Source organism: Colletotrichum siamense, assembly GCF_013390195.1.
Source record: "Colletotrichum siamense strain Cg363 chromosome Unknown KSG_Cg363_contig07, whole genome shotgun sequence".
Lineage (NCBI taxonomy): Eukaryota > Fungi > Ascomycota > Sordariomycetes > Glomerellales > Glomerellaceae > Colletotrichum > Colletotrichum siamense.
Genome location: NW_023501020.1, coordinates 718,632 through 826,555, shown reverse-complemented (window position 1 = coordinate 826,555; position 107,924 = coordinate 718,632). Strand labels below are relative to the sequence as shown.

The 107,924-nt window shown below is 41.3% G+C and overlaps 26 protein-coding genes across 26 annotated transcripts; 16 read left to right on the top strand and 10 right to left on the bottom strand.

Moving 5' to 3' along the window:
* Window positions 1–2,798: 2,798 nt before the first annotated feature.
* SAT4-0 (Satratoxin biosynthesis SC1 cluster protein 4) lies at window positions 2,799–4,419 on the top strand (the record flags this gene model as incomplete). Its single annotated transcript, XM_036642406.1, has 4 exons — window positions 2,799–3,038; window positions 3,092–3,229; window positions 3,304–3,644; window positions 3,699–4,419. 4 exons carry the CDS (start codon window positions 2,799–2,801, stop codon window positions 4,417–4,419), a joined length of 1,440 nt encoding a protein of 479 aa, XP_036491711.1.
* Window positions 4,420–6,622: 2,203 nt separating this feature from the next.
* Window positions 6,623–7,393, top strand: CGCS363_v010556 (uncharacterized protein; the record flags this gene model as incomplete). Its single annotated transcript, XM_036642405.1, has 2 exons — window positions 6,623–6,769; window positions 6,830–7,393. The coding sequence occupies 2 exons, from the start codon at window positions 6,623–6,625 to the stop codon at window positions 7,391–7,393; spliced, it is 711 nt and encodes a 236-aa protein (XP_036491712.1).
* Window positions 7,394–7,875: 482 nt separating this feature from the next.
* On the bottom strand, window positions 7,876–8,915 carry CGCS363_v010555 (uncharacterized protein; the record flags this gene model as incomplete). Its single annotated transcript, XM_036642404.1, has 2 exons — window positions 7,876–7,974; window positions 8,034–8,915. 2 exons carry the CDS (start codon window positions 8,913–8,915, stop codon window positions 7,876–7,878), a joined length of 981 nt encoding a protein of 326 aa, XP_036491709.1.
* Window positions 8,916–9,680: 765 nt separating this feature from the next.
* rpn11 (26S proteasome regulatory subunit rpn11) lies at window positions 9,681–10,823 on the bottom strand (the record flags this gene model as incomplete). Its single annotated transcript, XM_036642403.1, has 3 exons — window positions 9,681–10,365; window positions 10,420–10,673; window positions 10,758–10,823. 3 exons carry the CDS (start codon window positions 10,821–10,823, stop codon window positions 9,681–9,683), a joined length of 1,005 nt encoding a protein of 334 aa, XP_036491710.1.
* Window positions 10,824–11,900: 1,077 nt separating this feature from the next.
* RPD3 (Histone deacetylase RPD3) lies at window positions 11,901–14,096 on the top strand (the record flags this gene model as incomplete). Its single annotated transcript, XM_036642402.1, has 4 exons — window positions 11,901–12,089; window positions 12,144–12,444; window positions 12,499–13,040; window positions 13,089–14,096. 4 exons carry the CDS (start codon window positions 11,901–11,903, stop codon window positions 14,094–14,096), a joined length of 2,040 nt encoding a protein of 679 aa, XP_036491708.1.
* A 5,789-nt stretch (window positions 14,097–19,885) lies between these two features.
* Window positions 19,886–21,085, top strand: CGCS363_v010552 (uncharacterized protein; the record flags this gene model as incomplete). Its single annotated transcript, XM_036642401.1, has 1 exon — window positions 19,886–21,085. One exon carries the CDS (start codon window positions 19,886–19,888, stop codon window positions 21,083–21,085), a length of 1,200 nt encoding a protein of 399 aa, XP_036492297.1.
* A 2,589-nt stretch (window positions 21,086–23,674) lies between these two features.
* Window positions 23,675–25,637, top strand: ausC-0 (FAD-binding monooxygenase ausC; the record flags this gene model as incomplete). Its single annotated transcript, XM_036642400.1, has 3 exons — window positions 23,675–24,066; window positions 24,143–24,708; window positions 24,754–25,637. 3 exons carry the CDS (start codon window positions 23,675–23,677, stop codon window positions 25,635–25,637), a joined length of 1,842 nt encoding a protein of 613 aa, XP_036491706.1.
* A 1,258-nt stretch (window positions 25,638–26,895) lies between these two features.
* xyn1-0 (Endo-1,4-beta-xylanase 1) lies at window positions 26,896–27,630 on the top strand (the record flags this gene model as incomplete). Its single annotated transcript, XM_036642399.1, has 1 exon — window positions 26,896–27,630. One exon carries the CDS (start codon window positions 26,896–26,898, stop codon window positions 27,628–27,630), a length of 735 nt encoding a protein of 244 aa, XP_036491707.1.
* A 256-nt stretch (window positions 27,631–27,886) lies between these two features.
* Window positions 27,887–29,307, bottom strand: CGCS363_v010549 (uncharacterized protein; the record flags this gene model as incomplete). The annotated part of the gene is made up of 5 exons (XM_036642398.1): window positions 27,887–28,141; window positions 28,200–28,260; window positions 28,311–29,039; window positions 29,089–29,129; window positions 29,212–29,307. The coding sequence occupies 5 exons, from the start codon at window positions 29,305–29,307 to the stop codon at window positions 27,887–27,889; spliced, it is 1,182 nt and encodes a 393-aa protein (XP_036492387.1).
* Window positions 29,308–29,882: 575 nt separating this feature from the next.
* Window positions 29,883–31,043, bottom strand: CGCS363_v010548 (Isoflavone reductase-like protein; the record flags this gene model as incomplete). The annotated part of the gene is made up of 4 exons (XM_036642397.1): window positions 29,883–30,125; window positions 30,183–30,512; window positions 30,601–30,885; window positions 30,951–31,043. 4 exons carry the CDS (start codon window positions 31,041–31,043, stop codon window positions 29,883–29,885), a joined length of 951 nt encoding a protein of 316 aa, XP_036492386.1.
* Window positions 31,044–33,831: 2,788 nt separating this feature from the next.
* On the top strand, window positions 33,832–34,607 carry CGCS363_v010547 (NADH-ubiquinone oxidoreductase 19.3 kDa subunit; the record flags this gene model as incomplete). Its single annotated transcript, XM_036642396.1, has 3 exons — window positions 33,832–33,856; window positions 33,907–34,099; window positions 34,157–34,607. 3 exons carry the CDS (start codon window positions 33,832–33,834, stop codon window positions 34,605–34,607), a joined length of 669 nt encoding a protein of 222 aa, XP_036492380.1.
* Window positions 34,608–34,954: 347 nt separating this feature from the next.
* On the bottom strand, window positions 34,955–36,023 carry CGCS363_v010546 (uncharacterized protein; the record flags this gene model as incomplete). Its single annotated transcript, XM_036642395.1, has 2 exons — window positions 34,955–35,468; window positions 35,530–36,023. The coding sequence occupies 2 exons, from the start codon at window positions 36,021–36,023 to the stop codon at window positions 34,955–34,957; spliced, it is 1,008 nt and encodes a 335-aa protein (XP_036492379.1).
* Window positions 36,024–43,396: 7,373 nt separating this feature from the next.
* CGCS363_v010545 (Biphenyl-2,3-diol 1,2-dioxygenase 2) lies at window positions 43,397–43,969 on the top strand (the record flags this gene model as incomplete). The annotated part of the gene is made up of 1 exon (XM_036642394.1): window positions 43,397–43,969. The coding sequence occupies one exon, from the start codon at window positions 43,397–43,399 to the stop codon at window positions 43,967–43,969; it is 573 nt and encodes a 190-aa protein (XP_036492382.1).
* Window positions 43,970–44,907: 938 nt separating this feature from the next.
* On the bottom strand, window positions 44,908–45,237 carry CGCS363_v010544 (uncharacterized protein; the record flags this gene model as incomplete). Its single annotated transcript, XM_036642393.1, has 1 exon — window positions 44,908–45,237. One exon carries the CDS (start codon window positions 45,235–45,237, stop codon window positions 44,908–44,910), a length of 330 nt encoding a protein of 109 aa, XP_036492381.1.
* A 3,071-nt stretch (window positions 45,238–48,308) lies between these two features.
* bik5-1 (Bikaverin cluster transcription factor bik5) lies at window positions 48,309–51,364 on the top strand (the record flags this gene model as incomplete). The annotated part of the gene is made up of 3 exons (XM_036642392.1): window positions 48,309–49,070; window positions 49,122–49,490; window positions 49,541–51,364. 3 exons carry the CDS (start codon window positions 48,309–48,311, stop codon window positions 51,362–51,364), a joined length of 2,955 nt encoding a protein of 984 aa, XP_036492384.1.
* A 954-nt stretch (window positions 51,365–52,318) lies between these two features.
* On the top strand, window positions 52,319–53,013 carry NUDT1 (Nudix hydrolase 1; the record flags this gene model as incomplete). The annotated part of the gene is made up of 3 exons (XM_036642391.1): window positions 52,319–52,469; window positions 52,570–52,775; window positions 52,861–53,013. The coding sequence occupies 3 exons, from the start codon at window positions 52,319–52,321 to the stop codon at window positions 53,011–53,013; spliced, it is 510 nt and encodes a 169-aa protein (XP_036492383.1).
* Window positions 53,014–53,118: 105 nt separating this feature from the next.
* CGCS363_v010541 (Uncharacterized protein) lies at window positions 53,119–53,931 on the bottom strand (the record flags this gene model as incomplete). Its single annotated transcript, XM_036642390.1, has 3 exons — window positions 53,119–53,178; window positions 53,231–53,824; window positions 53,878–53,931. The coding sequence occupies 3 exons, from the start codon at window positions 53,929–53,931 to the stop codon at window positions 53,119–53,121; spliced, it is 708 nt and encodes a 235-aa protein (XP_036492385.1).
* Window positions 53,932–57,341: 3,410 nt separating this feature from the next.
* Window positions 57,342–58,535, top strand: CGCS363_v010540 (uncharacterized protein; the record flags this gene model as incomplete). Its single annotated transcript, XM_036642389.1, has 4 exons — window positions 57,342–57,386; window positions 57,440–57,476; window positions 57,526–57,593; window positions 57,642–58,535. 4 exons carry the CDS (start codon window positions 57,342–57,344, stop codon window positions 58,533–58,535), a joined length of 1,044 nt encoding a protein of 347 aa, XP_036492483.1.
* Window positions 58,536–58,760: 225 nt separating this feature from the next.
* phacA-0 (Phenylacetate 2-hydroxylase) lies at window positions 58,761–60,546 on the bottom strand (the record flags this gene model as incomplete). Its single annotated transcript, XM_036642388.1, has 3 exons — window positions 58,761–59,137; window positions 59,210–60,362; window positions 60,430–60,546. 3 exons carry the CDS (start codon window positions 60,544–60,546, stop codon window positions 58,761–58,763), a joined length of 1,647 nt encoding a protein of 548 aa, XP_036491779.1.
* Window positions 60,547–61,596: 1,050 nt separating this feature from the next.
* CGCS363_v010538 (uncharacterized protein) lies at window positions 61,597–61,995 on the top strand (the record flags this gene model as incomplete). Its single annotated transcript, XM_036642387.1, has 3 exons — window positions 61,597–61,683; window positions 61,754–61,864; window positions 61,969–61,995. 3 exons carry the CDS (start codon window positions 61,597–61,599, stop codon window positions 61,993–61,995), a joined length of 225 nt encoding a protein of 74 aa, XP_036491780.1.
* A 535-nt stretch (window positions 61,996–62,530) lies between these two features.
* On the bottom strand, window positions 62,531–64,223 carry sdnJ-0 (Glycosyltransferase sdnJ; the record flags this gene model as incomplete). The annotated part of the gene is made up of 3 exons (XM_036642386.1): window positions 62,531–62,831; window positions 62,893–63,579; window positions 63,652–64,223. The coding sequence occupies 3 exons, from the start codon at window positions 64,221–64,223 to the stop codon at window positions 62,531–62,533; spliced, it is 1,560 nt and encodes a 519-aa protein (XP_036492415.1).
* A 2,558-nt stretch (window positions 64,224–66,781) lies between these two features.
* Window positions 66,782–67,885, top strand: aflV-0 (Cytochrome P450 monooxygenase aflV; the record flags this gene model as incomplete). Its single annotated transcript, XM_036642385.1, has 4 exons — window positions 66,782–66,890; window positions 66,950–67,496; window positions 67,622–67,779; window positions 67,878–67,885. 4 exons carry the CDS (start codon window positions 66,782–66,784, stop codon window positions 67,883–67,885), a joined length of 822 nt encoding a protein of 273 aa, XP_036492417.1.
* A 615-nt stretch (window positions 67,886–68,500) lies between these two features.
* On the top strand, window positions 68,501–69,184 carry yjlB-0 (Uncharacterized protein; the record flags this gene model as incomplete). Its single annotated transcript, XM_036642384.1, has 1 exon — window positions 68,501–69,184. One exon carries the CDS (start codon window positions 68,501–68,503, stop codon window positions 69,182–69,184), a length of 684 nt encoding a protein of 227 aa, XP_036492419.1.
* Window positions 69,185–71,439: 2,255 nt separating this feature from the next.
* Window positions 71,440–72,819, top strand: CGCS363_v010534 (Bypass of stop codon protein 6; the record flags this gene model as incomplete). The annotated part of the gene is made up of 2 exons (XM_036642383.1): window positions 71,440–72,078; window positions 72,133–72,819. 2 exons carry the CDS (start codon window positions 71,440–71,442, stop codon window positions 72,817–72,819), a joined length of 1,326 nt encoding a protein of 441 aa, XP_036492575.1.
* A 465-nt stretch (window positions 72,820–73,284) lies between these two features.
* Window positions 73,285–73,912, bottom strand: rbg-52 (Ribosome biogenesis protein nsa2; the record flags this gene model as incomplete). Its single annotated transcript, XM_036642382.1, has 3 exons — window positions 73,285–73,624; window positions 73,673–73,810; window positions 73,869–73,912. The coding sequence occupies 3 exons, from the start codon at window positions 73,910–73,912 to the stop codon at window positions 73,285–73,287; spliced, it is 522 nt and encodes a 173-aa protein (XP_036491506.1).
* A 587-nt stretch (window positions 73,913–74,499) lies between these two features.
* Window positions 74,500–75,438, top strand: CRYZ (Zeta-crystallin; the record flags this gene model as incomplete). Its single annotated transcript, XM_036642381.1, has 1 exon — window positions 74,500–75,438. One exon carries the CDS (start codon window positions 74,500–74,502, stop codon window positions 75,436–75,438), a length of 939 nt encoding a protein of 312 aa, XP_036492545.1.
* Window positions 75,439–107,924: the final 32,486 nt, after the last annotated feature.

Below are 107,924 nucleotides of genomic sequence, written 5' to 3'. Positions count from 1 at the left end.
TGATTTTTTGAACACACCGCCACAACAAGCGCTGTGCTGCAGTCAACTAACCAAAATTCTTCATAATGTCTCGACGCAGCCGTAGGCTGCTTGAGTTGACACCTCCGAGTCAGCCTTTTCCAGTTACGAATGAAGCCGGTGAAGATGATCTTAACCTTTCCAAAACAACGCCCAAGTCAGAAAGAAAGTTTCCCGAACAGCTAGGATGCTTGACCAATGCTGAATTAACAAAGGAGGTAAAGTGGTTTCCAATATTCATCTTGGGAATTAGCATTTCCGAGGCCCTTTCATTGCTGCTCAATTCCGTCTTTCCGTCTCCTGCTTCGTATTGCTGCTGCACGACAACTCACACACACCACAGGCAGATGATTCAAAGGACCCCCAGGTTCGCCCATCCTCATTGTTTTAAGTCTTCAGTACCCTCAATTGCCACGACCAATGTCTTGACTCCCCTCATTAGAAAACTTCCTATAGAGTTGCGATACATGATTTACCAACTGGTTGTCGTTAATCACCTCGTCATAGAGGGCTATGAAAAGGAAGGCTGCTGGTAAATGTTATCTCATGGGACTTTGCGTACTAGAAGCTAACAGTTATGGCCAGCATCAACAAAGAACATGTGATAATGCCCGGTTTTTTTTACCCGACTGCTTCTCTTCTGAGAACCTGCAGGATATTGCACGACGAGGCCATCAAATTTCTATACTCGAGAGACTTTTTCGTAATCCAGCACCCTCTTGATTATGCGTTTCTGCACACTGGTCAGATGGGAGGTCTCTTAGGTTGGCTTCGGAATATCGGTCCCAAAAGCCGGAGCTACCTACGGTCTATCACGTTTAAGACTTATCTCGAATTAGGCCGAAGGCCCATAATCGGCGGTGGTGATGCAAATTATCGAATTCGCTCAGTCATGGTTGCTAAGCTTCTGGCAAATTCGGCGAATCTTCAAAGGCTCACAACTTTACACACCTACAACACGAGCCCAGTTACACGCAGATGGGCTCATCCACCTTCACAAGAATCCAAGTCCAAAAACTGGACCCACAGAGCCTGCATGATCGCGGAAATCATGTACAAAGATTTCGGGCCGATGATAGCTCAGGCGATAGAAAGTGGCAAACCCCTGGATGACATTCTAAAGCTTTTGATGCCTCGCGAGAAATCTTTCGAATGGTATCACGTCGGAAGACGCATAATGCCGTCAGCTCGCTGGACCCAGAAGCAGGTAGATGAGGGAAAGGCAGCTATGGCTGAACATATGATGCTCCTGTTGGAATCGAACCTTGCGCATCAGAGAAAAGAAGGCTGGGTTCGGAATTAGATCCGAGGTCTTCAGCTGTACTAAAGACAGCACGCAAGATGTGGCCACGCGAGGAAGTTCACTCGGGGAGACAACTGCAATCAGCTACGGAACAAAAGAAGCAGAACACGACTCCTTCATTATCCATGCAGCTTAACTAATATTTCCCTCACGTCCTGAACTTGTTACATCCAATACAGACCTAACGTTAAGCAACCTGTGCCATGAGACAAACTGAAAGGTCGATTAGTTCATCAAGGTGGACGACTCGCAGGCTTCACAATAAGTTTTTTGTTGTTCCTGCAGGCACGCATTCATAACAGCCAACCTGCCACTTTCGACGGCCGTCCAAATCAAGTAATAGCCGCCGAACTTCCCGAACTACACGATACATCTTGCAACCTGACTCGCACAAGCTTTCATGTCACTCGCCTCCCACCCAGCTAAACCCGCCGGGGAGGCGGAGCCGATGGGGCCGAGCACCGGAGAAGGCCCGTTCGGGGCTCGGGTGGGTGTGGGACTCTCAAACAAGATACGATTTCGTCCTATCCAACCTCCGGACGAAGACGCCCATTGGCGGTAAGCATCTCATCGCCAAATGAACGTCATCGAGTGTTAGGTTTGAATTCTCGGCAAGCATACTTTTCTGTACACGAAACACCCGGTAAACAACCTAGCCAAAGGCAGAATCCTTCAGAGAAACTGATCGTCGTCTCTTGCCTGCGCTACTGTATCGAAGGAGGTTGGCACGCTAGGACGGCTTCCATACTTTCCTTCAACTGGACCAATGTTGGCTGGACGTTTTCAGGCACGAAACCATTATGAGATTGGGATGGTTCTCGGAGCCGGTCATGGAAGCTGTCTCGCCCGAACGAGTCTGGAAGTCGCATGAACCGGCGATGGCGACAAACGGTATCCCACTGCCTTGCATGTTCCCTTTACAACTCGCCGGGTACTCGAAACCCAGCGACCTTGCAGGTATGCCGATCTGATATGTATTCTCTCATGGGGAACTGGAAATGAACCGGATTCGAGTCATGGGCAGACACAAGGATCGTAAGAATATCCATGCTCCGCTTCTGAGACCTCGTGGGATGGAGGGATGGGCAACTTTGCATCTAGCGGCAACTCTATCTCGCCGAGCACTGGGCACACGTTACCACCCACCGGTCACCTGCTGGCTATGCCTGTGGGAGCGGTTAGGTGCCGGTTGTTAGCAGTCCGTTCCTCCAGGCGCCTCTTCATTTACCAAACCTAACAGCATTTTTTGATGGTCCCTAGAGACACGAATGCTTACGACTACGCATGTCTTTGGCTTCAAGACGAGAAAATGAATCGGAGACCAACTCGACCTTGTGATAAGTAACGAAGTGGTATAACGGTAGCGACGATCCCTCGAGCAGACCGCTGATATTCGTACATCGATCTCGGCTTCGAATAACGTGAGCCCCGCAGCGGGCGAGGATTTCCCTGGGGGCGGGGAAGAAGGCGGACAACGATGGATCCCATCGACGATGACCCGACATTGGGGACGGTACCGAAAATTGGTGGCAGTCCCGTAGTGACAAACACGACACTGCCGGCCGTAAATGCGAGGGAAACGAGACAGCCGCTTGTCATCGGGGTTACGTTAACTGCGTTATTCTTGGCGTCTATCGTCGCCGCATTAAGGATATACGTCCGCAGGTGGAGGTTAAGAAGATGGGGACCTGATGACACTGCCCTTGTTTTCTCATACGTACGTACTTTGTGCGATTTGGGTTGGAAAGACGATGCTGACGGGACTGGCAGGTCCTTGTATTTGTTACCGGCCTGTTGATGCTAATCAACACACATTACGGAGACGGCCTCCACAAGGCCACCCTCACGCGCGAAAACTACCTGAAAACGCAAGAGATTGCCATCGCTGCTGTTGCCGTATACCAAGCGGTAAGTTGCATAAACAGAGCTTCCGTCGGACAAAGACCATCCTGGGAGAAGAAAGATCACTAAACACCATGCAGGCAATGCCCCTAATCAAATCCACGTTTCTTCTCCAGTACCGACGAGTCTTTCCGCTGCCGCCATTTCAAAAGCTTTGCAACATATTCTTAATATTCATAATGACCTTCGGGTTCACGCAGGTGGTGTCGCTCTGCTTCGCCTGCGTTCCACTGCGAGCCTTATGGGACTTCTCAGTTCAGGGCAAATGCTTCAAGTTGTTAGACTGGTGGTATGCTGGATCGGCGATAAACCTGATTACAGACATCATAATCTTCGTTATGCCCGTTCCTCTGCTGAGGACTCTTGCCGTGCCATTGAGACAAAAGATTGTTCTCATGGCGACGTTTGGTCTCGGTTTCTTGTACGTCTAGCTGAAGACGTGGTTTAGACGAAGAGTGGCTAACAGTTGTAATAGCACATGCGCGATATCTGTCATACGACTTACAACACTCAAGTCGTCAGCGACATCGACTGACCCAACATACAACACCGTCGTCGCCGGCATCTGGTCGATAACAGAACTATGCTGTGCCATCATCTGCGTCTGCATACCGACCTTGCGGCCGTTATTGGGCACCCAGAGCCTGAGCCCAGTAATTAAGCGGACTTACGTGCAGAGGAATCTCGAAGACAGCGCAGACACGGAATTGTACACACAATCTGATGGCGCCACCACTTCGCAGAAGAGACGATCCCGACCTGTTTCTCAAGCATCGCAACACGCGATCGAGGATATGGAGAGTCCTCGGATCGTGGACGAGTACGCTCGGAGCCTGTCTGGGGTGACGATACCACCTGCGATACATATCGACGAAGCCCACGAAGCGCGGACGGATCTAAGGACCCGGGATACGTTCAAGACGCGAGAGGAGTTGAAAGCGGCCATGACGATGACTTTGCCATTGACGAGGGTCGATACGGATGACGGCGTCGAGTTTCTCATGCTCGAGGCGCCGGGGCACGAACCAGAGCTGCCTACGCCACTGCAACCGCCACCGAGGCGGCATACGGACAGAGGCAATCGGCAGAGCCAGGGTGATTATTTTGGGTCTGTCGTTTGGGAGTCGTCGGGTGAGCCGAAAGCAGGCGATTCGACAGACGTGAGTCCGAAAGACAAAGAGGATGGCCCGTCATGAAAGGTATTTGCCTGTCTACCGTTCGGATTTTATCGTGGGGAGTAGAGTCTCTCAAGCCGTCAACTTCCTGGATTAAACCTTCCATGTGAGCATCTATTGCATCCAGAGAGCAGTTCTGGGAGTATCTCGTATGCGGGATTTGGACGGTGCTTCCAGGTGGCCACTATGAAAAAACATATGGCCGAGGTCGGGCTATTGGTTTGCTGAGACATTAGCACAAGTGTTCGACAACAACTTTGAAGGTGCTACAAGAATACTGACGAGAGGCGCCAGCTGTCCATGACCAAACTCGCATTTGGGAAGGGAATCCAATGGGAGAATTTGCTTCCGATACTGTTAAGGTCTAGCAGAAAAACGGTGAAGGATATGAAAACGAACGAAACAGCCAGAATGGATATGATAACCTCACGCTAGTCAAAACGTTGAGACTCAAAAGGCTGGACGCTAGCGCACATCGTTACCGGTTCGAACGAAGAACTGGATCTCATTGGATCGTAGTCAAGTGGAACACTTCAGCCTAAAGTCTTCGCTGCTAGCTGGCCGTCGATGCTGTTGGGAGCATTGGACTCACGATTCGGAACCCCGAACTTGCGATACCTGATCCGAACATCCGAACTGCCGGTCAGCAACCTGTACTCGGCGTAACGAACCCTCAAATTCAGCTAGCAACATTAAACTTACAAATAAGCATCTTCCCTGCCTAACGAACATCTGGGGTCGAAAGGAGGATCTTGTGGATAATCCGGAAAACGGCACTGCAGGTACTTGACAACGCAGAACGCCAGCCACGAAGGGGGAAGGTCATCGACCACGCCGACCAAGAGACTTTCGACTGGCTGAAAGTATGAAATATTGAAAGTCGAATAGATAAGAAGAAAAGTACTGGTTATTGACAACCTAAAATCTGACGTGCTCTCGTATGTGAGCCAACCAACTTCGTGAACAACAGGGCTCGGATTGAATAGGAGATTTAGAAGCCGTCCGTCGTGGCAAAGCCAACAATATCCGGGAGAAATTTTCTTAAAAACCGGATCCTTCAACAGAAAGCCACTCTCTGATTATCAATAATCTCCTAGCAATCAACATCGAAACCGAGCCTCAGACTCATCTGTTAGCGTCCAGCCCCCATGCACCTCGCTTTCTCTAATACCAGAAACCTCATGTGCCCCCACACCTGAGCGCAAGGCGCATTTCCATCCCATGCAGAGGCAGACTGAACCAGGCCCGCCAAATCGTCCCAAATGATAATCCGCGCCAATCTGTTGCCCGCCAGAGCCCAGAAAACGGGGTCCGTCAGGGGTGCGCGTGTGAGAGTGTGCGGCCGTTCCAGAAGCCTGGGCCCAGCCTGCTGGCGCTGCTGGCGTGTCACCTCGTCTTGGCAGGCGGCAGTGAAGTTCTGACAGACGGACAGGGAGGGAAATTATGGATCCCGTCAGACATGAGAGAAAAAACCTCAGGGTTCAAAGAATGAGTCGAAGAAAAGGCAGATCCGTCAGTAGGGAGAGAAGACCATCCATGGGTTAACTCTATTCGGTGGATACGCGTATGCTTAGATGTTAGTGCTATCAATTCGGCCGGTGGCTTATGCAGTGGGAAACCGAGACCGAAGAGACCATTTTTGGGGCTGTGTTCCCACTTTGTGCAGGGCCCAGGGAGAAGAAGAAGCACGTTATCTAGTATTAGCGCCAACGCAGTGAGTGTCTGGCCTTGTTTGTATTACTGCGGAAGATAACCACAATTGCCCAACCCGCCCCCTAAAACCGAGACCGAAACAGAACCACTGCAAATTGTGCGTGAGAAGATCCGTTCCAGCCAGCCCGCAAACCCGCCGAAAAAAGAGGCTGCGGCTGATGGCTGTGCTTGTTCCCTGGAGATTGACGAGCGAAAAGGCCCGGTGTTATGGGAATTGAGGTATCAAACTCTACCGAATACGTGTAAAAGATGCAATGCGAATTTCGTCTTGGTATATAGACGGCCGTGAGGCCCGGCGATGTGTTGATGTTTTTGGAAGAACACCAAGACACTCACACAAGACAACTCAACTCAGTCTACGAGACTCAAGGCTCAAGATTTCCATTTCATAAATCTTCAATTTTCCCATTTGCCTTGCAAGAGTCTGATATTCGAACATCAATACCATCAACACCAACACGATACCCACTCCGACCCCATTCCGAACATCACCAACACCAACACCGCCAAGATGAACGCCCTCTTCTCCAGCAAACTCAAGTTCCCCATCCACATGGTCCAGCTCCTCCTCGTAGCAGCAGCCCTCGGTCTCTCAGTAGCACGCATCTTCATGCCGAACCGTCCCAGGGGTAGATCAGGCACGATGGCGCTGGGCATGGTAAGCGTTTCTATTATCCCCACATCCAAACCAACATCAACTAACACTCTCCCCCCACAGTCCGCAAAGTCCCTCGCCATCATCCTCTACCAAGTCCTCACCGAACACGTCCCCGCCTTGCACCGCTGGGCCTCGCTCAAGGCCAACCTCATCCTCAACGCCATGGAGATCGTCTTCTGGGCCGCCGTCGTCTACATGGGCATCCAGTCCCAGACCCAGCAGTCCTGCATCGGCACCTCCTGCACCATCGGCTGGGTCGTCGTCGTCCTCGGCATCCTGCTCTCCATGGTCGCCGGCTACGCCACCATCATCGCCTGGCTCGACTTCCGCTACTTCAAGAAGAACGGCGTCCGCCGCGGCGCCATGGGCCACGATGCCGCGCCCCTCGAGAGCCGCTGCGAGGACCAGAGCGTCGAGAGCGTGCAGATCCAGGAGGTGCGCCGCGAGCAGAGGAAGAACGGCGACGAGCAGAGGTATGCGACCGCGGCCTACGGACAGCAGACGCAGGGGTACACCCACCAGCAACAGCAGCAGCAGTATGCGCAGCAGCAGGCGTACCAGCCGGCGTACCCTCAGCAGACGTACGGACAGCAGTACACCCAGCACGGATACGGAAGACAGTAATGGGGTAATAGACGGGATAGATGACGACGAACATGTGCGGAGCAATTCGCGGGGATTCAGGGTGGCGGGTACAGGAAGGGATTATTTCATTTGTTATACCAGCGAAGCGGGTTTTCTGAAAGGGGATCATGCACGGGAACAGGATGATCAAAGGCGGGCGTAAACAATAGAAAGGGGATTCGGAATCATCTCCTTTGTAGAATAATTTACACAGCGAAACCTCGATCAGAGGCAAAACAATCACACAACTTGAGTCAAGAAAATTTCCCAATCGTGCATTTCCAACAAGTTGGAAGGTGAACTTACCAAGCGATCATCTTCTGTACCCATCCCGATGGCCACCGCCAAGCAAGCTATCGAGAGCACCACTCAATGAAAACTTGTTCGGCTCCTGCGAGCTGCGACGTCTGACCTGGCCCCGAGCCCGTGCTCTGTCCATGGCAACCCGCCTCTCTTCCGCCCGGGTCAAGATCGGCCCATGTTCAGATGGCCGTCGCCGGCGGCGAGGCCCCTGGTCGGTGCGAGTGCGGGAGCGGGAACGGACCCGAGATGATCTGCGTCTCGAACGCCCGCTCTCCTCTCTGCGTCGGGGTTGCTCTAGAGGTGGATCATGCGGTGACACTGGCGATTCGACTCGTACCTGCTCCTGCTCAGGGCCCTGATCCTGATCATACTCTTGCTCAATCTCCCGCTCATACTCCTGCTCATACTCGTGCGCGTACTCCTGCGTGTGCGCATGGTCTTGTTCATACTCTTGCGTATGTGCATGGTCTTGCTCATGCTGCTGCCCACACTCCTGTCGATTTCCCCGTTCGCTGATACTCACCTCTTCCTCTTCATCTCTTAATCCAGCATCGTAAAATAACCCCACTGCCTCCGGATGCGCCGTCGTGAAGACAAGCCAAAACCTCTGGTCCCTGATCGTCGGGACATTCGCATTCCTCAAATTCATACCAACCTTGTGCACGTCCTCCTTACACATCTGCTCCAACAGCCAGATGGCATCGCCTCCTAACCTCTCCTTGTACCGCCAGCTCTGGTTGTACCGCGGGTTGATGTACACCTGGGCAATCTGTTCGAGTTGAGCTGCCGGGGTCAAGACCGCCGTGGTAACATCATTACACCCAAAGTTGAAGTGAAAAGCGTCTAGCCGTTCGAATCTGTGATTGTCGTCCGTCTCGAGGTACTTCACCTGGATCATCCACGTGTCTCCGTCGACGGGGACGCCAATCTCGTTGGGTTTGGATGGGTACAGAGCCATGCCGCCGGCCACGGCCCACGAAGCCAGTACGTATCTAGTGTGGGACGGGCAGACAATGCTAATGTGCGTCGGCTTGCGTCTGTCAAAGCCAAAGGCCACCATGGCAGCGGTGCCGCAGACAGCGTACTGTACGTGGGAGAAGACATGCCCGATACGGTGGAGTACTTCGAATAAGGTTGATTTGCACATGCGAAGAGGCGGTGATGGAGGGAGAGAGACATCAGTGTACTGGCTGTCTGCGATAGATGGAGCATATTGCATGGTTGCGTCGGTCTCTAGTAAGAAGGCTTGGTAGCTGTAGTCAGACCTGGGTGAGGGTAGGGGAGGGCGCCGTTTGTATCGCCAGTATGGAGGGATCGGAAGCAGGCTGAAAGCTTTGACCTTCTCAGCGCGAGAAATAGTCGAGGTTTTCACGCGGTCGTTGCCTGAAGACTGTGCAGCAGATCTGGTGGAATGATGTTCGCTGGCCTGACTAGGCGGCCGAAGACGGGGGAGACAAAAGAGACGGCTGAGGGTGTTCGAACGGTAGCGACGTCGCATTCCGTGGACGTCTGAGGGATTCCGGAGAAGGGGTATTTGACAAAGTGCTTGTTGCCTAAGATTGCAGTGACGCTTTTCGCGATTTGATTTAGTCTCTGTCATGGTCAAGATGGTGCTGTACACGATATAAGTAAAAGCTTGAGAGATGCCCGTCCACTACTTGAGTGTCTGAGCACCGTCGCTGTCTCTGGACAATGGAGTAATAGTAGCGCTTCTACGTTGTTCTGGACCATTGTCAGTCACGAGAGAAGAGCGGAGAATATCGGAAATGGGACTTGTTGATGAACAAAGAACCGTCCATAACCATCTCGACCACGGCGGTGGTTCTTCAATTCGATGCAATTGGTTTTGTAAAATCGTTCGTCTTATGCCTGGCGGGGTCTCTAGTCGTTGCGTTCCCAACCACCCAAACGCCTAATCGTACAGTTCCGGTAAAGTCCTGGTATCCCGCCTCTGGACCGCCCCCGAATTGTGGCCCGTTTCCACTCACAACTCCTCCTCCACGTCCATCGAATCGCCGTTTGATTGGCCCTTGGCACCGTCCTTTTTGGGCATCGTCGCCTCCTTGTCGATCATCTGTCTCGACACAGAAACGATGTTGTCCTCGATCAACTGCTGGCCGACGTCCTCCAAATGCTTCTTGGGGTCAAGCTTGCCGACGTAGCGGGTCTTGAGCTGGTCCTTGGTGAGCTCCGTCTCCTCCTTGACGCGCTTCTCGTAGCCCTCAGCCAGGCTGACGAGACGCTCCAGACGCTCCTTGTTGCAGTCTGCCTCGGCCCTGAAGTCGTTCATCTCCAACGCCTCGGTCCAGACGTGCTTGTGCAGGTTCATCAACATGTTCTCCTCCAGTGCCGTCTTCCGGTAGTTGATGCCAATCGAGTAGTAGTGTCGGTTAAGGCCGTGAATCAGAGCCTGGATTGAGGGCTTGTTGAGGTGTCCCAAGTTACTTGTGCTCTGACGAGGCTCTTGACCAAGCATGAGCGACTGGGGGTTGATGAGGCGGAAGGCGTCAATGACGACCTTGCCCTTGACGGATTGGATGGGGTCGACGACGACGGCGACGGCGCGAGGGGTTAGCTGCTCGAAAGACTGCTGGGTGTTGATATCGACGGAGGAAAGCCAGCATCCGAAACCAGGATGGGAGTGGTACCAGCCGACGACGGCTTCGGGTCTGTCGATTGCTAGTCAGTAATGGCTTCGAGGTCGCGTCGAGGTGCATTCCTACCTTCCGGTTTGTCTCAACATGTCCATCATCTTCATTTGGAAGACAGGGTCGACGGCCTCTACACTAACACCGGTACCGCTCTGAGGCATGGCAAAGACATCCACCACGCGCACCGTGAAGTCGTCGACGAACTCTCCCAGCATCAGACCCATGACTTCCATGGGAACACCAGCGCGGCCGTGTCGCAACATCTTGAGGAGGGCGAGGGAAGAGATGTAGACGGTCTCGGAGTTGTCGATGAGCTGTGTGTTGTCCTGCGTTCAAAAGTCAGCACGTGGTCGAGGGCGATGCTGTCGTCGTAGCTATCCTGGTAGCTTCAGAAGGTGGGATGCTCTTACCGTTCCGGGCTGGCTGCCCAGGCCACCGAGGCCTTGGGACTGGAGCATGTTGCGGAAGCGCTCCATTGTGATGATCTGTGTATGATGAAGGGATTTGGTGGAAAATACGGATTGGGGGTGTCGCGGGTTGGGCGGTGTTCGTTCGTAGAGTCTGCGGAGGGAGGCGGTTGAGGTGATGGAGTTGGATGGAAGCAGCTGGCTCGTGAGTTGTTGACGACAGCTCTGAGCAGCCTGGCGAAAAAGGACCCGGCGGAGCTAGCCCGGTCCGGTACGTACCACACAGCTGACAAACAGTCACGTGTGGCCGTGGCGCTGGTATTTCTTGATCAATTGTTCTCGTTCAACTTAGTATGAAAGCCGAATGATTTGACTCAGCAGATCGGCAACTTGACTTCGAATATTATCTTGAGCTTGTTGCGCCTCGTGTTTCGATTGTTGAGTGACAGTGTCGAAGTACCAAGAGCGAGGGGTTGTGGCTTATCATCACTGTAAAGCCACAGGTGGGCTGCATTCGTGCATGCGCCCAATCCCAGCCACACCGCCTGCTCAATCCGGACCCACGCTTCAGGTTCCAGGGTGGACATGGAAATGATGATAATAGCAAGACCAAAACAAAATCTCATATTTACATAAAAAAAAAATTAAGTTCAACAACGCAAATCTGATGAGAATTTGTCTCTCTCTTTATGGAAATGAAGAGAGTGCCTGATATGTTTCCTGCTCCTGTCGGCAATGTACCTTTCAGCCCCTCCAGCACCTCGCCGCCTCCCCACTGGCGACGCTGATTGGGCGATGTCGGCTGGCACCTCCCAGCTGCTGCTGACGAATCAAACAACACTGTTGGTCGGAATATCTCACCTGCCGTCCCTCACCTCGCTGTGTCCAATTACCTCATTGGACGAAAAGCTCCTCCAACAGCCTGCACCCCTGGCCTGTCATCCGTGGCCCCCATTGGCCTGACTTTTTCGGTGCACCCAGCCTTGGGAAATCTGGGGCCGAGCCGATCAGAGCTTCCACGCCCACGCGCAGCCTTCGCTCGTCTTTCCCATCCTTCCCTCCACCACCACTCCACCACCAAATTCCAATCATCACGATCGATCGAATATACTACACAACCACAGAATATCCCCAACGACCGACGCCATGTCACCTCTCGGATCGGTGGCCCTGGCCAATGGGTCTTCGTCGTCCCCAAAGAAGGTCGCATATTTCTACGACTCCGACATTGGCAACTATGCCTACGTTACCGGTCACCCCATGAAGCCGCACCGTATTCGCCTTGCCCACAGTCTGATCATGCACTACGACCTGTTCAAGAACATGGAGATCTACGTACGTTACGCGCCTGCGAACCCGACGCGATTGCTGCTAACTTGTCATTTGTAGCGCGCAAAGCCTGCGACTAGGGGTGAAATGACCCAGTTCCACACGGACGAGTACATCGACTTCCTGCAAAAGGTCACACCCGACAACATGGACGCCTATCAGAAGGAGCAGGGCAAATACAACGTCGGAGACGACTGTCCCGTCTTTGACGGCCTGTTTGAGTTCTGCGGCATCAGCGCCGGTGGCAGCATGGAGGGCGCTGCCCGCCTCAACCGCCAAAAGTGCGACATCGCCGTCAACTGGGCTGGTGGCCTCCACCACGCCAAGAAGAGCGAAGCCAGTGGTTTCTGTTACGTCAACGGTACACAAGACCACTCTATCATGCCCGCGACGCGCGCCAGCTAACAGCCTACAGACATTGTCCTCGGTATCCTCGAACTCCTTCGATTCAAGAAGCGCGTCCTCTACATCGATATTGACGTCCACCACGGAGATGGTGTCGAGGAGGCCTTCTATACGACCGACCGTGTCATGACCGTCTCCTTCCACAAGTACGGCGAATACTTCCCTGGCACTGGTGAGCTGCGCGACATCGGCATCGGTACCGGCAAGTACTACGCCGTCAACTTCCCCCTCCGCGATGGTATCGACGACAACTCGTACAAGTCTATTTTCGAACCCGTTATCGAACACGTCATGAAGTTCTACCAGCCCGAGGCTGTCGTTCTCCAATGCGGCGGTGACAGTCTCAGTGGAGACCGTTTGGGTTGCTTCAACCTCAGCATGGAGGGCCATGCCAACTGCGTCGGGTACGTCAAGAGCTTCGGGTTGCCCACCCTTGTTCTTGGCGGTGGTGGCTACACCATGCGTAACGTCGCCCGTACTTGGGCATATGAGACTGGTGTTCTTGTCGGCAAGCACCTGCCCAGGACGCTGCCTTACAATGAATACTACGAAGTAGGTTCTCTGTAATGCCGTCGCTGTAACATGGCTAACTCTTCCTAGTACTATGCACCCGATTTCGAGTTGAACGTCCGACCCTCCAACATGGAGAATTCCAACAGCTTCGAATACCTCGAAAAGATCAAGGCTGCCGTCATCGACAACCTGCGACACACACAACCCGTTCCCTCTGTCCAAATGCAAGATGTGCCCCGCCAACCACTACCTGGTGGCATGACGGACGAAGAGGAGGCCGAGTTGAACGACCTGGACGACGACGAGCACCCCGACGAGCGCATGACGCAACGCCGCTGGGAACAGCGCACGAACAACGAGGCCGACTTCGAAGACAGCGACGACGAAGATATGGAGCAGGCAAACGGAATCACCCGCCCTCGTAACGCAAAGAAGCGGACGTTCCGCGACTTCAAACAAAAGGAGGCCGAAGCCAACAGCAGCGCTGCGTCGCCCGTCAACGGAGCCGCCGACGAGGAAGCCCCCAATGCTGAGCCGATTGTCGACGCCGATATTACCCTCGAGAACCCCGTCGACACAGAGGAGTCATCGGAGAAGGCTGCCGAAAAGGAGGCTGCTCCTGAAGCCCCCAAGGAGATCGTCGACGGCGATGGAGATGTCGGCATGGAGGATAGCGTCGATACTGACGAGCCCACGACCACCATCAAGAAGGAGGAGACTGAGGCGGAACCCGCGAAGGTGGCCGAAAAGGAGGATAAGGAAGATAAACCTGCATCCCGCAAACCATCTGCCGAGCCAGCTGAGCCTGCCGCAACAGAGACGACTGACAAGGCAGAGGCTGCGGAATCCACGGAAGCTGTTAAGGAACCTGCAAAGGAGGCCGAGAAAGAAGCTAGTAAAGAGCCCGAAGCCGCAGAGCCAGAGAAGGCCGAAGCCAAGGAACCTACTGCGGAAGAGCCGGCTGCCGAGGAGAAGGAGTCTGCCGAGAAGGACAAGGAGACCACCGAGAAGCCAGAAGACAAGGCGCCGGAACCCGAAGAAGACAAGATGGATGTGGACGAGAAGCCCGAAGACAAGCCAGCGGACAAGGAGTAGGGTGACTTGTCCCCTAACGACTCATCAAAATGCCGCATGCAATGACGAGATGCCAGAGAGATATGTTGGGCACGTGCTGAGAAGAAAAAAAGAGGCCAAGCATAGGGCGTTCAGGAACGGGTGGCTTTTCCAGGGATCGGCATGTAACCTTCTGAGGGGTCATGATCTTGCTTTTGTCTTGTTTGTTTTTTCTGGTGATACTCTCTTTTGCTCCAGTACCTTTGTCGGCGGCATAGTCTCCGTTGACTGTATCATAGAAGCCAGGGCGCAGCAGTCATTTTTATAGTGATTCCGATTAATATTTTGCTCCAGTCTTATCCTCGCTGAATATCGTATATCATTACTATTGAATCTATTATCAGAGATAAGAAGCAGGTCCTTGCATCATCGCCCGAAGTGCTGACTGGAGCGCTCTTCCACTGCTCAGAGAGACAGCCACTCATATCGCCACGACTGCGGCAAGGCATAATTTGGGAGATGCTGATGCTGGGGTTCGGAGTTGTCGCACTAAGCTCATTCCAGTAAGCTGCATTTGCAGCGCGTCAGACCATGTCAGCTTGATGATTGGAGGATCCTGTCCTGCTGCTTTCACACGCGAAGGCGATCACCTCTCTCTCCCCGCTCTAACGACCTCTTCAGCAATTTTCGCTAGCAGCAGCAGGTGCCAGGCTCTGGACAAATGACCGAAGCACCTGATCTGTGGGCCAAAGCCCGCGAGCGCCTCCCCGAGGACGTGCAAGAATGGCTGTTCAACCTCAATGACGACTCACAGCAAAGCCCGATAGGTGCCCAATTGATCGACGAACTCATCAGCGAGGCACACAAAAAGCAGGAAGAGCTGGAGAAGGGCCGACACAGCTTTACTTTGAAGGCTGGGAAACACAAGTTCGAGCTGAGGCCGGTCTTCGAGAACATGATCAAATGGATCGATAAGTTCAAGGGCATTGGCGATGTCGTCTCCTCCTTCGATCCGGTGCACGCGGCGCTACCTTGGGCTGCTTTCCGATTCGTCCTGCAGGTAAGCACTTCCATCCATAGAAGAATGATCTCTCGCCCAATACTTAATGGCCCAATACTCGATGAAGGCTAACTCTGGACAGCATTTGGTTGCAGAACAAGAACATGCTCAGAAGTTCGTGGAACTCCTCGCATCAATCCCACGTCTTCTCTTTACCGGTCGCGTATTCGAATTGGTCTACACGAAGAAGTCCATGCACCTTGAAGAGTCTCAGTACGGGAATCACATTGGTCTTGAGTCACTTCACTACCTGCATCGAGAGATAGTGGACCTTTACTCCGGACTATTGGGCGCTCTGCAATTCTGTTACTCATTTTTCAGCAAAAGTAAGACGATGCGAAAGGTGGCCGCAGTTTTTAATAGTTCTGCCCCCGCAGAAATTATAGGGCAATTGGAAGAGCAGCACAAAAAGGTCACTGACCGTGGGGATGTCTGCAAGAGGGTCTCAAGTCACCGATTTGAGCATAAGTACCTCACCATGCTCGAGGGCCATCAAACATCCCTGGGTCAGGTGAACGACCGAGTGAACCGAATTCTCGTGCAGATCTATGAAAAGGAACGTCTACGCACGCTCCGTAAAATCTCGGACATCCTGTTTCAGGCTCATCATCGAAGTGTCAGAGTAAAGAGAACCGCTGGCACCTGCGACTGGTTAATAACTAATACCAAATTGACGCGATGGATGGAAGGAGGTTCCACACTGGTTGTTTTGTACGGCATTCGTGAGTTTGTCACGTAGCACGTTCGAAGAAACCACCGCGCTGACATGTGCTAGCTGGTGCTGGAAAGACATTTCTCACGTCAAGAGTCGTCGATTTTGTTGTCGAGAACGCCAAGCGTAACGAGGCAGTGGCATTCTTCTACTGCAAGAGGGATGAGGAGAACCGAAGGAATCCCCAAGATATCTTTCGGAGTATTCTGCGACAACTGTCCTCAGATATTGTCTCTGACGAACGCAAAATCCACCCCTTATTGAAGAGCCTCCCAGACATGTTGGAAAGTAAGGGTATGACGCTTGACGTATCCACTTGCAAAAGTCTCATTGGGGAGATCACCAAGGACTACTCCAAAATCACCATCATACTCGATGCTCTTGACGAATGTGATAGAGACAACAGATGGGAGATAATGGCAACTTTTGATGAGCTTGTTCAAGTCAATCCAAGTATTCGAATCTTTCTTTCAAGTCGGACTGACGACGATATCCAGCGTCACTTCCAATCTCAACCAATTATTGAGATTCAAGCGACAGATAACGAGGAAGACATCTCCACGTTCGTACGAGACGAACTATCCTCAGACTCCCGATGGGGCCAGCTAGGCCCAGAAAGTCAGCAACAAATTCAAGATGCCTTCCAAGAAAAGAGCAAGGGCATGTTTCAATGGGCGGCTTTGCAGATCCAACAACTTAAAAGGTTGATCCCATGGAGCGCATCAACAATTGCAGACCATCTAGAAAGAGCCCCGAAAGGCCTCGAAGAAGCATACGACATTGTCTGGAGCCAGATTCAGGATATGCCGCGCGGGCGAAACCGTTTAGCTGAAAGAGCATTCGTCTGGGTACTGTGTGCGTTTGAGCCTCTGCACACCGTCGAATTATCGATAGCAATGCAGATGGGCCCCGATTCTTGTAAAGTTCAACCCTACGACAATCTTGGGAAAGACGATATTCTTGGAATTTGTGGTAATCTTCTGATCCATGATCAAGGAACAGAACTGTGGCATTTTTGCCATTTATCTGCCCGAGAATATGTCCAGAACAGGGATGGATTTGCTTTAATCAGTGCACACTGCCATGTTGCCATCTCATCCTTCAACTTCCTCAAGCAAAATTTGGTAGGCAACGAGCAGGAAAACAACAGTCATGACCAGTATCTGGGTTATCGGGTCGCCGGCATCAGCTGTCGTGTGCACTCTAGACTCCACTCCCGGATAGGTCCATACTATTATCCCTATCATATTTCGTCAAAATACAGGAAGCTTTGGAAATGGAACCCACCCGAATTGTCGGATGATGACCCTGCCGGCGAGAAGGCGCGTTACCCTCGCGACTACATCCTACGTCAAACCCTGAATCATGCTCGTCACGCATCTTCATCGGGAACAAGGAGCCACAGCCTTGAGAATGAGCTGAAAGAATTCTTAGGATCAATGTTTACTGGTAGCACCACATTCGTGGCTTGGCGGGATATGTACATGGTCCGTGGATCGGACAAGATGTCTTCGTTCGATTGGGTCCGGTTCGATCAAAAGTCATCGCCTTTGGAAATAGCTGCCATCTTCGGCCTATACAATCTGCTGGAAGATTGGTGGGAGCTTGCAGTTGAAGGTCTTGACAAGGTTGACACCGGAGTTCCGTCTCCTCTCCCGCTGGCCATTGAGCATGGCCATGAACCAATCTGGAGATTTCTGATTCGAAAGAGTTCGGGCATCAACACCGGCTGTCCTCTGCCTTTGATGGTCGCAATTGAAGTCAATTCCATGGCTGCCTTCAAAGCACTCATAGAGGCTGGCGAAGATGTGAATGGGATTGATCCTGATCCTGGGAGGTCGTATGCGTCTATGTTCCGGGATAACTATACGCTCAAGTCTGGATGTGATCGTGCTAGGCTCAGGATCAATACGCCCCTCAAAGCCGCATTGGCATCAGCTCAACGCAAGGAACGCGGTGATTTGGATAAGTTCGGCGTTGTATGCGAGTTACTCAGCAAAGGAGCCAAGATTAACCTCCCGACCAAGTGCGGAGATACAGTCGAATTTGCCGCTCTGAACTTGAGTGAGGAATTCTTTCGGCTTGTACTAGACAAGGGACCGGCTGTGTCCAACCCCGATTACGTTCTTTTTCTTGCAGCCGGAAACGAGAAAATCAATCTATCCAACAGTAATATGCGAAGAAGAATTGGCGCTCAAGACATCCACAAGCGATTCGAATGGAATCAAATGTCTGCACTGACTCGCGCGGTCCAAATGGGCCACATCCAGACAGTTCGTCTTCTGTTGAGACTTGGCGCCAGGATCGATTTGACTCGCAGAACAGACCGCGATGCAGTCGTCGGTGCGGCAGAGTCCACCTGGGGCGGCGAAATCATCACGCAACTCATCATGTATGGCATGGATATCAACGCAAATGATGGAAGGACTAGTCTTCTATCCATGGGATTGCTGAGCGTCAAGGGTCGCGATGATAGTTCTTCAGTGCTCATCCGGGCTGGCGCCAACCCCAGTCAGATACTCTCCGGGTCACCTCTCCCAACCCCGCTTACAATTGCTGCTGCGAAAGGCCTTACGAAGTCATTTAACGTTCTTCTCGATGCCGGAGCAGATCCAAACCTGAGTGTTGACGTAGGGGTAGGAAGCGCTTTGGCGTCGGCTGCTTTCTTCGGACAAGTTGACATCTGTCGTGCTCTTCTACTCCTGAAGGACATTGATCTCAATAGAACGCAGAATGGGTTCTACTTAACCCCTTTTCAAGCCCTTATCAGGGGCCATTCGGAGTCGACAAGCCATCGGAAAGGCCCTTTCAATCTGGGAATATGGAGTCGTTTTCATGCCGGCAAACCAAGGCATCTCGAAGTGCTCAAGCTCTTCCTAGAGAATGGCCTGGATGTCCCCACACCGTTAAATTCTTCTTTAAATACCTTGTGCCCCTTTTCAGACGTCGATCTGGCGGGATATGAGGTGAAGGAAACTTGCCTTTTCTATGCACGTCAACACCACAGCTACTTTCCTGGCGCCTGGTCCTACATCATGTGGGAACTAATATCTGGCCCAAGACCTCAGGTTCCAATTCAGGTTTGGCTTCGACATTGGGGCTTCCCTGGAAATCTGCCTCCAAATATCACTTTTGTGGCCAAGCTGGCGCCAGTTTACAAAGGCTTGCCTTTGAGGTTTGTTGTTTGGGACACCTGCGGGAATCTTTCTGTACTCTGTGCAATTACAGCTCGACGAAATTCTCGATATGGTTTAAATATGCGAACCGGAAGAAGAGGGTGGGTGCGCTACATTCCTCAGAATGACAGTACTTTCGAAGGTGTACAGAATTATGCCGAGCTTACTGGAGGTTACGCAGTGGGGATCAAGAGGTTTATGTCCTGCGGTATCTTCGGTACCATGGTCGCATTCATCGTTTTGCTTTTTGCATGGTATTCCACGTAAGCTAGCATGTTTAGGGGTTGGTTTTTGGTATATGTAAACACTGCCGGGGCTCGCATCCTAACTCAGGCTCAACTCAGCATGCCCTTTGAAAGCTAGAGCGGCGCCTAAAACATCAAATACTACAGCAAGCTAGACATTCAAAATAACATAAAGTCTGGGGATGAAAGTTTCAGCAAGGACAAAATGTGGATCAAGTGTGATTTCATGAAATATCTTGCATTTGTGTCGCCTACATCGCCTTGTTTAGGTTTTGAATGGAATCGTGTGAGAGAACTCACGATGAACGCAGGCTGTTGTGGGGCACCCAATGCCAGGATCGTGAATGTTTGTCACTGGGTCACCAGAGTGTGCCCCGGAGCTTCGCCGAAGTGACTCAGGCGTTCCTTCACTGCAGGTGATAACTAGTGATTCCCACGGATTGGATGCGGCTGATCCTGGGCGCCAAGACTGCGTGTTTGCTGTTGGTTCAACCGGCTGACCCTTGTGATCCTTGTTGGAAGCACACATATTTAAACCAACAATCCGTGCCTCCAGACTACATGTCAGGCTTCTACAACCACAAATTTTGCAGTTTAAGCAATTGTTCCTCAGAATGCCACCTCATTCAAATCCTAATATGGAAGGTCTTCCTGTCGAGATCCTCGAACAAATCCCGTTCTCTATCACTGATCTTCGATCGCTGTACCATCTGGTCGTGGCTAGCCCGGCTGCTTCTCGCGTCTTTGGGTCCGCAGAGGCAGGGCCAAAAGCTCTTGACCATGTTCTTGGCGAGTCGATGGCACCCGAAGTAATCACGTTGGTTAGCCTCGTCAGCCTGATCCGCACTGCGTCCCTTGAATATCCGCCAGCACCGTCGGTCCGAGACTTTGTCGAGAAATACACCCAATGCCATAAAGACCGAGATCCGTCTCTCATCTCAGCTGCCCCGAGCCTCGCGCACTTGCTCCGTGGTCAACCTCCCCACCTCATCCGCGGTGTTCTCTTGACCGCGCGACGTATCTGCTGCTTGACCTGGGCTTGTCTCGAATATTATCGAAGTCAATGGGCCTCCGTCACTCCATGCCACCTTGAGAACGGGCCTTTCGCTTGGGGCGCCCGCGACAAAGCATGGCGCGAGAACCCTCAAGGGCGGCCGTACACTCCACAGCCCCTCAGCCCACCTTGCTGGATGGAGGAGCAGCGCGTCATGCGCGGATTCTGGAGACTGCAGCTGCTCCTCGACCTGAAGCTTGCAACCTCGGCAGACCGTCTGGACTGGGCTTTAAAGAACAGCCACGAAGGGTTATCTCCTGATGTTCTCTTTGCAGGCTGGACCTGGCAAAAAGAGGAGTTTCTCACCGTCGTAGACTTCGTCGATCATATCCAAGGCGGCTCGATTCTCTCGCAAAGATCCCGAAGCCTCCCGGCACCTTCCCAAACTTACGCGTCCTCACGGAGGTGGCAGGAACCGGCCTATCCGGGAGTGGTGGATCCCAGATGGCCACGAGAGGTACTTTCCAAAGACCAGCCACCGTGTTGGATGATCTACATTGTCAAACTATTGAAGCATCCGTATTCACCCATCCGCGGAGTTCCATTTTGGCCGTACCGTAAATTAGGACTGGCTATTTGGCAACAAGACAAGCTAGAAGCATTAGAGCTATCGTTCACGAGTTATGCTTCCCGGGGAATTGGCCGGCCTACGTCGCGAGGCGACATAGTGTTTACCTGGAGAAGCCTTCTGAGTCAAGATCTCATAGCTGAACTTCAGGCGAGCATGGAGGCTGACTTCCAACAAAACGGCTTCTTGCTCAACCGGAGTAATCCGAATATGTGAGAGGTCATGTATCAAGTCTGCTGTGATCTGTAAGAAGAGATATATGGGTAGGTTTCACGGTCTGTGAAGATCTTTGTAAGTAGCTAAGTAGATGGCTACAATCAGGGGCGTAGCGTAACAGATACAGCTCGCAACGGAAGTATAATTTCGCGATCAAACATAATGTACAGCCCGTTGGACGGCTTGGGCTTTTGAGATCCATACAAACAATAGTAGAAGTTCTTTCTGAGAGTAACTTAGGCTGTGGCTCTCTCAACAACTTCAAGATTGAAGTATTGTAATGAGAAAAAGACTTTACAATGACAAACTCAGGCGTGGCGTGGTACAAAAGGGCGAATGGGCGCTTCGGTTGCAACACACCAAACAAACACCTGCACCCTTCATCAAAGTTTCTGATAGCTGGACCGGGTCTGCGGAACATTGCTCCCTAGTAAACGCTCCATAAGTCAAGGCGGCTCAAGCTGATGACAACTTTAGCCCTAGGGGCTAGCTTCTTCATCTTCTTCCTCAACCAGGACCTATTTCTCTGATTGCTATGTATGAAATAATAGTTCCAGACCTCCATGGATCTCAAGCTGCGACGGGATGTTTTACGCAGAGTACGTAGCCATTGCAGAACACCATCAGCTCCTCCAAACACGAATTTGTTGCTGTAATAGAGTATCGTAGAAGCTTCGGCGTGGACACTTCTGCATACCCGTAGCATATTGATGCAAGGCCTTTCGGGTCTACATGTCCATATATCGTCATCATCGGAGAACATCCGAAAGAGGACTGGTTGGTTTGGACCCGATTTGAATAGCGGTATTAACAGCAAGGGTAATTGTGCTGTCAAGAGAAAGGCGTAGATCATGTTGCGTATCTCACGCGGAAGAGCCCTATGAAATGACTATGTCAGTCCGTTGATCTGATGCAAATAGGGAAAACACATCGTACATGAACCTAAATGCGTCTGATGTCTTGGTTTTCTTGTCGTGGCCGAGACGAATACTGATATTTTCTCTGCCTTGTCCATGCCGCCGGCATCTCGGTCGATACTTCCGGAAAGCGGTACGATGACAGCCCTTGGCGTATGAGATGACGTTACACCGTCGTTGCCGACGCACACTTGTTACTTGGTAGAGTCTAATGAAACCCATGGCTGGAATAATTGCTTCTGGTGTCATCGTCCGGTCTGCACATAATGTGGACTCCAGTAAACCTCAACCAGGTTTATGTGCTGGAGAGACAGCCGGCGTGGCTGTTGCTACTTATTCACTGGCCATACCCTTCGAGATCCATTGGTATGCCCCATCACGGTCTAATCGAAGCTATGGGCAATTGCTGCACTGTGGTACAGTGTCCGCCAAAACACCTACCCTGACGGATTCGTGGTTTGATATGTACGCATTGGGATTGGCCCCGTTTCCTTTGTCCGCTTGTAAGATGGAAAGGTGTTAACCATTCTTTTCTTGTGCCTTGTCACTCGAACATTGTCATTAGTTGCTCGGCGCTGGGTACCCGCACATTCTTTTGAGCTACTTATGCCAGACGACGTTTTGTTTTGAATCACGTATGCAAAATAGAACTTTTGATCATTTATTGGTAATGCATCACCCCGTCATCGAGTTCCTTTGGCGATACAAAGACGTTATCCTTTTGCGGAGCGGGGTCCGCTTCAAGACCGTGCTGCCCCTTGGCCCACGCTCCTGCGGCCCTTGGAACCCGCGGGAACCGGCTCCGAAAGCCCGGAGTATGGGCTTCTGTCGTTGCCTTAACCCGCGGGAGCCGTCATTAAGGCTTTACTGTGTGACTTCTGGCCGCTGACTAGACATAAGTCGTAGGAAACCTTTGGCCACCGTTGGTGTAATATTCTGGCACTGTTGCAAACGCATTGAAGAAGATGTCAAAAGAGACGAATCTTGGCTGAGACCATTCAAAATAGCCTCTGGTAGGTAGTCCGCTCAGGGAAATCATCGGAATGACCCGGAGCAGAAGAAACGTCATACGTCTCCTTGTTCAGCCCAACCATGGAGTTGGATCTGAAGCGGAATGGTCTCGGTGATGGAATTGAAGCCGTTCGCCCGGCCTTGAGTACTCAAAAGCCTTAACTAGGTGTCATACATGTATACAATGGCTATTATACATTGATTAGACATGAGGATAGATAGAACAGAAAGTGAAGCGATTGCAACAGCCGGATCAACCAACACCTACGTGCCGCCAATGGCGAGCCTGACCGACTGAGAGAATTAATTTTGCATAGGCTCACTCTGTCTACAAGCACCGTGTGAGTAAAAGCGTGGATCGCTTGACGTCCGCATATTCTAGGTCGACTTGGCAAAAGGGGGCATGTCGCACGGCATCGCGGACATAGAGATGGACATAACACTGCCTGTCAGCATGTAGCAGGCGGCATCACGGCACTGTTAGAAGACTAAAGTCTACGCTGAAGTATTCGTCCAGCTATAAAGAGTCGCATCGAGTTCTATGGTTTTGCGGTTGAGTAAAGAATCAGGACAGCAACGAGTTGAACCCATTCTGTACTACTTTTTCATTGACCCCTTTCCAGTTCAATCACCCTGATTTGAGATGCAGTAGCCCAATACCATGGCAATTGAGATTCCAGACCACTTGACCGAGAAGTACGCCGCGGAGCGGATAAAGCGACTTCGCTCCGACCAACTTGCGCAGTTCGTCGATTTTCGGGACCCAGAACTCGCTGGCATGGACAAAGACCTCTATGTCGACTATGACGCTCTAGCTTCCAGAGGTGTCCCGCTCAAGGATGGGTCCGAGGTCAAGGTCCTGATTGCTGGTGGAGGAATGTTTGGGGTGATGACAGCTCATCAGCTGGTGAACAAAGCCGGCATTGCCAGCAGCGACATCGTCATCGTCGACAAGGCTGGCGGCTTTGGTGGTACTTGGTACTGGAACAGATACCCAGGCGTAGCGTGCGATATTGAAGGTTATTGCTGCGTACCATTGCTGAAGGAAACTGGGTACGTGCCAAGGCACAGGTAGTAAGTAAGTCAACTTCTACGTGGTACCATACGCTGCTGACACGCGATGCCTTAGTTCCTACGGCCATGAAATCCGGGAGCATCTCGAACGGATAGCCAACCTGTCGAACATTCAAGGCCAATTCTGCACCACTATCAAGCACCAAAAGTGGGACGATGAGGCAAAGCGTTGGGTAGTGACTCTGGATCAGTATCTGGGACCTAACCATGGGCGACAACAACTAACTGTTCGTGCTCAATTCCTGGTTCTTGGTGGGGGAATACAAACCTCTCCTCATGCCCCAAAATTGAATGGCATCGATACGTTCAGTTCAGCGCCCGGTAAGGTTGTCATGCACACAGGACGCTGGGATTGGTCCAAGACTGGCGGCTCCCAGGAAGTGCCAAACATGACAAAACGTCAAGGGAAGAGGGTTGGGATCATTGGCACCGGAGCCACTGCAGTTCAAGTTATACCTCATGTGGCCAAGTGGGCGGGCCATACCTACGTCTTCCAACGTACTCCGTCTTACGTTGGTCCTCAAAATCAGAAAGAGACAACCCCTACGGACTGGGCCCGGGTAGCGTACAAGCCTGGATGGCAACACGAGCGTGTGGCGAACCTGGATGCGACATTTACAGGTTAGCCAGTTAACGCGGATATGATACAGGATGGCTGGACCCAAGTGACTGGGATGAGAGCCGCATTGGGCCATGAAGGTGAGGTCATCGCTGCGGATGAAGAGGAAGAGCATGTCAAGAACATGTTGAACCTCGACTATCCGTGGACGGAACAGATGCGAGCCCGAGTTGACGCCGAGGTGAAGGACCCTTCAGTCGCCGAGAGGTTGAAAGCGTGGTACCCCGGTTTCTGCAAGCGACCTACCTTCCATGGCACATATCTGTCTCTCTTCAACAGACCAGGAGTGTCGCTTGTTGACACCAATGGCCGTGGAGTTGAAGCGTATACCCCAAACGGTGTGATAGCAAACGGCCAAGAGCATGAGATTGACGTTCTCATTCTCGCCACAGGATACTCTGTCGGGCTTGTCGACTCCTGCCCTTCGTCGACTTTGAATGCTCCGCTGGAGGGACGAGGTGGCCGACCTTTCAAGGACAAGTGGGATGGCCCAGACTATGGCAACCTTTACGGTGCCATGTCAAATGGGTTTCCCAACCTCTTCTTCGCCTCTGGGAGTGGCGGCTCGGTGTCACAGAATGCGCACAGCTTCTACAGCCTTCTTACTCGTTTAATTGCGCACGTATTGAAAGCGACTTTCCAAGGTGCTGAAGATGCAAAGAAGGCCACCGTCGAGGTCAAGAAGGCCGCCGAGGATCACTGGTCAGCAGAAGTTGCGAAGCGGGCTCGCTGGTTTGCAGCATTTCCCAGTTGCACACCGGGTTACCTGACAGGGGAGGGCCTCATCCAGGACCAGGAAAGTCTTACGGAAGAGATCAAAGAGCAGATTGCTAAGCAGTCGTCTTGGGGAGAAGGTATTCTCAGTTTCCAGAAGGTTGTCGAGGGGTGGATGGAAGATGGGAAACTAGATAGGTTGGTAATTGACTCCTAAGTCTTAGAAAGTCTCTAATATTCTGAGATATTTGTCTCTGGGGGTTTCTTAGATGTCACAGTAGATAGCACAGTAAGTCCAGCGTTTGGACTAGCCAGGTAGAACAGAATGTGACATGTTCTTCGCTGCGATTCAGACGTCTTAAATATTGACTGGCGCTTCTTTCGTTCTTAATAGCTAGAGACATCAATCAACATTTTACTGTACCCGAGACAACGGGAATACCTAGACGAATACGAAGCGAGTACGGGCTGTGGCTGATCAGTTTCTAATTGATTGCTGAGCTATCTAGAAGCTCTGTCCAATCGTTCCCCGAAGGACTCGTACAACACCCGAGCCCCTGCCGTCTTTCCCGGATCGACGCTAGAACCATGCCTCCTAGCCGCGCTTTCCTGAGTCCCCTGAGTGGGCTATGTTGACATCCTTTAGCCATCCGATCATTGTAAGTGAAGCCTGTGTAGCCTTTTGATTGAGGATTGCCTAACCTGTGTTTGTGGACTTGTGCTGCTGAGTTTCCCTGCTGATGCCTTTCAACAAGCATCTTCTGATTTTCATTGGTTGATCCAATATGTTGTTCGCTCTGCTGATCTATGCATGAGAAAGATAGAGAAATGCCGATGCAGCCGGTAATACGACTCTGAGCGGCTGATGTGCCGATTATATAGCTCTCCCGCACTCATGACGCCGCGGACCAGGCGATCCGGACCTGCATATGCTTAAATTAATCGACTGCCGAGCTGCCCTTCCCAACTTAACTGCCTCCGTTGGTATGCGTTTGAGTGATTTCTCCACGTTATTCAGACAGCCCATCAGAGTGCAGCAGCCTTAATGTGCCATAGGGCAATGCGACTTCACTGTTCACAGGGGAACCCCTGGAACGCCAACAGCTCAAAGAGGCATGGCCTTCCAAAAGCGTGAGTCTAGGTCTTGCTTCATCGATGTGATTTGGCTACTCAAATCCCACCATTGTTGTTTTTATCCGCGTCTCCTCATCCGTGCAAGGTGTGCACTCTTCCGGTTTTGCCTAAATCTACTCAGCACGGAAGAGAGAATGTTTCGTCGAGATTGAAGACGAACGTTGGAGGTGTTTGCCCCTACCGAAGCGGGATCGCTCTGACCCGCAGATTGAGATGATGAGATCTCCAGATGCCAAAAGAAATTGTATAAAGAGCCGGCGTTTGCCTATGTCTAATCCCGAACTCTTGGCAGTCCGAAAACAGCCAACATTCAAGTCCTGATCCTGTCCTTCATTCTCAAAATGGTTTCCGTTCGTTCTTTCGTCTTGGCCTTCTCAGCTATCGCCCCGTGCCTTGCTGCCCCTGCCATCGGGCCGGTTGAGCTGTTGCCTCCTCATGTGGAGCGCCGCGGCCCGTCCGACTTCTTCTTAGGACCTGACCACCCTCTCATGCTCGCACGCCGCAATGAATCCCTTGAGAGACGTGGCATGACCCTGGAGGAGCGCACCAACTACGTTCAGAACTACCAGACCGGCGGCACCGTCAACTTTACTCCCTCGGGCAATAGCTTCAACCTCAACTTTGACACCACCGACGACTTCGTTGTTGGCGTTGGCTGGAATCCCGGTTCCACTGCCCCCATCACCCACTCAGGCTCATTCGCCGTCACCAAGGGACTTGCCACCCTTTCCGTCTACGGCTGGACTACCAACCCGCTTGTCGAATACTACGTCATTGAGGACTCTGCCGGCTTCTCGCAGACCGGAACACAGAAGGGCACCGTGAGCAGCGACGGTGGCTCATACACCATTTGGGAGAACGTCCGCACCAACGCCCCTTCTATCCAAGGCACCCAGACCTTCAATCAGTACATCTCGGTCCGCAACGGCGGCCTCTCCAGCGGCACCGTCTCTATTGCCAACCACTTCAATGCCTGGAAGAGCCACGGCATGAACCTTGGCACGCTGAATTTCCAGGTCATCGCTGTTGAGACTTGGAACGGTGCTGGTTCGGCCAAGCAAACCGTCACCAACTAGGTTGGTTTTCATATTGCTCATGTGTTTCGGGGCTGGACTTCCGTGCGTTTCATTCAACATCGGGCAGCGGAGTACCCATTCTCAAGACACGAATCGTTTTCTCTTGTATTTATTCCACTCGCGCCCCATTTCGGACAACTGTTAAATATGTCGAATCATTTACTCCTCAATTGATCAACCGTCTGCCATTGTGAATCGTCTTCTGCGCCTTGGGAAAGTGATAGCGTCGCCAAATCTTCTGGTTTCGAAGCTCTGATCAGTAGTTCGAGTTTATGCTTTCGCGCGTCATTCTAGTCTTAAGCCTTCTTTGGATAAACTTGCGACATCCATGTACACTGTTCATGTGACGCGACTCATCTGGGAAGTTGAAGCCTCTCATCCCTCCTTCAAGCTTTGTGTGTTTGATGTAGTTCTTCTCGAACCCCTTCGTCTGAGATTTCTGGTGGGATTGCGATGTGGGACTGATCTCTGACCAGCTTCGCAGGACATAGCCGTGCTCTGTTCCAAATACCTGTTGTTGTACAGGCTTCGTTAGCCGTATGCTTAGGTGAAGTCATAATGCAACATACCTGCAAATGTTCATCCCAACTTTGATGCTGGAAAGCGAAGAAGAGCTCGGAGAAGGATGACCTAGACCTTTGGAGTGCAATTCAAGCAGCCAATTCAAGTGATCTCCGAACGCATTGATTGCATCAATGGTCTGGCTATCCTCCAAGCGGTTGTCCTCAGTTTCCAACGACATCCACTCTCTGTCCTGGAAGATCTCCCAGTTGATGTGGACAATGTCGCACATTTGTGAGGGTCTCCTCCCGCGGGCAAGGGCTTCCGCAAAGAAGGACTGGAAATCCACGTAGAGCTCTTCAGCTATTCTGTACGCCTTATTGATCCACTCCTCGCGCGCGTGGGAAAGAATGGGTGGGTTGCTAGGATTGAATAGATATTGGAAGCCCAGGCATTCGAGCTCTGATGAATTGGCCATTAGACCGGATACGAGCTTTGATACCTGTCTGTATCGATCACGATCCGTAGCAACGTAGTCGTAGGAGCACGCTGGGTGGGTGTCTTTGACGCGGGTCGTCAGGCGTATGCCTCGTAACAAGGCTCTGTTTTGTGGGCCAATATTCAGCAGCCACGAAGCGGCATCTTCCATTCTGGGGAGGAAGAATAATCTCCCGTATAGTAAGGCTCTGGTTTCTTGATGTATCAGTATACACGTTGATGCGATTGCCGTATCGAACTTGGTGGTACACCGCGGATGTAGAGCCCCCCGAAACCTATGTCTCTGCAGTTGGAAGTTGAAAGTGGGCTCATAATGAACGTTGATGCCTCTCCCCACGATTCTGATATTGTGAATTTTGAAAAGCCCGAGATGACGATAAATCGTATTCCTGATCTCGGGCGGTAGTGACCTACAGAAGGTCAGCTATGTGTGGTATGGAGATGTCTTGGCTAACTTACAGGAATGAGAGTTGCGGAACACATTCCTCCAGCCTAGGTCTCTAGGCGTGTTGTCAGTATTGTCGCGATGTGAGTTGTTGAGGTACTAACAAGGCCAACATTAAACGCAAACTGGACACTTACTTTGGCGAAACCGATGTCCGACTTTGAGGGCCTCCTCCGCTTATGATCGTCTGAACGCGCCAAAGCGGAAGACTTAGTTACCGAGCATGTGTCCATGGCGGAAAAGGCAAGCGTAGGTGCGATTAGTTAGAAAGCAATATTGGCCGACGTTTGTCGCATTATCAGGTGAACCGGGAACGCAGACTGGGTGGAAATTGAAATAAAAGAACTGCACAAAAATATAGTTCTGTTCAAGGCAAACTGATAGAGGTCTTCGGGGGGGGATCAGGTAAGGGCTTTTGCAACAAGTGTGGGATGTAGGATGCTTGGATTGGCAACTGGCTGCTGCCTGCAGAAGGTACATGAAGTGGCGTGTGGCGTCACGTGCCCATGGCAGCTTGAATCTTGTTTGAAGGCCTGGATTAATCTGGGCTTCAACAGTCGGGCGCAGCTGGCTACAAAGTGGTGTGGACGATCCCTCCTATGTAAAGACGGGGTTCGGACCGGAGGCCCGGGTATCCGGGCCCGGCCGACTTTCGTCTCGCATGTCTAAGGAAGCTGGCACACAACGGTTGATCCAGCCGCCTCAGCTTCTTTTGAGCTTCCACAAGGTGGAATTTTGAATCAGTAAGTACCAAAAGGGTTGGGTCGCCAGTCGATCTTCTTTTCAATCTACCTATGTAGCATGCCCCTCAGCGTACAAGACCTCTGATATAGTTTTCAAGGGTAGTGACCTCCACATCGGGATACAAATCTCGTGCATCAAGATATCCAAGGCTTCGTGCCTTTTCGGGAGTATTGTCTCCTCGGATGCCGAGAACATTCCGATACTCTGCCATGGCGATGTTGAGCAAAATCGTCACATCCTTGATGTTCTCCTTGCCAGACTTTGCACGGCCTTGGGTGATGACATCTTGCAACTCTTCCTTGGTTATCTAAATTGTCTGGTTAGTCCGTAGTCTTCAAGCCGGATGAAAACTTGATAGACTGACAAACTGTCGGCGGACAGTCTCTCCAGATACCCTCTCAAGGAGCTCAAAGGCATCGTTCTGTGTCATAACCTCTCCGTAGGCGAAGACCATCTTGTTCAAAGTGCTCCGGTCGGCGATGATTCTAGAGACAAACTTCCCAATATCGCGGTTGTCGGTGAGGGCCCAAGGAACATTGCCGTCTCCAATAATGCGGGTGGTAGAGTACTCTTCCGCAGCTGGCCGGAATCTCCCTGAAGGCAGAGCAGGCAAGGTCAGCTGATACCACCAGCCAACGTCAATGATGGTGTAGGGGAGACTGAGGCTTTTGATACGGTCTAAGAAGTCCTCTTTCTGTGGTGATAATGCATTGATTAGCAAAAGGCTCGGGTTCCCTTGTTCCCACTCAAGTAGAGGAAATTTTGCGACGACCCGAACTAACCATTTCCCTAATACTCATGACGCCTCGTGGCTCGCAGGCTGGGCCCCAGAAGCTTGGTATGTACCGAGCGACGTTGGCCTTGCTCGACGCTTCAATGAGATTCATCTCCTCGTTGAACTGGAGCAAGGTCAAGCACGAGATGACCACGTCCATGTTTGCGAGAGTGCCAGAAATTGCGTCAATTGACCCATCCAGCTCAACTGACTTCACAGCGACGCCTTGTTTTGCGAATTCAACGAGTTCCGGTTTTCCAACTGAGGCGGGTCTCGCTAGAGCAGTGATATCCTGCCGCGGAGTAAGTCGAAGGTCGGCCAAGCCCCAGTTGGGAAGTTCTAGGGGAGGTAACTTACGAATAGCTCTGGTGACTTCAACAGCGCATTCACGATTGAGGAACCCGTGTTCCCAGTTGCGCCGGCTATGGCGACCCTGATCTTGTTGGCCATGGCTTCGTTTTGTTCCCTGGGGATGCGTGATGATTTCTGCAGATACAATGTCCAGTCGGCAAGACTGGTTAAATAGATGCACACAGTTTCATCGAGACTTTTTGGGGCACTTGATGAAATTAGTACATCACGGTATTTCGGCCGAAGCTTAGAGTCGTGGATCGTCGCGAGTCTCGCGGTTGTTAACTTCGGCCGAAAATCGGTCGAATCTACAACGGGGGCCGCGAAGGTCCGCCATTAACAGTCCGGAACCGAATACGAGTGGTCGGAATTATCTGACTGGCATTAAAGTGAGTATCTTGTGAATTTAAAGGATTTGTGACGGTTATGGAAGCTCTCAGGGCGATACAGGAAGCCACGCATACCGTAGAGCCATTCACACTAGCAGTATTCTCCGATAAAGCGGTGAAGATCTGAGAAGTCGTGCTTCGGGACGCGTTGCAGATACTCGCATTGCCCTGCCGGATCGGCGCCCGTGACTTCAATGATTTTTCTTGATAACAGTGCTAGACCGGGGCTGTTACGTTCAACACCTAGAGATCCAGGCTGTTTAGGATGGGTTGCAGCGTTCCAGAGCGTCGTCCACCGATCGAGGGCCCGAAGCAAATTGATCCGTCCTGTATCATGCAGCGAAAATGTATGCAAATTGAAGATAATCGGTTGCAAGGCTAGGGATTCATCAGGTCAGCCTAGATATACACCAGAGTCTCTTGCAAACTCACCAACAATGGCCGCATTCAGGTGATGGAGGGTGAGTCGATCAAACGGGGCCATTGGCTCAATCGGCCACTCATTTTGCATCAGCCCAACGGTCAAATCTCCTAAGCAGACGAATTCGCATCCAGCCTCAAGCCTTAGCTGGATGAAGGCTTCTTCGGACCCTGCGTCCCACAGAGCCTGATTACATGGAAGATGCCCGAGAGTCTCAGCATGGGACATTGACGGTGGGTTGTTGCAGAATAATGTCAAGAGACTATCCATGAAGAACGTCCATGTCGAAAGACGAATCCGCGTCTCTTGTTTTGTGAAAGTTCGCCAGTCTTCTGCCTCATCATGTTTCATCCTAGTGAAACCGAAATGCCGGAGGGAAAATACCAGTAGCGGGAGACGCCTGAAAATTATTACCCCTTTTCGGCTGTCATCGAAACATATCTGCAAGACCACCATCAGCAACGCAGCTTGAAGTATCTCGACAGTTGTCTCAGATTCAGATTCTTGGTGACTGCTGTTGATGCAGCGTTCTAATTGTTGGAAGATGTATGCGTCTGCAATGATGTAGAAGTCTCGAGCCCTCGCTCTGCTTCCCGCGGCATCAGGAGAAGATTTGGAGTAGGCCGCACCGTTGAGAGAGATCGCCAACAGTAAAGGCAAACAGGTTGTTTCGAGGTTGAAAGTTGGCCAATGTACGGCTGGGTATTGATAGTGCCGCTTCCGAGAGAACGCTTCGCAGAACGCATGAACCTGATCACTGGAGAAGACCTCGTTGAATGATGTAGGGTCAAAGCAACTAAGCTCCGAATTCAATGAAGCAACTTGCGATAGGTCTTCAGAAAGTTGAGCGATTCGTACAGCGAGTGCGTCGGTAGGCGATGTCATGGTTAGGCCGCCAGAGGCGTTGTACTCGGAGTACCCAAACACGTCCGCAGGTCCTGCCTCCGCCGGGTCCATGTCGAAAGACGGGTCCAAAAGGGTCGTGAAAAGAAGTGACGGATCGATGCAGTCACCAAAGTCCGGTATAACGTTTGAGTCAGGAGCTTTGTTCGTGAAAGGACCTTGGATGTCGACTTCTGGCACGGCGGCCATCTCCTGCTCAATTGCCTGGCCCCCTCGTGGACCCGTGAAGTTGAGGAAGAACGACAGCTGGGGATGTTGCGTCTTAGCACCTTCTGCACCGGAGACCTTTTTTCTGTGAGATTCATCGCTACAGAAGCGTTGGAAAGTGCAATCAAGGTTCCTCGCGTTGCAATGACCGCAAGGGAGTTTCCCATCACATTGGGATTTGATGCGCGAGCACCGATCGCAAGCCCGAAGCTTCCGGCCTCGTTTGGCTTCCACGGGTAATGGCTGATCTCCTCGCTTATGACAAGACTTGGCGTGTCTTCGAGCACCATCCACTCGTCTGAAGGTTTTCCTGCAGAAAGGACAGGCGTGTAGCCCGGAGAGCTTTGCTGGTGTTCCGATGGGGAGGTGGCAGACCGGACAGTCTGCGGGGCTTGGAGACATGAACTCAGCGGTCTCGGTGATTGGACCAGCGTTCGTCATGACTCTGTAACTCAAGTAAAAATTTAGCCTTCACCGTGGATTTCAAAGAGTGCCGGGTTGCTGTTCTGCTAGCAGTGGTGTGATGACAGATGTGACGAGGGAACGTTGGAGGACGAAAGACAATGAGTGTTTTTCCCGTGGCTGCAGCCACTGACCCCACTTCCTATTCCGGTAAAGTCCCAATCCAAGCTGTTGAATGATATGCCCTGCTCTGAGTTCAGAACATACCAAAAAGACAATAGAAACTAATTTGAAGGAATGTCTAATACTTAAGAAAATTTCGAGAGAAATATTTGATGCGGAATCGGCAGTGATGTTGAAAGGCCAGATGATGGACCCTAGGATATGCGCCACTTAGGTGGACTCCGGCGTCCTCCTCGTCTGCGTCCCTCAATGTGTGGATTTCCCGGCACGACGTCAGAAGTGAGCGTTCTCGGGCAACATTGCTCAAAACCTCTTCTTCTTCTTTTTTGTTCCCTCGCAGTTTTTATCTAGTCACAATATCTCTCTGATTTCTTTCCCAGAGATGGCTACAATGTTGCCGTCAAAAGGTAAGCATATCTAGACATCACAGCCCACTTACACATACTAAATCCAACAGTCCGTCTCACAGGCGTACGCAACTGCCTCAATACCTTCGCACGACATCGACCTATCATGTACTACGCAAACCGCAATCCGGAACATAGAAGTCCTCGCTTTCAATCCAATAATGCCACTATTCGCACGCCACGTTCTTCTCCCCTCGGCCTTTCCGCCGAACAGCGACCAACAAGCGTAGTTGAACATGTCCTGTAGGACCTCGTCCAATTCCCTTGCCAATTCCGCTTGCTGACATAGACGTGACATAGTACCACATTTGATCAGCTCGTCGCCTGGGCACGCAATGGTTCCATGTGGCCCCTGACATTCGCCCTCGCTTGCTGTGGCATCGAGATGATGCACTCATCCATGCCTCGCTACGATATGGACCGACTGGGAATCATCTTCCGCGCCTCACCGCGTCAGTCAGACGTCATGATCGTTGCTGGCACCGTTACGAACAAGATGGCTTCGGCTGTGCGACAGTGCTACGATCAGATGCCGGATCCAAAGTGGGTGATTAGTATGGGTAGCTGTGCGAATGGCGGCGGATACTATTACTACAGCTACAGCGTAGTTAGGGGTGTGGACAGGATTTTGCCCGTTGATATATACGTCCCTGGGTGCCCGCCCACGGCGGAGGCATTGCTGTATGGTATCTTTCGACTGCAGAGGAAGATCCAGAAGACAAAGGTGACTAGGATGTGGTATCGCAAGTAAGTAGTGGAGGCCAGTCAAAGACTGGTATACCTAGCCCATGTCTCAATACCGAAATCACTGTAGAGTCAGCCAGAGATAGGTAATGATAAACTTTGTTGTAGTCGGCATAGTACGTGTCGTACTACTACTGTTGAGCAGGTGACTAGAACTGAAGATGGAATGCTGGAATAATGTAGTTGGCATTAAGGTGAATGTGACATAAAACATAGATGCCTGGCTATGAAACATGCTTCAATGGTATAATAAACAATTAACGTCGTCCAGAGCCTTTTATCCTCAGCCCGATCTCATTTCGTCTCATCTTCTTCATCGCAGGTACACCAACCCCCTCAACTCTTATTAACACATCATGACAAAGACAACCACGCCGCCTCAACATTGGCCTTAGGATCCGGTGATCCCTTCGCACCCTTCAGCCAGCAGTAGTTCTGGTCCGTACCCTGCTTTCCGGCAGTGACCCAGGCGACGCCGATGCACGGCCCGTCGGCACTCTGCGTCGTGACGCTCAACGCAGCACACAGGTTCATGCAGTCCTCCATCCTGGTCAATGGGATGTATCCCAGGTCGTTGAAGGGGTAGTTCTTGCCGCATTCGCGGACGAACTTCAGGTTGCTCCCGGGGACAGAGTACGTCTTGTTCTCGGCAGACAGGTTCGGGCAGTTTGAAGTAGCCTCACCGAAGATCGAGGAGGCTTGTTGGGGCAGTGGAATCGACGTGAAGCCAGTTGATGTAGCGGATGCTGCTGCTGCTGTTGCTGAGGCGGTTCCAGAGGCAGTGTTTGATGCAGATGCCGAGGCTGTTGCCGCAGAGTTTGACGCTGCTGCTGAGGCTGAGGCTTGTGTTGCTGATTGTTCCAGCTTGCTGTAAAGCGGGTTAGTAACAGCATTCACCAAAATGAGTGAAAGTGTCGGTGATAACTTACGCGTCGCATGTTTGGATGTATCCCGCATACTGCTGAGCAATCGTACCAGCAGCCGCCGACGCGCCAATCGTGCCGAGAAGGAATATCAACGCCAACAACCCCATCCAAAATGTCGCCGCCCGGATGCCGCATACCCTCTTCTCTCCCTTCCCCGGAGGCGGAGCTGCCGCATAGTCACCGCCATATGCCGATGGTGTCGGTGCCGATTGTGGGTACGGCTGTTGTTGTTGGTACGGTTGTTGGTCGTATCCCGATGGGGGTTTGACGTTGTCTTGGTACGGCACGTAGTATCCTGGTCCGCCAGGCGCCGCAGTCTGGTAATGCCCGTCGCCGTTGTTGGCCACCTCCAGGCCCGCGTACTCGGCCGGCATCAGTCCTGCTTGGTACTTCGGGTCGCGAGAGTCGTCGGATGATGTTCGTGCGGAAGTGATGTTGTTGGGTGCCAGCGAGGCTGGGTGGCCCTCCGGAGAGCTCGTCGGTCCTGATGTGGCCATTGTTGGCGAGTATTCTTTTGATCGACGACCTCGTCGCTTCTTCTTTCTTTCTTTTATCGCCTGGGTAAGACCACACACCTGGAAGAAAAGGGAAAGGGTTCGGATCTCAGGAACAGTCGGACGGATCAGAGAATAACGTGGTTTAAAGCCGACAGCGAGCAACACGAGAAGGAAGCACAACCTTGGCGTAGGATTTCACGACGCCACGGTATTGGTTTTGGGGGGGTACAAGGTCTCATATAACATGCAATGGCACCCCAGGGCCCCCCGGTCAGGCTCTCAGTCTCGAAAGACGCAGGCTGCGATCCGTCGGCCGCTCTTCTCGCGATCGGCCGGTGGTGTAAGAGCCAAAAGTCTGCCCTGTCCCACCAAAAGCCCGACCATCTTCGAGCTAATTGGGGGCTCGACCGGGGTTCATGATGCTGTGTTGCACCCAGGCGAATTAGAATCCATGCACAAATGTCGAAAGACATTGCCTCAAACGGACTAGAGCGGCCAGCCTTGCAGAGTACGATTTTCTCTCCTCTCCATCGGTTCTCAGGCACCCGGAATGGCGGCCAATAGCGGGAGGGTTTATACGCCAAACCTTTCTTGCCAGTCCAGCATCCTTGACGCAAGCGGGCGCCCGCTAGCCAGGGGTAAATAATAAGCACGATACTAAAGTGCAATTGGGACCCGGTCCACGGTCAACGGTCGACAGAACACTGACCGATTCCGGTTTACGGGCCGTGCGTTCTCTGCTTTTGCTGCCTGCAAGTTGAGATGACAGGGTCGCTGGTGTGATGAAACTGGGTTCGATTTGGCAATGAGCTTCAAACTGCCTTTGCCCGTTAGGGTGCTATTGGCGATGCTACCCTAGCCGCCGTCGATAACAAGCTCGTCTCACAGACGGACTTGGCTGGAAGGCTAAGCCACTGCTCTGCGGCCGGTTCCTTGGTTCCCGTTTTTGGGGACGAAAACGAAAATCTGCGCGGCAAGCTGAGCAATCACGGCGTCACACGAAGCCGGCGAAGCCTCCACGGAGACCCGGGGCTGAGATGCAGCACAACACTACTGTCCCGATAAGCCGGGATGGGTGTACGGCCTTGGTTAGGGCTGAATGAGTGCTGAACGAGCTCTTGCTATCAAGCAGCTTGTCTGCGATCATGGAGGAGATATTATTGATGCACTCAACGACGTCTTCAACGTAAAACGTGGGAGCCTGATAATGGACGAGGGACTGTCCCAATTCTCATCGTTTATTCCCGCTGAAAGGCGTAGATGATGACATTCAGCGACTGCTCCACCGACAGCCCCAAAACCGTGGGCCCAAGGCAGCAGAGATGCTCAGTCTCTTTTGCGGAATTTGCGGAGTTGATGGGGTCGCGACGCAACTGGAGACCGCTAAAACTGCTCTAGGCAGAAGGATTTGGACCCCTGCCGGCGACAAATTGTGAGAATCTCGCTAGATGAGACGCTTGCTTGCCGGTTTCCTGCACGGTCTTTTGGACTTCACCAAAGTCCCTTTTCTTCTGCCGCGGCGAACTTAAGAGCTTTCTTCCGAATTATTCAGCAGGTGGGACGTTGTCAGCTTAACTCTAAAAGGTAATTCTTAAATCATGGCTGGGATTTGGAGTGCGGGTGAGACAAGATGCTAGGGAAGAACAGCGCATGACTCGATGCTGCTCAGTGGTTCGTCTTCGGAGTCCAAGTCTGAAAGACGTCTTCCCTGCAACTGAGTGTTCTCTCACGCGTGCGAGCTTGCTACGCCTCTGCTTTTATGAGTACAATGGATGGGAGGGATATCTCCTTTATGATCAGAAATTCAATTGCTAAAGCTGCAATTGCTATTCCAGTAAGGCCAAGCACTCTTTAATACGTAGCTGCAGGTTTGGTCAACTTTGAGCGCTGACCACACCAGCATCTCTTGCAGCTTACGGTGGTCCATGCCATCCCCGTACCCACGCGAGAGGGACTTTGGCTTTGAATGGCTCGATAAGTCACAGCGTGGTGTTGGAAGGTGAGAGCCTTATAATCTCATTTCTCTATGTTGGTCACTTCTAGCGCCTCCACAAGGGCAAGTAAATTAACAACGCATTTAACCTAACTAAGCAAAGTGAGGCTATTACTACTACCTAATTAATTAATTTAATATCCCTTAATTAAATTAAAATATTTAATATCTTATATTATTTATAGATTAACTAATAAGAAGCTATAGATTAGTTTTTATTTTAGTTTTTTAGGTATAATTAGTTATTAAAATATAATATTATTAATAACTTATTAATTACTATATATAATAATAAAGATATTTAGATAGCTTTTATAATATTAATTAATATTTAATTAATATAAAACTTTCTAAGAGAGTAGAAGTTATTATAGTAGTTTAAATAGTATAAATAATATTATAATTAGATATTATTTCTAAAAGTTATTTATTATTTTAGTTTATATATATTATTTATACTTTTTATTATCTTTTTTATCTTTAGAGTTAAAATATTAACTACTACTATTATTTCTTTATTAACTAATAATACTTATATATTATTAACTACTATATATTTCTATATCTTAATATAGATTATAACTATTTTACTTATTATTATCCCTCTAAATCTTATAATTAATAACTTACTAACTATTATTATTAGTAGTAAATAATATATATTTAAAATATAGCTTTTATATAAGAGAGAGTAGGGTTAATTTAGTTAGATTTAAGATTATAGTAACTTCTTTATTAAGGTTATTTAGGGATATATAGTAGGGTTCTATTAAAGTTATTAATAATATAATATAAAGGGCTAGCTAAGGGTTTTTAGTATTACTATTATATCTATTTTATAAAAATACTTATTATAGTATATTAATCTAAGCTTTTTATCTATAGTAATTATACTCTAATAAAGCTAAAGTACTTATATTATTTATAAAATCTCTCTTTACTTAGATAAGAACTTTAATAGCACTTTAATATTATTATTAATAGCTATATTTATACTACTTTCCCTAAAGAGACTCTAACTTAGCTATATAAATATACTTAAAGCTAAAGTAACTACTTTATATAATCTTTATATAGCTTTAATTATTTCTACTAACCTCTTATTTACTTATTTTAAGAACTTCTACTTTTAATAAATATTATAGTATTATAGTATAGAAGTTACTAATAAAGTACTATAGAGTTATTTATCTATTTAGGACTATTTTAATAATATTTACTATTATAGTAAGAGGCTAGTAATTAAAGAACTTTATATAGTAAAGTTAAAAATATATTTATTATTTAATTTATAGATATCTCTAAATATTTATACCTTTATAGAGGTTACTAGTTATTTTATTAATATTAATAGTACTTTATAATCTTATTTTTTAGCTTTCTATTAATATTATAGTAATTATAGTAATACTACTTTTATAGTAACTTTTATTAATATTATTAACTACTATTATATTTAGGATTAGATTAGAGTAACTATCTCTAATAATACTATAAATAATAATATTTACTTCTAGGATTTCTATAGAGAACTAAACTTAGAGATAATAGAGATAGATATTTAAGCTTAATATATATAGTATTATAGTTATATTTTTAATTTTTTAGCTTAAGCGTTTCTATTTAGCGCTAATAAGGAAACTTTATATACTAAATTATAGTTTTATAAGTTTAAGGGTTATAATAATAATTTAGAGTATTAGTAGTAGCTTAGCTTTATTAGCTAGCTTTATAATATTATTAAGTTTATCTAGTTATCTTTATAACGTTATAAATAGTATTAGAAAGCTATAGTAGAGGTTAATAGAGACTTTAACTTCTAAATCTTCTTAAAGTTATACTAAGAAGCCCTCTTTATCTTAAATAATAATATTTACTAAAATAGTATATATTTTATAATCTAAAAAGCTATAGAGAAAAAAATAGAGATTTAAGCTTTTATACTTTTAAATAATAATAATAATAATATTAAGTAATATATTCTTAAGAAAGACCTTTTATCCTTAGAAAATTAGAAAGTTTTAGCTAAGATAGGTATAATTTTAGAGCTTTTTTATTAGTAAATAAAGAAGTATAAAAGCTAAGGTATTAGTAATAGTTATAATTAATTTTAGAAAGTTATAATAGGTATAAAATATCTTTTTTTATATTTTATTAATTAAAAGGATTATTATAACGCTATAATCTCTCTATTTATTAATAATAATGCTAAGGATTAATTATAGTAGTTATAGAGATATTTAAGCTAGGGTTAATATAGCTAATTTTATATATAAACCCTCTTAATTTATATTTATAAAGACTAAGTATTACTAGTTTTACGATTAGTTTTATAATTTAACTTCTTTAATAAGAAGTAGTAGTTCTTTTTCTATATTAGTATTAATTTAGTATAGTAAAAGCTCTTTTTATATTATAATAAGATAGGAGATTTACTATTATTTTCTATAGTATTAATCCTATATTTATTATTAAGTATTTTATATTTATAAGATATATAGCGTTATAAATACTAAGAGGGATAAGTTAAGAAAGCTTTTAATAGCTTTAAAGACTTCTTTAATAAGTAATATTATTAATCTAAGTTAGAAGTAGTAGTATTAGCGTTAAATAAGTAGTTAGTAGTTATTCTTATTAATACTAAAGCTAGAGATAATAATAATAGTTACTATTAATAGTAAGTTAATAGTTAGTACTACTATATATTACCTTAGGTTAATAAGCTTAATTTTTATTTTTAGAAGCTTTTTAAAGTTATTAGTAATCCTATTAAGTAGTAGTAAGATTACTTAGAGATATATTTAGTATTTTATAAGCTAGTAATTAATATTTTTATTATCTTTATAATATCTACTAACTATAAGAGGGCTTTTAATTAAGCTAAGTTAACCTTTATATTATAAAAGCTCTTAATAAAGCTTAATATTATAGAGAGTCTCTAATTAATAAAGAACTAGCTAAAGAGGGGAGTTATACTATTTAGTAATAACTTTAAGCTATTAGGAGTAGTATAAATAGCTTTAAATAGGTATAATGTAGTTTTATATAGTAATTAATTTATTTTATTTATAAGTTAGCTAAGTAATTAAAAACACTAAAAAAAAGAGCTAAGTTAATAAGTATAGGGGTTAAAATTGCTTTAATTGCCCTTGTAGAGGCGCTGGTCACTTCAGGGCAGAATTCCTGCGAGGTGATCAACTTCCTTCCTTGATTTCATCTAGGGTACGTTAACCGTATAAGCATGGCATGCAGGCCCTCAGAGCCACGTCGTGGAGCGTTGGCAAGGCTCTGATGACGATTTTTCCTGTAGAAACTATTGTTGATTCATTATTGCGTTTACCGAGCGGCGGCTTTGTCTCGGGCATAACAGCGCAAGAAGTAGTCTTGGGCCGGAGGTACTTGCCGTCCATGGCGCAGTCGCCAACAACATGTAGCATAGCCACCGACAACCAACATGGCCAAGAAGATCGAACATCAGCAAGACCACGTTCAAGTTGAATTCTCGAAACCAAAATATTGTATACAAGTTACAAGGCCAGGTAGCTCAGGTGGTAGAGCAGCAACTTAGTTCCGGTCGCAGGTCGCGTGTTCAACTCATGCCCTGGCCGTCCTTCCTTTTGCTTATCTGTCAAAATTGAAGAAACATCAGATGCAGTGTCATCTCTCGCATACAAGGCCAGGTAGCTCAGGTGGCAGAGCAGTGTAACCTTAGATTCACAGGTCGCGTGTTCAACTCATGCCCTGGCCGTGTTCATTTTTGGGGTATGTCTTTTGAGAGGACAACATCCACTGAACAAATGAGGTGGTGTCCAGATATTTCAGGAGCCAAGTCAATCAGGCAGCGACAGAACCACTCATTTTTAGTCATATAAATAAGTTCACAGTCGTTGTCTTTCATCTAGGGTGCAAGATCAAGTAGCTCAGGTGGTAGAGCAGCATCCCTGTTCAAGATGCCGGTCGCGTGTTCAACTCATGCCTTGGTCGATTTCCTTTTTGGAGTATTCCTCTCAAGGAAACTTCTGCCCAACAATCGCCGATCAGTCGTTTGCCCTTAGGGTATGATATTAAGTATCGCAAGCGGTAGAGCAGCGATTTAATTCCGGGCGCAGGTCAGGTGTTTAATTCGTGCCTTCTTCATTTCTTTCTCCTTTTTGTGTGTACACTTAGATAACTAATCATCACGACACTTAATCCTCAGTATTGTTCCGGTCACATCCCGACTATATTATGTAGAAGGGAAGGCAAAGGCTTGAAAGATGTTTGCCACCATCATCCAGGGGGAAGTACGATGCAGGTGGTACCCGTCCACATACTACAACCGGAGAATATATCAATCGCCAACGGCGCTTGGAAACTTGCGGCACTCATGTGAGCGGGACGAAAACTATGATGACTTACTTGGTGTGTTTAGCATTGGGAGTGTACTCGCAAGTTGCTGCACGCACGTTGATCAAACTTGAAGTTAAACAAGGGCAACCTATGAGACGAGCGCCGTTGGAGTGAAGAGGTTCTTATAATCGTTATACTTCCCGTTAACGACGCAGTGACAAAGGTAATATTGGCATCTCATTGCAGTGGGCTGAACCACCCCTAACTCCCCGAAACCGAATCTTGGACGTGAGTTGTCCACTCAACGTCGTCGGGTCCATCACAGCGAGTAATTACTCGGAACTTGGAAGCCAAATGGGGAACCGTGAAACTCCAATCCAACAAACGCTGAAAGACGTCGTAAATGAGTAAGTGACCGCCGTGGCAAACGGAAACTCGGGCCTCGCGAGCCCGTGTATCCCCGAATGCCGCGCAGAGAGCTCGGTCCCGTCATCCCATCTCTGAGCCCTCAGAAAACATCCCATAATCCGGGGTAGAGAAACGCGCTCGAGTCGCAACAGCACCAATCCATCGCGCAGAACCTGGAGTGATTGGGCAGCAGCGACGCCCGCTTTGAACAGTGCGTCCTCCCAGATCAACTAATACTCCAAGTCAGCCACCAGCTTTTAGGGTCGTGCACTGGGCGGACGTCCGACGCGGCTGATCATGCGGCCGACAGCACAGCGCAGGAGGAGCAGATCTACGTGGCTCGGAGGCCGAAAGGAACGGCGCCGGGACGTAAGAGAACTCCTGCGAAGACATTGGACGAATGAATTCGTGCAGCGTGAGACAAGAATGTCGTGAAACGTAATCGGTCCCGGGGCGTGATTCGTCCCGTTTGTTGAACGCCACGCGTGAGATGGCGGGCTTATAAGCTGCGAACCTCCCCCGCAACTCTAATCTGCTAGCTTAAGCAGACTTACATGTGGTTTCCATCTCTCATACGACGTCAAACCAACCGTCATTCTTATTAGAGATCACATATTACATCTCTCATCCCATATCAGCAACCATGGCCATCGCACCGTCAGGGGTCAGCCGGCCCTCCGAACTCGCCCACCTCGTCCTACGCACGAACAACGCCAAGCGGCTCGTCGACTTCTACACCAAGTTCCTCAACGCGCGCGTGGTGCACGGCTCGGAGCTCATCACCTTCCTGACGTGGGACCACGAGCACCACCGCCTCGCGATCCTGCACGACGCGAGCGCGACGCCGCGGCCCGAGAACAGCTGCGGCATGGACCACTTCGCGCTGACGTTCGACTCGCTCGGCGCGCTGCTGACGTCGTACCGCGCGCGCAAGGAGATGGGCTTCGAGCCGGCGTACTGCGTGCACCACGGCATGTCGACGAGCATGTACTACCGCGACCCCGACGGGAACAAGATCGAGACGCAGGTGGACGCGTACGAGAAGCCCGAGGATGCGGTGGCGTTCATGATGAGTGCGGAGTTTGCGAAGGACCCGCGCGGGCCAAGGTTTGATCCGGACGAGATGCTGAGGAGGTTCGAGGCCGGAGAGGACGAGAAGACGTTGATGGTGAGGGGGGCAGTGGCGCCTGTGAGTGAGGTACAGGCTACTGCTTAGGGAGATGAGCGTTTGGCTCGGTGTATGAGGTTGTGGTTGAGGGTTTTGCATCGGTGGTTGTTGACGATGGTGGCATTATGATGGGTAGCTGAGGGTTGGTACCATAACGAAGATTCAGAATGAAATCAGTCACTTTTCCATGCCGTGCTCTAAATGGGAATAATGTGATAAATCAGTTGATGGTTTGCTACAACCGCGGACTTGAGCTGCAGTCGCGAAGTAGGCACTTAATGGAAAATGCGGGCATGTAATGATGGAAGACTCCCTTTAAGTGCAGCACAAGACATTTCAAACGTGTTAAAGCTAGATTAGCAGAGGCCTTCTGTGTATTATCAGCGAGCTTAACAGTTTGCCTATAACAGGATCGATACGATGCCATACAGAAGGACTTTTGGGAGTGAGACCCTGCAAGGTTTCTGAGCTTGTAAAGAATGCCGTCGAATTAAGCCTTGAGTTCTTACGGAGTACGCATGACCACTTGCAAGACCAAAGGATACGTTGGAACTAGTGAGTTCGCTGGTTATTATAGTGTCAGTGCTCCAGGCCACCAGACATGCATGCCAGAGCAGCCCATGGACCTTCTCACCCAAAACGATGATATAACGCGGGTGAGAACTTGGTCCCATGTGCGCGCCAATGGTGTCAAGACAGAATGTATGCAACGTTGGCCTCAGCTGTTTATGATTTATATGTAAAGACAGAATGTATATATACTGTAGAAGCTCTGACAAGTCGTTGTCCAGGTATCCAAGGCTTTCCACTCAACGTTAAATCAACGTAATCCATCAGTCAGCCGCTTTGTCGTTCAGGTGCGGCCAGACCACCCGCCGCTCGGAGGTTGCGCGAGAGGGGTGAGCAGGGTGATCCGGCCTCCAGGCATCTTTGCAGTGTCCAAACGCCTTCCATTATCCTAGCCGCCCGACGCCCGAGTGGGCCGGTTAAATCTGGCAGCTGATGGAGCCCCATTGGTTCTTGGTTGCGCTGTACCAAACCGTATTCACAACACCGGCGGTGCAGCCGGAGCTGCCAGTGAATTGCCAAACCATCTCCCCGTTAACTTCGCCGCAACTGGTGGCGCTCTTGCCACAGGCGCCATAGCCGTTCAGGTTGTCCCACAGGCCGCCACACTTTCCGGGGATGTCGACGACGCCGGTGGCCCGCACTTGCCAGATAGGGATGGCCCTGTTGCCGAAGTTTTTGCAGGAGGCCGCGGAGGTAAAGGGCGTCATGGCCGCGACGATCAAGCCAGCTGCGGTGGTGAAATGCATTGTGATGTTGGGGGGTTTAGCGTCTTGAGTTGAGGAGCTCGAGAAGTGGGAGTCGTAAGGTGAGAAGATGAGGGTTGCTTGTTGTGTGATGAAGTTGAGGTGAGTGAGGAGGGTGAGATGTGAATCGACAGAGGCAGAAAAACGGTTGTTTATATATCCTGAAGACTTCACTTACAAGCAAGAGAAAGTCTCAATGTCTAAGTGAATCCGACTCCGAGTCCCCATAACTCCCCCTAGCCAACAATCCTCATGCGGTGCCTCGTAACAGTTTTGATCTTTTGTATCGGCGTTTTGATCTTTTGTATCGTATTGCAATTAAGTTTCTCCACATAGTTGTGGAAAAGAGTTGTGGATAATTCGGCTGCCTAACGTGTGTCCGGGTTCCTTCAAGCCTGTCAGGGTCCGAGGTCCACTCAGTGGATAGACGATGCTAGACCGCCATTATCACCGATGCGTTTAACACAACATAGCTTCACTTGATCGTACTATAATAGTGTAATACGATTTACCAAAGATCCTTCAGAACATGATAAATTACGGAGAATCATTACTTCAAACAGATGGCGTACTTACTTTGGTCACGCTCGGAGCTGGAGCGCCCTCCCGAAGGACGAAGCTGCGAGTCATGTCGAAGTCAGATAGTTCATCGTGAGATGCCTCATCGCAGACCGTGTTCCAGTGTCAGCTGTGCTGGCATCAAACGCTTCGCTAAATGACAATTGAAGCCAAGGGTAAAGAAATAAAAGGCTTGCACGGCGTATCGACTCAGAAAAGTTGGATGCGTTACTCTCCTTCTGTCCATCGAATTCTCCAACTTTGCCTACCAGTCTCGCTTCTTGTGGGTGCCCCGGTCATACTCGATGGCTTTGGCCACGGCGACATATTCTTAAGGGGCGGTACACATCGTGCTTTGGGCCTTTGGTGGTTCTGGGTAGTTTTATCCCGAGGAATCGCGAAAATCTGAGCTGCAACGAAGAAGGGTTCTCTTTGTGCGTGTTTGAAGGATTCAATTGAGTCTGACAGCATTCTGGGAACTTTATTAAGCACTACTGAGTGCACTGACAAGGAAGTTGCTCACCTATTCACCCGTTGACGCTGATCACCCACGAGCTTGGTAAACCGTAGAAGCAGTCATTTCAGGGTGAGGAGGTGGGTAACGTGATTGGACTTGACAAGTTGATCAGCAAAGTGTAACGCCACTAGAGAGTGGATTGTGTTCCGAGCTGTCATGTGGCTTGAATTCTATCAGATAACGTATTGGGGCTGTGTCCTAACCTCTTACAACTTTCCAGTCGTCGAATCAAGATAGACTTTGATCCCATAGTGATCCTTGACAGGTCACCGATCCCAAAGATTAGAGTTGTCTTGAATTCTGTGCTGAGCCAGGATCGCCTGACTACGGAGTTGTGGCCGAGGGGAGTCTTGAGACGTACGAACAATCTTTATTTAGCTTACAAAGAAAAGATTTCAACAAGGAGATGTGCTCTGCGGCGCAGGTATCGGGATAAGTTGATGGGGAGGCCTGGGCACCCTTCACGTCAGGAACACTCACCAGGGCGAGTTCAGAACAAACTTTCTGTATGGGATTTTCTCGTGAATCAGCTCTCCATGGCCCACATTCAATAACATCGAATTCAAGACCTCACTGAATGCATCATAGCAGGGGACATGGGTTGAGTTGCACGTTGCTGAAGCTCCCCTTTCCAGAAACGTTCTCTGTCAATGTTGTTACTCGGCACAGCTTGCCAATGTGACCCTGTTCAGCATGTGTTTCGCCTCCGCCTACTGCATATGCGGGGTATCATTTGGTTGAAAGCTGGGAGTTCCCTGATCGCTCTCAAAGGATACGCCGGGCAACGAGAGTGGATTGGTCGGATTCTGAGACTGATTCAATATCGATGGCATCATTCTCTGCTGATAAAGCTTGGACAAGCAGACGCGAATTTCGAGCTGCATCCATGATTCCATGCACCGACGATAGACAGAGAGGGAAATTCGAGAACAGTAAATGGACCGCGACGGGTATGGAGTTCGGGCGACACGAGAACGACATCAGCAACAAACTGGTCAACAAGGTTAGCTATGCGTCATACGCAGATTTGCGCTAGCCGTTGCGTGTGCAAGCTTGGTAAGCCTAGGCTGGGCTGGGCAAGTCTCAGAAGGCGCCGTTCTCGGAGTTATCGGGGGTTGCAGGCCGCGGTCGCATCAATGACGAGAATCGTCTCAAGTTTCGAGCTTGAACCGGGCAATGGCCTGTGTGTTTATGTTTTCTGGTCTGACATGAAAAAGTTGAAAATTTCGGCGGATATTGAAGTTCGTAGGTGAGAGGCTGATCCGAGTCTCTCAACGTTGACCGAGGCCAGCCACGGAGCATCCGAGGATATCGGAGGCTGCTCTCGCCTCACCGAGCCGTCACCGGTCGTCGGTCTGCCATGTGAGTCAGGGTCTTCTCGGTGTGTCAAGGTGAAGACCGGGTTACCGAATGCGGCATCGGGACACAGGTGAGATGGCCAATGGGAAGGCTCACATTCAAAGCCGGCCGATCATAGGCGCGCCGGCATGAAGCTCCGACCTCTCGGGGCCCACTGCGCTGTTTGCACTGATGTGACGCTGGGCTCAGAGTGTCCCGCAGCGCTCCCGCCTCCCCCACTTTCGACTCACACTGGGACCTTTTTTTCCCAATCAACAGCGAGCGTCGGCATGCTTTCTTTCTGCCAATGCAGCAGCCCCAACACTCGTCACCACCACAAACCGCACCTCGCTCAACACCAACATACTCTTTTCCTTGGGTTTTGTTTTTCCTTGACATCCTCGCGGGTCCGGATAATGCCAGCAGAACCCATTTAGCCGCGCAACGACGCCTCATGTCTCGCCGTGGGTAAGCAAGCAGCCAAGAGCGCAAAGAGCCGCCGTCGTAGAATCGAATCCCACCATTTGTCAGCCCCAAAGCGTCCCGAACTTGTGTCACACCTCGAGTCGATTCCCTCAGATCCAAACCTTCGTGATCCCTCTCCTCTCCTCCGCCGCCCCTCGACAGCCCTCGCCGCACAGATCGGCCCACGAAGCCAGCCATGGAGATGGAGCACTTCTCGCCAGCAAGCCAGCAGTCGAATCCCACGACTCCCGCGACCACCGTCAACAATAACCCCCAGCACTCGCCTGCCTCCCCGACCACCTCTACCGCGCCAGACTTCCCCGCCCTCAGCCGCCATGGCGCAACGTCTATACCCCCCGACCAGCCTGTCGCCATGACGGCGTCGGGCCAGCCTGCCCTCAATCCGCGCAGCTGCGTCACCTGCCGAAGGCGAAAGGTCCGCTGCGACAAGCAGATGCCGTGTAGCAACTGCCGCCGCGCCGTCATCCAATGCATCTTCCCCGCCCCCGGCCGCGCCCCCCGCCGACCACGCCCAAAGGACCCCAACGCCCCGCCAAAGAACTCGACCGAGCGCGAGGTGGAGCTGATGAAGCGGTTGCGCAAGCTGGAGGGCATCGTCGAGGAGCTGAGCGGCCAGATCGAGGTGGAAAGCGGCCCCGGAAGCAGTGGCGGGCGCCAGAACTCGAGCACCGGCAACTCCCCCGAAACCACAGGCCACGAGGCGCCTTCAGAGCGCGGAAATAGGACGTTTACTGCTGCGCAATTAAATGCGATAAGGGAAGGAATTGCGGACGGGGCTGCTATGCAGAAGAAGTTGGACGCAATCGAAGAAAAGACAAGGGGGATGGAGCCCAAGGCCGCGAGCGTCAGCAAGTCATTTGGCCGCTTGGTGTTGCACGACAAGGGAAAGACGAGCCGATACGTGAGCAGCGCGTTTTGGTCCAAGCTGAATGATGAGGTGAGTCGGTCGAGAGCCGTCATGTTTCGTTAGCTGACGGGGGTATCACAGCTCGACGAACTTCGAGAACGGGCGCGCATTCTTGACGAAGAGTTCAGCGACGAGTCTGACCAGGAAGACACACCGGATCACTCGCCTCTGCACGCCGTCGACGCATCGACCGATCATCACGCGTTTATACTGGGATACCGATCTTCGGATGTTGACTTGCGCAAGCTGCATCCACTGCCGTCGCAAATACCCTTCATGTGGCAGGTGTACCAGGAGAACGTGGAGCCGTTACTCAAGATTCTGCATATTCCTACGATGGAAAAACTCATTCGCGACATGCGACGCAACATGGACGATCTTACGGCCGGTCACGAGGCTTTGTTGTTTTCCATCTATTATGCCGCCATTACATCCATGGAAGACGAGGAGGTTTGTGTCTCTTCTTTCGATACACTGGCTCCAGCTAACCACCAAGCTAGGTCGAGAAGAACTTTGGCTCCAAGAAGGACGAGATGCTATCGCAGTACCGTTTTGCGCTCGAACAGGCCCTCGCAAAGGCCAATTTCCTCAACACCTCTGATATCGTGGTGCTGCAAGCCTTCGTCCTATTCCTCACCCTTGTACGCCGCCAAGACGACACAAGATTCTGCTGGACACTCACTGGGCTTGCAATCCGCATGGCGCAAGGAATGGGCATCCACCGCGACGGAACAAACTTCAACCTCCCGCCTTTTGAAACAGAAATGAGGCGCCGCCTGTGGTGGGCCATCTGCACCCTCGACCTGCGTTCTGCCGAGGAACTGGGTAGCGATCTTACCATTATCGACCGCTCCTTCGACACGGAGCTGCCGTCCAACCTTAACGATTCAGATATAGATCCAGGAATGATTGAGCCGCCAACCCCACGCCAAGGCAGGACGGATTGTGCGGTTTCACTTGTTCGTTACGAGATTTGCGCCTTGTCGAGAAGGCTGCACACCGTCGGCTCGGCAATGGCGGGTGTTTGTCCGCGTGATGCGTCCTCTACCCTCGAACAGCGCGAGAGCAAGCTAATCGAAGTTTACAACCGCGTCGAAGAGAAATTCCTGCAACATTGTTTCACGGATGACGACCCGCTGTTCTGGATGGCGGCCATGATCGCCCGCGTGATCATGGCGAAGATGAGCCTGGTCATCTACCAACCCATGCTGTTCCCCGGCAACGGGACCGAACTATCAGGCGAGATTCGCGACAGACTTTTCGTATCAGCAATCGAAATTGTCGAGTATAATTACATCCTAAACACTGACCCTCGCTGCCGTCAGTGGCGGTGGCTTTTCCAGACGTACAGACAATGGCATGCCATTGCGTACATCCTCATGGAGGCCGGCCGTCGCCCGTGGTCAGCCACCTCTGAGCGTGGCTGGGAGGCAGTCAACAAAACCATTAGATTCGATCAGGACCCTGGTGAGATAGCCAAGATGGCAGACCACATGGCTGTGTGGATGCCGCTGCGAAAACTCAGCGCGAAGGCCACGAAGCATCGCGAGGCTGAGATTGCCCGTCTACGAGCAAACCCCGAGGCCGCCCGCCAGCTCGACGTCGACGACCGCATGGACACGATCCCGGCCAGATTGGGCCCGGTGCCCGGCATGGAGAGCCAACAACAGGCGATTCGCACCCGATGGAGGAAGCTATGTGGGGTTCGGGCAGATTTGCCCCTGACACAACCGCCACCCGCCGAACGGAGGAATCCGAGTAATGAGAGGTCCCCGATGGACCCATACCCTCAACCCAAACCTGCCGGAGAGCCGGTCAACATGTTCCCCGGCCAGGTGGTTATGCCCGACGAAGACTCGGAGCTTGATACGGTCATGATGTCCCGAGCGGGCTTCACGTCCAGCGAGATGTGGGAGTACATCTACCCCACGGCGCAGTCCATGGCCGCAGACCCGAACAACACACTTTTCCCACCCAGCGCGATCCAGCCGCCGGCATCGCAGCCACCCATGGTCACGACGGCAGTCCCCACGCCGGCTATTTCCAACAACACCCAAATGACCGACGCCGAGCGGAGGCAGAGGCAACAGGCCATCGCCGCCACGTCCCAGCCGCAGATCGCGTCGTCCCTCAGCGACAACCAACCCCCGTGGCTGTGGTCCGACCCGTTCACGTCTATCAACAACCGCTTCGACGACGTGCCGATGGACACAATGGATGTCAACATGGATAACCTGGACGACTTCAACTGGCAGAATTGGCAGGAGAGTATCAAGGGGTTCGAGATGGACCCGGAGAATATGCCGGCCAAGGGGGCCTGGTAGAGGGGGGCGAGTTCGTTGGAAATGTCTCCTCTCACGCGACGGCCCTTGGAAAGGCTATGTAATGATACCCACTGCAAGCAGAGGTAATGAATGAATGATGAGATGTATTTTTACCATGTCGATGCCATCTACAACGCTTAATCGTATGTCGCTATAGCTTCAACTGATGCTACTCCCCCCAAACTACGCATCCACTTCCTGGCCCTCCCTCCTCTAATACCCTCTAAAAACAAAAAGAAAGTACGATCCCTATGCAAAAAGCAAAAAGAACTGGACGATCAGGGAATCGAACCCTGGACCACTCACATGCTAAGCGAGTATTATACCACTAAACCAATCGCCCAATTGCTCTGATTTCGCCCGGACTTGAACCGGAGACCTTCAGTGTGCCAGGCGAAGGCATTCGGAGAATGCGCACTCGATCTGTTAGACTGACGTGATAACCAACTACACCACGAAACCATTTCTTGTTGTAGAGGGTGGCAGGGGGAGATGGCTTTGATGGTGGGCGACGGGAGGGCTACTGGAATCCACTTCGGAGCGGGACTGGTCTGCAAGATGGGTTAGTAGAAATGGAAAGTGGATGTCTGTATGTGTATAAAGTTTTAGCAATTGTGAGTTTGAGCAAGTTTATTTAGTTTTAAATGTGGAAGAATGAGTGAGAGGGTTTGGAACTTCAGTGAGACTGAACGAGGCTCGCAGGCGTTTCCCGCGAAATAGCAGGCGCAGCCACAGTGAGCCTGCCGTGGCGGTGCGGCGGTGCAAGGGAGCTGGTTGCAGTGAGGCACACTTGGTCTCTCACTGGCCCAATCTCACTGTCCAGGTACTACCGAAGTGAGTCAGTGAGTTCTTTTAAACCTCAACTTAGCACCGTCTATCTTGGCATTGATCACTCAACGAGCCTTCATTTCATTCTTCTGATATACATAGCTAGTGAGTTTCTTTGGCGAAAAGATGTCTGTCACTACAATCAACCCCTTCGCGAACCCGCGCATCGGCGTCGCGGCGATCGTCCAGCGCAAGGACGGCAAGATCGTGGTTGGAAAGCGGGAGAGTAGCCACGGCGCAGGTAACGTCAACCCTTCTCAAATCCCGACTCCTGAAGGTTCCTCATTTCTATGGGCTACGAGGAATTCCTTGCGGAGTTCTCTACACTTGCAGTCTCATTCGGCCTACGATAATCGGACGCTAACGTTCCTGCGCAGGTACATGGCAGCTCCCCGGCGGGCATCTTGAATTCGGGGAGTCCATCTTCGGCTGCGCGGAGCGCGAGACGGCGGAGGAGACGCAGCTCAAAGTCAAGGCGAGAAAGATCGCCGGCGTGACGAACGACGTGTTTCAGGAGCAGGGGAAGCACTACGTGACGCTGTTCGTGAGGTGCGAGATGGAGGATGAGGCGGCTGAGCCGGTGGTGAGTTCTGACTTTTGCCATTTTTCCCAATACCCCCAAGTAAAGCTGCGGTTAGTTTCATGTGAGCGGTGCTAATGATGGGCAGAACCTGGAACCTGAAAAGTGCTCTGGGTGGTACTGGATGTCGTGGGATGAGGTCAGAGAGATCAACGCAAAGGCGAAGGAGGGGGGTGCGATGAAGCTGTTTATCCCGCTGGCTCATCTAATTGTAGAGAACCCCGGTATTGAAAATGCCTGAGGTCTAGCATTTGAAGGGAAATAGTACCTCTATAGATCTTTTGCGCTCAATCTCGGTCGACTTTTTATAAGCCAGCCTCAGCCCTCCATGGAAACCTGATGTCCATCATGAGTTCTTGGCCTGTTCTAAATCCTCATCCGTGTTCTTTGACGCGTTTCCCGAGAGCTATATCTCAATAGTCAGCAATACCCCCAATCACACAAGACGCCAAACTCACCCCGATCAGCATCCTCTTATCCCCAGGCACAACCATCTCAAAAGCATCATTAATAACCCCATACTCAAAATACCCCAGCCTCGCAATCGGATTCGTCTTCCTCACATCAATCTTGCCATCCGTCAACGCCCACTCGTCCACATGCACGCCCACCACCCTTCCAAACACCACATCCACCGTCCCCATCGGGCCCTTGCCCGGCAGCCGCACCGTCTGCACGTACTCGCACTCAAACCGCACCGGCGACGCCTCCACCATCGGCACCGGCACGCGCAGCCCGCGCGAGAAGGTCTTGGCGAGCCCGGCGCGCGCAAACTCGTCCTCGTCGGGCGGCACGGCCTCCGCGGTGACGTTGACGGCCTCGCGCAGCGCGTAGGTGCACAGCTGCCAGCAGAAGACGCCCGTGGCCTCAATGTTGTTGACGGTGTCCTTGCGGGTCTGCGTGGCGTCGTCGGGCAGGGTCTGGTTTGCGGAGAACATCACCATGGGCGGATCGAAGGTGACATTGGTGAATTGGGAGTAGGGCGCGAGGTTGTGCTGGCCGGTGGGCGAGGTGGTTGAGATCCAGCCGATTGCGCGGGGGACGACGCAGGCCTGGAGTGGGAGGTTAGTGAGTGAGATGGAGATTGGGAAGGTGTGGTGTTTACTTTGAAGGGGTCGTGGGGGAGACCGTGGTCGTTTACGCCTGGGTTGTAGTACATTGTTGCGGTGTTTGCGGTTCTGGGGAGTCTAGCGGCTCTGTGTGTAAGTGACAGACGATCTTTGCCCGCCGGTTTGAAGGTCACTGTAGCTCAGTTCTTCTTGGCGGTTTATTTATGATAGAGCATGGAGAACCAAAGTCCCGTTGTGCTGACCTCGGATCCGGATTACGTCACTTGTGAAGCACGGTCGGGGAGTTCGGAGAGTATGCTCTCTCGGAGTTTTCGGCTCCTCGGCACGTTTGACGGGGAATGGAATTGGGACTTTTGATCGAAGGAATATCCTCCATTTGGCCTTGTTTCATTCGCCATTTGAAGTTTCTTCTTCGTGGATTCAGCTGCGAGTTGGTTCCGGCCCTGTTTGTGGTTCAGGCGGCGGCAAACGTAAGACTTTTTGGCCCAAAACCCATCAATTTCCTTCCCGTCATCTGGGATACAACTCATAGTTTTCGGAAGAGTTCAAAATAAAAACAAAATCACCACTATCCTCTGAGAAAGGTGTAGTAAGATGTAATGTGTGGTAGCCTGGAAACGATATCCTAAGTGATGGAGAAAGGCAAGGCCGACTTACGAATGATTGATCATTGAGCGTTCATATAAATTTTATGAATCTCAGACTATCGGCGACTCCCCCAGTGAGGCTGTTCAGTTTTGTACACGGTCCTGTCTCCTAACTGTGTTGGCTGCTGAGATTGCGACCCAGGTTTGGCGCTGACGTGGTGCTCTTGAGAACGGTCCATCTATCTTGAACTCAATGGGCTGTCAGATCGGCAGCTTCCCTCTATTCTCCCTCGAGGACGTTGATCCCCTAAAGTAAGTGAAGTCCTGGGAAGCTCTCGCAATATGAAAAAGCTCTCCGTTATGCTCAGAGGTTGTCATTTGGCGATTTGCTGAAACGTAGTTGTCTCCTGGTAGGGACAACAATAAGAATCATCGAGCTGATTTGTCAGTGACACCAATTGATTGGATACGTGTGAAAGTCTGAACCGGCTGTGTGACCAAAGACAGCAGACGCGAACATCCGGATGGTGATTAAAGTGCCATAACGTAGCCTGACGCCGAGCATGTCTTCTTGCACATTCTAAGAGATGCGAAAGGCGCTGTTCGCCTTAGAGAACTGTTTCTCCATAAGATGAACTCATTCCTGCTGCCTTGCGCAAGCTGCATTAGTCTTTTCGCAGTCACTATTGCGTTTCTAGATGCTATAGATAGACCACTCAATGAGTTTAATCATTGTGAGTTGGTGCGTCTTACTGTGGGAGCCTACTTCGAAGCACCGGCGATCACTCCAGAGTAAACAACCGAGCGATTGCTATCACTCTACTTTCTCTGCCTTCTGCCTCGCCCATCCAATATCTTTAGGTCTCGTTATCTTGTGTCCAGGGATTTTGCACCTGGTATGCCACCCAGATCACCTTTCGACGTAAGGTACACCAATGAATCGACATCAAAATCATACCAGGACGGTATGGGCCACATGGTTCGCAACATCAAAAAGAAATCTCAAGTCAAATGACAGACAGGCGCAGACGACTCCGCAGCTACGGACAGAGATTCCTAACTTGTTGACATAAGCAATATGGTAGAACTATCTGGAAGGCAGCTTTTGTATGACTACCTTACTGATCCAGGCTAATGTCTTATGAGTCTCAAGCCCATTTCCAATTTCTTTGGCACGAACGCTTGAGATCTGTCGTCTTCGAAGTAGGGGAGGAGGAGCAAGATGAAGTCAATTTGCAGCCTGAGAATTAAACTTGAACACCTACATGCCGACGTGGTTACCAAGTCTGGGCTACAAGTTGCGTTGACTTGACCACGCCGTTTTTGAATGGCGTAAATGGGCGCAAATTGAAGCTGCACATCTTTGTTCGGAACACGTTGTCATGGCTGAGTAGGCACTTGCCGGTGGCAGTGGATGCAATCGCGGCCGAGTGGCAAGGGGGCGTGGTGCCACACGTGTGTGCTAGCAGCTTGAGGCGGTGAGGCGTTACCACATTTGCGTTAGAGCGCCAGGAGAATCAGAGATGGCGCTTCACTAATAAGCACCGCAAAAAAAGTACTGTGAGGCGACAACTGCCGACTTCGATCACCCCCAACTGCCGGATTTCATAAGTCCCAATCCGGCTCCTGTGTATGGCGGTATGCCTGGATCATGGTTCCGTCGATCTCACTACTGAACATTCGCAGTGTGAAACATCATAATGATCGGCGCGAAGAGGCTCGGTCAAGGTAAGACATTGTTTCCTGATCTCATCCATTGCTTATGATGAGACACGTCCCTATGAAACCAAAGTACAGAGAAGCGCGTCCTTTCATGCAATACTGCTCTTATTTGCAAAGACCTGGACACTGGAAGCCGTCTCTGTATGAATTCCACTAGGCATCATTCACCAGACTGTTGTGTAATTAAGCCACCCGGGTCGGACGCCTCCGAACCCACGCGATGCTCCCTTACACATCGACCCCGCGTTTAGCTCACGATAGCGTCCGCTGGTCCAGGCCGGGCCTTTGTCTTCTGAATAGGTTTCCTTCACCACAACAACCGTGCTCACACCTGAGTCGCTTGAAAGTGCATGTCAGAGAGAGACTCTCGGTCTTATTCTGTGTTAGCTTTTTGTTTCGACATCTTCTTCTCTGACTCGATAATCGACCCCCCAGCCGAGCTGTTTTAGTGTAGGGGATAATTACGGGTCCCGCGTCCTGGGAACCAAAAGGGGACGATGTGCTCGCGCACTAAGATTGATAGCACCAGTAACCAACTTAAGTTTTGCCGCTATCATAATCTTCGCATGCCTCTTATTATTACTAGCCGTTCGAGGGTGATTTATCCAGGCCACGGCCAGCGACTTCTTGCTTTTCTCTTGTTTCTTCCCTTTCACTCTCTCCCACATCACTACGATTATCATCAGGGATAACAGCAGCGGCAGTATCGCTTGCGATGAGGTATTTGCTATGGCTCAGCCTTATGGCCACTTCCTGGGTGGCTGCCCAGGGATCGCTAATAGAGTACGCAGGCGTTTTGCCACAGTGTGGGGTGGGTTTTGCCATGGCTCAACCTCATGAGATGGTGCTAATATCGTTATCTGTACACAGCTAGACTGTATCCTGGAAGAGCTACCGCTATCGGCTTGTAAGGTCGCGACGAATGAAAACTGCATATGTAGTGACGATGATCTGCGGGAGAGTATGCAGACGTGTCTTCTTCAGCGTTGCGACACAGTAGATGCTATAGGTTGGTCACCCACCAATTGTTCACAACTACAACTAACAACTTCCTAGACGTTGCAAAGATAGAAGCGAAGGCATGCGGACGGCCTATTCGTACCCGAAAAGCAGACATTATGGTACCACTTGTCCTTCAGATGACTGGGATCCTGGCGGTCCTGTTGCGATTATACGCGAGATGGACGATGATGCCTCGACTCGAAGCCGACGACTGGATCATGATAGTGTGCGGTGTGCGTCCAATCTTGAGAAACTTTTCAGCAGCTCATCCGCTGATTAGTCCTAGGTCATTTCCATCGTCTTAGTCGTCATTGGTCAAATTGGTATGTCCCATGGTCTCACCATTCCAGGTCCTTACTGACAATAACCCAGCTGGAGCGTTAGCTTTTGGAGAAGACATATGGATGGTTGAACCAGATAAGCTCACGCTGGGGTTGAAGGTATGGAGACTTACCGCCTCAAACTGGACATCATGTTGACGTTTACAGCTCTTCTTCATCGACGAACCCCTTTACCTAGCCACCATAACTTTGACCAAGATATCAGTGCTCATTTTTTACCTCAGGATATTTCCAAACAAGTCCTTTCGAAGGGCAACTTACGCGACCATCACATATATCGTTATATCAATGACGGTGATCCTGTTTTTGCAAATTTTCCAGTGCACACCGATTAGTTTCAACTGGGATGGTTGGAAAAGAGACTTCGGCACATATCATTGCCTGGATCTCCACAGACTGGTCAATATTGCAGGGGGCCTTAGCATCAGCCACGATCTTATTATTCTCGTCTTGCCTCTTCCGCTGCTGTGGGGATTGAATACCTCCAAACGCTCAAAAGTCGGCATTTCGCTTATGTTCAGTCTCGGGTTATTCATTCTTATCACTGCCTGTATCCGGCTTCACTACCTTGCCCCATTCACGCATTCACTTAACCCTACCTGGGACTTTACGGATCCCCTGATTTGGTCTGGCATCGAAGCATCAGTATCGGTCATCGTCGTATGTCTTCCTGCGATTCGAATCTTCTTCAAATACCGCTGGTCCAAGTTATTCGGTCAAAACGGCACAGCCCGTGGAGGCGTGGCACCCAGGAGAGGTTTAGGTGCGGTACGGCGGAAGGCTCAGGATCCAGAGTCAGCTGACAGCAAAGAAAACGCAATAACTGCGATTGACGAAGAAGCTGCAGAGAAAATGTACGCTACAGAACTGGCGAGTGTTGTGAGCACGGAGGAGAAAAATGATTTTGTGTTTTCTTTCCAGTCGACGAGGATGGAAGCGGATGAGAGCGAGCTGGAGCTAGAGCTGGAAGAGGTGGTCCCGGGGGAGGTTCAGGAGCCGGTGAGGTACCCTGATGGAGCTTATGCGAAGGAGAGGAACTGAGGAATTCATATCGTACTGGGCATTAAGTAAAAATTAAATATCTTGAAGGGTAGTTCATTATCTCATTCTGGATGCTGATGCCATTTCGAAAATGCGGCTGGTGCTCTAGATCCCTTTGCCCCCTTCTCATGCTGACTGCTTGAACATAATCCTTCACACCTGCTCTCCTGATATGTTGTCATCCGAATCAGAGTATTACCGCATGCGCAAACCGACTAGATGACTTTACTCTACGTAATGCTCCTTGGTCCTTTTCTCAGCGGCTTTGAGACATTCCTCGGTAACGGCTGTGTCTCGGGGGATGAGCTTGACCTTAAAGTCCTTGGGGATCGCCACGAGCGCCGTTTTGAACTGGTTGTACTCGACGTAGTCGGTGTTGGGAGGCTCTTCCTCGCTCGCCACAATCTTGTAGGAGGACATCAGGCGGACCAAAGCGGCGTATAACAAGCGCTGGGCGATATACTGGCCTGAGCAACCACGAGAACCAAGCCCAAAACTTAGATGGCCGACGCCAGAGACATCTTTCTCAGAGGGCGGGTTGATGGAGGAGAGCCACCTCTCCGGATCGAATTTGCCGGCATCTTCACCGAAGTAATCTCTGTCTGTGTTTGTTTACCGTTAGATTCAACGAATGGTATGATGATATGCAGCATTCTGATAAGGGGCAAGCGAACCATGATTGCCCGCTTGAGCGTTGACGAGTATCATTGTCTTGGGCGGAATGACGGCGCCGTTCCAGTTAATCTCCGTGACAGTCTTCCGCGGCAGACTCATCGAGCTGACGGTGTAGTACCTTCCGGCTTCCCTGACGATGGCGTTGACGTACGGAACCTTCTCCTCGGTATAGCAGGCATTCCATGCGTCTTGTATGTTTGGATAGTGTCTTTTGATATCCTCGTAGGTGCGGTCCTGCCACAATTGGCCCTCTTTCGTCGAAAGCGATCCGATGGTCGACGTCAGAGTTCCGGGGATTGTCTCAAAACCACCAGACACAAGCAACAAGCAGATGGAGGACACCTCAACGCCCGTTAGCTTTGTCTCCTCGTTCTTGAGGATTGCAGCCGAGATGCAAGGCTTGTCGGTGCCGCGCTCGATCATGGAGCGGACCTTGTCGAGGAGATGGCTGAGATACGCATCGCGACGCTCGCGGAGCTCTTTGGAGCGGCGGCTTTTCTCATTGTTGGGGAAGTAGCGCATGATCGGAACGTAGTCTTGCGTGTTCTCGGACGCGCTGCGGAGCAGAGAGATGGCCGAGCCGACATGCAAGATCTCGCGGAGGAGGTCATCGTAGACGGCGTCCATGCGGATGCCGTAGCAGAGAGTGAGGGTCGTGTTGAGGGCGTAGCGCTGGATGTACGGTCGAACACTGATCTCCAGCTCGCCGTTGCGGGAGTCCTTGTGCAGGTCGCGAAGGATGCAGTAGCTCTCGAGGTCAAACATGGGGTAGTAGTTGCGAAGGGCCGGCCGACTGAGGGCAGTGCCCGCGGTTTTGCGCTTCTTCCGGCAGGAGTCATCCCAAGGGGAAGAGCCGATGGTGAAGCCTTGGGTAGAGCTGATGAGGCCGTGAAAGGTGTATAACTTTGGCCGATCAATAACGGCGTTCTGGTGGCCGATGAGGAGTTGGCAGATATCCTCGAAGGAGTTGAAGACTACGGCCCTGGTGTTGCCGAGTTTGATCTGGAATACGGAGGGGTTTCCTTGCCGCCACCAGTTTTCGCATGTTGACGCGTGGTCTTCGCCTAGCTTGAGAAGGTGCCCGAACACCGGAATCGAGCCGGACATCTCCGGGAGCCCCTTGATGAAGGGTATATCCGTACTAAAGGCAGCCTGTCATGGTTAGTGATCCCCTCAACAGGCGACGGAAACTCAGACAGAAGGAGGCAAAGGGACGAACATTGTAAACGAAATAAGATAATAGCAGGATTGCGATTGTTGTTAGGATAGAAGCCAGAGTTGGAGGCCTCTGGAGGTCCAATACGAAGGAAAGTGTTGTAGAGTCTAAAGCAAACATGGTGATCGTTCTGTCTCGCTGAGGCTCCCAGCAGTCATCCGTGCTTCAACCCTCAAACTCTGGATTCGTTTTTATGAGCTGTTTTCCCTACGGAGACGATAGCACTCATCGATTATGCTAGGGTGTTTTTGGACATCAGACGGGGCCGACGTCACCGATGTGAGGGGATCTAGCGGTTGGGCATGCCGATGCATCGGGTGCGGGGGGCTTATCTCTTTCGGCCTGTAACACCAATTAGATATCGGATGATTCACTCGTACCCTATCTGGGCCGTTGCTTATCTATAAACTCCTGAAATAACATCGTATCTTAAAGAACAGCTTAGATAAACCAAGGCTCTCGTTTCACACAAGATGGATACGGCGAGTGCGTGGTTGTTCTCTCTCCATAATGGATCAGTCGGGCCTGACGATGACCCGGCTGGGCCACAGTGGCGGTGTTTGTGTTGGGGTTAGCACTCTCCTTTTTGCGACCTTATGGGATTCCTTGGCACTTCAATTACGAACCGAGACCGAGAAAAACCGGTCTGAAAGGTTATTGCGGCCCTTGCGGAGCTGTCCATACAACGCAGTCTCGCGGTCCGTACGGAGCCTTCCATATAACGAAGGCTCCGTAAAGCTCCCCCGGCTTTTCTTTTGCTAATTATTTGACCGCCGTTACAGATACACCGCCGCATCGAGTCAATTACCATGCAATGCTGTTAACTAGCAGGGCCGGAAACAGTGATTGCCCACCATTAAGGAAACCCTCCACCGGCTTCCCTAGGGATGATATTGCGGAAATTCCATAACCCACACTACTACCCTGTAATACGGTGCCCAGCAAGATGAATACGGCAAGAGTACTTGAGCCAATGTTTCTTCCAGTCTGTAGGCTGCAAAGTTTGGGATCCCCGATTTATATAAACATAGTTAGGTCCGTCGGTCGTTTCGGGCTCAGACTATATCCGTTAACATCACTAAACTAGCCTCACCTTCAACTTCAAGACTCCATCAGAAAGCCTCATTCACCAATTTTTCTCTACGTCACCACAGCATATTAAATCTCACTATGCGTCAATTCAGCATCATCGCTTTTATGGCCGCCTTGCTCGCGCCCTTCGCTGCCAGTCAGTGCATGGATCGGTCTGCGGACTGCGTAAGTGGAAATCGAGAGAAAGCTTATGGAAGTAAAAGCTTCAGTTCAAGCTAACCTACTTTCGTTTTAGTCTCCTCTGGCCATTTGCAATAGCATGGGCCCATCGCAGGTTTGCGGAAACACAGAGAAAGTCCAGGGTGAATGCGTCAAGGTCACCAATGAAGAGCGTGGCTACGTTGCTGTAAGTACTATCTCCCGTGCTAAGAACGTCACTGATGACATCTTTTATAGTGCCGTTGCTGTAAAGCCTGATTTCACTTGACTTCATCCTCATGCTTCACCTAGGCCTTCACAAGACTCCTTGATAGGTGATAAATTAGACAATTACAGACCAGGTTATATATACTACAGAAATCGCACACACTCTAAATACATACTCTGGTATTTGGCATGTACAACCATTGGCGAGCCCATTTATTTACCCACTTCATGTCTGACTGGGAAACCTCGCGTTCCTGAAAGCCTTCTCCTCACTGCTCATTGCCTCGAAAAGGGAACCAGGTTGGTAACCACAGCAAAGGAAGACTGTTGCCAATCTGCTCAATCTATAACATGACTTATCCGTTCCGCACAGCCGCCTTGTGCTGCGGATGAGAACAAGGCGAGAGCAAGTGGGATAATATCTGCTAGAACACCTAGCTTTCCAGCAGGCCATAACAACAGACCTCAAGATCTCACATGGCTTATGTGGAGACCTCAGTGGTGATAATGGTGGATAGGATGTTGATTACGATGATGAACATGATGATATAACAGCGACTGACGCTGATGGAGACAGCGACTTTAAAGACCTGCGTTGCGCGTCGAACCTACAATTATATCTATCATCCCACCATCGGAACAAGATTTAATGCTTTCCATTCACCCCTTTCGTGTTGTTGCCATCTAATAGTTTAAGAATTTCTTCTGCAGCACGATCACGGCCTGCGCCTTCCGGGTGTCGCTTCGCAAGTTCTTGGGCTCTTTTGATCATGTCCATTGCCTGAGGACCTAAAAGAACCTCTTCAAGGCCCTTGGCAAGCTCGTCTCGCTTCCACAACGGTCGTGCGGTGCGGCTCGCCCACTTGCCGATGCCCAGGAATTCAGCGCGCAGAGCAAAATCGTAACAATCAGCCCATCCTGGTAGGATAACTTGAGGGATTCCGCAACTATGAAAAGAATGCGTGTTAACTCTGATGACAATCAAATCAGCAGTGGATGGTCGCATACCATATCGCTTCGTGGAAAGAGTTGGATCCTCCATGGTTGACAGAGCAGATAACGTGGCCAGATTGAAGCAGAGACTTGGGCTCGGCAGTAACCCAATCCACAATCCTGACGCGGTCTTGGTCTATTTCAGACTCGAGGATGTCCTTGATTTCTTTCCAAGGGCCCTCAAAACCGGAAGTGTCTCCCTCTGATGCCACTCTAGGCATCTTCCAAATGAGTTGCAAATTGTTGAGATGGGAGGTTTTTGCAGCGTCGAACAAACTGCGGAAAGCGTAGGCCACCTCTCTTGCTTTATCAACATCAAACGAACGATGTGTTCCTAGATTCATGTAAACTGTCGGGCCGCGACCGAGCCAAAGTGCGAGTTCCGGATCTTCGGTCGAGATAGGCGCTGCAGGTCTTGTAATTGGACCGCAGGGGACCATGAAATCCGGAATGACGTCAAATGGAAAGTCGATGTCCGGGCTGTTTGCGACCATCACCCGAATCCCTGGTGGCGGCGGAGCGAGAAGACCAAGTTCGTTGACAGTGATGAGTTGAAGCCCTTGACCCAGCTGTTCGTTCATGTGGTTTATGCAACGCCCCCGTCTCCTACTCGTGAATATGGCGATCATCGCGACTATGTTATAGAATATGTTTAGCGGGATCTGGTGAAGAGGCACCGGATAAGAAATGGCGGAGTTGAAGCTGGGCCATGTTAGCCAAATGATTACTCGAACGACAGCATCCGTCTACGAGGCGTGATTTCCGTAGACTTACATGGGATATTTCCAAAGACTGGGCAATCCCGGTTGCGCAGATAGAGCAAATTCCTTGATAGTGTTCGGAGCCAGGACGATCCACGGTGTTTTCGGGCGGAGGTTATGGCAGAATGTAAGGGCAGGGGCGAAGAAGTTTTCAACGACCGTTACGTCTGGCTGAATCTCGCCCCATACACGCTCCACGTCCCGGTAGATTTCGACAAACTCCTCTGCGCTCCACGGGAGAGTTATTCCCGGAAGGACAGACAGCATGCTGACCATGTTGGGGATTGTCGGATCGCACGCCCAAGAGTCGAGATTGGGGTTACCAGGTCTCTCCATGGCTTCCCAGTGAGATAGCCCGACCAAGTTATGGGCCTTGATAGATCCTGCAGCTGCAGATCCAAGATCATTGGATACCTGCTTGATGATGCGGGAAAGCTGGCCTTGCATGCCCGGCTGTGAGGCGACATGGATCTCTACGTTGGGGTCGGCGCAGACCAATGCGTAAATGGTTGAAAGGACGACATTGGCTTGCCCGAAGTCGCAGTCCGAGAAGATGAGGATTTTTCGTTTGCCGGGGTTAGACATGGTGGGAATTTTCTAGTCGGGTCGGGGATGATATGGTCATGGAATCTCAAAGACAAAGGCACCCTCCGAACCTGTTGCGGGGGGCTCGGCCCATTTTGTATGTCGTCGCGCCTGTACACGTGTGAGAACTGGGACTTGCCCAAGGGGCCTGGACTGAGACGTATCGTGCAAATCAGATTGAAGTTTCCTGTTTCCCTTTAGGGACCAAAGTCCGAGCTGTTGATGATCATCAGCATGAACATGTAGGGGTCCATGTTGGTTCTCTGCGGCTAAGTGACAAAAGTCCATTTGGCTGTGGATATGGTGGGCTTTGCGCTGCCAACAGAATGGCCAGATGAACAGAACAGGGCCGTCGTAAACGGGCCGGACCCGACGGAAATACGGGACATGCATTTCGATGTAACTCAGAATGGCGCGCGATAAGCACTAGGCTGCGCGATGGAAACTCCCGTGAAGGGAATTCGTGCGACACGTCGGCAGAATTGGCTACAAGAGACTTTGCGGATTATCGGCTTACATGTACACTACCCTCACAAATAAATACTGGAGCTTTGAGGGGCCTCCGCGATGCCCTTGCCCCTTTGAGGTCCACTCATAGGTGTTGCACTCCACCATCACCATGCGATGCCTTCGTTGGTGATCATCACGACCCATCAGCCGCAAAAGCTCAATCGCCAAGAAGTGAACGACATGAAAATCAGGCGTTCAGAGTAGAAAACAAAAAGATAACTAAGACTTACATAGAAGCTTACCAGCAAGTAAAACTCGTCAATTTGTTGAAGAATTCCAGATCATAGATTGGGAGCTAGGCGAGCTTTGTGCTGTCGCCAACAACAAGCAAACACATATGAATCGGTGCATTCCAGACAGCTCGAAGAAAATTTGATTTTGCACATTGACAGCAGAGTCGGTTTTGTTATCCTGGGGACGGGAGAGCGAGACCTTGTAGAGCCCCTGCCCATGGGGATCGAAGCTAGTCGTGGTACAGCTGTTTACATCTCTAAATTGTCGCGTCGTAATCGACAAGAAGTGTTGGTAATCTCAAATTCTGACTAATAGTCATCTAGATAACGACGCTCCATGATACCTATGCTACACTCCGTTGCATTAACAGCATCCACCCCCAAGTTTAACCCAGAAGGGAAATTTTCCGCTAGCCTAGAAACCCCTTAAAACCCCCTAAACTTCACACTTTAATAGCTCTATACGTACATAATACGTATAAATAAAAATTATATTAATTAATAGCCCTTAATTAAGTAATTATAATAATATCTTTTTTATTTTTATATACTACGTATATATAGAGTTATTAGTATATAAAGCTAAGGTTAATTTTAGGGGTTTTTAAGCTAGTAAATACTAAACGTAATACTAAAAAGAAAAAATAAAACCCTTAGCGCGTTATATTAAACTATCTACTTAAAAAACCCCTTAAAATTAGCTTTAACTATATATTTAGATAACTCTATATATATATATAATACGTATAAATTAAAAATATATTAATTAATAGCCTTTAATTAAGTAATTATAACGATATCTTTTTTATTCTCACGCATTACGTACGTATAGAGGTATTAGTATATAAAGTTTAGGGCGATTTAGTAGTTTTTTAGTAAAAAACCCCTTTTTTTGCCTTTTTCAGGCTTAGAACTGCGGGGTGGACGCTGTCAACGCAACGGAGTGTAGATGCACGCGGCATCGGACTTACCACATGCTCCGATAACGAGTTGGGGTACTACGTAAGTTTGGTCCCCGATTGGCACAACTCCTCAACTGAACGTGATAAGCCTCACACAGCACGGAACGAGCGATTGGTGATGGCATCGGTTTCCGTCATCGTGGCTTTGGCCATACTTGCGGCTTTCTTGGCCAAATACCTCGTCTTTGACTCACTTCTGCTGAGTCCCTTGAGGCATGTACCGGGGTCGAAATCGTTCGCGCTGACGAAATGGCGACTAGCCTACGAAGACTGGAGGGGAACCCGAACGCGCACGATCCATCGGTTGCATCAGAAATACGGTCCAGCTGTCCGAATCGGACCTGATGAAGTTTCTTTCAATAGTTTGAGCGCTCTCCGGACCATCTACGGACCCGGAAGCAGGTATGGCAGGACTTCCTTCTATCGGATGTTTGATGTCTACGGCCGACAGAATCTGTTCACTTTTCACTCGACTCAAAAACACGGAGAGCGCAAGAGACTTCTTGCTCATGTTTATTCAAAGACCAACATCCTCAAAGCTCCAGTTTCCGCCATGATAGAAGAGAAAACAAGACAATACATGTCTCTGGTTGCGCAGGAACCTCGCCTCACCAGCGAAACATTCAGAACTCTGCACTACTACTCGCTGGACAGTATCACGGCATTTATATATGGAAAGCATGGCTCGACATCTGCCTTGCAAGGCTCGAAGATGGACCAGGCCTTACTTGAGGATATCCTCATTCCAGCCCGGCGACGGCTGTCTTGGTTCGCGATACACCTTCCATTGCTAACAAAATGGCTGTACACTCGGACGCATACGATGGAGCGTATAATTGCGCCAATTCTTCCCATGGCGAAGCCAGCCACTTACACTGGCATCCGAAAGTTTGCTTTGGAAGCTTATGAGCAATCGAGGAAGGAAGCCAATGCAGTCGGCAATGACCCCGATGCCAAAAACGGTACGTCGAGCAGCAGAAAATCCACCTAACGTTAGTCTCGAGACTCATCTGTACCGCAGAGGATGATACGCCACGCTCAATAGTCGACCGTCTGGCGCTTCAACGCAAGCTTGGCACGATGGACGACCTCGACATAGCCTCAGAGTGCGCGGATCACTTTCTGGCTGGCATCGACACCACAAGTGACACGCTCATGTACCTCATTTGGGCACTATCACGCAAAGAGAATCGCGTATTCCAGAATAAGCTGAGAAATGAAGTCCTTAACTTATCCCCGGACTCCCTCAATGAGCACGGGTTGCCAAGCGCCGAGGCGAGCGACAAATGCCAGTACCTCAACGCCATCATCAAAGAGACTCTGAGATTGTACGCTCCTTTACCCGCTTCTGAGCCTCGATCACTAGACACCGAGTCAGATATCGACGGCTACAAGATTCCGGCGCATGTCACCGTCAGCATGTCGCCCTATAGTCTTCACCGCAACCCGGAAGTATTTGAACAGCCTCTGAGATTCAATCCCGATCGATGGCTTGGACCTAAAGCGGCAGAGATGAACCGCTGGTTTTGGGCTTTCTCCAGCGGCGGCCGGATGTGTATCGGCTTGCAGTATGTTTCCCCCTTTCCCCTTCGGCGCACATTGACTCTGTCGTCCAATCGATTTCTGCACGCTCTCTTCTCCATGATGGCAGTAATCCTCAGTCGGCTTTTGTAGAAAGCTAACCTGGCAACAGTCTCGCAATGGCCGAAATGACGACCTTAGTAGCTGCAATATACCGCACGTACACGACCTCGGTTTCCCCCGAATTCAACGATTTCAGTCCTGGAATTACGTCTCGGTTTGAATTGTTCTTTGACGACCAGTTCACCAAAGTCATGGTACGATCACGAGGTATGAGCTTGCGGTGCTTATAACGCTGACTGGAGTCAAGGAACATAACTGCCCCATCAAATTTTCGATGGCGACTGATGCGTCATTGGAGTCAGAAGCTTCCTGAAAGGACACTTCTTTCCAACGAATAATTTTTATGATTGGGTTTAGTCAAAGACTTACTGAAGAATTGCACAAAACCTAGCTGCAAAAATAGACAGGGGTTCAATGTATCAATCATAATCATCGTGAAATATGCTATTCTGACTTGCACTCCTTGAATTCGCTCCTGTCGTTTCCCATGTCGCAGGGGTAGGAAGGTAAATACGTAAATCGTGATGCTCTCTTGCGGCAAGTCGTGGGCCACCTTGTGCACGCCAATGCCATGAACAATAATCGTGATAAAGACGTTATCTTGGCAAGTCCGCCAAGGAATCCGCCGTGGTGATATGCCAAAAGCAGAAAAGGAAATGGGAGCAATCCGGACCGGACTCCGCATCCGGGGGGCGATAGGAGCGTGCGGGGTCGCGATGACGAACTTGCGAAACGGAGGTGGAATTCCGGATCGGATGCGATACCCGATTCGCCGGTCCTCGGCTGACCTGCCGATTCTCCAACCGTGATATATCAACCCGATAAGACCGTTGACGATGGCTTACACCCAACTTCATTTTTGAATACAATTTTGAAGCTACAGCTTTAGATCAACACTCATAATCAGCACATCAGAGACACGAACAAAATGGTTGAAATCAGACAATACCATCTCTTCCCAACGGACCTGGTTCCGAACTCGCCTCGACCGCTGCTGCAGTACAAGAACGTCCTTCCCAAGGACCCCAAGACGTCACATTGCTCCGCCCTGCAAGTATGGGATAGGTTCACGACCAACGGATGGGACGTCCAATGGATCTTCCGATACGGCCAGACCCAGCTCTCGCACTTCCACTCCAAGGCCCACGAGTGCATGGCCGTTCTGTCTGGAAACGCCACGATTCGCTTCGGCGTGGCAGATACCGACGAGGACCTGGACAAGAACACGTACGAGTCGTCCTGGGAGAAGGGCGGCGTGGAGCTTCAGGCAGAAGCTGGCGACGTCTTCATCATCCCCGCGGGAGTGGCGCACAAGACATACAACACGAGGCCAGAGGCGCCGTTTGGGCTGCTGAGTCCTGGGAAGGGACACGGCATCGAAGCCGACAATCCGCGAGAGGCGCTGGGGAAGGTTGAGCTTTCGGGGTACACGATGATGGGTGCTTACAGCGGAGGAGAGTGGGATTTCGTGCTCGGGGGAGGCGACTTCGAGAAGGTCTGGGGCGTGCCGAAGCCAAAGCTCGACCCGGTGTTTGGAGACTCGGAGAATGGATTGCGGAGGACGTGGAAGGGAGTTGGCGGCGCTCAGAATGACATCGAGGTGAAGCTCTGAAATTTTGTGTTTGTTCTCTAGCAATATTATAACCTCGAAGATACTTAATGAAGTTCCTTTCTATTTAGCAGGATAGAATCGGAAATAGTTCAGAAAGTGGAATATCTTCATATATTAGTCAGCATCCTTCAGCAAGCACAAATTTCTACCCCCAATACACACACACACACATACACACCGACGTGTTTTCTAATGGTTTCTTCTCAACTACGGCCCATCGACTAGGTTTTACGGCCTGCTTACACGGCCCAACAAACTCGAGACAATGTGTTTCGGTTGCCGTAGACTTGGCTTCGTGTCATTGTCACCCACGCCAGAAACCAAAGACGACCGGGAGGACGAGGAGCAGCCGCAGTCACAACAGCTTGACAGACCGGCGCGTCGCAAGAAGCTGTTGCCGCTCCCGAAGACCATCGTCCATCCGGCACCCAGTCATGACGGTGTCCCGGCCTTCGTGGCATACTCAGTCCCCGCAGACACCTTGGAGGATATCGACCTGACGCCCCTGCGCCCGGCGTACGCCTACGTCTTTTACGACACTTCCCCCGGCGCGCTTAATCCGGGACGTGCCGAGGATCTAGCCCGCTCCATATTCGACGGCACCAACGACAACCGCAGCTCTTGCGGGCTGCTGGACAGAGTCGAGGTCTTTGCTATGCCCCTCCCGCCTCTGCCCGAGTCGGGTAGCCCGTATTTCGCCGAGAGTCTGGGGCTTGACCTCGTTCTCTCACCAGAAAGCCCCTGGTATGCCCGTCTCGCCGCACAAGCGTCGCGAGATCCCCAGCACGCACACTGTCTGCAGCACGCCGCCGCTTGCATTTACCATCACGAGCGGGAGGTCCAGAATCGCCTGGCTATTGCGGATAGGGCGGAGGCGGTTTCATGGTACCTCCCGGAAGGGCTAAGCGACGCCGACTTCACTCGTCACATTGTTGTTGTTGATAGGCTCGAGGATGACCCTAAGAACCCTCCTGGGCCCACCCGTTGGCAGGAGACGCTCGCCTGGACACACACTCTTCCAATCGAGCAAAGGAACCCGGATCGAAATAGGGCGTAGAGGGCTCAAAGCAGCGCGTACGGCAGAGGGTTGCTGGTTAGCTGGCGGCCTCGCGATCAGGACGACGACGACGACGACGAAGACGACGAGGAGGAAGAAACACCGCCACTCAACTGGGACAAGATTGCTTTTGAAATGCTGGGAAAGTCAGTGTTGATTTCTTCCCACTACGGGGTAAGATCCCTCTACGAGCACTTCCTTCCCGACGGGCCATTCGATTTTGAGAGGGAGAAGGCTCGTGAACGAGGAGCAGATGATAGGGTGGACTTGCCGATGTAGACTACACCCTTTCCTCGCCTTCATCGCCGGGCAGAGTCGCTAGCCCTGACCTCCCGATTGTTGGAAGAGGCGGCCACGCCTCTTCATACGAGACCAGTCGGGAATATTTTGGCCTTTCGAGGGGATGAAACAAGCCTTACGTGACTGAAGCTAGGTGTTCTGCATGCACGTCACATTGGATGCCGTAAAAGTCGACTTCTGGGTTAGTTGAAAGAGCGTGAAGCGTAGGCTTCATACTCGTCACTGCATGCATATTTGTCTACTTAACTGCGGTATTGTACAAAACTGCAGCTGCTAGAATGAGCATCTCTTGAGAAATTCACAATTGAGAACTATTCTCGCCACGGAATCCGTCCCGCCATTGAACGTCAGGCAAGAAGCCCACCAATATCATCGTCCAGATGCGAGCAGGAGCGCCAACGTTCACCGCGTTGTCTTGCGCGTTTGATGGTCTTGGTGGGATTTCCGAAGGCGCCGAAAATGGACCATCCCGTAGCCCCGGATCTCGGGTGCGGCAACCTGGCCCCGGCCGGACTGACCCAGCCTCCGGCGCCGAACGCGGCGTTGAACCAACTCGGGTCATCGGTATTGGTGCATACTTAACACTAGAGACCTAGCTCTGAAGGTCAATGTAGTTGCCTTGGCTGCGAATTACTCCATTTGGAGATGTTCTAGCACACCCGGAACCCCTGAAGCCGCTGAAACATTCTCCCAATCGAGCAAGACAAGCTGCAACTACTGCCCAATTGGGCTAAAGTTGCCGCGGACAGACGTCACCTGATCCCTGCAGCCCCCAACCTTCTCCAACAACAACTCGACTTACAGTACAGGTTGTGCTTTCTGAACACACACAACACACTTCGAACCCGTTCCAATTGAAGTATGGAAACAGTATCAAGATTGCGAAACCAGCCTCAACATGACATCGAAGCCGCTTCGACCGACATCGTCTCGCACGGGGGAGACGGAGCCTTTGCTTGAGCCAGCGACACAGGCGCATCTCGCTGAAGATGGGCTCCTGGGTAGTGACCGCGGCTCGCAAACATCGACGGACGAGCTTCCTGAAGAAAGCGCGACCCTACGAATCGCGGCAGCAGCATGGTCTTTTGCGGTGGTTGGATTGTTCACGTCAACGACAGGCGCCGTCATCCCCCATCTGGAGGAATCCTATCAACTCACGGACATCCAAGTTTCAGCGCTCTTCCTCGTCGGGCCTATTGGCTACGTTATTGCGTCTTATCTCAATGATTCGATTCACGCCAAGTTCGGACAACGAGGCATTGCTGTCATCGGTCCGCTGTGCCATCTGCTCTATGCGACTGTGGCTGCCGCACGTCCTCCGTTCCCGGTGTTCCTGATGGGTGCGGCTGCCGGGGCATTTGGAGTTGGACTTGTGGATGGGTCTTGGTGTGCTTGGTTTGCCGCTTTGGATAATGCGAATACCTTGTCAGGGCTGCTGCATGGTTCGTTCTCTACGGGAGCCGCTATTTGTCCCTACCTGGTGGGCTTGATGCTCTCGGAAGACGGCGGATTGTGGTATCGCTGGTACTACGTCCTGGTAGGTCCTCGAGCGAATCTTGCAAGTGAATTGGTGTGCTAACAGAGATCCCAGACCGCAGCAGCTGCTATCGAATCTTGCATCCTCTGCTGGGCGTTCAGAAACGAGGACGCAGAGAGATACCACAAAAGCAAGCTATACCAAGAGATCGCAAGCGACCCTGCCTCCAAAGGAGCTATCTTCAAATACAAGGCAACGTGGGTATATGCGGGATACCTGCTGATATATGTCGGAGCCGAATGCACCATCTCCGGCTGGATCGTAGCCTTCATGCTTCGCGTCCGGCACGCGAGCACCTATGCATCGAGCATCTGCTCGTCTGCGTTCTGGGCCGGTATGGCAGCGGGGCGGCTGATGCTGGGCGTGGTGACCGACAAACTGGGGGTCAAACGAGCCGTCGTCTTTTACCTCATCTTCGCCCCAGTGTTCACTTTGCTGTTCATTTTCGTTCGGGTGTTGTGGTTCTCGGTCGTCGTTATGGCTCTGCTTGGGTTCGTGATGGGGCCTCTGTTCCCCTCGGCCATCGTTCAGTTGGTCAATCTGTTGCCCAAGGAGCTGCATGTCGCTGCCGTCTCATTTGTCGCGTCGCTGGGGCAGGTTGGCGGCGCGTTGCTTCCGTATATGCTGGGAGCCATCACGCAAGTGGCAGGGCTGGAGACTTTCCAGTACATGCTTCTGGTTCAGTTTGGTATCTTGTTCATTATCTGGATCCCGTCCTTTGGCCTATCATCTGGCCAGTAGCCTTTTGTGTAGGTATGCTGTTATTTCAAGCATTCTTCATTTTTAGGACTTGAAGTCCTTTCCCCAGTACCCTATAAACCTTGTTTCTGAAACCATTTCCGACGCAATTCAGACACAATGTAGACGAATATCGTGAGCACTCCGTGCTAAAGTCAGACCAGGAGGATGCTGAGCACGTTAGAATCTGATCTGTAGAAGGGAAATAAGGCATCTTACGCATTAACCGCCCTCGCCCTCTGGATTGTCCGTGGTCTGAGCATACCTTCCCCAAACAGCTTTGCCCGAAGTCGTTGTCAATCCAAGCTCGCTGGCGTTCACCTCCACAACGGCGCGACGCTTCAAGCTCCAAGGCGAGTGCACGTCGGGTTCTGTGGGTTCTTCTTGACGGATAAGATCGGGGCCTTCAATGTGGCGCCTAAAGTAGGATGGCTGACATGGGCGAACTTCTGACGAAGTCCCATCGGTCTAGAGTATAAAGGCAACGTCAGTCTTCCGATACCCCTCGGCGGAAGATGTGTCAACAAATCTAATAAACCTCTCTGCCTTCGGGTTCTGCCTGGTGAATCCTTCGCCAACGAATATAGGCTTGGTGACAATGCGCTTCCAGCTCCTCTGGTGCGTCTTCTTTCCCGTAGTGACGACCTTGAACATCTCATCCTCAGAGATGCCGCGAACCTCGGGTAGGGTAACGTTTAAACGGGCAGCCTTCTCATTACGCCTTTGCTTGATGGACGACGCTAGGGCTTTGGTGGCGCTTGGTTCGTTTCGGTCCAGGAGGTAGTGCAGGACCGGGTCGGAGGGGAGGCTGTCGTCGGCGGTCTTGACATTTCGCTCCTCGACAGCTTTGATCTACTTGCGCATCTGGATCTTCCCAACGCGGCGCTTCTCCTGCATCATCATTGCGTGGATGCCGCGCAGGCTCTGGATGTCGTGGGATTGCTTGTGGCCAGCCCGGGCCAGGCGCTTTCTTGCTCGCTTCTCGGTAACGAGTCTGTGACGGAGGTGAACATTTAGCATCAGCCTGGGTGAAACTTGGAAGTGAGATAAACATAACGCTTTCCATGCCGCTTCCTCCACCGTTCCATGTGCTCATTTTGCGGCATTTTCGTGACAGGAGTGTGCTTCAGCGCACTTGAAGATGTTCGGCTTTAGGCGGGGTAAGCCGGCTGACACTCAGAAGGACAGGACCCGATTATCCGGCCCCAGCGTGCCCGGCCGCACCGGGCACTGGATCCACCCTGCCGTTAACGGCAGGGCGGGGCTTGTATGTGCAGCGGAGGCAGCGTGAGTTCTCCTGCTGCTTCTGCCGAGAGGGATTCCGAGAGCAAGTCCGAGCCAAGTACTATCCTAACGCAATGAACGGCATTTGATTACCAATTCGTTCTGATTTACTTGATCATTGAACTTGAATAATCGGGATCGGAGGTAGATGGTATTCTAAACCCGAGAACGAGAACGAGATTGGTCAAAGCCGATTGCTTGTAATCCCGCCCGGAACCAAAACACCCCCGCACCGCTTTCCATGTAAGCAAGTAGTTCTCAAAAAACAGCTGCGTCACTGTGACTAACATTGCTCGTAACGATAAAAGAGGCAGAGCTTCAGGCGTTGAAGTAAGTGCACTTCGTTTACAACGAGCATTGCTACAATCGGCTCCTTTGATCCAATACACCTTAAAAATCATGCACGTCCCAAAGGTTATGAGGGCGGTGATCTGTCCTACGACTGGCCCAATCTCCGTGCTGCAGATTCAACAAACAGCAGTCCCCGTTCCTCAGTCCGGACAAGTTTTGATCAAAATCCTCGGATTCGGCATCAACAGGGCTGGTCAGATCGAATCACAATTCCGACCTGAGTTGCAGGAGTCTAACGAGTTTCTAGAGATGTTCACACGCCAGGGTCATTCTCCCGGAGTCCAATTTCCCCGAATTATCGGCATCGAGTGCATCGGAACCATCGCCGCCCATCACGCCCCTGCCCCCGGCACCGCCGGTCTTCCGGTCGGGACCCGCGTCGCAACCTGCATGGGCGGTCTCGGCCGCGAAATTCCCGGCTCTTACGCCGAGTATGTCTGCGTGCCCGCCGAGAACGTTCGCCCATTCCCCCAGACCAGCCTTCCGGTCGCCACCCTCGCATCTCTGCCCGAGATGTTCCAGACTACTTGGGGCGCCCTAGTGAAAGGGCTGGATTTCAAACGTGGTGAGAGTCTGCTGGTCAGAGGCGCGACAAGCTCAATTGGTATCTGCGCAATTCAGATGGCGCGGTACCTGGGGGCATCTCGCATCGGTGGCACGACGAGAAGCGAGGCGAGGTCCAGCATGCTCAAGGATCACGGCGCGGATGAAGTCTACGTTGATAGCGGAAGCATCGAGGCAGATGTTTCGGCGAGCAGTGCAGGCAAGTTCGACAAGATTCTGGAGCTTGTTGGCACAACGACTTTACGAGATAGTGCTCGGTGCGCCGTGGAGATGGGAACGGTGTGCATGGCAGGTATTCAGGGCGGCGAGTGGGAGCTGACTCAGTTCTCCCCGTTCGAGTTCCTTCCAAACCGTGTCCGGCTTTCGGTGTACGGTGGTGGGCCGGATGATTTTAGGGCGTGTCCGTGGGATGAGCTTATCTAGGTCGTTGAAGATGGGAAGATTAAAGTCCTAGTGAAGGCTAGGCTTCGAACTATCTATAGATATCTATATAGGTATATACCTATATAGTTTATAGGTACAGAGGGGTATTTAGGTAAGTACTAAGTAAGTATAGGTAATAAATAAAGCTTTCTTATCTAAGTATTAGGTATATAAATAGAGTAGAGATTATAATTTAGGTTTTAAATAATAGTTTATTTTATAAATATAATATACTAAGAGAAGTTTAGAGAGGAGTTAAAATCTAAATTAAAATATTAAAACTATATAAGAAATAAATTATATTATTATAGTATATTATTAATTTCTAATAATAAGAAATTACTATAATCTATTTCTTCTATAATTTTTTAGCTATTTAATTACTTTTTTATTATTTAACTATTTCTCTAATTTAATAATAATAAAAAACTTCTATAAATTTATAAATTTTATTATAATATTTATAAGTTAAATAATAATATCTAAGAAGTTTAATTTAGTTTATTTATAAAACTTAAGATTTAGCTAAATAGTTTAATAAGTTTTAAATCTAAAAACCTTAATTTTATTAAGTTTTAAGTATTATTATAATTACTTAAAGTGTTAATAATATTTTAAATATACTTAATAATAAGTTTATAAATAATAATATAAAAATCCTTAATATTAAGAACTTTATATTTAAATATTTAATAAATTAATATACTTTAATTTTTATTTAGTTTATAAAGTATAAAGTCTTTAGAAATAATAAGCTTTAAATAAGAGAATAAGAGTTAATTTTAATACTTATTATAAATTATAAAAAAGAGTTAATAGAAAATTATTTTAGGTTTTATATTAAAGTATATATAGTAATAAATATATTAGCTAAAGCTAAATACTTATTTAAAGGGGATAAAACTTAAGATAATATAAAGATAGTTATAAGTTATATTATAGAGATTATAATATTTTAGATCTACTTTTAGCTTTTTTTAGAAGTTTTAGATTAATTACTTAATAGATAAGCTTTATATAGATTTAATAGTATTTTTAGAAAACAAAGTAATATAATATTTATATTTTATTAAGAAATTATAAATAATATTATATCTATTCTAAAATAAAAATTCTATTTACTTCTAAAGAAGTATATTAATATAGTAAGTATAATAAGATTATTATATTAATTATTATAATAGATTATTATAATAAGGATTATTATAATAGGTTATTATAATAATATAAGAGGTATAATAATATATATATTTCTTAAGGCTTTAGAGTATTAAAGCTATTAGATTATAAATAGATCTATAAGTATTATCTAAATTAGCTTTTAAGTTTTATAGAATATCCTTATAATAGTTTTAAATATAGATCTAAGTAAACTTTACTCTAATAGCTTCTTTTAATAAGCTAGAATAAGCTTTTTAAATACTATAAAATCTTAAATTATTATTTAATATATTTAGTATTAATATAAGAGAGAGGAATATTAAGGATATATAAAGGAACTACTACTACTCTTATAATAATTAATATTTCCTTAGTTTTATAATTACTACTTTTACTACTTCTAGAAGAGCTAGAACTTAAAGTAAATTCTTATTATTATTAAGTTTCTTAATAGCTTCTAAGTATTTTATTAAATAATTATTATAGATTTTTATAAGAGTTATTATATAAGTAATATTAATAGCTTAGTTTTAACTTAAAATATATATAATAATAAGGAAGTATATAGAAATATTAAGAACTACTTAAATTTAATACTATTTAGTTTTATTTAGTTTAAATAAGTAATTATTAATATAATTTTAAAATTAAGTTTTAATTAGAGCTTAAAATTTAAAAATATAGATTAATATTAAAGTAGTTAAGTTTTAGTATATCTTTATATTAATAATTAGACGTTTAAGGTATTTTTAGAGGTTTTTATTTTTATTATTCTTCTAAAAGTTTAGGAATTATATAGATTATATTAAATTAGCTTTAATTTTAAGTATAAAGTATTAAATCTAAAAGAGGATAAGTAATAATAAGAGTAGAAAGTAAGAAATAGAGTAGTATATTTTAGTAATTACTATTATAAGTATTAAAATACTTCTTACTTTAATTTAGCTTTCTAAGTTTAATATCTTATTTAGATATTAATTAGTAAGAGTTTTATTATCTAATTAATCTTTAAGATTATTATATTATAAAATAAAAATAGCTTACTACTTTATTAAGGTTTATTATAGTAGTATAATATTTTTAGTAATTTCTTTATTATTAGTATATAATATATATTATACAAGATTATTAATTATAAGTATATAGGTAATTTTAAAGTAGTTATATAGTTTTTAAACTATAAAGTTAATAATATAAGTAAAATATTAAATATAAATAACTATTAATAGTACTTTATTAAATATAAACTTATAGAATTTAGATAAGATCTTAGGTTTAAAGTTAGAAGTATTATCTATAGAAATATAATTAAATTTAAATATATTCTTTATTAAGAGCTTTTAGAGAGTATTAATAATTATACTAGCTAAATTCTCTATAGTATAGTTTTTTATAATACTAAGTATATTAAGAAGAATATAATAATATTTTTAGTTTTTATTTATAAAGTAAACTATAATATTAAGTAATATATATTTCTAACTTAGTATTATCTATATATTAATTATTAGAGATATTTTTAAATTAAGGATAATCTTATTAAGAACTTTTATTTAGATAGCTAAAGCCTTAGTTTTAAGATTTTTAATAATTATTATAGAGGATAGTAATATTTATTTTTAGTTTATAAAGTTAATAAAGAACTTAAAGGTTAACTTTAAAATAGAATTAAAAGATATATTACTATTAATAAGATAGTAGAGAAGTGCTTTATTTAGTTAAATAGATTTATCTCTTTTTCTAATAAGCTAGAAAGTAAGGTATAATTATTATAATAATTATTATAATAATTATTATAATAGTTAATATAAATAATTTAAATAGTTTTTATAGTTTATAAATAAATTATCTCTCTATTATATTATAATCTAAAAGATATTAGAGTATTATACTATACTTTAATATATATTAGCTTACTATAATAGTTATTTATTAAGTTAGTTTTAAAGCTAGCTATACTAAGATAAATAAAGAGAGTATTATATATATTATAGATAAAATAGGGAATACTATATTAAACTTTTACCTCTTTATAAAAGTTAGCTTAAGTATTTACTTATTTATAACTTTTACTAAAGATCTTATTTGCTTTTTTTAGGTATATATTAAGGCTAAATAAAGACTAAAAGCTCTTAATATTATCTTCTACTTTCTATTTATAATATTAAGTTTAGTACTACTATTTAATAAAAGTAGTATCTATAGTAAAAAGAATAACTAAGCTACTATAAATAAGCTTATATTTAGGGGGGGAGTTTATAGAGAAAAGAGAGGATATATCCTTAAGAGGGTTATTTATAGTATATAAGTTTATAATATATTTTATTTATATAGATAAAGTAATAAAAAAAAAGAAAAGCTAAATTAAGAGGAATTATTATAATAGATTATTATAAGTATAAAGTATTATAATATTTAGTAATAAGTTTAAGTAACTATTAGTTTACTTATAGGTATAATTAAGCTATAAGTATTTATTATAGTAATAATAAAGTATATATTTTCTTAATTCTCTAGTATATTTTAAAAATAATAATACTATTTTAACTACTAGAGAGTGTCTTATTAATACTAGCTCTATTAAGTTAGTATTAGAATAAGGTTTAGTAGGCCTACTAGATTTTTCAGCGTTTTTAGCGTTTAGACGCTAGATTACTAGCCTCCCTTAAGGGGTGAGAAGTTAGCTTAGATATTATTATTATCTTAACAGAGATTAGAGGCTTAATTCACTTATTTTTTAGCAGATTTTTAAGCTTTTTATTATATTCTTTTTAGTTTAGATCTATAAAAAACATAAGGAGTTTTTTCCTTTTTTTTTTAAGATTATAGGCTTTAAAACTATAGAGTTATATAGTTATAATAGCTTTATATACTTATAAGCGTATAAACGCTGCTATACTATATAGCTCTTAGCTACCTAGCTTATAACTATTTTAATAATACTTAGAAATAGATTTATTCTCCTTTTTAGATACCTATATAAAACGCTAAAAGAGAGCTTACTCTTATACTAAGTAAATAGATTAAAGCGATATATATAATAACTATAACTATTATTACTAACTAAATAATATTAAGAAATATAATATATTAATAAGAGTTAAGTAGTTATTTATAGACCTAATTCTTAATAAGTAGAAAAGTATAATAGCTAAGTATTATTCTATTAGTAAAAATAAAGAGGATATAAAAAAACCCTAAAAAAAACCTTAAAAGTATTATAGTCTATATAATAGGGAGTATTAGATTTTTATTTATTTCTACTCTTACTATTCTTTAATATTATAAGCTATTAAAGCTAAATTAGATCTACTTAATAAGCTTTTTAAACTAATAAGAATATAAAGCTTTATAATATTTAGGTGAGATAACTTTAAAAACTAATAAGTTTACTATAAAAGAATAAGATAAATCTACTATAAAGCTATTAATAGTTTATATAACCTTTAAAAGATTAACTAATAGAGGCTTAGAAGAAAGAATATAAAGTTAACTATAGAGACCTAAGATAGTATAGCTAATTAAGCTTAAAATTAGTATAAGTAGAGGTATAATATTTACTTACTTAGTTATACTCTTTTCTCTTTTCTCTTTTCTTTTTATTATATTTTTAAAAAAGTAATAATAAGACTTAAGATTAAATAAATTAATACTTTTAACTACTTAAAATAATAACTTATATTTTCACTACTTTAATTATTAATAATTACTATAGCTAAAATATAGCTTAAGATAACTAAGAAGATATTATATAAAGATATCTTAATTCTTTATAACCTTATTACTAAAAGTAAGCTTATTAGTATATTTAATATTTAAGCTAAGGTATTTAGGAATATCTAAGATTAAGCTAAAGTAATTTTAGCTTTTAAAGATAGCTTACTTAATAGCTCTTCTAGTTTATAAGCTTAATCTATTAATATTAACTTTATAGAGGTTAACTATATTACTAATAGTACCTACCTCTATATTAATATTAATAGAGGTAAAGAATAAACCTTTAGTATTAATCCTTATTATACCTTAAGTAATAACACTTATAGAGTTTAATAATAGCTTATAGCTCTTATTAATAACGCTTATTATATTTCTATAGACTAATTAATAGGAATTATTAAGTAACTAATAGAGTTATACCTCTAATAATCTATACTAATTATAATAAATCCCTTTTAGAATAAGAATACTCCTATATTTATAAGTAATAATATTATAGATTTTATTAAGACTTATAATTCTTAGTCTTATAAAGCCTATTAAATTAATAAAGATAAACTAATAAAGGTCTACTTCTACTATTTTAAAGACTTAAAGTAAGGTATTAAATTACTAATTAAAAACTTTAATAATTAGAAAGTTATTAAAGCTACTTTTATTAACTAATATAATATTATAAATAAAAGCTTTTATTAAGATCTTAATAAAGAGCTCTAAGTAATTAAGGATAAACCTCCCCTCTCTAAGACTAATACTATTAGTATTATAGCTTTTTTTAATTATATTAAGGGCTTATACTATAAAACTACTATAAGGGAACTCTTAGAGTATTAAAATTAGGACCTTATTTGCTTTATTTATAGGTGTTTACTAAAGGGAGCTATTAAAGCTACTATAAAAGCTCTCTTTTATAATATTAAGGACCTACTTAAAAAGCCTTAACTAAGCGTTAAGTATATAATTATTAAATAGGTAGTTAGAGAGAACTTATATATATATATTAATAGAAAGAAAGCTATAAAAATAGCTGCTCTTCTCTTAATTACTAATCTTATTAAGCTTAATAACTAGCTTATATAAGTTACTTATATTTAGTAGTAATATAGTAATTTAAAAGTAGTAAATTCTAATAAAGTTACTACTTTTTAAGAGTAGATATACTAAATATCTCTTAATAATATAGATACTAAAAATAAAATAAAAATACTTATAGCTAGTATTTAGAAGCTAAATATAAATCTTAACTAATAATTTAAGTTAGTATAAAATAGTTATATTATAGATATAAACTAAATATCTATAATATAAAGAAGTTATAGATAGTAAAGAGAAGTTAACTAATTTATAAGTTTAACTACTATAAACTAGATATAATATAATATACCTAAAATTAAGGGTTACTACTTTTATAGAATAAATAGATATTATATAGCTAAATATAATATTATAGATAAGTTAAGGAACGCTAAAGTAGTATATTACTTAAGGGGATAGTATATTAATACTTATACTAACTATAATATTATTTAAGATAGTATTATTAATAAAGGATAGAAGAACTTAATACTTAACTTAGTAACTATTTAAGCTTATATCCTCTAAAATAAAGTATATCTCTAGCTAGAAGTAGTAGTAAAGTAATTTTATAATAAGTATTATTTAGAGTAAATACTTAGCTTAAAATTATCTATTTATTATTAGGAAGCTATAGTTACTATAGATAAAGCTTAGAAAGAATAAAGAGAAACTAAATAATAAGTATTAGTAACTATTATTAATTATATTAATATTAGGTATATATAGCTATATAGTTAATATTAACTATATAAGAGATAAAGAGCTAGTAGAGGTTAATATTATTACTAAAATAAAGAATAATAACTTCTAATATACTTTATATAGTAACTCTTTAGTAAAGAAGGTTTACTTTATAAACTAAATCTTAACTTAATAAGGCGTTATACTTATAAGAGGTACTTAAGTTAAGGAAGTAATTAAAAATAAGATAGTTATATAGGTCCTTTTATAACCTTAACTATAAGAACCTACTTACTATAAAGAGACTAAGAAGCTATACTAAATAACTTTCTTCTAAGACTTAGAAGAAACTTACTCTTAAGCTATAGCTCTTTATAGTAAAAAGTAGACTAATAATATTACTCTATTAGAATAGTTTCTCTTAGATAACTAGCTAAAGTATAAATAGCTTAAGTTTTAGTATATAGCTATATATATAAAGTAATATTAAAATTAAGTAAATAGTAGTAATATAATTACTACTAACCTAGCTTTAACTAATATTTATATATAAGTTAAAAGCTAAGAGGGGAGTATTAGGGAACTTATAAAATAATAAGATAAAGTATATAGAACTAACTAGTAATAGCTTAAGAATAGTAATCTTAAATCTATAAAAAGTAATACTAATATATTAGTAGAGGAGCTATAACTTATTAGGGGAAGCTACTATATTAATATAAATATAATAGATATATTAACACTATAAAGCTTTAGATTAACTAATATTAAGGTCTTAGCTATAAAAAACTCCTAGTAACCTTAACTTAAGGTTATACTTTATTTAAATAGAAAGTATATAGTTATAATATATAACTTTATTATACCTCACTTTTAAGTAACTATTTAAATTAAATACTACTTAGTAGAGGAATAGTTAGAAATTATTAATATTAGCTTTATAGTAAATATTATATCTAAAAACTATATTAACTTTAATAGACTTTAAAGTAGAGTTATACTAACCTTAGTTATAATTAGAGGCTTTATAAATATTACTACTTTAGAACTATAGTTTATAAGTATTATTATAGAGGATATATATATTAGTAGTTATTATATACTTAATATAGGTTTCTTTATTAGCCTATTTAGTAAAACTTTAAAAAACTTAATCTTTAGCAGCCTTTTTATCTATTAAACTAAGATAAGGCTTAGCTATATAAATAGATAGATTAATAGTAATTTTTATTACTATACTACTTAGTACTTACTAAAGTATACCCTTAGTTTCTTTACTAACTAGTTTATAGCTTTTTTTCTCTATATTATTCCTAACTTAAATATATTTAATAAGATTTAAAGCTCTTATTATATTTTTAAAGAAGAGGGAAACTAGAAGCTACTACTATTATACTTAGTATAGTAGCTAGCTTATTAGAATTAAGAATAAATAGAGCTTTAAATCCTACTATAGAGGAGGATTATAAAACTAATAGCTAAGAAGATATTTAGATACTTAATATTAAGTAGTTATTTTTAGATATAGTAATATAAACTAAGCTTAAAGATAGAGATAAAATTAAAAATATTTTTAACTATAAGAATAAGCTTTTTTAGTAAATTCTTAAGGTATTAATTTAATAAACTATTACTTTTAAGGTTATTTCTATAACTACTAAACTTATTAAACTTAATAATTATAGCTTAAATTATATTTATAAAAACTAGAGGATATAAATAAACTATTATAGATCTAAAATAAGTTTAAAAAGAAAAAAAGCTTTATTATAAGTAGAAGAGGTATATAAAGTTAGCCTTAATATACTAGCTATAACTAAAAAGATCTTAAATATAGTAAGGATACTAAATAATATTATATTCTTTAATAAGCTAGAGAAGTCTTATAGATAGCTTTTAAGTTAATAAAGTAATAACTTAGTAAATATTTTATTTCTTTAAAATAATATTACTATATAGTTTAGAACTATAGAATATACTATACTCTATTATAAAGCTTTCTTATATAAAGACTTTACTATAGTAGATATTATTAAAGTTTCTTAAATAGTTTAAAAAGCTTAATATATTACTTATAGCTTTAGCTTTATAGATAGGTTTAAATAGGATAAATACTAAGAAAGGATTTTATATAAAGTAGCTCTTACTAAGTTTAAATCTAGCTTTAAGCTTTTAGAATAGCTCTTACTAACTAAGGTTTATAAATTAGTAATTATTTCTAAATCTAATAATAAGTAAGGTATTAAACTTACTTAAGAGAAAGCTTAAGTTTTCTATTATTCTTAATAAAGTAAGAACTTTCTAAATAAAGTTATTATAAAAATAAGAATAATACTCCTCTATAAAGCTTTAAATAGAGGTTAAAACTCCCCTAATATAGTTAAAGTTAATATTATATATAAAACTAAAGATAAAAAGATCTATTTTATTAATAATATACTATTAGATAATACTATCTTAAAAAGAAACCTTAGCCTCTAGCTAGCTACTATGACTTTTACTTAGAACTTATACTGCAACAACCTCTAACTTCACCCTTCAGCTAATAGCTTACTAGTTATATGATCCTTTAGCCCTATTTCCCCTACATACGCTTAGGTGCGCCATCATAATCTCATCACCTTTAATATCACTTCAATAACAACTTTATAACTTTAACTAGGTTTAATTACTACAGACTTTCTCTAGCCTTCTAACCTATCTACTAACCCTCACGCATACCCTCTATTAGCTTAGCTGTCTTTTCTACTACTTATACTGCATACACCCTCTAAGATAGACGTCTATTGTAACGTTTTTAGGTCTATATTTATTAGCAACACCTATAATCAGTTAGCTTAGTTAACTTACTAGCTATGCCGCCCTACTAAGGATATCATCAAAATAAGCATAAATATTAAGATCAGCAGCAAATGTATCTATATTATTAAGTAAGAGGCTTTGCTGAAGTAGGCGGGCAGCCTCCACGCTATCGCTGCTAAGGTTAGCCTCTAGGACCTCAAGGCAGGACCTAGCTATAGCTATTTAGTCCCTAAAGCTCTGTATATTAAAGGGTGTCGTCTTGCTAATCGCTATAAGCCTGGCCTTATAGTTAATATTAATCTTAGTGTCTTAGGGTGTGCCTCAGGTAAAGCTTTATAGTATAAGATCTTATAGATTAGGTAGGATGGAACATATTATGAAGGAATCTAGGTAGTTTGCTTAGTGAGGAATAGGCTTGAGGCTTAGCGCAAGTAGCGTCTTAAGTATATAGCTAAGATAAGCTTTTCTATAGCTAAAGACCTTATGAAGCCATCTCTACGTAAGTCACGCAGGTGAGGCTGTTAACCTTGCTAGTAATAAAGCTATCATTAATAAGGCTAATAGCTATAATGGTATATATGTCTGGCCTAGATGCTTTCGCTTAGCGAGTTGGGGTTAGCGTAAGCAGTTATTCCAGACCCTTAGGTATATATACTGTGAAGCTACTAGACTAAGCACTAACTAAGGTGCTTTTACTGCTTTTTCCCCTACTATAAAAACCCCTACTAGGTGGGCTTAAAACTTCCTCAACATCTTAAAAAGAAACCTTAAGTAGAAGCTTAAAATATAAGTTAAAGTTTAGAAAAAGCTTGAAATATATACTAAAAACCTTTTTATAAACTTAATTATACTTAAGTTCTCTAATATTCTAATAAGAGAGTACCTCACTTAAGAGTAATTAAATAAACTACTTAGTATTATACTATACTTAACTAATTAAGAGAAAACCTTACTTATATAAGTTTAAAAGAATAGAGAGATAGCTATAGTATAAGAGTTTCCTTATTATAGATCTATCTATTTATTAGTAGCTTTATTATAATCTATTTAAATTATTTTATATAAAGTATAATAAGTATAAAGTATATTAATCCTAAAAGTATTTAAAGTTAAAGTTATTTAGATATTTAAAGACTACTTATAGAAAAGTATTCTAAAAGAGAGTTATATATTATATTAGAACTCCTTCTTCTTTATAAAAAAGAAGGATAGAAAGATATACTTAATTAATTTAGCTACTTAGATTAATAAGGTTATACTTTAAGATATAGCTTTACTTCTAGCTAGAGATAAATTCTTAGAGGATTTTACTATATATTAGTTTCTCTCTTTATTTAACTTCTTTTTAAGATATAATTAAATCCTACTTAATATAAAGAGCTAAGACCTAATAATATTTATTATACTAATTAGGTTACTATATATATATACTTTACTATAAAGTACTACTAATTTTATTATTTAGTTTATAAAGGTAATAATAAGGATCTTATATAATTTAATTCTTTACTATTATAAAGCTTTCCTTAATAATATTACTATAAAAAGCTTTATAATATAATATAATAATAAAAAAGTACTTAGTTACTTAGGAATATAGAGATTTATCCTTAAGTATATTTAGAATATTAATAAAGTACTACTTAATTTTAAGTTAGTAGAGTATTTAGTCTTAGTAGATAAGTCTTAATAAACTTAAACTATAGTAGCTATTATTAAGTATATATATAGTACTAATAATTAGTACTTAGAATAGTTAAAAATTATTAAAATAACTAAATAAGAAGCTTATAAAAGACTTATAGAACTTTATACTTTCTTTAAAATTACTTTATTTTACTAAATATAAGTAGTTTACTTTTTAACTATTACTAAACTTCTTATAGAGCTCTTAAAGAAAGATATTAAGTTTATATAAAGTTCTAACTAATAAAAAACTATAAATAAGCTAAAATATAAGCTTATATTATCTTTAATTCTTATTAAACTTAACTATAAACTTAATAGAGGTATTATCTATTTAATAGTTAATATTAGTAGTATAAAATAGGGAGCTATATTTAGCTAATTTATTAATAGAAAAAGGTATATTTTATAGTATAAAAGTAGTTTATAAGTAGGGGTAAAGCTTAATTATAATATAAAAAAAAAAGAACTTTAAGGTTTTTTAAAAATATTAAAATAAGTATATAACTATTTTTTTAGCTACTATTTTATTATTAAGATAGATATAAAAATACTTATAGCTTAGATTAATAGTATAGCTTTTAATCTCCTTAGTATTTTTATTATTTAATACATTATATAGATCTATATATTTAACTTTAAAATCTAATATATACTAAGTATATAGAATATTACTACTAATAGCTTCTCTAAGAAGTTTAGTAAACTTTTAAATAAATAAAATAAAAAAGTAGAAAGAGAGATTAATAACTAAATTAACTAATAGATCTTCTTTATAGATATATAAATATATTCCTTTTTTAATAAGGCTTAAAACTATAGAGATATCTATATTACTATAGATATTATAGCTATAACTATTAGTAATAATAATAATAAATAGGACTCCTTCCTTATAATATTACTATCTATATTAAGTGATTTATAAACTTAATTAACTAAATCTTAATAAATTATATACTTCTTTAATACTTTCTACTACTTACTAAGTATTCTTATAAACTAATATAAGTAATAGTAAGTAAAAGCTATTAGCTATACTTTTTATAATAAGCTTTTATTTATATACTTAAATATTTATAAATTAATATTATAATATATTATTAATAATATTACTAAGAGAAATTATCTTATTACTTATACTTATATTAAGAGTAAATATAAGGGATATAATACTATATTTAAAAAGCTTATTAATAACTACTTCTAGCTAAGCTTCTATAGGTTTATTATAAATATAATCTTAATATACCTAAACTATTAACTATATAAAGTATACTAGATTAATAATATATACTCCTTTATAATACTTATTAAACTTCTATTTATAAAAATAGTTTTAGATATTTAGAAGGTAAATAAATATAATATAATTAAAGCTAGAGACCTCCTAATAGGATAAATTAAGGTAAAATAGATATTATAAGCTAATTTAAAGCTTATTACTAAATTTATCTAAGAAAATATTATTTATTACTATAGGTTATATAGAATACTAATTATAGATAGAAAACTAGAGAATAAAAGTTATATTATTATTTTTAATAAGAAATATGCTTTTTACTAATAAGTTATAGTAGCTTATAATCCTTATACTAATAGGACTATTAAAAAAGGTTACTAGCTTATTATTTATACTTTATTAACTTAGTTTAAAGATACTAATTATAACTTTTAACTTTACTTTTATATTATACTTTTTATAGACTAAATAACTATTTAAGTATTAACTAGCTACTCCTCTTTCTACTTTTTTTATAAGTATAACTTAGTTATACTAATTAAGACCTTTATACCTATATAGAAGGTTTTTAATTAAGCTAATATCTCTATACTAAAATAAGAAATTACTATATATATATAAGCTTTTAGCTAGTTAGATAGAGATAGAGAAGAGGCTTAGAAAATAATTATAAAGTAGTATAAATATATTACTATATAGTTTAATAAATAATATTAAGTTTATAGTTATAATGCAGCCCCTCTATAAAAAAACTATAGTAAAATTCACCTTATATATAGGTATAATTCTAGAAACACTATATAGGCATCTTAACTTATACCCTCTACTAATTAAGGAAAATAGTATAGAAACCCTATATATTCTTACTAATAAGTAAACCCTCTAAATATTACTATATAAAGTTAAACGCACGCTCTAGCTAAATAGACTAATAGAACAATAATAGCGCTAGCTGCGCAGCATAAGGCTAGCAGCACTATATATAGTAGGGCTAATTATATTAGAGCTAAAAAGGTTACTAAAGCTCTTATAGCTTAGCGATAGCTTTACTAAACCTTTTAGTGAGGTGCTATAAATACTGCTATAAGAGAGATAACTCCTTAACTAAAGAGGTTATAATACTACTAAATAGAGATAACTTCTTAACTAAAGAGGTTATTATAAGAGGTTCTTATAGCTAGAAGTATAAAAAGCTTTACTACTATATATAGGGCTTATACCCTTCCCTCTTCTTCTTCTTATAACCTATAATAGATCCTTTATAATATCTACACTATATAAGGAATATAAGAATACTAACCTTATACTAAATATACCTTTCTTTAAGAAAATAGCTAAAACTATTACTATATAGTATAATATCTATATATTAAATAAAGCTCTTAAGTTTAGTAAATATTCTAATTCTAATTAGGAGTAGTTTATTATAGTAGTATTAAATAGAGTTTTTAAAAATACCTCTAAAAAGGACCCTCTCTATACTATAATTAAGGTAATAAATACTCCTAATAGCTTTAAAGTAGAGGCTATATATATCTCTAGCTATCCTAAAGAGTAAGCCTTCTTTATATAAACCCTCTATAATACTAAGGTAGATATAGCTTAGGCCTAAGTATAAGCCTAATAGAGATTAGTAAGTATACCTTATGCTAACTAATAGAGAGAGCGTTACTGATAATAGTATAGCTACTTTAAAGGCGTTAGCTAGCCTAATTGAATAAGAAGAATAATAGATAGTGAAGCAGTAATAAGGATAGTATTAGCAATATAGGTAATATATAAGAGAGAGGATAGGTTAATAGTTTAGTAATCTGTAGTAATTAAGTAATTAAGTAATTATAAACTATATTATTACTAAAGTGAAGTTAAAGATAGTGAAGTTATATATATATAAGTGTAGCTGAGATTAGGAGAGGTAGTTAGAGACTTAAGAGGTTATTAGGGATTATATAACTAAAGGCTGTATGTATTATTAGGAGGTATAGAGTTAGGAGGTCTATCGCTCTAAGTAGATAAAAATTATAGTGAACAGCTAGAGGCCTTAATAAATAATATACTTATATACTCTAATTAAGCTACTTAAATATAAATAACTTAATATTATCTTTTAATATTATAAAATCTATTAATAAGTTATTAGATACTAAGTTAAATTATAAATAGAAAGGTCCTTTTTAAATTTACTCTTATGCTTTAGAGAACTCTTTATACTAGCTTATTATATTTATTAGAGAACCTCTATAAGGTTTAATATATATAAGGAACTACTTAAAGAAGTTTATCTAATCTCTTAAGGGTTTTTAAGAACTTAATAACTTTATTATCCTTTAAGATAACTTTATAGACTATATTAAGTATATATTCCTACTTTTAGGGTAACTAGATATAGAGATACTAAATAATAATTCTAAGGATAAAAAGTTAGAGTAACTACTTATATAATAAGATATAGCTTAAGTAATATAACTCTATATTAATAACTAGAAATTATTCTACTTTCTTTTAATTATATTATTACTTAAAGATAGCTAATTATTAAGAGGATACCTAAAGGATATATTATAGCTATAGCTTTATAGCTTAACTAATACTACTAAATAATACTTTATAAGCTTAAATTATATTAGTATAAGCTTAGCTTATACTATTTTGTTTTATTTTTATTATATCTTATTACTTTTATATTTTTATTCTATTATACTATTTATATTATTTAGGATTTAAGGGGATACTTCTGCTTATAATGCTCTTACTTTATTTTACTTTATATAAACACCCTCTTTTCTTTACTTTAGTAGTATAAATAACTAATATTATAAGATAAGTATTATTACTTCTTCTTACTTTAGTTTATTAATACTATAGCTTTATATACCTCTTATAAGGGTGCGTTATAATATTAACTTAATAGAATAAAACTTACCCTTATTATAGTAATATATTTATCTCTTATTAGATCTCCTTATTTAAACTACCCCTTATATTTTATTATTTTTGCCCTATTATTATTATTATAGTATTTATATTAAAGAGAATTAATATAAGTACTTTTACTTTTTAGCGTATTAATACTTTACTTCTTTCTTTTTATTCTTTTTTTTATACTTTAGCTAGAGCTATATATAATTATTATACTAGCTCTTATTTAGTTTACTTATATTATATTTATTATTTTATATACTTCTTTTAATAAGGTACTTTATAAACCTAAACTATATATTTATTCTTCTCTATATTACCTATAAGGTTTTATCTACTTCTTATAGCTATTAATATAAATTATTTAGTCTATATAAATATACCTTAGTTTAATATTACTTATTACTTATTATAGTATGTTATATATATTATTTAGCTATATTATATCTATAAAAGATATTTATTAGCTAATTATTTCAGCTTTACTATCTTAAGAAGCTATTCCTTTTATATACTTTATTTACTTTAGTAGTCTTCCTTTTTTATTTTACTTTTATTACTTTTAGGGACTTTAGTTAGCTTATTTTATATCTACCTCCTTAAATATTTATTTCTATTATAAGATAGATTATATAGCTAAAATAAATAGGGATAAGAAGGAGCTAGCTTTATAGAAAGCTCTTATAAAAACGCTTTAATAACTATAAAGCTATTCTTTAAGCTAATATTAATAATCTATTATATATTTTTTAGTTTATAATATAATAAATAATTAGAGCTTTAGCTAAATAAGACTACTTATAACTAAGAATAATAAACTTCCCCCCCCCTTTTTAAACTAAACGTTTTATTTTATATTACTCTAATAAGATTTACTTTATTTATTCACTCTATAAAGATCTTAAAGATAAAAAACTTATAAGAGGAGATTAGAGTAGCTTAATAGGTTCTCTAATAGATCTCTTTAGTAAGCTAAGAGACTATTTTATTAGTCTCTTATTCTTCCTTATTAGAGCGAAGCTTTATTAATATACTCCTCTTTATTTTATATTTATTTCTAAAGCTTTATACTATAAAATAAAGTTATTACTTTATAGATTAGAATAAGATATAGTAACTACTTTAATACTATTTTATACTACTAGCTACTTATTTAGCTTTTACTACTTATATAAACTACTTTTTTATAAATAAAGTTATAAGAAAATAACCCCTTTATACCTCTAGTATATTAATAAATATAATAATATTCTTTTCTTTAGCCTAAATAGGTTTTCTTCTATTTAGATTATTTAGCTTAGCCTATATTTAGATTTACTTCTACCTTTTTACTTTTATATATCTTATTTAAGTATACTTAAATAAGATATATATTTTATATTTATAGTAAATAAGAATAAGTTAGATCTAACTAAATATAAAAGCTTATTATTATAACTAAATACCTATCTCTTTAAGTTAATAGTCTTTTATAGTTCCTCCTCTACTTAAATTATAAGTATCTAAAGCTATAAGCTAAATAGAAGCTTTTATACTATAAGTAATTTTAGCACTATAAATAAGAAGTATAAAAAGTATATCTCTAGCTAAATACCTATAAAAACACCTATAAAATAATAATATAAAATAGTAAATAAAGGATTATCTAATAAAATAGCTAAGCTAAGATAGCTTATTCCTTTATAATTATAATATAGGATAATTACTTTATAGACTAAAAAGATAAAATAATATAATAAAATTAACTTAGTTATATAGCTATAAACCTTCTAGTTACCTTTTATTCTACTTTTAGTAATAAAGCTTTTTAAGAAACCTTATTATAAATATAAGAAAGAAGTTCCTCTATCTTATTATAATTAAAATTAAGAGAAAGCTCTACTATAAATAAGTAGTTTATAAATATAAATAACTTAGGGGTAGTTTTATACTTATAGATCTACCTCTCTATTATACTTATAATATCTTCTATAAAATCTAATACCTATATATAATACTACTTTATAGTTTATTAGTTAATTCTTAACTTAATAACCTTAATACTAATATACTTACTACTCTTTTAATACTTCTTCTTTTTTCCTATCTTATAGCTAAACTCCTTATAGACCTCTTTATTACTATATAAGCACTCTTTTAGAGTATCTTTATAGTAAATATAGTTTATATAAAGCTTACTAAGTATTAAAATATATTTAAAATATAGTTTATAGACCTAAGTATTAGTTAAATTATCCTTAAAGGAGTAAGTATAAACTTTATAGTAGTTATAGAGGATAGTATTATAACTTCTAAAAGCCTAAATAAAGAAGCTATAAGATATTATTAGATAATTAAGATTAAGAACTTTAGTTACCTAAAGTTTATAATAAGTTATAAAGCTATTTATAATAAACACTTACTTATAGAGGAAGTTAAAAGAGGTACCTAAGTAGCTAACTATATATAATAAGTACTTTATACTTATTATATTTTATTAGAATTATTTTATAACTTATTTTATAGATATAGAAAGTATAAATAGACTAAAGTCTACTTTATAGTATATATTATAAAGCTATAAGAGTTTAAGTTTATACTAAATAAAGCTTATAAGGGATTATAAAGAGACTTATTAGCTAAGTAGCTAAAGATAATAAGGATATATAGTAAGAACCTACTATTAAGCTTAAATTATTTAATATAATATAAAGAGGAGAGTTAAACTCTATATTAATAAAGTACTTCTTAGAATTAGTTAGTAGCTAGAACTTATAATAAACTAAAAAGTATTACTCTTAAGACTAATTAGTATCTTTAATTATAATAAAAGGAAGTATAAAAAACTTATTAGTTATTAAGAATATAAGCTTTATAGACCTAAAGTATAATAATTATTTACTTAGGAGATAATATAGATAGGTTATTAATAAAAGAAAGAAATACTACTTTAATAGCTTATAGAGAGGATATAAATAGATAAATAAGTAAAATAATTAAAGCTACTAATTTAATAGTAATTATACTTACCCTCTCACTTTAAGCCTTAATTTACCTTAGTAACTATTTTTTATTTTATCTTTAATAAAATAAGTAATTATAGCTACTTACTTATATCTATAAATTACTATTATTTCACTTATAACCTCTATTTATAAACTTTAAGTAAATAACTATATAATTACTATTTATATCTATAAATTATTACTAAATAACTATTATACTAATTACTCCTACTTTCTCTATTTTCTAATATACTTTTAATATATTACTCTAATATTATTCTCTCTCTTCTTTTTTCTTTATTTTATTACTTATATATTATATTATAACTAATTATATCTATAAAGTATATATTAAACTTTTCTTAAGAACTATTATATCTTTACTTTTATTTAACCTAATTAATATAATATCTATCTAAGAAAAAGCTTTTACTAAAAGCTTTATTAAAGTTTATAAAACTAAGTAACTTATTAAATTTAAGTAAACTTCTAGAATTCTAACCTAGTTATACTTCTAAGTTAATTATAAAAGAGATAAATTAATTAAATATATTAATAAAATAGCTATTTAGCTAAAGCTTATATACTTTAATAATACTCCCTCCCCCTTTAATAAAAAACCTATCTTAGTACTTATATAGCTATAACTAAGAGATATTAAGTTATAATAATATTTTCTAAATAGATAGGGATTAGTAATAACCTAATTAAAACACTTATAGTTATACTTAAAGATATTTAAAAGTATTATAAGTATTTATAACCTCTAAAGTACTATCCTTACTATTATTATACTAAGTAGTAGTAATATTACTAGAAGCTTTACTATAGCTATATATTATATTAGCTAAAAAGTTAAGCTAGCTTTAAGATTACTTAGAGGCTTTTTATAAGTAGACTACTTTATAATTAAAGGTATATAATAGTATTACTTCACCCTTTTTACTAAATACTTTATAATACTATTTAGTAAGATAGACTAAATATAGGCTAGAATACTATTAGATACTATAATAAAGTAGATATTTATATATAATAACTACTAAGAAGATAGAAAAGCTAAGAATAGATTTATTATAATCTCTAGGAATATTAAGTACTTCTTTATTAGCTTCTTATTATATTCCTAATAAACTTTATTCTAATAGCTTACTATTTTAGATATCTTATAAGTTAGTTCTATTTAGTGTTCTAAGGTAATTATACTTAACTATTTTAAGTATTTTAATAACTTTAATAACTTTAATAGTTTAAATAGAGTAGTTAAAGATATATTAATAGAATAAGTTTAGTATATTATAGTAGAATTTAATAAAGTCCTATAATTATATAGGAATATAAGGTTTAAACTTTAAAAACCTACTAAAAAGCTAAAACTATTATAAGAACTAGCTAGTTTACTTACTTTAGATATTATTATAAAGTATAAGATACTATATAATAAATACTTAAAATATATTAATAAAAGAAAGCTTTTAAACTTATTAAGTAAAGAATAATTAGTATTATTAATATTAATTATTAAGTTTATATTAGTAAATAGACCTCTTAGAAATAGTTATACTATTTAGGCTTAAAATATAAGAGAGATAGTTATTACTAAGTTTAGAGTAATAAGAAAGTAGAATATAGCTATCTCCTATATAAAACACCTTTTATAGTAATTTAAAAAAATAAAGTTAGTATATTAGTTGCTTTACTTTACTAAAAGTACCTCTTTATAGACCTAATTTATCTTTAAAATCGCTTAAAATAAGCTTATATACTTTTATAGCTTTATTAAAGCTTTATAGCTTAAGGAAGTTAGATCTTATTAAGCTATAAAGTATTATAGTAACTTAAATCTTAGCTTAAAGAGTTTTTTATAAACCTAATTTACTACTAGCTTTAATAATTCTAGAAAATAAGCTAATTAAGACCTTATTATATCACTTAAAACACTAGTTAATTTATATAATACTTAAGATATCCTCTATATAAAAAACTTCCTCTAAGTTAAATATCTTACTATATTAGTGCGTTTTATTATAAGAGATACTTATTATAAAGTCTAAATTTACTTACTAAATACTATATTATAGGATATTAGTTAAGAAAAAGGGGGAGCTATTAATATAAACCTCTTTATAGATAAATATAAAGATAACTTATAGAATTCTAATATAGTTATATACTTCTTATAAATTAAGTAAAGCTATTTTATCTACTTAGTAGTAAACTAAACTAATAAAAAGAGCTACTTTATAGATTTAAGCTTTAGTTAGTAAAGTAACTAGGAGTTTATTAATATTATTAAAGCTCTTACTACTTAGTATAAACTACTTAAAGCGCTTAATAACCTTATTACTATCTTATTATAATATACTTAAGTAGTTAATTTAGTATAATAACCTAATAGTTATAGCTATAGAGTTTATTATATTAATTAAGTTTATTACTTTATTATAAAAAGACTCCTTAATACCTACTTTAGTAGTAATACTACTACTAATAAGAGCTTTTATTACTAAGACTTTTTATCTCTAATTAATAAGTATAAGTTATAAATTACTACTAAGTTTTATAAATATAAATTAATTTATAAGAATCCTCTACTCTACTTTATAATATAAATAGTAGTAGCTTACTTAAATAAGATAGCTAAAAATAGAACTATATAGCTATTTTTAGAATAACTTCTTAAGCTACTCCTATTAGTAAACTTACTTTAAAGTTTTATAATAGTAGTTTTACTCCTATTAACTACTTTATCCCTATTAGAAAGCTTAGTTACTAGCTTTTTAATCTTAGAGGGATATAGTAATTATAGTAAACCTATATTTATAACTCCTTATTATAAAAGTCCTATCTTATTATTATATAAATCTTTAGCTCCTCCTTAAAGCTTTATAACTACTAGTAACTATCTTACTTACCCTCCTAAGTAGCTTATCTTAAAACTAAAAGTAGTTAATTAAATAGTATATATTAACTAATATATTAATCCTTAAGCTTAAATAGAAATTTATATACTACTTAAGACTTATACTTATAGATTTTTAAAACTTAAAGGATAAAAAGGATAAATATACTATAAACTTAGACTTAAATAAAATACTACTTATATAAGAGAAGTAAAAGAAGAATAAGATTATAAGAATATATATTATAAGTTCTATTAGTAAGTATAATACTCTTATATATATATAAAGATATAGGGAATTATCTTCTAACTTAAAAGGCTAAGAGGGAAAATAATTAGAGATAATTAGAATAAGGTTTAGTAAACCTATTAGATTTTTTAGTATTTTTAGCGTTTAGAGGCTAAATTACTAACCCCTCTTAAGAGGTAAGAAGTTAGCTTAGATATTATTATTATCTTAATAGAGATTAGAAGCTTAATTTACTTATTTTTTAGTAGATTTTTAAGCTTTTTATTATATTCTTTTTAGTTTAAATCTATAAAGAACGTGAGGAGTTTTTTCCTTTTTCTTTTAAGATTATAAGCCTTAAAACTATAGAGTTATGTAGTTATAGTAGCTCTATGCGCCTATAGGCGCGTAGGTGCCGCTATACTGTATAGCTCTTAGCTGCCTAGCTTATAACTATTTCAGTATTTAAGAGATAGTGAGATTTCTAAGACCTTTATATATCTATAAATAAAGTTATAGTAGTAATCCTCTAGCTTAGATATAATAGAAGAGGTTATTAGTAAACCTAAATTACTATTTCTCTAAGTAATAAAAACTACTATAAAAACTAAGAATAATATACTACTATAGTTAATAAAGAAGGATATAAAGAAGAAGCTTATAAATAGTATTTTAGTTCTACTAAAAAAATAGAAAGTATAAAAAGTACTATAAAAAGATATTATTATTAATAAAAAGTAATTATATTAGTATTATCTAAGTAGTAAAATTTAAAAAACTTAAAAAGAGAAGAGATATTAATAAAAGTAGTATAAGTATTTTAAGAAATTAAAAAGTAGTAGAAGATAATAGATAACGCTATATATAAGTAACTATTTATAAAGTTTATAAGAGAGATATTATAGTCTATATATCTAGATCTATAATTTTAGTTAGAAGTAATAAAAGTATTATAAATAGTTATTAAATTATATCTTATTACTATATTTAAAAGTATATATTAGTTTTTAAATATAAAAATTTCTATTAATATAGATAAGTATAAATCTTTATACTATTTATATAAAACGTATTATGCTTTAAAAGAAAGATATAGACTTAGTTAAGTAGCTTACTAGATATATAGGTTTTTAAGAAACTTAAATATAGACTTAAGAGTTAAAAGTTTATACTTATTATCTTAATATATATAATTTTAGTATATTATTATAGTAGATAATTTTAATAGATTTCTATATTAGGTTATTATAATAGATAATTATAATAGATAATTATAATAGATTATTATAATAGATTATTATAATAGATTATTATACTAGCTGTTTATAATAAACTCTAATAGTATATTATTATAAATAAAAGGATCTTAAGTATACTTAAACTTTATTATCTAATTTTAATAAGCTTAATTCCTTAATATTATAAGCTAAATCTAATTTATTATATAGTAATATTTACTTAGATATCTTTATATCTTCTTATTATAGATCCCTCTCCTCTTTATCTCTATTATTAACCTTACTTATAAACTTAATATCTTTTTTACTTAAAAGGAGGAAATTAAAAGTTATAAACTTATTAAATATACTAATATTAAACTTTACTTATATATTTAGGTATATATTTTAAATAGCTAATATCTTTATTTAGATTAAAATTAAAGCTAGCTTCTTTATATAGTATTATTAGATTATATTAAATATCTCTATACTCTTAGCTAAAATCTAACTAATATTAAACTAAATTTTAATAAGATTAAAGAGGTTTATTTAGTTTATCTTTTTATTATACTAAGTTATACTAATAATATCTTAAATCTACTTTTATATTAAGATATTATATAAGTATTAATAAGTATAAGTATTATTAGTTATAATAATTCCTAGAAATAACTTAGTAATATTATAAATAGTATTATAAATACTTTTATATATTAGCTAGAAACTAATATAGAGTAAAAAGTATTTTACTAAATAGTATAATAAACTAAAAATAAACTCTTAAAGTTCTAAAGTTTAGTTTTTTTAATATCTTTATTTTAGAACTTTTAAAAGATATAAATAAAAAAGATTTCCTTAATAGTAAAGAAATTTTAAACTTATAGAAACTTTATTTTAAGCTTTATAATACCTATTTTAGTAAAAACTTTAAGAGTACTTTCTAAGAATTTATAAAATACTAATAGTTTTTAGTATAATATTTTAAAAGTATTAATTTAATTTAATTAGAAAACTAAGAAACTTCTAATTATAATATCTTATAAATAGTAAATATATATATATTAAATAAAAAGATAAAGAAATATATATAAAATATCTATATATTAAAATTTAATATCTTTATTAATTTAGCTATTATTTTTATAATATATTTATTAAATAATATTATATTTATTATTATTTCTTCTATAAAATAACTATTTAGATTTATATTAATATTATATATATAGATATCTAATTAGTAATACTAAATATCTAAAGGAGTTAAAGTTTAAAGTTAAGAGTATTAGAAAATAAGACTTAAAACTAATAGGTTTATATTAATAAGTATTATAAAAAATAAAAGGAGTTTAAGTAAAAGAGAAAATAATATTAAATTAAAACTACTAAAAGCTAATTATATTATAGATATACTTAATATAATAACTAAGCTAAAAGCTTTTTAGGACTAACTTATAAATCTAAGAGAGAGAGATAATAAAGCTAATAAGTATAGTTTATATATCTCTATATTAAACTAAAATAGATATTTTTATTTATTTATTCTAATTTTAAATTAAAATAAATTAAAATAATATAAAGAAAATAACTTATTATTTCTTATAAATTATAATTTTAAATAGTTTAAAAATAGCTTTCTACTATTTTTTAGTTATAAACTTCTATCTATTAATCTTCTTTAGTATTTTTATATACTTATAAATTAATATAGTTTATAGTACTTTATTTTAGTAAATAAGCTTTTTTTAGGTATCTAATATATTAATAAGATACTTTTACACTTTAATAGTATAAAGGTTAATAAAATAGTTTATAATTACTTTTCTTTTCTTATTAGCTTTAGACCTAACTAAATAACTTATAAAAAAGATTATTATAATAACCTTATAGATTATTATAATAATATTATAAGTATTAACTTAATATTTACTTATTAGAAAATATTTTTAATTAAGTTCTTAAAAAGAAAAAGTTTATTATTAATACTTAGTTATATATAAATAAGTTATAGTAATATTAATAATATTATTATTAATAAGAAATTTAAATTAAATATAGAGGAAAGATTATATTTAAATAATATAAAAAGGTTTACTAATTAGAAAAATATAATATAAAGAAGTAAGAATACTAAATAAAAAAAAAGAGTAAAAATAGATATAAAGTAAATATAACTTATAAAATAAAGAGGTTATTATAAAGAGAGAATAAACTTAAATAATAAATACTAAATATATTTTATTTTAACCTCTAATTTAAAATACTTCTAATATATAACTTTTATCTACTATTTTTAATTCTAAATATCTAATATCTTATATTCTTATAGGATATATAAATATAGATAAATATTTTATAATATTATCTAATTACTTAAACTAAAATTATTATACTATTAAGCTTTTAAAATAATAATAATAAGATTACTTATAAAACTACTTATAAAACTATTTATAAAACTACTAAAAAGAGATTAACTTATAGAATTAGAAATTAAAAATAAGCTTAATAATATAAATTAAATAATAAATAAGATAATTATAATTTATTTTAGCTATTATAATACTAATATCTTTTAGCTTAAGTTTTAAAAAAAAATTAAAACTTATTAGAAATTTTATAAATTACTAATTTTAAAAGCTTTTTTTTAGAGATTTATCTATAAAATTATATAAAATATAAAATACTAATTTAATATTAAACCTATTTATTTCTAATTAAATATAATTAAAGTTCTCTAAGAATCTACTAAAGATCTTTTAATAATATTATTTTAAAGTATATTTTCTTCTTATTTAAAGATTTACTTCTAATTTATTTCTAATAATATAATTTATAGCTATCTATATAGAATAAATTATAATTAAAAATATTAATATTTAGTTCTTAAAAGAGATTATAAAGATATTTTTATTTATAAGAATATTATAACTTAGCTAAGATTTTAATAAACTTAAATTCTATTTAGATTTTATTATTTTACTCTCTTATTTAGAATAATATATATTAACTTTTAAAATTTATTTTAATAGAATAAATATTAAAATATATTTAGTTCCCTAAATATTAAGTAAAAATAAAAGATATTAACTATATTAAAAATAAAGATAGTAAATATAAGAAAATATTAAAAACTAAATAGAAAAAGTAAAAAAGAAATAAAGAGTAAAGAAAAAAGAAAGGATAAAATAAGAATAAAAAATATATTTAATTTATATTATTAAAAAGAATAATTTTAAATAAAAAATCTTTTATCTAAATATTAAAAAGGAGAAATATTAAAGAAAAAAGTATTAAAATATAAACTATTAGAGAGATAAATATTAAAGAGGATAACTTTGAAGATAAAAATATTAAAGAGGGAAATATTAAAAAAAGAAATATTTAAAAAAGAAATACTAAAAAAAGAAATACTAAAAAGGAAAATATTAGAGAAAGAAATATTAAAAAGGGAAATACTAAAAAGGGAAATACTAAAGAGGGAAATATTAGAGAGGGAAATATTAAAAAAGGAAATATTAGAGAGAGAAATATTAAAGAGGGAAATATATATAAAGAAAATATTTATAATATAAATTTAATATAGGGAAATATTTATAAAAGTAATATAAAAAAAGGAGATATAAGTTTATATTATATTAGTAATAAGAATATTTAATAATAAAATATAAAAAACTAAAATATTAACTATAATAGATTTTATATAAAAAATAACTATAATATAAGATATTATATAATAAAAAGATATTAGAATTTTAATATCTTAAATTATAAAAGAATAAGAATACTAATATAAAAACTTTTAAAAAGAAATATAAGATAGATAAGATAATCTAAAGAATATTAAGTATATAAGTATTTATTCTAAATAAAACTCTTATTTAAACTTATATTATAAGAATTTTAATAAAAGAGAAATAACTTTTATTAAAGATATATCTATTTAATTAGAAATAAGTTATAATCTAGCTATTATATTTTATAATAATTAAGATATAATAACTAAATTATAATAGTTATATTATAATAATTAGATTATAATAATTAGATTATAATAATTAAATTATAATAATTAGATTATAATAATTAGATTATAATAATTAAGTTATAATAACCTAATTAGTATATATATTAAGTTTAATAGATATTTATTTTTATTTACTTTTCTCTATATATAAGCTTCTTTATTAAGGCTAGTAATTTATTCTTAGCTATAAAATAGGTTTTAATAGGGATTATAATAAGTAGCTATACTTCTATTTATTTAATACTCTCTTTTAAAACTTTTAAGCTATTTTACTCTTCTTACTATATATTACTAATTTTCTATATAGTGAGATTAAATATAAGAGACTATCTATAAAAGTATTTAGGGGCTATAAGCTATAGTTAGGTTAAACTAATAGAAGAAGCACTTAAAGGGTAAGTATAATATTACTATACTACTTTTACTTACTTCTTCTAAGATCTTCCTCTCTAAACTTTCTATAAGTACTTACTAATTCCTTATTATAGAGGGTTTTATACCTTAAACTTATAAGCTTCTCTATCTTTTTAGCCCCTATTAACTAAACTATCTTTAAGGTATTCTACTCTATAAGCTTAGACCTTTATAATTATCCCCCTTTTAATTATAATAGTCTCTACTATAAAGTCTGCTTTATAGCTAGGTTTAATTACTAGGTTTCTTTTAGAGTTTAAGATAAGTAAGTTTATTATTATTATTATTATACCTTTTTATTATCTATTATAGTGAATAGCTACTAAGTATTTAGTAAAAGCTCTATTATCTAATAAGGTTATTATTATTATTATTATTATTTTTTAACTTTTAGTTATATTTAGGTTCCTTTATTTAGAGCTTTTTATATTTTATTTTTAGGTCTTAATAAAGGGTGTTATCTTTTTCTTTAAAAGAAAGGTATTATCTTAGTATTTTAATGCTCTTATTCTTTAAAGTTTTACTTTTTATTTTATATAGCTTCTTAGTATAATACTTTTATTATAACCTTTAGTAATAGCTTTAACTTTATCTTATTATCCCCTTTCTAAATAGGTATATTATAAAGTTATTAAGTAAGTTAAGTAGTAATTATTATTATTAATTTATTATACTTACTTCTTTACTTTAGGTAGTATTTATTTTAGTAAATAACTATTATTTATTTTATCTAAAGTTATACTTACTTCTATAATTATTTAATAAGGCTTCACTATTATCTATAAAATAATAGCTTTTATTTACTCTAAAGTTAGTTCTTTTCTTTTTTATAACTATATATCCTTTTATAACTTTATATTATATAAGCTTTATTAACCTTTTATAGATATTTTATAAACTTTTTACTATTATATCTTACTTTTATATCTAATATTATAAGTACTAAGAGTCTTATTACCTAACTATTTATTAAGTATAGCTTTAATAAGTCTAAGCTTAGTAAAGGTTTATATTAGTATAACTAATTAGGTAGTAGTAAACCTTATATTAGCTATATACTATAGCTTTATAAGAGCGCTAAAGTTATTTATACTTATACTTATAATAATAACTATATATATAAGCTATATTAATCTTATAATATTAAGTGCTATAGAGTAAGTTTAGTGATTATTTAGGGAAGGTATTAGCTAATTTTCTCACTTCTAGATCTTTACTTATTTTATCCTTTCTATTTAGTATTATTAAAACTAAGTTAAGCGTTATGCTTATACTATTAAAGCTAATTAGTATTATTAGTATAAGATCTTTTAAATCTTTATAGCTATAGAGAAAGGTTAAAGCTTTCTCTTAAGCTTCTATAAGTAGTTAATAAACTTTATTAGTCTTAAGTATAATACTAAGGAGTATTATAGTTAGTTAGTTACTATAGGTGTTACTAAAAGCTCTACTTCTTATACTTAAGTATATTTCTAGATTACTCTTAAAGTAAGTTATACTTATAATTAGTTTTATATTATACTATCTTATTAAGCTATATATTTATAGTAAGCTTATTAAGCTAAAAACTCTAGTAAGGTCTATAATATCTTTAAGTAACTTAATAGTACCTTTTTATTCTATTTATATAATAAGACTAAGATCTTTTAGTAGGTTAAGTTTCTTAATATACTTACTAACTATTTAGTAACTTAACTTTCTAAGTATAATATTTATATAGTAGCGTTTCTTTTATAAGAGCTTTTAAAGATTTAGAATACTTATATACTTTAAGATACTTATTATTACGCCCTAATTATAATCTTTAAAACTATTAGTAGTAGTCTTACGCTTTAGCTTAATTTATATAAGGAGGTTAGTAAAGCTTTATTAGCTATTTACTAAAACTTAATAGATATTAATAATAAAAATAAGTTATCTAAAGCGTTAGAGAGTAATAAGAGTAACTTTAATAAGCTTAGTAATAACCTCTATAATAGGAATAATAGTATTATAAATAGTAATAAGTTAAGTATAAATAATAGTAGTAAAAATAGTATTAATAGTAATAATAATAATAATAATAATAAGGATAGAGATAAAAATAGAGATAGAGATAATAATAAATAAAGCTATTAGTAGAACTTTAGTAAAGGTATAGTAGTATTTTCTATAAGAGTTATTAGTTAGATATTTATAAGTTTTTATATTACTTTTATAAAGTAGTTTAGGAGTTTTCTCTAGTATTTTTATAATTAATTAACTTTTCTTATTTCTCTATACTATTTATTATCCTATTTATAATATAACTTATATTATAGCCTCTAGCTATTCACTATAATTTTTACCTACTTAGAGCGACAGACCTCCTAACTCCACGCCTCCTAACAATATATATAGCCTTTAGTTATATAATTATAACTCTCTTAATCTTAGCCGCACTTATATATATATATTAGTTAATAACTTCACTATCTTTAACTTCACTTTAGTAACAATATAGTTTATAATTACTTAATTACTTAATTACTAACTACTAAACTATTAACTTATCCTCTCTCTTATATATTATCTACGCTACTAACACTATCCTTATTACTGCTTTGCTATCTACTATAATAGCTTCTTTAGAAGTAAGTTATTATTATTATTATCTTTTTATTTAATTAGACTAGCTAACGCCTTTAAAGCAGCTATATTATTATTAGTAACACTCTCTCTATTTAGCGTAAGGTATACTTACTAATAAGCTCTATTAGGCTTATACTTAGGCCTAAGCTATATCTACTTTAGTATTATAGAGGGTTTATATAAAGAAAGCTTACTCCTTAAGATAGCTAGAGATATATATAGCCTCTACTTTAAAGCTATTAAGGGTGTTTATTACCTTAATTATAGCGTAAAAAAGGTCCCTTTTAGAGGTATTCTTAAGAGCTCTATTTAATACTACTATAATAAATTACTCCTAATTAGAGTTAGAGTGCTTACTAAACTTAAAAGCTTTATTTAGTATATAGATATTATACTATATAGTAATAGTTTTAGCTATCTTCTCAAAAAAAGGTATACTTAGTATAAGGTTAATATTCTTATATTCCTTATATAGTGCGAATATTATAAAGGATCTATTGTGGATTATGAGGATAGGTTATTAATATAGGTTTAAAGGTAAGGAAGAGGAAGAGGGAAAGGCATAAGTCCTATGCGCAGTAGCAGAGCTTTTTATACTTCTAGCTATAAGAACCTCTCATAATAACCTCTTTAGTTAAGGAGTTATCTCTATTTAGTAGCGTTATAACCTCTTTAGTTAAGGAGTTATCTCTCTTATAGTAGTATTTATAGCACCTTACTAGAAGGTTTAGTAAAGCTATTATTAGCTAGGCTATAAGAGCCTTAGTAACCCTTTTAGCCTTAATATAATCAGCCTTACTATATATAGCACTACTAGCCTTATGCTATATAGCTAGCGCTATTACTATTCTACTAGTTTATTTAGCTAGAGTGTGCGTTCAACTTTATATAAGGGTTTACTTACTAGTAGGAACATATAGGGTTTCTATACTGTTTTCCTTAATTAGTAGAAGGTATAAGTTAAGGTGCCTATATAGTGTTTCTAGAATTATGCCTATATATAGGGTGAATTTTACTATAGTCTTTTTATAAGGAGGCTGCGTTATAACTATAAACTTAATAACTTATATTATTACTTTTTAAATCCTATAAGGATTTATAAAGTATTTACTAAGTATTCTTTAAGCTCTTAGGTGTTATATTCTATTAATTAGTCTTTTTATTTCACTAAATATAGAGGGCTCTCTAGTATATTTTTTTATAATATTATATCCTTAACCTCTTATTTTTTTAGGTTTTCTTTAAAGTTTAAAAGCTATACTTTAGTAAGCTTTTAGCTATACTATAGCTTTAATAATATAATAGAAAAGATATTATATATTTTATTATACTTCTCTAGAAGTTAAACTCTATAGGTATTAAGGCTTATAACTTCTATAACTAATATAGGGATAAATTATAAAGTAAGTTTTTATTAACTTTTTATAAAGCAGAAGTTCTTTATTAAGAGTCCTATAATATCTCTAATATTATATAATTATACTTTCCCTTTAGTGTTTATATTTTTAGCTTAGACTTCTATTATATATCACTAGTTTTTAGCTATCTTTTAGTAAACCTCTATTAATTTCTTAAGTTTTTCTTTAACTCTTTAAATCTTAATTTTAATATTTAATAAGTAATAGTTAATTATTTAAGGATAGTATCCTATAAAGGCTTTAAATAAGGATATACTAATAGTTATATATTTGCTATTATTATATAAGAATTTAGCTTTAACTAGCTATATTACTTATTAGTTATATAAGTTTTTATTAAACTTTAAGAAGTATATAGTTAGTATTTAATATATTCTTTTAGTTTAGCTATCTATCTATAGATATTATATAGTTAAGATATGCCTTTCTATATCTTAAGCTTTAGTTTAATCCTATTAGAACTAGCTAGTAATTAATTTATCTTAATTACTAATAATAGCTTTAGGTATACTATATTAATATTTAACTTCTTAGTATAAGATTCTCACTAAGCTTATAATATTTAGTTACTTAGTTATTATTAAGAATTAAGCTACTTTAGTTATTTAGTATATAACTACTAAAATTATATTATAAGTAACTTTATTATCTTAGTAACGTTTTAGTAAGTTAGTTAGGAAGTCTAAGGAGATCTATTAGAATAAGTATACTAGAAGTTCTAATATTTATAGTAGCCTATATAGCTTATACTATAGTATATATACCCTTTAGTAGTATAAGCACTTAGTGATATATTACTATATATCCTCTATAAAGTATAGCTAATAAAACTTTTATAGAATTAGTTTTATAGTCTTATTTATCCCTATATACTTTAATTTAGGTGTATTATAGTAATTTCTTAGGATTTTATAGTAGAGAGATCCTTTTTTTAGGATAATAAGTTTTCTTTTAAACTAAAAAATATTATTCTTATTAAAGTAGTACTTTTAGTATTCCTTAGTATTTTAGTAAGCTTTAGCTATAAGTTTTCTATAGAAGTAGTCTTTAGCTTATAGTTTTCTAACTATTTATTTAAGATTTATACTTAATCTTAATATATAAGCTATTTTATTTTAAATAAGCTTCCTTATTATAGTATATAGAATATATTACTCTAGTATAATAACTTTAGCTCCTCTTAAGTTTTTTAATATATTACTATCTTTTTATAGAGTAGTTAGTATAATATTTATATATAATCTTAAGTAAGTAATAGCGCTAATATATATATTTTAATATAATAAATTATTAGTATCCTCTATAGGATAGTATTAACTTAAAAGTAAAGATCTTTTAACTTTAGAGCTAGCTTTTTAATAAGGTTTTTATATATTTTACTAAATAGCTTAAATAT